Raw genomic sequence first — 125,421 nt, forward strand, 5'->3', positions numbered from 1 at the left:
CTGCAGCGGCACTGTGGGCTCTTTCACTGGATGGGAAAGTGATCACACAAGGGCTCAGGGCTGCCGCCACCTACTCCCACAGTCACACCGAGGTGCACTCCCACCTTCAGGGCCCCAGTGGTACTATGGGTGCTCGCACCAGCCAGGAAATCATTTGCCCAGGCACATAGATCCACTGCAGCCTCTTAGGGTCCCACTGGCTGCTGTTCTTCATGGGTGGGTCTTCCTCACAGGGCCCAACCCTGGGCCACTCCTTGACACTGCAGTGGCACTGTGGGCTCTTCTGCTAGGTGGGAAAGTGATCACATGGGGGCTCAGGGCTGCTGCTACCTGTTCCCACAGTTTAGCTGAAGTGCACTTCCATCCTTGGGGCCACAGCAGTACTATGGGTGCTCGTGCCAGCCAGGAGAGTGTTCATGCACATGTACGGGGCTGCTAGGTAGCAATTCTAGCTAATCTCCTCTGGGATCTTAATTAGTACTACAAGTTTATGCTACTTAAAATAGTATCACTCATGAGAAAAATGCCAAAATTATTATGCTAATAACTTGTGTTAAAGGCCTAATAAAGAAATACTTTAGGAACTGTGAGGTAACACACTAGTTGTAGGCATGAGGAATGTTTATATTGGCTCTTTTGGGTGTGTATACATTAAATGCAAAATCAGAAAGGAATCATGCAAAAATCCAGCTGCCCATGCAAGCACCCCAGAGTCTAATCCTCTCCTCTCAGTTCTGTTGTCAGGCCACAGTAGTGTGGAGACTTGTAGGCTGCTGTTCTTGTTGTAATGAATGGGAAGAGGCTGACAGTGGCATGGTCGAAACCTTCACTTCTTCTTCCCCTGTGAAAAAGTCAGTCATGGTCTAGTTACGGGTGACTAGATTTGTTAACAGTCCCTTTAAAAGTGATTGCAATATTTGGAATACTGATACATATATAAAATACATGCTTAACGGTTGGAATCTGATGTGAAACAAGACATGAAATTTGGAATATAAACTTATCAAGTACCCAGAAAGTAGTTACACTCTAAACACACCCTTAATTTTAATTCTATGTTAGGTATAAGAACAAATATAAAAGATTTAGGATTATAAATAAACAAAAAGAAAAAAAAAGAGACCAGGAAAGCCATTCTCTTCCAAGCCAACTGGACCCCTTATAAATCCTGATACTCCTAATAGTAAGCAGTATTTTATGAAAAAATTAAAACTACATTCACAGAAGTAAAAATGTGACTTTTAAAAGGGAAAATGACAAATCCATGTTTTAAAAGCAGAAATTATGTTTATAAAAGAGAAATAAAAGGACATAAATATTAATTTAGGATATTACCATGTAGCATCTGAAAGCTCAATACTTTTTAAGTAATTGAAAAATAGTGAAACGCTAACAATACAATGATCCAATTGACTGAAAGTGAGGTGACTACTTCCAGGTCAGAGAACTATACATAAAATGAGATCAGTTCTCTTAATTATAATTATTTGACTACAAGTGACCTGTTTCACACATGACTCAAGATTCAGTCAAGTCACTGTTAAAATAGCTAAATCAGAAACAAAGAGAATTTAAAGAAAAATGCCCTTTCATGAGTAAAATTTGAATAAAAACATGAAAAAAAATTGAATCCTAAATAGTTTCAAATATTTTTCTAAGTATATCTTGATACAACAATGTTTATTGTCTTAGACTTACTATTATTTGTTCTCCAAATAATTGTTAGTGTTATGAAATAAAAACATCTTGTCAGAGAGTTCTTTGAATCACAAATCTGCAAAGTTACATTTGGAAAGATAGCTTAACTGTCGATGTGAAGAAAAAGACTTTCAAACAGGTTATTTCATACTTTTCCTGTAAATTGGCAAAGATTCTATAAACCTCAAGTACATAGCAAGGAGGGTGTATAAAGGAAATTTTAGACTAGAGTTCTTGGTGAGAACATGGTACTGATGAGGACTAAGCAAGAGAATAATTTTCACCAAGTCAATAAACTTCATTCTATTTAGTAAGAATAGGCCACATCCCCGAGCTGGGCCAACTGTCTCACAAATAGGGGAGAATAAAGGGAATAAAAGGGACCTGCAAGTGTGTAAGAGCAAAAGCAAGTACTATGGGAAGAAAGCCAAGCTCAAGTACATGCTGGTGATCTTCATTCATGGAGGAGAGCACCAACGTTGTAGTGGAAAACCATTTCAGTTACTGAATTAGGGATCTGCATTCTTATCCTAACTACTACTAATTGAATGTGTGACCTTTAACCTTTCTGGAACACAGCTTTGCCATTCCTAGAATGACAGAGTTGGACAAGATAAGTCACTTTTTAGGACAAGAAAAGTCACTTTTAAAACAAAAACACAATGTTCCAATAATAAAAAAGATCTGAATGGACCTACTATGACTGCCCACTAATCAAAGTTTTCCCCCAAGAATATTTATTTCAAAACTCCTTCTAAACTTAGCAAATCACATGTGCAGCCAAGAAGATGCTACTAAAAAGGCTTAGCCTAATTAAGGAAATAAATTTTAAACACAAAAGTGTTTTCAATTAGGCAAAGGAAACAGAAGCTGCATTCCTGTCAAACCTCTGGCAAATGTCCTTCCCATGATAGGTTTCAGATATAGCAATTTTTAATAATTAACTAAAACATGTCAAAACTAAAAATTTAAATACAAATATATAATCAATGTTGACGTGGTATCTGTATGATATGTAGGTGACTGACACCTCTGAGTATCTGCTCCTAAAGGTCAGAACCCTGTCTTGCTCTACATGTCTAAATCTACATGACTCTTCCAGTGTTGAATACTGTCTAAGCGTATCTTAAAGTGGCAGGTCTACCTGAGACAGTAAGGACTCCCCATTATGAGGCACTTAATGAACAGCTGCCCTGTGTAAGATGCCATGATAATCACTGGAGGCTACAAAGTGAACCTATTTCAACAGTTCAACTCAAGAACAACTGTGTTACCACTAGGGGTGGGGAAGGCGGCTATCGCCTAGGTAGTAAATTTCTTCAATTGAGACACCGTTAAGATGTAAGTTTTCCAGAATTTCACTTTTTGTCATTTCTAACTGTCACTAAAATCTTAAGTCATCTGGTTACAATTATACTATTATTCTGTTTGGGGGTTTAGCCCATTCAGCTTTATGGGGTATCTGCCAAATATTGATAGGCCACAAGAGGATTCTGTGTAACTCTTGATAACAATTTTAAGTATTTTGGTACATTAAAACTAATATTTCTCTAGTCATCAGAGCCTTAAAAATAATCTAATAATAAGCTTAATCATGTCACCATTTAAATACCAAGCAAGTATACATAGGTGAGAACCGAAAATCTGAAATAACAAACTCTCCCCACCTCCCACAAAATACAACAATGATTCAGAACCTACAGTTGGTGACTTCATTATTAGAATTTCTGGGGGAAAATATATTTAATGCACTATAGTTGAATATATGTTAAAGAAAAAGAAAAGCCCACAAAGATAGGATCGTAATTTAATGCCACATTTTTTCATAAAGTATCTACTTTAGGTGAAGATTTCAAACGACTAACATGAGGACAACTAACCTTACAAGTCAGTGATTACTCATTATGCACTGTGGCATTTCCAGAATATCTACTGGCTTGAAATATTTGGGTTAAAACTGCTCTTTTTGTGTAATGGACAATATGATAACTATGAAATTGCAAGAACAGATAGTTTATCAAAGATGGTCAAGTATAAGCCAAAAGTACAGAATGAAGACAGCTAAGAACTAGAGTTCCGCAAAGACACCCTCCTTCCTATCAGATCAGTCCACACTGTTTTGCCTCGCTGTCAGATCTCCCCATCTTCTCATCCATTCTATCCAGACAATACATGCATCACGTCCTATCATAGAAGGCAGTTCTGTTGCTTCTTAATGTGACGACATACTAATCTCTGCCCCTATGCCTTTAGTCAGGAGTTTGCATCAACATAAAGGTCTTTCCCTCTCCCTCCTGCTAACTCAAATCCAAGATACTATACTATAGATCAATCCCTACTTCTTCAGTGAAGCCTGCCCAACAATTACAGGCTCCACTGATGTCTCTCAGATTCCAGTATTATATAGTTACCACTTTCATACACAATCTGATTTTATCTCTTCAACTACACTGTGAAGTACCTGAAAATAGTATCCATATTTTATACTTCTTTTGTATTACCCACAGGACCTAGTTCATTGTTGGACAAATAGGAACCCAAATAGTCATTGTAATTGGTTTAATTAATTAATTTATTTGTTTGTTTGTCTATTTGGTTATTTTTTGTGTGAGGAAGATCATCCCTGAGCTAACATCTGTTGCCAATCCTCCTCTCTTTGCTGAGGAAGATTGGCCCCGGGCTGACATCCATGCCCATCTTCCTCTACTTTATATGGGACATCACCACAGCATGGCTTGACAAGCAGTGAGTTGGTGCGCACCCGGGATCCAAACCCCAGGCCACCACAGCAGAGCATGCGCACTTAACTCCCACGCCACCGGGCCGGCCTGTAATATTTTATTTTTAAATATTTAGAACATTTAGGGGAACTTAACTTTAAGTTTTAATGTTATAAACAGTTGTGAGATACATTACTAGTAATTAAAATGCCACATTTCTAAATGATTAAAACAAAACAAAATTACACTCTAATATACTTTCTTGATTAGAACAAAAAAAGGAGTACCGGGAACTGAACACTTCATGTTTCCTAAGTGAATATCATGTAGAAGGAGAGGATTGAAAAATGTCACTCTGGATTACCTACTAGCTACCGTAATCAAATGAAGAAATATCATGAGTCCCACTGATGTGCAAACCACTACATTAGGTGCTATCGTGCTTATGAATATTAACTTCACTGTATCCACTGTTCACTTCATTGTACCAACAGCCACAAACCATACTCTCCTTACCCACCTACTTGTCTTGAAAATGAAATGTTGTTTGTCACAAAGGAAATGGGGCCAAAGAATTTTGATGAATCTCTGTAAATTCATCTATCGACCTTGCTAAAAACAGATGAACAAACTCCTTGCTGGTAATAGTACATCATTACAATAATGCTGTGCCACGCCATATCTTAAAGGCCATGACAAAGGATAAAAATACATTTTATGAATTATGTTACCGACTGAGGAACTACTTTATTCTACTCGAGAGAATCAGGATAGGAACAAACTCTCTTTTTTACCAATCATCTCTAAAGACCAAATTAAATGAAAAAACTATTAATAAGAATGATTCCTTTATTTATTAAGTCACTCGATCTAAAAAATGTTATATTGGGCCTTAAAACCAAAAAGTTCTGAAACCTTCAAGAGTAGCAGTTCAAAACCAGAAATATTCTGGCATCACTTACAGAAACTTAATATTTCCCACAGAAATAAAAACATAACAGACCAAGAGGGAAAATGTCTCTCCTTGCACAATTTCTTTTTCATGGAAAGTATACTTATGCACATATGATATGTCTGTGGAACATTAATAATGAGAGTTCTCAACTATTAAGTACTTTAGTAACATACAGCATAGTTTTCATATGTGTGCGTATGTGTGTGTATCAGTCAAAATAAGTAATTGCCAAGAGTAGTTAGAGAGGGGCTTTATCCCTCATGCTCACACTATTTTCCATCTTTAAAATATTTTTTTGAACCAGTTTACTTTTAGAATGCATAATCAGAATTTTTACCATGGTGTCGGACTTTATACTACTATAATTTCAGAGCCCATTTTTTTTCTTTTTGCATTTATATGCCATATGAAAGTTTGGTAACTATCCTATAAAGTGAAATGCTTCCAAGCACTAACTAGGTATAATACTCCACCATCCTCATAAAGCTCAATATTACAAGCATCCATCCAATTAAAATTTTTTTGATTATGGTAAGAATTTTAATTATTTTCCCCATAGAAATTTCCAAGACTAGTGATAAGTACTCTCTGTTATTCAGTTGTACCCTCCCTACCCACCCAACAACCTGAAGACAGGAGTTATTCACAAATTCTCAAAGGCTATACGTGAACCTACCTGCTATATGAATCCCTCCCAGACCTGTGTTGTGCTGTGGTGGGAGATTCAAGTCCAAGAAATTACTATTTGAGGCGGGGTTTGCTGTGTGGTTCAAGTGCATGATGCTATTGCGTGGAAAGGGCATCCAAGGATAGCAGGCTGCCTGGCCTGGAAAATTGAATGAATTATAAACCACTCGGTGCTGTTGAAACTGAGGGAACCTCTGTGGCAAGACTGAAAAGGTACTATTGAGAGAGTTGGCATTTGTGGGTGCAGCAGGATGCAGGAATCCAGAGCCTGGACCTTTGGCGGTTGTAGTGTGTGAAGAGGAGTTCTGAAGAGATGTGGGCGAAAGGGAAGGCTGGTCTTGGACTGATAGCTCCTTTTCAATCAGGTCTGCTAAGGCTTTTCGAGTGACATCAAAGGGATCAAAACCCAAGTCATCCTCTGGTTGTTTAGAAGAACCAAAGCCAAATGCTGCTTGCCAGTCTGTAGAGGATGATACTGGGATTGTTTCTGTTGGGAAGAAAACTCGTGATGAATTTAAAATATATAAGGTCATTTTCATACTTAATGAGTATCCATAATAGCTTAAGTTAAACATGTCACATGACAAGATAAAGTCGCATATATGCAAAATCTGTATGATTTGTTAGCACATTAAGATTATCAAATTACAAAAGGCCTTGTATACTTCTAGCAATGATTTCATTCTTAAGTTACTAACTTCAAAATCTGAATGATATAGACTGATTTTCATCGCTAATCAAAGAAAAGGACTTGATGCTCAAAACATACTCTCAACCATTCATAATCAAAACCCAGAATAAGTCACTTAAATGAAATAAAGTAATAGGAAATATGATGCAACAGAATTCAACTAGTAAAGTTTATTTTTTATTGTATTATCAAATATAAAGTATAAATAATTTTGAATATATGCTTTATATACTGCTAAGAAAAAATAATGTAATTTAATGAAAATATATCTATTTAATCTTTACAGTTTTTTAAAGTTTTCTGCTCCATAGGTGCTATTGTCAACGTTAATTTTATGCCAACCTTCACATTAAGAGAACTTACAATGAATAAAAATGAAAATGGCTCAAAAATGCCAAAATTGAAGTTTTCATATTAATTACCTCTTTGTCAGCTGGGGGAAAAAAATCTTAAATATAACTATACAAACACGAATCTGATTAAAAATGTAAGTCCTTAATACTTCCTAGAGGAATAAGTGTTTTATTATCAGGAAAATGACCTAACCCTTGATCTCTGGAGAAATCTGTCTGTTAACATAGTAAGTTCTAGGTCATACAACAGTTTAGGTAACCATCCAATTCCATGCAGTTGAAATGCTTACATTTTTATGAAAAAGCAGGTGGGAAAAAAAGGGTAAAAACATACGCACCGAGGGTCTCAGGTTAGGCTGAGCATAACTACCAACACGCGGCAGTACTGTTACATACCTGATGTGAAGAGGGTCTGTGGCTCTGGTGCTGTAGGCCAGTCACTGGATGTCTGTGGGGAGCTGGGGAAAGGAGGAAGCCCACTTGGGATAGGGTTGGGATGGTGAAAGTTGTCTGAGAATAACGACTGTGACTCAGTAGCTGCCCCTTCAAAAGGAGACCGTGCACTGTGATTGGATGAACTGATAGGGATGACTAGATTGGATTTGGATAAACCAGGTGGTGGTGAAGGTGTATCACTGTTAGATATCTGAACAAAACAGGAAAAGAAAAGAAAGATCAATACAAGTGGATACATTTTAATAGGCCACCATTAGAAAGGCTTGCAACTAAGGGTATCAGAACAGCAGTCTTCAAACTGGAGTACTTGAGGACTTTTTTATGAGCATGAATTTTCAGAAAATCCATCAGCTTACATATGTACTCTTTTCTAAAATTGATTCTCCTGAAAAGACTAAGCCAGTGTCCTCTCCTTTACAACCTATCCTCTCTCACTTTGCAAAGAAAACAATACTTCTTACTCTCTGGGATCTAACTATGGTATTTTGCCCAAGAGTGAAAACTTTCTGTGAGCCAAAAAAAAATGTATTAGAAATACTCAGAATGGTGATGAGAGAATGACTGCCTCTGACTACATTCTTTTGTAAAGTGGGTAATTCCCAGTACTTTAGTTTTGAACAAAATGGAAGAGAGATCTAATCAAATTATTTCAAAAACATCATTAAAAATCATTTTCATGGTAAATTTTTATATGATTCTAGGTATTTAATTTAGGAGTTCAAAGATTTGAGTGATCTTGTTACCAAACACAAACACAGGCTCATTTACCCACCACACAGGAGGGCCCATAACTGAAACATTAGGCTTGTGGCAAAGAAAGAGTTTTACTATCGAAAGGCAGCCAGATAAGGAGATGGGAGTTAGACTCAGATCCACCTCCTTGAAGGGAAGAAGGTAGGTGTTTTTATCTCAGGTTTTAGGTAGGAGAGGGAGAGCATGTGCTGGGGTTTTAGGTAGGCGAGGCGGAGCATGTGGCCTTGCTCATTGGTGCCTTCCCACCAGCCTGCATTTGGCCTTGAAGACTGAATTTCTTTTTCCTTGACTGTCTGGACTTTTCTGGTTAGTTTTTATCTTCCTTCAGTCTGAGTTCAGCCTTGTGAAGCTGAATCTTGACGCCTGGACCTTGATTTCCTGGGAAAGACAGCTCACTCATATACTAAGGAGGGACAGAAAGACTTGGTTAGTTTTGAACAACAGTTGATTATGTTGAATATGCACAGCTGCAGTTAGCAAAGCTTATCTTAAAGTTTTTGCTCCAGGGAAGATTTTTTTAACTCCTCAGTTCTCAGTTTCAATACTGATGTAATACTCCTTCTTGCATCTACTTATTTATATGAACAAGATGTCTCAGCACTTACATTTAGAAAAATGAAAATCATGACTAGAATTGCTGCTGAATCTTGTCTCCTTCTACCAACAGGTAATATTCATCTAGGGATACTTGAAAACTAATTCTAAAGTGGTCCTATCTATCTCATTAAGAGAAGAATTTCCAATGTAAGTTTAGTGTTTATGTTTAATAATTAATTTTTATCAAAATCTATACTTATATTTCAGGGGATGGCATTTGCTTTGACCAAATCAATACTACAAATAAAAACTCAGAAGAAAGAAATTTGGCATTCAAAGCCTTGTGCCAGCAAAAATATTTTTATTTTTTATTCAAAATTTATATTTCTATTTTCATTTGAGAGAAGTATATGCCTGTCAAGCATAACCCATATTGCTTTAAGATAAAATTCTGTACTGGCAGTGGAACTAGAAAAATGAGTTCAAGGAGTTAAAGGAATGATGTAAATTTCCTGAATGTTAAAGGAGAGCTTGTGTATTTTTTTTAGTGGATGATGGAGTAACAAAACTTTCTAATATTTACATTTCTTAGATACTTATTGAAAAGCAATGTAGTGTTTTTACTTAAAAGTACCAATATTGGCAATATGCTGAAAATTACATCCTTTGCAACTATTTTTAACTTATCATGAAAGACACTTTAATGTTAACCTAAAATATACAAGAGGATAAACATATTTTTCAAATTCTTTTATGGAATTTGTGAGCAAAAAGATTGGAAAAGGACTGTACTTTAGATCTCTAACCTTCTCACAAACACTGTAGGAAACTGGTCATTCTTTATGGAAGAGATTAGAACTACATTTTTTTTTGCCAATGTAAGAAGATGTACAGAAACTGAAGCAGTGCAAAGCTGGCAACTAGACAAGAGGATACAAAGCATGTTCTAAAAATCACGACCTCACTCAGTATCATTTAGATGCAACTTTGAAATTAACTATTTGGTTTATCATTTGGGGGAAAGGGGAAAACCTCTGGTGCAAGTACACTGAGAGACATGGAAAATTAAAGCTGACAGCAAGGGACAGGGGAGCACATGGCGGAGAAACAACGCTTAAAATCAAGAACCCAGAAGTCATGTTCATCTGGGACCACTTGGTAGAGGGTCAAAAAGACCAATAATACCAGCAAACTCTCAGGACACTGATGTACTAGCGCACAATATAATAATATATGGTCATCATCGTAATTCTGAGTCATCAAGAAAGGGTTAAATTATGCTCTATATATCCTGTGGAGGAAAAGAAGGCTAATTGTAATACAATTAACAAAGATGTTCATTAAAATTGTCTTTAAATTGTTTCAGTAAAGTATTTTTCACTATCTAGGGTATTCTGTTGCATAGAATACCTTGTTTTCAGGGGATGGCATATAAATGAAGTGATATAGTATCAAAATCTTACCTGCTGGGAATTATCGCCATTCCCTATACTGAGAGAATCTGAAGGCTTGTCAATGGGGCTGTAAAAAGAAAACAAATCGAATAAAATCAGAGTAAGGTCATTCTCCCACAATAAAAACAAACTCCCCCAAAATAAGAAAAATAGACATTTTATCATCTTAATATTTATTGAAGCACTCTGATGTAAGACCTTAGGTGAGACGATGAGGACACAAACAAGTGTAAGATGAAATCCCTAACGTTGAGGAACGTAGAATCTAGTTAGATTCTCTAAAACAATGGGTGATATAATAGCTGGAAAGAAAAAGGTACTGCTTCAAAGATACTACTCTAATTAATAGGTCAAAAGTGAATCCGCTATTTAGTTTTGTGCATGTGATAGACACATTCTTCATTAAAATTCTTGAAATAGGGGCCGGCCTGGTAGCGCAAGTGGTTAAGTGCACGCGCTCCGCTGTGGCCCGGGGTTCGCCCGGCGCTCACCGATGCACCGCTTGTCAGGCCATGCTGTGGGGGCGTCTCATATAAAGTGGAGAAAGATGGGCACGGATGTTAGCCCAGGGCCAGTCTTCCTCAGAAAAAAAAGAGGAGGATTGGCAGATGTTAGCACAGGGCTGATCTCCTCACACAAAAAAAAAATTCTTGAAATAATACTCACTCATTTTTCTAGATGTTGGACAGAAGGGCATAAAAGTTATTGAAATATTTTCTACAGGTTCTTAAGAGCAATAAATTTCTTTTAATACTTCAATATTCTAATCATAACCCTAGGGAAGGTAAATGCATGTGTGTACACACACACACACACACACACACACACAAGTCTAACAGAAACAAACTTTTGTGGAAACTATTGACTCAAATAAAAACATTAGATCTTGACTTCTGCATAGAGAAAATGCACTACCACAGTAAAGTAACACAGAATTGCTAACTGCAAGTCCATTTTAACTCATCTGACTTAAAACAAAATCTTTATAACCATTTCAACACTGACCTGGTGAACCATTTCTCTAACTAACTTTGTTTAAGCAACATGTAAACAAAAGTATTAATACCCAAATACTAAAAAAAAAAAAAAAAATTTAAGATTCCAAATTTCTCAAAATTATTTTATTGCCTGGAAATATATACAAAGTCACCTTACAAGCAGATGACTTACTGAAACCGCATTTAATTGCTCTAGAAAAATTGAACAAAATCTAGTATCTCATCTGAGTAACAAGTGTATCTTCTGCGGAAACATTGCCAGATGCTCTTGAATTTGACAAATAGGGGTGAAATTTACTTGAAGAGCGTCTTTACCTATTATTCACAAAATATCAATAAATCAACTCATGTTATTAAGTCAACTGACTAATACAAATAATTATAAGATATAGCTCTGAGCCCACTAAGTTTAGAGATATTCAGGAAATAAGACAAGTTCACAACAACAAATATCAGCCAATGCCAACTATTCAACGAATTGTTTAAGCAATGAATGCCATAGGTTTTTAGGAGAAACAGAAGTCACAACAAGTGGCGCAATTAATGGATGTTTCCTAGAGGAGTTCAAATTTCAGTAGGTCCTTAAAAAGATTTACACATTGGGAGAAGGAAAAAAGGGAAAGAAAAGCATTAAAGGAGGGTAGAGCAGGTATACCAAGAATCAAAACGTTGCAGATAGGGTTGGGGGAAAGTTAAGTAATTAGTTTAGTTAACATGTAGAATGATTTTAGCAACAAAGAGAGGTCAGGAGAGAAAGATAGACTAAGGCCAGACATCAGAGGCCAATGTAAATTTTTGAGCACAGAAATGACATAAACAAAGCAGTGTTTTAGAAAGTATAATTTGGTGGTAACATGAAGACGGACTGGAACATAATACAGATAATCTGACATAAACTTGCAATATTTTACAAAAATTTTCTTATTGTGGTAAAGTACGGTTAACATAAAATTTACCATCTTAACCATTTTTAAGTGCACAGCTGAGTCATATTAAATATGTTCACACTGTTGTGCAACCATCACGACTGTCCATCCACATGACTCTTTCATTCTGTAAAACTGAAACTCTATACCCACTAAACGATAACTCCCTATTTTCCCCTCCCCCTAGCATCCACCATTATATTTTCTGTCTTTATGATTTTGACTGCTCTAAGTATCTCGTATAAGTGGAATCGTAGAGTATTTGTCTTTTTGTGACTGGCTTATTTCACAAGCAATAATCTCCTCCAAGTTCATCCATGAAGTAACATATGGCAGAATTTCCTTCCTTTTAAAGGCTGAATAATATCTCTTTGTATGTATATGCCACACTTTGCTTGCCCATTCATCCATGAACGCTTTAACTATTGTGAATAATGCTGGTATAAAACCTAACCATACGAATATCTCTTTGAAATCCTGCTTTCAATTCTTTTAGGTGTATACCCAGAAGTGGAATTGCTGGATCATATGGTAATTCTATTTTTAATTTTTTGAGGAACCGCCAAACTGTTTTCCACAGCAGCTAAACCATTTTATGTTCCCACCAACAGTGCTCAAGAGTTCCAACTTCTCCAGATCCTTGCCAACACTTATTGCTCGTTGGATAGCAGCCATCCTAATGGGTGTGAATGGTGTCTCATTCCAGTTTTGATTTGCATTTCCCTAATAATTAGTGATGCTGAGCATCTTTTCATGTGCTTATTGACCATTCATATATCTTCTCTGGGGAAATATTTATTCAAGTTCTTTGCCCATTTTTGAATCGTGTTGTTTGATTTTTCTGATGTTGAGTTTTAGGAGTTCTCTATATATTCTAGATATTAATCTCTTATCAGATGTATGATTTGCAAATATTTTCTCCCATTCTGTGTGTTGCCTTTTTACTCTGTGGGTAGTGTCTTTTGATGTACAAAATTTTAAAATTTTCATGAAGTCCACTTTGTCTATTTTTTCTTTTATCTGTGACTTTGGTGTCATATTCAAAAAATCATTGCCAAATCCAATGTCATGAACTTTTGTCTTATGTTTTCTTTTAAAAAAGATTTTATTGTTTTAGGCCTTATATTTAGGTCAATGATCCCTTTTGAATTAATTTTTGATATGGCATTAGCTAAGGATCCAACTTCATTCCTGTTTTGTTTTTTTGGGTTTTTTTTTTTCTTTTTGGTGAGGAAGAATGGCCCTGGGCTAACATCTGTGCCAATCTTCCTCTATTTTGTATATGGGTTGCCACCACAGCATGGCTTAATGAGTGGTGTAGGTCCATGCTCAAGATCAGATCCCGCAGACTCAGGCCACTGAAGTGGGGCACACCAAACTTAAGCACTATGCCACCGGGCCAGCCCCACAACTGCATTCTTTTGCAGGTGGATATCCAGTTTTCCCAGTACTATTTGTTGAAAAGACTGTCCTTTGTCCATTGAATGGTCATGGCACTCTGGTCAAAAATCATTTGACCCTATATGTGATCGTTTATTTCTGGGCTCTCTATTCTATTCCATTGGTCTTTATGTCTGTCTATATGCCAATACCACACTGTTTTGATTATTGTAGCTTTGCAGTAAATTTTGAAATCAGAAAGTGTGGGTCCTCCAGTTTTTTTGTTCTTTTTCAAGATTGTTTTGGCTATTTGGGGTGCCTCAAGATTACATGTGAATTTTAGGATGGGTTTTTTTATCTGCAAAAAAAAATCATTGGGATTTTGATAAGGATTGCTTTGACTCTGTAGATAACTTTGGGTAGAATTGACATTTTAATAATATTAAGTCTTCCAATCCTTGAATACGGGATGTGTTTCCTTTTATTTCCACCTTTAATTTCTTTCCACAATGTTTTGTAGTTTTCATTGTACAAGTTTTTCACTTCCTTTTCAGTTAATTCCTAAATATTTTATTCTTTTTCATGCTATTGTGAATGAAATTGTTTCTGTAACTTCCTTTTCAGATTCTTCTTATATAGAAATGCAACAGGTATTTGTGTTGACTTTGTATCCTGCTATACTGCTGAATTCATTTGTTAGTTCTAACAGGATTTTTGTGTATGTGTAATCTTTAGGATTGTCTATATATAAGATCTTATCACCTGCAAACAGAGATAATTTTACTTCTTTTCCAATTTGGATGCTTTTTCTTTTTCTTAGCTAATTGTTATGGCTAGCACCTCCAGTACTATGTTGAAGAGAAGAGGTGAAAACAGGCCTCCTTGCCTTGTTCCTCATCTTAGAGAAAAAGCTTTCAGTCTTCCACCACTGAGTATGATGTTTACTGTGAGTTTGTCATATATGGCTTTTATTATTTTGAGGTAGTTTCTTTCCATTCCTAGGTTGTTTTTATCATGAGAGGGCATTGAATTTTCTCAAATGCTTTTTCTGCATTGGTTTAGATGATCATGTGGTATATCATACATTCTGTTGATGTGACGTATTACACAGATTGATTTTCATATGTTAGACCATTTTTGCATCCCAGAAATAAATCCCACTTGGTCACAGTATAGAATCCTTTTAATATGCTGCTGAATTGTTGGCTAGTATTTGGTTAAGGATTTTGCATCACTGTTCATAAGAGATATTGGTCTGTAGTTTTCTTTTCTCAGAGTCTTTTGTCTGGGTTTGGTATCAGGGTAATGCTGGCCTCACAAAATGAGTTAGGAAGCATTCCCTCCTCTTCAATTTTTTGAGAAAAGATTGAGAAAGACTGGTATAAGTTCTTCTTTAAATGTGTGTTAAAATTCACCAGTCAAGCCATTGGGTCCATGGCTTTTCTTTGCTGGGAGATTTTTTTATTACCGATTCAATCTCCTTACTATTTACACATCTCTTTTTTTTTTTTAAAGATTTTATTTATTCATTTTTTTCCCCCCAAAGCCCCAGTAGATAGTTGTATGTCATAGGTTCACATCCTTCTAGTTGCTGTACATGGGACTCGGCCTCGGGTTGGACGGAGAAGTGGTGCCTTGGGCCGCGCCCAGGATCCGAACCCGGGCCGCCAGCATCAGAGCGCGCGCACTTAACCGCTAAGCCACGGAGCCGGCCCTACACATCTCTTCAGATGTTCTATTTCTTTGTGATACAGTCTTGGTAGATTTTTTCCATTGGGATTTTGTCCCATCTCATCTAGGTTATCCAATTTGTTGACCTACAACTGTTTACGGTACTCTCTGGTAATCCTTTTTATTTCTGGGTAGTTTTTATTTCTGGTTTTAGTAATTTGAGGCTTTTCTCTATTTTTTGTAGTCTGTCTAGCTAAAAGTTTGTCAACTTTGTTGATCTTTTTGAAAAACCAACTTTTAGTTTCATCAGTTTTCTCTGCTCTTTTTCTATTTTCTATTTCATTTCTCTCTGCTCTAATCTTTATTATTTCCTCCCTTCTGCAAGCTTTGCATTTAGTTTGTTTTTCTTTTTCTAATTCTCAAGTTCTAAAGTTAGATTATTGACTTGGGATCATCCTTATTTTACAATGTAAGGATTTACAGCTATCTATTTCCCCCTTAGCATCACTTTTGCTGTTTTGCATAAGTTTTTTTTTGTATTCATGTTTTAAGAGTTTATAACATTGTGAAATTTTGCATTGTACATTTTTATTTGTCCATCACCATATATATGTCTCCCTTCACACCTTGTGCCCACCCCCATAGCCCTTGGTAACCACAATACAGTTTTCTCTGTCCATGTGTTGGTTTATATTCCACATATGAGTGAGATCATACAGTGTTTGTCTTTCTCTTGCTGGCTTATTTCACTTAACATAATGCCCTCCAGGCCCATCCATGTTGTTGCAAATGGGATGATCTTGTCTTTTTTTATGGCTGAGTAGTATTCCATTGTATATATACCACATCTTCTTGATCCAATCATCAGTTGTGGGACACTTAGTTTGCTTCCACTTCTTGGCTATAGTGAATAATGCTGCAGTGAACATAGGGGTGCATAAGCCTCTTTGGATTGTTGATTTCAGGTTCGTTGAATAGATTCCCAGTAGTGGGATAGCTGGATCATAGGGTATTTCTATTTTTAATTCTTTGAGGAATCTCCATACCGTTTTCCATAGAGGCTGCACCAGTTTGCATTCCCACCAGCTGTGTATGAGGGTTCCTGTTTCTCCACATCCTCTCCGAAATTTGTTGTTTTTTGTCTTGGTGATTATAGCCATTCTAACGGGCATGAGATATATCTTAGTGTTGTTTTGATTTGCATTTCCCTGGTGATTAGTGATGTTGAACATCTTTTCATGTGCCTATTGGCCATCTGTGTATCTTCTTTGGAGAAGTGTCTGTTCATTTCCTCTGCCCATTTTTTGATCAGGTTGTGTTTTTTTTGTTGTTGTTCAGTTGTATGAGTTCTTTATATATTATGGAGATTAACCCCTTGTCAGATATATGTTTGCAAATATTTTCTCCCAGCTGGTGAGTTGTCTGTTCATCTTGATTCTGATTTTGTTTGTCTTGTAGAAGCTCTTTGATCTGATAAAGTCCCACTTGCTTATTTTTTCTTTAGTTTCCCTAGTCTGGGTAGGCATGTCATCTGAAAAGATTCCTTTATGACCAATGTCAAATAGTGTGTTGTCTATATTTTCTTCTATGAGTTTTATAGTTTCAGGTCTCATCTTCAGGTCTTTGATCCATTTTGAGTTCATTTTTTTGAATGGCGATAGCAGATGGTCCACTTTCATTCTTCTGCATGTGGCTGTCCAGTTTTCCCAACACCATTTATTGAAGAGACTTTCCTTTCTCCATTGTATGTTCTTAGCTCCTTTGTTGAAAATTAGCTGTCCATATATGTGTGGTTTTATTTCTGGGCTTTCAATTCTGTTCCATTGATCTGTGTGTCTGTTTTTGTACCAGTACCATGCTGTTTTGATTACTATTGTTTTGTAGTATGTTTTGAAGTCAGGGATTGTGATGCCTCCAGCTTTGTTCTTTTTTCTTAGGATTGCTTTAGCTATTCGGGGTCTTTTGTGGCCCCATATGAATTTTAGTATTCTTTTTTCTATTTCCATGAAGAATGTCATTGGGATTCTGATTGGGATTGCATTGAATCTGTAGATTGCTTTACGTAATATAGACATTTTAACTATGTTTATTCTTCCAATCCATGTGCATGGGATGTCTTTCCATTTCTTTATGTCATCATCGATTTCTTTCAATAATGTTTTGTAGTTTTCATCGTATAGATCTTTCACCTCCTTGGTAAGATTTATTCCTAGATATTTTATTCTTTTTGATGCAATTGTAAATGGTATTATCTTTTTGAGCTCTCTTTCTGTTAGTTCGTTATTAGCATACAGAAAGGCAACTGATTTTTGTAGATCGATTTTGTTCCCTGCAACTTTGTTGTAGTTATTCATTATTTCTAATAGTTTTCCAATGGATTAATTGGGGTTTTCTATATATAAAATCATGTCATCTGCAAATAGTGAGAGTTTCACTGCTTTGTTTCCTGTTTGGATTCCATTTATTCCTTTTTCTTGCCTAATTGCTCTGGCAAAAACCTCCAGTACTATGTTGAATAGGAGTGGTGAGGTGGGCAGCCCTGCCTCATTCCTGTTCTCAGAGGAATGCCTTTCAATCTTTCCCCACTGTGTATGATGTTGGCTGTGGGTTTGTCGTAAATAGCCTTTATTATGTTGAGGTATTTTCCCTTTATACTCATTTTGCTGAGAGTTTTTATCATAAGTGGATGTTGTATCTTGTCAAATGCCTTTTCTGGGTCTATTGAGATGACCATGTGGTTTTTATTCTTTGTTTTGTTGATGTGGTGTATCACGTTGATTGATTTGCAGGTGTTGAACCATCCCTGTGTCCCTGGTATAAATCCTACTTGATCATGGTGTATGATCTTTTTAATGTATTGCTGTGTTCAGTTTGCCAATATTTTGTTGAGGATTTTTGCATCTATGTTCATCAGCGATATTGGCCTGTAATTTTCCTTCTTTGTATTGTCTTTGTCTGGCTTTGGTGTCAGGGTGATGTTGACCTTGTAGAATGATTTAGGAAGTGTTCCATCTTCCTCTATTTTTTGGAATAGTTTGAGAAGGATTGGAATTAGATCTTCTTTGAATGTTTGGTAAAATTCATCAGAGAAGCCATCTGGTCCTGGACTTTTATTTTTTGGGAGACTTTTGATTACTATTTCAATCTCTTTACTTGTGATTGGTCTATTCAGATTCTCCATTTCTTCTTGGTTCAGTGTTGGGAGGTTGTATGAGTCTCAGAATTTATCCATTTCTTCTAGATTGTCCAATTTGTTGGCATATAATTTCTCATAGTGTTCTCTTATAATCCTTTGTATTTCCATGGTATCCATTGTAATTTCTCCTCTTCATTTCTAATTTTATTTACTTGAGGCTTTTCTCTTTTTTTATTAGTAAGTCTGGCTAAGGGTTTGTAAATTTTCTTTATCTTCTCAAAGAACCAACTCTTTGTTTCATTAATCCTTTCTACTGTGTTTTTGGTTTCCATTTCATTTATTTCTGGTCCGATTTTTATTATTTCTCTCCTTCTGCTGACTTTGGGCTTTGTTTGTTCTTCTTTTTCTAGTTCTGTTAGGTGTAATTTAAGGTTGCTTATTTGGGCTTTTTCTTGTTTGTTAAGGTGGGCTTGTATCGGTATGAGTTTCCCTCTCAGGACCGCTTTTGCTGCATCCCATATGATTTGGTATGGCATATTTTCATTTTTGTTTGTTTCCAGATAGTTTTTGATTTCTCCTTTAATTTCATCAATGATCCATTGGTTGTTCAGTAGCATGTTGTTCAATCTCCACATTTTTGTCACTTTCCCAGTTTTTTTTTCACGGTTGATTTCCAGTTTCATAGCATTGTGGTCTGAAAAGATGCTTGTTATGATTTTAATCTTCTTAAATTTATTGAGGCTTGCTTTGTTTCCCAACATATGGTCTATCCTTGAGAATGTTCCATGTGCGCTTGAGAAGAATGTGTATTCAGCTGTATTTGGATGGATTGCTCTGTATATGTCTACTAGGTCCATCTCGTCCAGTTTTTCATTTAAGTCCACTATTTCTTTATCGACTTTTTGTATGGATGATCTATCCATTGATGTAAGTGGGGTGATTTTCGCATAAGTTTTGGTATGTTGTGTTTTCGTTTTCATTTTTCTCTAAGTATTTTCTAATTTACCTTGTGATTTCTTCTTTGATCCATTTGTTGTTTAAAAGTGTTGTTTAACTTCCAAAATTTTCTGATTTTTTCAGATTTCCTTTTGTTAACTATTTCTTCATTAACATCCTGTTGTGGTGAGAGAAGATATTTCATCGCATTATGGTCCAAAAATATATTGGTATATCTATCATTTTAAATCTATTGACACTAAATTTGTGGCTTAACATATGCTCTAAACTGGAAAATGTCCCGTGTGCACTTGATAAGAATGTGTATTCCATTGTTGTTTTGTAGAATGTTCTGTATATGTCTGTTAGATCTAGTTGGTTTCTGTTGTTGTTTAAATCCTCTACTTCCTTGCTTATATTCTGTCTGGTTGTTCTATCCATTATTGTGATTGGGTTATTAAAATCTCAACCATTATTGTAGAACTTTTCTCCCTTCAGTTTTGTCAGCTTTTGCTTCATATATTTTGATGGTCTGTCATTAAGTGTGTAAATGTTTATAACAGTTATATATTCTTGCTGTATTGAACCTTTTATTAATACATAATGTCCTTCTTTGTCTCTTGTAATCTTTTTGATTTAAAGTCTATTTTGTCTGATATTGGTATAGCCACCTCTGCTCTCTTTTGATTACTATTTGCGTGGAATTTTTTTTCTATCCTTTCACTTTCAACCTGTTTGTGTCTTTGGGTCTAAAGTGAATCTCTTGTAGACAGCATATAGTTGGATCATGTGTTTTTATCCATTCTCTGTCTTTTGATTGGAGAGTTGAATTAATTGACATTTCAAGTCATTATTGATAAGGAGGGAGATACTTATGTCATTGTGCTGTTTGTTTTCTATATGCCTTTTAGCTTTTTTGTCCCTCATTCCTGCATTATTGTCGTCTTTTGTGTTTAGTTGATTTTTTGTAGTCAAATGTTTAAATTCCTTTCTCATTTCCTTTTGTGTATCTCCTAGAGCTATATTCTTTGTTGTCATTATGAGAATTACGTGTAACATCATAAAGTTATGACACACTAATTTAAGTTTACACCAACTTCAATAACACACAAAAACTCTGCTCTTTTACAGCTCTGTTGCCACCCCTTTCAGTTACTGACATCACAAAATTACATCTTCAAACATTGTATGCCCCAAAACATAAACTAATAATTCTTTTAAATACAGCTTCTTAAATTATGTAGAAAACAAGATTTGGAATTACCAATCAAAGTCACAGTAGTATCAGCTTTTACACTAATATGTTTTTTTCCTTAATATTATTAATCTCAAATCACATAGAAAACAAAAAGTATAGCTACAAACCACTGTTACAATAATACTAACTTTTATAATTGCCCATTGATTTGCCTTTATTGAGATCTTTATTTCTCTCTACAGCTTCAAGATATTGTTTCGTGTCCATTCATTCCACCTTACAGGACTCCCTTGAGCTTTTCTTACAGAGCAGGTCTAGAGGTCACAAACTCCCTTAGCTTTTGTTTATCTGGGAATGTCTTAATTTTTCCCTCACTCTTTTTTTTTTTTATTGTGGTAACATTGGTTTATAACACTATATTAATTTCAGGTGTACATCATTATACTTCAATTTCTGCAGAGATTACATCATGTTCACCACCCAAAGACTAATTACAATCCATCACCACACACATGTGCCTAATCATCCCTTTCGCCCTCCTCCCTCCCCCCTTCCCCTCTGGTAACCACCAATCCAATCTCTATGTGTTTGTTTGTTGTTGTTGTTATCTTCTACTTATGAGCGAGATCATACAGTATTTGACCTTCTCTGTCTGACTTATTTCCCTTAGCATAATACCCTCAATGTCCATTCATGTTGTCACGAATGGCTGGATTTCATCATTTTTTATGGCTGAGTAGTATGCCATTGTGTTTATATACCACATCTTCTTTATATATTCATCCCTTGATGGGCACCTAGGTTGCTTCCAAGTCTTGGTTATCGTGAATAATCCTGCAATGAACACAGGGGTGCATGTATCTTTACTCATGCGTGTTTTCATGTTCTTTAGATAAACATCCTGCAGTGGAATAGCTGGATCATATGGTAGTTCTGTTCTTAATTTTCTAAGGAATCTCCATACTGTTTTCCATAGTGGCAGCACCAGTTTGCACTCCCACCAGCAGTGCATGAGAGTTCCCTTCTCTCCACATCCTCTCCAACACTTGTTGTTTCCTGTCTTGTTAATTATAGCCATTCTGACGGGAGTGAGGTGATCTCATTGTAGTTGTGATTTCCATTTCCCTGATAGTTAATAATGTTGAAAATCTTTTCATGGGCCTGTTGGCCATCTGTATATCTTCTTTGGAGAAATACCTGTTCAGGTCTTTTGCCCATTTTTTAATTGGGTTATTAGTTTTTTTGTTGTTGAGATATATGAGTTCTTTATATATTTTGGAGATTAACTCCTTATCAGATATATGGTTAGCAAATATCTTCTCCCAATTGTTAGGTTGTCTTTTCGTTTTGTTGGTGGTTTCCTTTGCTGTGCAGAAGATTTTTAGTTTGATATAGTCCCATTTGTTTATTTTTTCTATTGTTTCTCTTGCCCAGTCAGACATGGTACTTGAAAATATGCTGCTAAGACCGACATCAAAGAGCATACTGCCTATGTTTTCTTCTAGACGTTTCTTGGTTTCAGGTCTTACATTCAAATCTTTAATCCATTTTGAGTTAATTTTTGTGTATGATGTAAGGTAATGGTCTACTTTCATTTTTTTTTGCATGTGGCTGTCCACTTTTCCCAATACCATTTGTTGAAGAGACTTTCCTTTCTCCATTGTACGCTCTTGGTTCCCTTGTCAAAAATTAGCTGTCCACAGATGTGTGGGTTTATTTCTGGGCTCTCAATTCTGTTCCATCGGTCTGTGTGTCTGTTTTTGTGCCAATACCATGCTGTTTTGGTTACCACAGCTTTGTAGTGTATTTTGAAATCAGGGAGTGTGATACCTCCAGCTCAGTTCTTTTTTCTCAGGATTCCTTTGGCTATTTGGGGTCTTTTGCTGTTCTATGTAAATTTTATGATTCTTTGTTCTATTTCTGTGACAAATGTCATTGTAACTTTGATAGGGATTGCATTGAATCTATAGATGGCTTTAGGAAGTATGGCCATTTTAACTATGTTAATTCTTCCAATCCAAGTGCATGGAATATCTTTCAATTTCTTTGTGTCTTCTTCAATTTTTTTCAACAATGTTTTATAGTTCTCAGTGTACAGATATTTCACATCTTTGGTTAAGTTTATTCCTAGGTATTTTATTCTTTTTCTTGCAATTGTAAATGGCATTGAATTCTTCGTTTCTCTTTCTGCTACTTTGTTGTTAGTCTATAGAACCGCAACATTTTTGTTGTGTGTTGTTGTGATTTTTGTATGTTGATTTTGTATCCTGAAACTTTACCATATTCATTTGTTATTTCTAAAAGTTTTGTGGTGGATTCTTGAGTGTTTTCTATATATAAAATCATGTCAGCTGCAAATAGTGACAGTTTCACTTCTCCTTTCCAATTTGGATTCCTTTTATTTCTTTTTCTTGCCTGATTGCTCTGGCTAGGACTTCCAATACTATGTTGAATAAGAGTGGTGAAAGTGGGCACCACTTGTCTGGTTTCTTGTCTGGTGCCCGTTCTTGGAGGGGTAGCTTTCAGTTTTTCACCATTGAGAATGATATTAGCTGTGGGTTTGTCATAAATGACCTTCATTATGTTGAGGTACTTTCCTTCTATACCCATTTTATTCAGAATTTTCATCATAAATGGATGCTGTATCTTGTCAAATGTTTTCTCTGCATCTATAGAGATGATCACGTGATTTTTATTCTTCATTTTGTTAATGCAGTGTATCTTGTTGATTGATTTGCAGATGTTGGACCATCCCTGCATCCCTGGAATAAATCTCACTTCATCATGATGAATGACCTTTTAGTGTATTGTTGTATTTGCTAGTATTTTGTTGAGGATTTTTACATCAATGTTCATTAGTGATATTGGCCTGTAATTTTCTTTTTTTTGTGTTGTCCTTGTCTCATTTTGGTATCAGGGAAATGTTGGCTTCATAGAATGAGGTAGGAAGCATGCCCTCCTCTTCAATTTTTTGGAAGAGTTTTCAAAGTATAGGTATTAAGTCTTCTTTGAATGTTTGGCAGAATTCACCAGGGAAGCCATCTGGTCCTGGACTTTAATTTTTTAGGAGGTTTTTGATTACTGTTTCGATCTCCTCACTGGTGATTGGTCTATTCACATTCTCTATTTCCTCTCGATTCAGTTTTGGAAGGTTGTATATTCTAAAAATTTATCCATTTCTTCTAGATTATCAAATTTGTAGGCATATAATTTTTCGTAGTACTCTCTTATAATCTTTTGTATTTCTGAGGTGTCCATTGTAATTTCTCCTCTTTCATTTCTGATTTATTTATTTAATCCTTCTCTCTTTTTTTCTTAGTGAGTCTAGCTAAAGGTATGTCAATTTTGTTTATCTTTTCAAAGAACCAGCTCTTGGTTTCATTGATTTTTTTCTTTTTTTTAGTTTCTATTTCATTTATTTCTGCTCTGACTTTTATTATTTCCCTCCTTCTACTATTTTTGGGCTTTGCTTGTTCTTCTTTTTCCAGTTCCTTTAGGTGCACTGTTAGATTGCTTATTTGAGATGTTTCTTGTTTGTTGAGGTAGGCCTGTATTGCTATAAACATCCCTCTTAGAATCACTTTTGCTGTATCCCATATGTTCTGGCATGTCATATTTTCATTTGTCTCCAGCTATTTTTTTATTTCTTCTTTGATTTCTTCATTGACCCAATAGTTGTTCAGTAGCCTTTTGTTTAATCTCCACATATTTGTGGCTTTTCTGATTCTCTTCTTATAGTTGATTTCTACTTTCTTACCATTGTGGTCAGAAAAGATGCTTGGTATTATTTCAATCTTCTTAAATTTATGGAGACTTGTTTTGTGGCCTAATATGTGATCAATCCTGGAGAATGTTCCATGTGCATTTGAAAAGAATGTGTATTCTTCGGTTTTTGGATGGAATGTTCTGCATATATCTACTAGGTCCATCTGTTCTAGTGTGTCGTTTAAGGCCAATGTTTCCTTATTGATCTTCTGTTTGGATGATCTATCCACTGGTGTAATTGGAGTGTTAAACTCCCCTACTATCTTTGTGTTACTATTTCTCCTTTTATGTCTGTTAATAATTGCTTTATATATTTAGGTGCTCCTATGTTGGGTGCATAGATATTTACAAGTGTTATAGCCTCTTGCTGAATTGTTCTGTTGATCATTATGTAGTTTCCTTCTTTGTCTCTTGTTACAGTCTTTCTTTTAACATCTATTTTGTCTCATATATGTATTGCTACCCCAGCTTTCTTTTCATTGCCATTTGCATGGAGTATCTTTTTCCATCCCTTCACTTTCAGTCTGTGAGTGTCTTTAGGTCCAAAGTGTGTCTCTTGTATGCAGCATATATATGGGTCTTGTTTCTTTATCTGATCAGCCACCCTATACCTTTTGATTGGAGCATTTAGACTATTGACATTTAAAGTAGCTATTGATAAGTATGTACTTAATGCCATTTTTTTTCTGGGTGTTTTAGTAGTTCTTCTCTGTTCCTTTCTTCTTCTCTTGCTCTCTTCCCCTGTGGTTTGATGGTTTTCTTTAGTGTTATGTTTGGATTCCTTTCTCTTAGTTTTTTCTGTATTTATTATAGGTTTCTGGTTTGTGACTACCATGAAGTTCATATATAATAACCTACGCATATAGCAATCTATATTAAGTTGATGATCTCTTTAGTTTGACCTTTTTCTAAAAGCTCTACTCTTTTACTCCCCTCATCCCATATTTTATGTTTTTGATATCATATCTAACCTCTTTTTTGAGCTTTTGTATCCGTTACCCTCTGATCATGGAAATAGATCACTTTTTCCTATTTGTAGTCTTCTCTTTCCACCTTAAATGAGTCCCTTTAGCACTTCTTGTAGGATTGGTTTCTTGGTGATAAACTCCTTTAATTTTCGCTTGTCTGGGAAACTCTTTATCTTTCCTTTCACTTTGAATGATAACCTTGCCAGGTATTCTTGGCTGTAGGTTTTTTCCTTTTAGCACTTTAAATATATTGTACCACTCTCTTCTAGCCTGTAAGGTTTCTGTTGAGAAGTCAGCTGATAGCCTTATGGGGGTTCCTTTTTACGTGACTTGTTGCCTTTCACTTGCATCTTTTAGGATTCTCTCTTTATCTTTAATTCTGGACATTTTAATTATGATGTATCTTGGTGTGGGTCTCTTTGGGTTTATCTTTTTTGGGGCTGTCTGTGCTTCCTGTACCTGGATGTCTGGAAAGTTAGGAAAGTTTTATGTTAGGAAAGTTTTCAGCTATTATTTCTTCAAATAGATTCTCTGTCCCTTTGTCTCTCTCTTCTCCTTCTGGAACACCTATAACATGGATGTTAGTGTACTTGATGTTGTCCCAGAGGTCTCTTAGACTGTCCTCATTGTTTTTAATTCTTTTTTCTTTTATCTGTTCAGCTTGGGTGATTTCTTTTAGTCTTTGCTCCAGCTCACTGATCCATTCTTCTGTATTGTCTACTCTGGTTTTGAGTCCCTCTAGTGAATTTTTCATTTCCAGTATTGTATTCTTCATTTCTGATTTGTTCTTTTTTATATTTTCCATTTTGTTGTTGACGTCATCACCGAGTTCATCCATTCTTCTCCCAAGATCAGTGAGCATCCTTATGACTCTTTGAACTCTTTGTCAGGTAGATTATTCATTTCTGTTTCATTTAGATATTTTTCTGGGGTTTTGTCCTATTCTCTTAGTAGGAACATATTCCTTTGCCTCCTCATTTTACCTCTTTCTCTGTGCTTGTATCTATGTATTAGGCAGGTCAGCTACATCTCCTGATCTTGGAGAGGTGGCCTTGTGTAAACAATGCCTTATGAGGCCCAGCAGTATGCTGCCCTCTCATCACCAGTTCCAAATGTTCCAAGAGTGACCCTGAATGTGGGCTCATGTGTCCTTCTGTTGTGGCAGGGTTGCTGTTGCTGTAGGTGCCAGGGAGGCTGAGCTGTCCCCCTGGATGGCTGGTTGTAATGCTCAGCCCTGTGTGGTTGCTGTGGACCCTTCAGTCTCTTTATCGGGTGTGGGGAGCCCCAGTACAGTTGGATGCAAGCTCTAATAGCACATTCTTGTTGCAATTTTTCTGTTAAGTGAGTAGGCCCCCAGCATGGCTTGTTGTTAGGTTCAGGGACTTACAATTGCTGTAGGCCTCTGCCTATAAGGCTCTGGTCAGCTCTTTGAGGATTGCAGCTGGGTGGGATTAGCCCCAGACATGGCAGCACCCAATTGTTTCAGGCTTTGTAGGTGGATCCAATCCCCTATATGGCTGTTTGAGAAGCACAAGTCTCCTGCAGCTGACAAGCCACACCACCCAGAGGGCCACGCACACCATTAACACAGTCCTGCCCTGTGTGCACAGCCTGACCCCCTGAAGTGGACTCAATCGCCCCACAGCAGAGGCCACACTCACTCCACCAATGCCCCACACTCTCTGCTCACTCCTCCCTGCCCCACAGAGGTGGACCCACTCACCCAGCTGCAGACAATCCAGGCACCTAGCCTATGCAGGCCCACAAGTTGCCCAAGGGTTTGTTGTTGGGTGAGGCCAGTCCCTAGGGCAGGCTGCCTGCCCTGGCTGAGCTGGATTAAATCAGTGCTCTAGTGGGTGGGGCAGACCCTGGTCTACGAGGCCAGGGGGAGCACTCCAATGGTATCTGCCAGCGTCTGTGTCAGCATGCCTGCACCAGGTCACAAAAATGGCTGCCGCCAATGTCTCAATCCCTGGAGAGGTCTTGCCTCTCACCAAGATGCATGTAGAGCCTATCAGGTGAGTTTCTTTTCACCAAAGGACTGTGCACTTTTCTTTCTGGTGATTTTAGGTTGACTTCTGAAATGGGTGAATTTGTGTGTGGGCTCTTTAAGAGCCAGCTTTGATTTCTTTATGTCCCAGCTTTTCTGGGGATATTCTCCATTGTTGTTAGTAGCCAACAAAGCCAGATATTATGACACTTATCTCAGTTGTGCTGGATCCAAAAAATGCTTATAGAGACAACAAACCCTGGCTCAGGTCTGCTACTCCTCCAGGGACTGCTGTACACCTTTGGATTCTTCCCGGGTGGCCGTGAAGCACTGCAGCTTGTGAAGGTGGGTTTTTCCTCTCCAGAAGGGAATTTATGCCTCTTCCACCTCAATCAGGACTGTTGTTTGTTGCAGGAGTTCCTCTTATCCAGTTTTCAGTTCTCTCTCAGGTTAATTGTTCCAAGAGTAGTTATAAGTCTGTTGTGTCTGTGGGAGGAGGTGAGTTCAGAGTCTGCCTATGCCATCATCTTGACTTAATCCTCTTTTCCCTCACTCTTGAAGGACAGTTTTGCTGGCTATAGGATTCTAGGTTAATAGGGTTTTTTTCTATTAGCACTATGAATATATCATTCCACTATCTTCTGGCCTCCAAAGTTTATGAAGAGAAATCTTCTGACAACCTTATTGAGGATCCCTTGTATGTGATGATTCAATTCTCTTTCAAGATTCTCTCTTTGTCTTTCTCTTTTCAATATTTGAGTATAATGAGTCTCAGTGTTGGTCTCTTTGAGTTCATCTTACTTAGAGTTTGTTGAGGTTCCTTGGTGTTTATATTCATGTCTTTCATCAAATTTTGGGAGATTTCAGCCATTATTTCTTCAAATATTCTCTCTGTGCCTTTCTCTCTCTCTTCTCCTTCTGGGACTCTATCAATGCATATACTGGTCCACTAAATGATGTCCCACAGGTCCTTTAGTCTCTGTGCACTTTTCTTCACACTTTTTTCTTTCTATTCTTCAGTTTTGATAATTTCCATTGTCTTATCTTCAGGTTTGCTGATTCTTTCTTCTGCATACTCAAATCTGCCTTTGAATCCCTCTAGTGAATTTTTTGTTTCAGCACCTGTACTTTTCAGATCCAGAATTTCTTCTTGGATTCTTTTTAGGTTTTCTATTTCTTTATTGATATTTCCATTTTGTTCACACATCCTTTTCTTGGCTTTCTCCACATCTTCCTTCAGTTCTTTACAAATCTTTAAGAGAGTTGTTTTAAAGTCTTTGTCTAGTATATCTGCCATTATGTCTTTTTCAGGGACAGTTTCTGGTAATTTATTTTTTTCTTTTGAACGGGCCATACTTTTCTATTTCTTTGTATGCTTTTTGATTTTTTTGTTCAAATCTAGTAATGTAGTGCCTCTGAAAATCAGATTCTGCCCCTTCCCCAGGGTTTTGTTTGTTTGCCACTGCTTTGGGTCATTGATTTTGTTTTGTTGCTTGTTGTAGGCTGTCTCTGTGCCAAGGATCAGCTTTAGGTGTAAACTTAAGGTCTTCTCAGGTCTTTTATGAGACTTTCCCTGGACATGCACAGTCACTTTCTAAGTTTCCCTGTATATGTAGTTGTTTTTGAATGTCCTAGTCTTTAATGGCTAGCTCTCAAAAGAGGAAAAAGTGAAAATTGAAAGGGGTTAAATGGGCACTAGCCCTATAAATCCCCTAGCAATCACTTCAGCTGGAGGGGGTGGGGCTTGCAATAATGGGGTAGATGCAAGAACAATGGCTGCCTGCCTCTTTGTCTGCACCTCTGTGATCAGAAGCAATAATCAGCAATCAGAGCAGAGATCCCCAAGATTTGAAGGACAGGGTCCTTTTGCCCACTCTGGCTCCCCCAAGCTGTGTATAAGCTGCTCCAGGGAGATGTTCCAACTGTCTGCCACGTGGCTGGGGCAGGGGGATGTGTAGCTGCTACTCTGCTAAGAGCTGAAATGGATCAAAATTAACCACCCATTCTTCCCCTTGAAGTTGCAAGCCTTCAACAGACTTCAGAGTTTCAAAATACTTACATGAGACAGCTTCTGCCAGTGCATTTGTTGTCCAGGTAGAGAGATGGATTCCTGGAGCTACCTACTTCACCATCTTCCCAAAACTTGCACTGTTCTTATAATATTGAAGAAAGGGCGTAAAGTTGAGAAAAAGCAGTAGTAATAGAAATGAAAGAGTGAAAGCAAGATATTAGAAAGGAAGAATTGAAGTGTCTTGATCTTGGTCCACCTTCCCAGGCACCACCATTAAAGAGCACTAAATAATAATTATCAGGGCCGGCCCCGTGGCTTAGCGGTTAAGTGCGTGCACTCCTCTACTGGCGGCCCAGGTTCGGCTCCCAGGCGTGCACCGACGCACCGCTTCTCTGGCCATGGTGAGGCCGCGTCCCACATACAGCAACTAGAAGGATGTGCAACTATGACATACAACTATCTACTGGGGCTTTGGGGAAAGAAAAATTTAAAAGAAAATTCTGTTTAAAAAAAAATAATAATAATTTTCAATATAGGTGAGGTCAGTCTTGCTAATGTCAAAGGCAATATATGAAAATATTATTGCATTCAAAACAAATCTTAAGAATGTTTCTGGATTAAAACTTTGACAATGAATATTTGTAATGCAGAAGGGCTGTGAGGGGGATGGAATGAGTGAATGTGGGCAGTTTGCAAGTCTGAATGCCAGAAGCCAAGGTTGCGCCTGCCTCAGCCTTCTGGGAAGTTTTGGAGTGGGATGTCCCAAAGGCATTTTGATGGTTTTAGTTTCTGATTATTATAGAGTATTTAAAAGTATCACGGGCCTGTGTCAGTCTTTCAGGATTGTTTGGTATAAGACACTGGCCTGCTGCAGGGCACACTCCTACTCTCACTGTGCTCCTATTCAGGGGTGCTGGGTGCAGCTGAGGCCCAGGCCACAGGCCTCTCAAGAAGAGGACAGGCAGGATCTGTCCCTGGAGGTGCCATAACACTGGGTTCTTGTAGCACACTCTGGGTTCCAAACATTGTTCTGATGGGTTCTAGAGAGTTCTGGAGGCCACCCACTCATCCTGCATGTTCTGGGAGCCCAGGAATGGTGCTGACCTCAACCCTGTGCTACAGGACATCAGGGTAGAACCAGCTACATCTACTTCTTCTGGTGATAAAGACTCGTACTAGAGTCCAAGCCAGATCCCATAGTGTTCTGAGCACTTTCTGGTGAGGTTCCTGGGCAAAGAGAGCATAATGTCCCCGGGCATGCACACTGGATGTGATAGTTAATTCTATGTAATAACTTGGCTAGGCCATGGTACCCAGATATTTGGTCAAACATTATTCTAGATGTTTCTATGGAGGTATTTTTGGATGAGATTAACATTTAGATCAGTAGTCTTAGAGTAAGATTACACTCCAATATGTGGGTGGGCCTCATCCACTCAGTCAAAGGACTGAATATACCAAAAGACTGACCTCCCTGGAGGAAGAGAGAAATCTGCCAGTGACTGCCTTCAGACTTGAATTGCAACTCTTCCCGACCTGCCAGCCTACCCTGCAGATTTTCGGACTTCTTAGCCTCTACAATTACATGAGCCTATTCCTTAAAATAAATATCTTTCTCTCTCTCTCTCTCTCTCTCTCTCTCTCTCTCTCTCTATATATATATATATATATATATATATATTTATTTATATATATATTTATGTGTGTGTGTGTGTGTGTACATGTAGATATATATATATGTGTAGACATGTATATGTGTGAACTAGATCTGGAGAATTCTGACTAATCCCCTGAGTGTACAGAGAGAATGGGTTCACCTGGCTCTTTACAGTTTACACGTCATAACAACAGCGGCTCCCTTCCACTGAAGGCCTCCCAAATGCTTTGATTGTTTCATCTCCCTGTAAGAACCTGACACACAAGTTAAGTCTTAGGATCCAATCCCACTCTGTCTGATGCCACAGCCACAGCTCTCACCGCCTCACCATACCATCCTATGATGCACAAGCCAAGGGACTCCCCCTCAAGGACTCCCCCTAGGGATATGGAGAGATTGGAGCTTTGCCAGTGCTTCACTGTCCAAATTGAGGCACAGGCAGGGCCTTTCCACGCAGCTCGGCAGGCAGAGCCTTCATGCTTGGGGGCTGCCCAATCTTGTGTTGGGAAGACAGGAAAGAGGAGTCCTCGTGGCACCAGTGGTCAGGCCAGCCACCCCCAGCAATTCAGCAAACCAGGAACAAGCCAGCATGTGAGAAAGAAGAAATGATACAGAAGTGTCTGCACATAGTAGGCCTTTAAGGAACATGTAATCGCTCTAACTAGCCCCTCACTCATTGCACCAGCCCCCACACTGATCCTATTTAGTCTAAGAATGTGACTTAATTCGCAGAAGAGTATATGCCAGTGGGCCCCCGGTCAGAGTGGACCTCAGCAAATGCCGTGTCCTTTCTCCCCACAGCCAGGTGCTAGGAGTGTTGTTCCCACCTTCACTCTTCAGCCCCAACAGCCCTCTGCTTCCCTCCCCCTCTCTTGCAGCAGGCATCGGATATTGGTGCAGCCTGGAATGGATTTGTTGCATAAAACTACGCTCAGATGGTACTCATTCTCCCTTCCTCCCCACCAAGGACGCTTCCTATATCAGTTGGATATCTTCCTCTATCTTGACTAATGATATCTTCCTATATCAGCTAGTATGGTATCTTTCAGAGAAACAAAATCAATAGGATAGATACACATGTAGGTGTAGGTATAGAGATTTATTTTAAGGAATTGGTTAACAAAATTGTAGAGACTGCAAATCTGAAATTTGTAGGGCAGATGAGCAGGCTTGAAACTCAGACAGGAGTTGTTGCTGCAGTCTTGAAGCCTGTTAAAATAATTAAACAAGGAGACCATTAGGTTGAGGGGACTCTGATACCTTGGTAGTCTACATAAGCAAACCAAAACCTAAGCCAGAATATATGCACTTAAACCCAAAAGTGAAATTTAAGAGCAGCCCATCAAAGAGTGACATTAGCATCATGGCAGACTGAGTTATTCCCTTTCTCTCCCCTCTAAGTTACAACTAAACAGACATTCTAACCAACAGAAGATTCTCTACACAACACAACAGGATTCCTGAGATTCACGCAGCTATACATCTGAAGGTGGGTGGACCGGATCCCCAGGAAGCAGTGGAACAGGTAGGTAGACCTCTGCCTCTCTCTGGCAGCAGCAATCCAGGTCATGGATCCTCAATCAGTGACTGGCACATCTGTCAGTGGAGGCAGGAGCAGCCCAGCCTGCACAAAAATGCTTTCCGAGTGGTAGCCCAGCCTGCGGGAGCACCCACCTACCAATGTGGCCCCGCTCATGCAAATGCTCCCCACTGAGTGGCAGCAAAGCCCCCACAAAGGCACCCCACCCACCGAGTGCAGCAGCTTGGCTGGACCCGCACACCGAGCATAGCATCCCCACCTGAGTGAGTGCTAATATTTTGTTGAGGATTTTTTTTGTCAGAATGGCTATAATTACCAAGACAAAAAATAATGAACGCAGGGAGAGGATGTGGAGAAAAGCGAATCCTCATACACTGCTGGTGGGAATGCAATTGGTGCAGCCAATATGGAAAACAGCATGCAGATTTCTCAAAAAATTAAAGATAGACTTACCATATGATCCAGCTATCCCACTACTGGGTATTTATTCAAAGAACATGAAATAAACAATACAAAAAGATTTATGCATCCGTATGTTCATTGCAGCATTATTCATAATAGCCAAGATGCGGAAGCAACCCATCAATTGATGAATGGATAAAGAAGATGTGGTATGTATTTACAATGGAATACTACTCAGCCACAAAAAGACAAAATCGTCCCATTTGCAACAACATGCATGGACCTTGAGGGTATTATGTCAAGCGAAATAAGCCAGAGAAAGACAAACACCATATGATTTCACTCATATGTGGAAGATAAACAAATAAATGGATAAGGAAACAGATCAGTGGTTACCAGAGGGGAAGGGGGTGGGAGGGGTGGGCAAAAAGGGTAAAGGGGCACAAGTGTATGGTGACGGATAAAAACTAGACTATTGGTGGTGAGCACAATGCAGTCTACACAGAAACTGATATGTAGTAATGTACACCGGAAATTTACAGAATGTTATAAGCCAATATGACCTCAATAAAATAATTTTTTTGATATATATATATATATATATATATATTTTGTGTGTGTGAGGAAGATCAGCCCTGAGCTAAGATCCATGCCAATCCTCCTCTTTTTTTTTTGCTGAGGAAGACTGGCCCCGAGCCAACATCCACGCCCATCCTCCTCCACTCTACGTGGGATGCCGCCACAGCATGGCCCGACAAGCGGTGCATCAGTGCGCGCCCAGGATCCAAACCCAGGCAGCCAGCAGTGGAGTGCACGCACTTAACCACTACACCACAGGGTTGGCCCCAATAAAATAATTTTTAAAAAAGAAAGACCAATCACAAATAGCCTACTAGGGTTTCCAAATAAGGCCACTGTTTAAGCTATAACCCACCAAATAATTTCTTTGCTTTGCTTCAGTGTCTTCCGACGCTAGAATTGGACAGGATTTGAAGAACAGAAGGGCTGAAGAGGGGATGTGACTACTCTTGACTGGTTTGGGAAGCACCTGGGTTCCGCTAGAGCTAAGCCCACATCCTGGATCCACAGATATTTACTACAGCACTTTATATAGGCAGATCCTACCACTCTAATCCAACAATTCACGTGTTCACAAAATTAGACTTTTTTAAAGATAATAGTAATAACAGCAGGTGTATATGGTAACATAAACTATTAAAAGAAAGAGAAAATTTGATGAGGAAGAGGGGAGAATTTAATTTTTTGCTGCAGTGAATCCTTGAGTAGGAACGAAGGGATGGGCTCTGGAGCACAAAGGGAGGGAATCAGCTCTAGAGAAGAACCAGATGGTTCATTCATTGTAACAGGAGGGAAAGCTGAGGATAGGGGTGCAGAAGCTGTGGGTGGAGAGATGTGGATGCTTCTGATTGCAACCCCACAGAGCTCTCAGTGAGACAGGAAGCTGAGAGTCAGGATGAGGACAGAGGTGGAAGGGGCTTCTGAAGAGAGAACAAGAGAGAGCGAGTGGACGTGGGAAAGGTGGCATGACTGCTGGGCAGCACTGAAGACCCACATGAAGTTCATGGTTATGAATCTAAGATAAGAGCAGTCAGCTCAGTTCAGCTGTGTGGACGCAGGCACAGAGTAGGTGAAGAGTTGTTTTTGATCAGCGTTAAAGTTTTGCCAAATGAGTGCAATGAAGAGAAAGCACACCAAGGGTGTTAAGAATGCAAGAAAGTGATTATTGTGACTGACTCTGGAATTGAAGCTGGGTAAGGAGGGAAGAGAGGACAAGAAGCAGGTGGGAAGACAGTAGATTCAGATCCTGGCCAATTAAAGGGTTATAGGACTTGAGGTACTAGAGGTAGCAAGCCAGAAAAATAGCAGGGGGTAGTGGTCAGAGATTGCTTGAAATTGAGGCTGTAGGAGGTGGATTGCAAAGTCCAGACTAGAATGTGGCCATAGGAATGAGCTGCTGAGATGGTGTGAAGGACCAGGTTATTGGAGGAGGAACAAGAGGCCAGGGTGGGGGAAGGATGAGCTATGTGGATATGAAGTCATCAATTATTAAGACAGGAGGATGGTTGGAGAGACAGTGACCTATGCACTGACATCCTCAAGGAAGGGGGATTAGTAACTGGGGTCTGTAGCTGCCACCAACAAAACAGCACACAGGAGGAAAGTCTGATGGGGTGAGGTTCAAAGCAGAAGTAGAGTGGAGATGTCCTGTAGGAGTAGAATTAAAGTTCTTCCCCATTCTCACTATCCTAAAATAAAGTGCTAATTTCTGTTTGTTAATCAGCTTCTAGTAGAGTTTAACAACGGTTACATTTCATTCAAGTATATGTTTTATAGCAAAAATAAAAATGTGTAGAGGTTTATCACAGATTTTGTAAAGATAATTGTCAGTTTTTTATGGACTAAGGCTACAAAATATCTTCCAAGAACAGACTGGATACATTATAAAATCAACACAAGATGCATATATTAGGAATGAAAAACTGTTCAAAAGAGCAGAATTGGTTTAAAAACTTAACCGGCAAATGGTGAAAAAGGAATACATGACTTTTCACCTACTAAGGCTATATGCAAGGAGGACGCCTTTCGTGCTGACTCCAGCCAGTGTATTTGGAAGTGCGGAAGTGACAAGGTGACCAGGAAACTCTACTGCCAGTGGGAGCTGACGTGGCTTCACAGGGAGAAAATTTAGAGTCAATAAAGCAGATCTGTAAAGGCTTTGATCTCTGCATATCAGTTTCCCCCAGGGTGGCAGGGTCTTCAGGCTCATGTTCTTCAGGAACAGCTGCCAAACTATAAAGTTACTATTATAGGATTTTAAATTAGGGATGGCAGTAAGCTGAATAATGGCTCCTAAAGATATCCATGTCCTAATCACCAGAGTCTGTGAGTATCACCTTATATGGCAAAGGGCCTTTGTGGATGTAACTAAGCTAAGGATCTTGAGATGGAGAGATTATCCTGGATCAAATGGGTGGGCCCTTAATGTAATCACAAGTGTCTTTATAAGAATGAAGCAAGAAGGTCAAAGGAGGAAAAAAAAGATGGGAAGATGGAAGCAGAGGTTGGAGAGAGACACTTTTGTCAGGCCACACGCCCAGTTACACAAGCAGTGTGGGATAGGTTGCAGAGAACCGAAGAAAAGACCCAGAGACAACGTACAAGGTAGAATTATTTATTGGATTTACTTGTGGGGAATGTCCAGTGGTGGCTGGCTGGACGGAGTTGTGCACTCTCTACCGTGGGCAGAGAGAGGGCCATGCTTGGGGCTGGCCCAGTGGCGTAGCAGTTAAGTTCGCATACTCTGCTTTGGTGGCCTGGGGTTCACAGTTTCAGATCCAGAGCGCGGACTGACACACTGCCTGTCAAGCCATGCTGTGGCAGTTTCCCATATAAAATAGAGGAAGATGGGCACAGATGTTAGCCCAGGGCTAATCTTCCTCACAAAAAAAAAAAAAAAAAGACTCCATGCTTGCCAAGAGGAACTGTCTTTAGTACAACCAGAGTTCCCAAGAACAGTAGCTCACATGGAAAGGCTCTATGTTCCTTCAAGACATGATGTTCTTTGAGTGAGACAAGTTAAGATCCAGGTTGGCGAAGCCCTGGATCGTTATAAATCCCAGATGGTTGGCATCCTGCCCAAAAGGGGGCCAGAGGATACATGGTTGCTGTAGGGCACATAGGCTACAACCCTACACTCCACCCCCCACATGTCTGAATGGCCCTTACAATCCTAACGCGCCATTCTTCCGCGGAACCCCTTGGGCCAGACACATAGAGGAACATTGTAACCGTATACCACTACGGCAATAGAGAGCATAGCAAGAAAATAAAAGTAATAACAAAAAGGCAAAAATGCCAAAGAAAACTGTCCTCCATGGTAATCCCACGTTCAGAGAGAGAGGCAGCTTGCTGCATACCCAGCAGCTGGAGCAATTTTGTATGTCAGCAACAGTGCTCAATCAGTGAAGAGGTTGGCAGACGTTGTTCTAAGGACAAAAGTAAGATGTTTAGAGGGAACTAAAACTGGGACGTCATGACCATCCAACAAGACACACGCAGTTGCAGTGGAATGGGATAAGGGAGGAACAACCACCAGAGGGAAAGGATTAAAGTGCCTCGGGAAATTAGAGGCCCTGGATTAGTGAGTTTGAATGTTTTTGGTGGCCTCCCCATGATAAAAAGTATTACCGTGATATCCTGTTCTAAGCCTGTCCCCCAAGGGGCTAAGCAACAACACCAGTGGGGCCCCACCTGCCAGTCCCAGGGCCAAGTCACCACGTGGGTCCCGGTAGGGAGTTCTTGTGGCAGAGGCAAAAGCAAATTGTTCACAGTGCCTATCTGTGGTTGTATTTTTTCCCTTTGGTGGGCTCTTGTCTGTAGACACACTGTCGTATCGGGTCCTTCTGTCAACATCTGAAATGCACTAGATCAGGTGAGTCTTTCGTGTTCATTCATTCAACAAATTGCAGTTCTTAGGTGCCTTGTCCAATGGGCTAGGGTCCTGTCTTCTGTCTTTAACGGTTTCAGCAAGCCAAGTAAGCGGCACATCATTGTTGCTCTAGTGTGCTATATCAGTTTTCAGCCCCTTTCCACAATTGGGACCAGAAGCCAAGGGGAATTCGTTTATTGCCTTGGATCTGCCAGAGACCCCATCTGAACCCTTTTTGGTAGCTGGAAACGTCCAATTTGCATAGTTGCCCCTGTGTCAAAACACCCAAAGACTGAATTTGTTTTAGTGCTATTTTGGCTTGCGTGAAGGCATCCTGCTCGGTGGTCCCCCAGTCCCAGACAACTCTCTTTTGCACCAACTGATAAAGAGGACAGAGTAGTTATGCTAAATGAGGAATGAAAAGGCACCAGTAACCTAAGAAGCCCAGAAAGTTCTGTCATTGTTTTGGGGTATTGGGTGTAGGGAAAGCCTGTATCTTATGTATAACAGCAGCAGGAACCACTTTTGTCTTATCCAACCAGACAACACCCAAGTATTTGACAGATAACCCAGGCCCTTGTAATTTGTTGTCATTCACCACCCATCCTTGTTGGCGTAGGTGGGCGACGAGGGAGTGGGAGGCTTCCTGGAGGTCTGAAAAAGACTCAGAGGTTAACATGACATCATCAGTATTATGGGTCAGGCCAGTGAGGACATCCATACCCAGGATGTATTCAGGTATGGGGGCAATATACACCATATACCATTTTGGCAGGAGACGCCCTATCTGCAGCACTAGCACCACCAATTTCACCTTGACTGTGCTCCCACCATAATCATCTATGACAGAAATAGGGCCATCAAGATGGGTTGGATTTCCATGAATCAGAGTGTATTTTGCTCCTGTATCCACCAATGCTAAGACCATCCGTTTATTTTTAGTGGACCAACATATTGTTATCTCCACATGTGGCGTCTGGTCCCCCAACATCTGAGCCACCTGCAAGATGTTGTAGGAGTGGGTCAGGATCCCTTGGCCTTCCCCCTAGTCGAGGGGGCTAAAGTGTTCCCAGGCTGTCGCTGGGGGTGCTGTTGGTTGGGGGCACACTGTAGGTGGCCTTGTGAAACTCTGTTGTGGCTCCAGCTTCTGCCACAAAGCCACAGTAACAGCATTTGGTTGCTTATCAGTTTCTTCCAGGGGGGTGCCTGCTGTCACCAGGTTTTACCACGGGTGGAGGGGGGGCAAGGGTATGTCCCCCTCATTAACCACACCCCCTTACAGGTAGCCATTAACCAAGTCAAGAGGCAGATCACTCATCTCTACCTTCTGCTCCAGTATCCCAGAGACGCGAAAGCCACCCCGGGATGCTAATCAAACGCGGCAGCCACTCGGAGCCCTTGGGGTGGGCATCAAGCAAGGCCAGGAGCAGCAGCGCCGAGGAGATGGCAGCAGCTGCACAGTGGTCCCGGTAGCCCTTACTCCGTTCTGCCTGACCTTACCTGTCTCGCCCAGGTTGGCAGCGGTGGCCCTACTCTGCTATGTTACTTGGCAACTGGCCTCAGTGCCCCGCCAACCGGGCATGCAGCAGTGGCTCCTGAGGGCGGTGGGCCCAGCGCTCACCAGCCACTGGGCCTGCGCTCCTCTGGGAGTGAGCACTTCCTCCAGCAACTGTTTTACCTTTGCTTTTGCTTCCACCTTGGCTTCAGTTGCGAGCCATCCCACTGTGGGGGGGGGGGCTACCCCATGGCTGTAGCAGCTTTCCCTAGGCCCTTTGGCATTTGGGGGCATCTCCATACTCACACAGTGGGCCCCATCCATCCAGAATGGTAGTGACTGGCCCCCATATTGAGGACATTGGCCCAGTGGCAACGGGCCCACATATCGAGGACACCAGCCAACTGGGATTTCCTCTGCAGATTCCCCCTTGCCATTGCCCATAGTTTTGGCACTCATGGGGTTTTCCTCAGTCTCCTAGCTGGCTCACCAAGTGTCTGGCCACAAGCCCAGTCACATGAGCAACACGCAACAGGTTGCAGAGAGACTGAAGAAAAGGCCCAGAGATGGCATACAAGACATAGGGGGACTGTCCAGTGGAAGCCAACTGGACGGAGTTGTGCACCCACTACTGTAGGCAGAGAGGGGGTTGCTTATATAGGCAGGGGAATAAAGACTCCGTGCTTGCCAAGAGGGACTGTACTTGGTATGACCAGCATTGCCAGAAACAGTAGTTCATGTGGAATGGCTCTGTGTTCCTTCAAGACATGATGTTCTTTGAGTGAGATAAATTAAGATCCAAGTTGGCCAGGCCCTGGATCATTAAAAATCCCAGATGGTTAGTGTCCTGCCCAGAAGGGGGCCAAAAGGACACACGGTTGATATAGGATACATAGGCTACCGCCCTACAGCTTTAAAGATGGGGAAGGGACCACAATGTAAGAAATATGGGCCAACTCTAGAAGCTAGAAAAGGCAAGGGAATGAATTTTCCCCTGGAACCTCCAGAGGAGTCAGCCCTGCCGACACCTTGATTTTAGCCTTTTAAGACTCATTCCAGACCTCTGACCTCCAGAACTCTAAGAGAATAAATTTGTGTTGTTTTAAGACACTAAGTGTTTGGTAATTTGTTACAGCAGCCCTGGGAAATTAATACAGGGACAATTAAGATGAAGTCTTCAAACTCAGCACTTATAAAATTACTTTGCATAGGATACCCTGAGATACCATAGTCCTCCCTGGAATGTTTCTGGTAGACCCAGTGGGGAAGGCTCTCTTCCCTTTGCCTCGGCAGTCGCTGTGGATGGATGTAAATCTGGGGTGGTGTGTGGCCATCGTCCTTGGCTGCAGTGGGAGAGAATGAGGCTAACAGGCAAGGAGAAGCAGTGATGGGACAGGGACAGAGTGTGTGTGTGTGTGTGTGTGTGTGTGTGTGTGTGTGTTTCTGCGTGTCTGTGTGTGTGAGAGAGAGAGAGACAGAGAGACAGAGACAGAGACAGAGAGAAAGAACCATCAGTTCTCATATTTAAGGCCCTGGTTCATACGATTCCTCCCATGGTTTTGTGAGCTCTCCCAGTGTCCTTCCATTAAGAACCAATAAATTCCACCTCCCATTTTTTGAGTTACACTTTTCTCATCTCCAGCCAAAAGGGCCCTAACCAATTCCACAGAGATCTCCTGTGCGGCTCAGCTGGGAATTTGGAGGCTAAGGCCACCCAGCTGGCTGCACCAGGGCAGAGCGGTCTGACTTTTTCCACTTAGCATAATGCCCTCGAGGTCCATCCATGTTGTCCATCCAAATTGCAAGATTTCATTCTCTTTTATGGCAGAATAATATTCATGTGTGTGTGTGTGTGTGTGTGTGTGTGTGTGTGTGTGTGTGTGTGTACATACCACATTTTCTTTATCCATTCATCCATCTAATGGACACCTAGGTTGTTTCAATATCTTGGCTATCGTAAATAATGCTGCAATGAACATGGGGATGTATATATCTTTTCAAATTAATGTCTTCATTTTCTTCAGATAAATACCCAGAACTGGAATTGCTGGATCATATAGTAGTTCTATTTTTAAATTTTTGAGGAACCTCCATACTGCTTTCCATTGTGGTTGTACCAATTTACATTCCCACCCGCAGTGCAGAGAGTTCTCCTTACATCCTGGTTTCTGTGGCATCCTTCAGACACTCTCCTGTGGAATCCTGGGAGCAGAGGGTAAGCTGGCACACTCCCACCTCACCTTTCCCACGATGTTCCACTCTGGGCCAGAAAGGGAGATACTGAGTATAGGAGGAAGTGCAGAACTTTGTGCCAATCCCACAGGGAAAGCCGTAGACCTCTGATGCCTTCGTAGTCTCCCCAGACTCCTCGTGGATTTGATTCCATGTCAGGAGGCCTCTCTCCTCCGGACTTCCTAATAGGAGACAGTGAGCAGTCAAGACTGGGCCCTGATGGAGCTGGGTGGAGGAGGGCTGGAGGGAGCCTCTGGCGCCCTCTGCAGGCACTCATGAGGTCTCCTCCCAGGGCCCTCCACCTGCCAAAAGGGCCTCCTCCTCCTCCGCTAAGCCCATCTCAAGAATCACAGCTCAGCTCATCAGGCACCCCCTGAGTTCCCACTGTGGGGCTGACATGGTGCAGAGCTCCAGGGTACAACCTTATATGAACCATCATCCTCTCCTCATCATCAGGAGTGGGCCTCTCCACATTTAATGTTTCTGGAATGCAGATGCATTTTACACTTGGTAGAGAGAAGAAATGTGGAAAATAGAATATCACGAAGCAGGGGCTATCATAGACGTCCTGTCGAGAGGCGGTGGGAGGATCAAGAAGGGAGCATTGAAAGCCATCGGTGATGGCAGCTCTGCACTCTTCACCTTCAGTGTCCTCAGCACTTATAGACTCAGTGTGCTCATTATCACACTTATTACCCTGTATTGTAATTGTCTGCTTTCTTTTGTCCTTTATTTATTTATTTATTTATTTGGTGGGAAAGATTTGCCCTGAACTAACATCTGTTGTCAATCTTCCTGTTTTTTTTTTTTTCCTCCCCAAAGCCCCAGTGCATGGTCATATATCCTAGCTGTAAGTTGTTCTAGTTCTTCTACGTGAGCCACCACCACAGCATGGCTACTGACAGACGGGTGGTGTGGTTCTGCGTCTGGGAAGCAAACCCAGGCCACAAAAGTGGTGAGAGTGCCAAACCTTAACCACTAGACCATCAGGGCTGGCTCTAATTGTCTGTTTTCCTGTCTCTCTCTCCTATTAGCCTATGGGTTTCTGGAAGCTGGGGCATGTCTTTCCGCTCTTTGTATTCTCAGTACCTAGCGTCTGGAATACAGTGAGTGCTCAATGGGTTTTTATTGAAAATATGAATGAATGAATGAATGAATGAATGAGTGAGTGAATACATGTGTTCTCTCCCTCACCAGTTAGACTGCAGGCTCTGGGATGGGATTGAGTCTTTTTCTTTTGGCTTCTAGTGTATTTCTCACCTTAGGGCTGTGTTATGGGCTGAATTGTGGCCCCCTAAAAACCATATGTTGATGCCTTAACCCCCATACTTCAGAATGTGACTGTATTTGGAGATAGGAACTTAAAAGGGGTGATTAAGTTAAAGATGAGGTATTTAGGGTGGGCCCCAAACTAATATGACTGGTGTCTGTCTAAGAAGAGGAGATTAGAACACGGAGACAACAGGGATGCACATACACAGAGGAAAAGGCACATGAAGACACAGCATGAAGGCGGCCATCTGCAAGCCAAGAAGAGAGGTCTCAAGAGAAACCAACCCTGCCAACTCTTTGATCTCAGCCTTCTAACCTCCAGACTGTGAGAAAATACATTTCAGTTGTTTAAGCCCCCAAGTCTGTGGTATTTTGTTATGGCAACCCTACAAAGCTAATATGTGCCTGTATACCCCACCCAGATCCAGAGCCTCCTCAAGGTATGCTGAGACCAGCTGACATGGTAATCCAGGGCAGAGATGCAATGTGGGTGGCCCAAATACTGACCATCTACCCAAATGGATAGCTTATAGAATGAAAGTGAGCTGTACCTGGGATGGTGTTGTCCAGTAGAAAGCCCAGAAATCCTCCTACAAACATGTCCGTGGTCAGCAGCACCTGGATGACCTGGTCCAATTGGAGAATCCCTAGAGTGGAAACAAAAGTGACAGGGATTCCCAGGGACAAAGGGCCCCACTGCCTCTGCCCCTGGAGTGGTCACAATCCAGAGAATGGAGAATCACCTGTTTGGAGCTTCTCGGTGTTGTTGTTCACCCAGTTAGGAATGGTAAGCCCGCAGAAGATGGAGAAGCCAAAGACAAAAATGTTCCTGGACGAGTTCATGTCCACGTACTGCAGGAGAGAGGCCCCCATGGCAGCCCAGAACCATCAGCACCTGTACTGCACATCAATCTAACATCCCTCAAATGCCCCCTCCCCTCCCACCTCCACCAGAGTGGGGAGGGAGGCTGGACTCAGAGTGACACATGCTCTTAGTGGGCCAATCAGGCCCCAATTCCAACTTGACCTTGGGAGTTGAGTGGTTTAGATGATCCAATACAAGCTGATGGAATTTCTGTTTTTCAGAAGTTTGGATGCTTCTGGCTATTTATTTCTTCCATTTGGGGGCGACTGTGGTTCCCGGAACCGAGGATGCCCTCCTCCTCCTCCCCTGTCCCAGCTCTGTTCCATTTATCTCATCCCCATGGGCTCCTTCCGGGGGAGGCAATGCTCCTGCTTTTCCAAGGGTGCCTTGCCTTACCTGCAGATTGGAAATCCCCACGGCAGCGATGACTCCGAACATCACCAGGAACATGCCTCCGATCACAGGGGTTGGGATGGTAGCAAATGCAGCCCCAATCTTCCCAAATACTCCCATCAGGAGCAGCACACAGCCAGCAGCGACAATCACCATCCTGCTCCCCACCTGCAATGTTCAAGTAGATGGGGGATGAGGAGCTCAGCGCTGGCCAACCCACATGCCCCAGAGGCCTCTGCCCTGCTCCTAGGGCACCTGGAACATCACTCCAGTGGACTTGCAGGAACAGCACCACCTAACCCCAAAATGGCTCCCCTCTGCTCCCACATGGGATTTGGGAAAGGATGAGGGTGTGACCTTGGATCCCGGCCTCTGCCCTCACCTCTCCACTCAGCTGCTCTCACACTTGTCTTCAAGTCCTGACTCAAATGCTCCTCCTCTAAGAAGACTTTGCAGTGAGGCAAGAAGTGTCTCTAGGGAGGCAGTAGCTCAATGCTTAAGAATGGAGGTTTGAGAGCCAATCCCAGCTCTGCCTCTAACTAGCTGTGTGACTTTGGGTACATTACCTAACCTCTCCAAATGTCAGCCTCTACAAACCAAATGGGATTAATAATACTTACTTCACACACTCATTGTATGAGGCTAGCATTATCCTGAAGCCAAAGCCAGATAAGGACACTACAAGAAAAGAAAACTACTGACCAATATCCCTGATGAATAAAGATGCAAAAATTCTCAACAAAATATAAGCAAACTGAATTCAATACACATTTAAAGAACCATACACCATGATCTAGCAGGATTTATTCCAGGGATGCAAGGATGGTTCAACATCTGCAAATCAATCAGTGTGATACACAACACTAATAGAAAGAAAGAGGAAAATCCTATGATAATCTCAATAGATGCAGAAAAAGCATTGGACAAAATTCAACATTCTTTCAAGATAAAAAGTCAACAAATTGGGTATAGAAGGAATATACCTCAACACAATAAAGGCCATCTGCGACAAACCCACAGCTAACATCATATTCAACAGTGAAAGGTTGAAAGCTTTTCCTCTAGGATCAGGAACAAGACAAGGGTGCCTACTTTCACTACTCCTATTCAACATACGAGTGGAACAGAGTCCTGGAAGTCCCAGCTAGAGCAATCAGGTAAGATAAAAAAATAAAAGGCATCCAAATAAGAAAGGAAAAAGTAAAATTGTTTTTATTTGCAGATGATATGATCTTATATGCAGAAAATGTGTAAAAAAGACTCAACCAAGTAACTGTTAGAACTAATCAACAAATCAGAAAAGTTGCAGGATACAAAAACCGACATACAGACATCAGTTGCATTTCTATACACTAACAACATAATATCTGAAAAAGAAATAAAGGAAACAATCCTCTCACAATAGCATTAAAAACAATAAAATACTTAGGAATAATTTTAACCAAGGAAATGAAAGATCTGTACACTAAAAACTCTAAGACTCTGATGAAAGAAATTGAAGAAGACACAAATAAATGGAAAGGTATCCCATGTTCATGGATCTGAAGAATTAATATTGTTAAAATGTCCATACTACCCAAAGCCATCAATAGACTCAATGCAATCTTTATGAAAATTCCAATGGCATTTTCTACAGAAATAGAAAAAATAATACTAAAATTCATATATAACCACAAAAGACTCTGAATAGCCAAAGCAATCCTGAGAAAGAAGAATAAATCTAGAGGCATCACAATTCCTCATTTCAAACTATATGACAAAGCCATAGTAATTAAAACAATAGGGTACTGGCATAAAAATAGACACATAGACCAATGGAACAGAATCAAGAGCCCACAAATCAACCCCTGCATAAACGGTCAACTAATATTTGACAAGGGAGCCAAGAATACCCAAGTGGGGAAAGGATAGTCTCTTCAATAAATGGTATCGGGAAAACTGGATAACCACATGCAGAAAAATGAAATTGGACCGCTGTTTTACACCACTCATAAAATTTAACTTGAAATGGATTAAAGAATTAAATGTAAGACTTGAACCATAAAACTCCTAGAAGAAAACATAGGGAAAAAGCTCCTTGACATTGGTCTTGGCAGTGATTTTTTGGATATGACACCAAAAGCACAAGCAACAACAGGAAAAATCAGCAAGTGGGACTACATTGAACTAAAAATCTTCTGCACAGCTAAAGAAACAATCAACAAAATGAAAAGGCAATCTAGAAATGGGAGAAAATATTTGCAAACTATATATCAGATAAGGGTTTAATATCCAAATGTATAAAAGACTCATACAATTCAATAATAACAACAAAAATGATTTAAATATGGGCAGAGGAACTGAATAGATATTTTTTCCAAAGAAGATATACAAATGGCCAAAGGGTACATGAAAAGATGCTCAAAATCACTAATCATCAGGGAAATGTAAGTCAAAACCACAATGAGATATTATCTATACCTGTTAGAATGGTTATGATCAAAAAGACAAGAGATAACAAATGTTGATGAGGATATGGAGAAAACAGAACCCTTGTGCACTGTTGGTGGGAATGTAAATTGGTGCAGCCACTGTGGAAAACAGTGTGGATTTCCTTAAAAATTTAAAAATCAGACTACCATATAATCTAGCAATACCACTTCTGGATATTTATCTGAAGAAAACGAAACACTAACTGGAAAAGATAAATGCACCCCCATGTTCATTGTAGCATTATTGACAATAGCCCAGATATAGACAACCTAAGTGTCCATCGATGGATGAATGGATAAAGAAAATGTGGTATATGTATATACAATGGAATATTCTTCAGCCATAATAGAAGAAGGAAATCCTGCCATTTGTGATAACATAGATGGACCCTGAGGGCATTATGCTAAGAGAAAGACAAATACCGTATGATATCATTTATGTGTGGAATCTAAAAAAGCTACACTTGTAGAAATAGAGAGTAGAATGGTGGTTACCAGGAAATGTGGGGTGGGGGATATGGTGAGACGTTTGTCAAAGAGTAAAACTTCCAGTTAGAAGATGAATAAGTTCTGGGGATCAATGTATGGCATTGTGATTCTAGTTAACAATACTGTATTATACCCTTAAGAGTTGCTAAGAGAGTAGATATTAAATGTTCTCACCACAGAAGAGAAGTGTAATTATGTGACGTGATGGAGATGTTAGCAAATGGTGGTAATCATACTGCAGTATATAAGTGTACCAAATAAACACATTGTATACCTTAAACTTACACAGTGTTATATGTCACGTATATCTCAACACCGTTGTGGGGGATAAAAGGAAAATCAGTGTGCCTGGAGCACAATGACACAGGGAGAGATAGGAGATGGGATGGAGAGTAAGACAAAGCAATTATTATGGAATATGTGTAAACTATGATTTCTCCTTAATCTCTATGGAGGTTCATTTGGGATACAAAACTGAGACAAGGCCCCCTCCCATGGTGTTATACAGCATTAAGTGGTCCTATCAGGAATCTTACAAGTGAGGTTTTTTCTAGTTCATTTCTCCAGAGGACCAAGTGTTGCACTAGAGTCACTACTAATTGCTATTACCTGGTTGCACAGAGTTTTTTGAGTAGCTAGGGTGTGGGAATGCTGAGGAAGTACATTTCACCTCCTTGGAGTAGATCTTTAAGTTTCTACAAAGCTTAAAAAACAAAACAAAACACTCTGCTGTGAGGATCATGGACCATGGGCCGCATCCCATTCCATCACAGAACATGTCCCAGTGCCAGGTGCACACAGCTGTCACACTGCTGGACATTACTGATTGCTCTGCTAGTCAAGGGTTACAGTGGGGTTTGAGCGACAGCTACTACCAGTGAGACAAAACTCACCTCTGACCGTGAGGCATTCTGCATCATCCTCAAAAGTTAAGAGCTGTACTGCAAATAGCTGAATATCAGATCATGAGTCTATTGTCAATGAATGTATTTAGATGTTTTGAACCTTTTCTCACCCATTAGTGTCTACTCCCAGTGCTTAAAAGTTACTCTAATGTAGTCTCAGCTTCGATAGACGAAAAAGTTCTGGAGATCTGTTGCACAAGTATATAGTAGACCATAGTATTATAGTATATTATATAGTATAGTATATTAAGTAAATATACTTAACACTACTGAACTGCACACTTAAAAATGGTTAAGATGGTAGATTTTATGTTATGTGTCTTTAACCACAATTAAAAATACTTTTTTGTGTGTGTGAGGAGATCAGCCCTGTGCTAACATCTGCCAATCCTCCTCTTTTTTTGATGAGGAAGACTGGCCCTGGACTAACATCCGTGCCCATCTTCCTCCACTTTATATGGGACGCCGCCACAGCATGGCTTGCCAAGCAGTGCATCGGTGCACGCCCGGGATCCGAACCAGAGACCCCGGGCTGCCACAGCGGAGTTCACGTACTTAACTGCTTGCGCCACCGGGCCAGCCCCCTAAAACTACTTTTTTTAAAAGATACTCTAATGTCAGCTACTTGAAGTCCATTAAGGCAGCAATCAAGTAGCAGATTCTGCCTTTGCTTATTTTTCTTTCTAGTCTAAGAGCTTCTTTATTTAACTGTCTTCATTAGAAGACATGGGGTAAGAATTTCCCAGATCAAAAGCACTTTTTGCCTTGTTTCGTTTACAACCCTAACAATGCACTGTGGGAACAAGGGCATGAATCCAAGCACAAGAGATCAACTTGTCGGGTCAACCAGAGCCTTTGGACATGCTGATGGTCTCATAAAGATGGCAGTCCTCCCCAGTCCTGCTACCACAGAATTCATCATGCAGCCCTGGGCTTCTTTTGTCCTCAGGATTGACATCTGGGCCGGGAGCATGACCTCTTGGAGAAGTGATGGGAGATCTCTGGGCCTCAGCCAGATCCCCCCCACTCCCACACACACACACACACACACTCACGTGCACAGGGAGAGAACCAAGAATTAGAGCTCTTTCCTTGCAGATGCAACATGAAGCAATACCTTAAAAGGCCACAGGGAGGAGGTGTGAGTCCAGACCAGGGTTAATCTGTCTCCTACAGGATTCGCAGCCTGCTTTGCGTCTATGTATCTTTCTTTTCTCCTCTTTCCCTCTCCTCTAAAGGCCTTAGTTTAGAAATGATACATCAAAGAAATGTTCTGTTTATTGAATATAATTTTCTGCTCTGTATCAGATTTGTTCTCTTTAACAGGAAAAATATTTGCTGCTTTATACCTATGTAGCCCACTCTGGCTGTATTTCTGTGTGGGTCAGTGGTCCTCACGTGGAATAACATTCCCCTCACTAGCACTAAAAGTTTAGAAACCTTGGGCAAGTACCAGAGTCCACAGTGTCACAGCACACAGGACTTGCTGTAGGGGTGGTTGCTGGCTCAGCTGTTTGTGCCCAGATTTTAGCCCCCGCCGTGGGCCAGAGGCCATGCAGGGTACAAAGGTGGACAGATCTGATGCTAGAAAGATGCAGTGCCACCTGGCTGCATATCAGAACCACTGAGGGAGCTATCAGAAAATGCAGGGTGGGGGATGTGGGCGGGGGATCTGTGTTTCCCAAAGCTCACAGGACTTGTGCTGGGAACCCTTGCAAAGATATCTGAAGCATGTGGAAAGCAACATCATAATAATATTCTTTTCTAAGTCACCTTAGAGAGCACATTCCTGAAGAATTCTGTGGAAAATGGGGAGCCATGAAGAGATTTTAAGCAGAGTCATCTAATTGAGTTCTAGAAAGATCTTTGAGCAGCCATGTGGTAGCTAGATTAGAGATGGGCAACATCCTTAGAACGGAGAGTGTTAGGGAGACTGCAGTGTCCAGGCGAGAGATGATAAATCTGTGGCACTGGGAATGGGGAAGGGAGGACAGGAAGGGCAGCAGGCATGTTGAGAACATAGAATCCACAGTGAGGATGCAGGAGAGCGAGAAGTTAGATGACTTGGGTGAACTCACTAAGACGAGGTTTACAGGAGGAGAAGTAAGGATGGGGGCACGTACTGAGCATCACAGAGGCCATACTGAGTATGAGGTGCCCTTGGGACACTGAGGTGGAGGCGACCAGGTGGGCTTTGAATATTCAGGTTTGGAGCTTCGACACAGGGTTGGGCCAGAGGTAATGGACCACCCACCTAAACTTCAGAAAGTAAGGACTTTCCTCAGTGCTCATAAAGCCACTGACGTCTGCCAGTGCCAGACAGACTTTCTGCCTGTGGAACCACCACAACCAAAGAAGGTCAAGTATGGTGGGCAGAAAAATGGCCCCTCAAAGATGCCATGTCCTAATCCCCAAACCTGTGAACATGTCACCTTGTTTGGCAAAAGGAACTTGGCGGTTACGATCAAGTTCTGTTAAGTATTTTGAGATAGAGAGAGTATCCTGAATTACGTAGGTGGGTCCAGTCTAATTACATGAATCCTTACAAGCAGAGACTCTTTCCTGGCTGTGATCAGAGGGAGATGTGACCATAGAAGAAGACTCAGAGAGATGCAACATTGGTGGCTTTGAAGACGGAGGAAGGGGACCCTGAGCCAAGGAATGTGGGCAGCCTCTGGCTGATGGAAAAAGCAAGGAAATGGATTGTCCCCTGGAGCCTCCAGAGAGGAACACAGCCCTGCGAGACCCATGTTGGACTTCGGAACTCCAGATCAGTAAAAGAAGATCTTGGGGTATTTGAAACCACTAAGTTTGTGATCCTTTGTTACAGCAGTACTAAGAGACTAACACTTTGATGACAGATTCAGGTGTCCAGCAGGCCCGTCAGCTGCCTTACCTTGGTGATCCCCAGTGCCCCAACATTCTCGCTGTAGGAGGTGGTGCCGTTCCCGGACCCCCAGGCCCCTGCCAGCAGGCAGCCAATGCCCTCAATGCCGATGCCGCGGTTGATGGCGTGCTTCGGAGGGGGTGGGGCCCCTGCCAGGCGGGCACAGGCATAATAATCGCCTACCGACTCCACCATGGAGGAGATCACTCCTGCCGTGATCCCAAAGACCCCAGCCAGGCTGACGGTGGGGAGGCCCCACTGTCCTGCAAAGGCAATGTAGAGGGAATATTAATCCAGAAGACAACAGGCTGCTGAACCTCAAATCATTTCTTTGCTGGAGAGGTCTCTCAAAGGCTTTAAAGACCAGGCAGCATGTCTTCCAACCCCACAACTGTCCAGAGGCTTTGGCTCGGACTCCTGCCCTACCATTCATCCCTGAGGTGGTCAGACGCCCTGACCTTGAGGTCACTGTGCACAAAAAGAGCCAGCAACAGGGCCTCTTCCCAGGAAGGCCTTGAGGCATTTGGAAGCCGAGATGCTTAGTCAGGGAGGCCCTAGCGCCACAGTCCATGAGGCCAGGCCAGCCATCCCTGGAACCTGGTTATTCGTATACAATGAGCTAAGAATTGCAGGGAAAGGAGACCAGAAGGGGCCTAAGGGGTGACCTTGACCTTGTCTCCTCAGAAATGTTCTCATTCAGTCCCAGGCCTCCCTTGTGTGGGATCCACTGAATCCAGGAAGAGACGCAAAGTTCTGGCTAAGAGGTCAGACCTCACTGTCCTCGCCTCACTCCCAGGCTCATGGGTTCTGAGCAACGTGGAGGAGGGGCTGAGGGATGTAGCGCAGCTCGGAGTTAGGTCTGGGAGTGGTAGCCTTTGGCCTGGCACCCCCAAAGGATTCTTAGGACAACTCAAGGGTTTTCTTCTTCTCTTAGGGGTCTGATATGGACTCCCTAGGGCTTGTCCCTCCTTGTCAGATCCCTTGGAGGACATCTCTCCCACCTACCCTATTCAACTCTCCCTCCAGTGCCCTGGGCCCCATGGGCAGTCCTGGGAAATGTGTGTCCCAGGCAAGAAGTGGCCCATCTTCTCATTACCTGGGTAAGGGAAGCGAAACCAAGGAGCCTGGCTCAGGACGTTGGCTTTGGTGTCGGTGCGGGCCAGGTACCCATAGCCTGTGGGGTCCGCAGGGAGGGCGTTGGTCACCGTGAGCACAAAGCAGAGGAACCATGAGATGCAGAGGGCCAGCAGCACCTGCCAGAAGGAGCCACCCTTCACCACTGGGTCTCACCCCCAGCCCAGGTCAACAACCTCCCAGAGGGGTGGGGCTAAGGAGGGAGTTCAGGAAAGCCCTTTGGAAGGAGGAAGTGTTGGGTTACTCACCCTTCCAGTGACAACAGGAATCTGGTGTGTCAGCGGATATTTAGCACATTAAAGGAACGTAGCAAATAAACTATGGGGAGACCTTGTGTCAAACACAGATGGAAATGTCTGGTAAGGCGGGCACAGCTGGCTTCAGAATAATTACCATCTGGCTCCCTTTCCACTGTTTGTTGGTCACATGACCTTGGATCAAACTCTCTGAGCCTCAGTTTCCTCCTCTGTACAGTGGAATGACCACCACTGCTCTGCAGAGCCTGAAGCAGGATTTCTAGAATCCTCAGATACATGGATTTTTATTCTCTTGTGGCAGGACCCCAGAAATCTGTATTTTTAACAATGTCCCCAAGTGATCTGATGCATATTGAATTTTAAAACCACTGGCCTACAGTGTTGTTGAAGGAGCAATGAGATCATTGTGTGGAAGGATCTTTTTACAACGTGAAATGTAGTTTACAGTTGAATGAAACCTGCAAACATATTTGTGTGGTTGACAGCTACACATAGTTGACAGCGTGGTTCAACAGAGAATTCAACAGGGAAGGCTCTGAAAAGGGAGGTACCATCCTCATCCCGGGGTATTTGGACTACCCATGAGCCACTGAGAAAGAACCTGATCTAAGCAACTTGGGTCTTAGTTTTGTAAAATTAGCAGTGAACCTGGCTGTGTCCCCCAGTACCTTGCTATGAGGACAGCTCAGGGAAGGTGAGAAGGCTGTCCCACACTGGTGCCCAGAGCAGGGACCTAGGGCAGGGTTCTCTGCTCCTGGGAGAGAAGCACTGAGGGAAGACGTGGGACAGCATTCCACCAATGGTCAGGAAGCATCCCCACAGGCTGCCGGCCTCTCTCAGCCTCGTTCCCCTGTGGATTAAGAGAGGCCAAGGAGGAGAGGCTACTGCAGATGGGGGAGCATTTGCTTTGGGAGCCATCTGGGAGTGCGAGAGGCTGTGCCTCAACTCAGAATGGAAGGGGGTGGGGAGTGCTGCTTACAGGGAAGACCTGAAACAGATAGAACTTAGAGGTGAAACCCTTCTTCTCTCTTCCATAAACAGGCACGGGCACCGCGACGTTTTTCAGGTACTGAGAAAACAGCACGATGAGGAAGATGGTCCTGAAACAGAAACAGACCACACCCAACCTGGTGAGTGGGGGCTCATCCTGAGTGAGGGTCCAGAAAGCTGGGCCACCACATGTCTCTGGGATTGGGGACAGTGCCCAAGCTGGGAGGGCCCCCATCTAGACCTGCAGCACAGGCAGCATCCTGCCATTTCTGAAAAGGTGGGCTGTTGCCTTTCAGAAGCTGCTGGTGGCTGAGGAGGAGGAGTGGGAGGGGAAGCGGTTATTCCTTGGGGGTCAGCAGCTGCATGGATCCAGCAGGTGGAGCCTATGAGGCCAGACTCAGAGAACATCTCTCCCAGGTTCTTCTGCAGGTCCTTGTGTTCAGACCACAGCAGGCAGAGAGAATGACAGTGTCCAGTGTCATCCCTAAGTCCCTTCAAAGCTCTCTTTAAATGCTTCAGACCCCTTTTTCCAGGAAGCCTTCCTGATCCTCCCAGCTGGCTGTCCTCACCCCTCCCCTGAACGTGTATGACATTCTGTGACTCTCCTCATTTTCTCCTGGTGTCATAGGTACTCGGATCCAAGTCTTGTCTCTCTCCCACACACTACAAGATGCTTGAGGGTTGGGTCCATGTCTTTCCAGCCTTCCCAGGGGCCAGGAGTTTACAAACATTTGCTCAATGAAAACCTAGTAGGCAGGTGTCCGGTAATATCAACTTTTTGTGAACACTACACGAAGTATTCTTATACACTGCCTCCGATGAACTCATTGTCTACGAGAACTAATAATGTAATAAATAGTAAGAATAATAAACTAGAAGTAGCAATTCCTGCTTTTTTAGGGTATAATAATGTTCATGAAAGTATTTCTAAACCACAAGAGTTTGCCAATATCCAGGACTCTTATTCTTCTTACTGGGTAACCTTCCACCAAAGAGAACTTAGATGGCGCTCCCACCCCAGAGAGTACTTACACGGCCGCAATCCCCCAGTGGCTCCCAGCGTTATTCCCCGCAGAATGGAAGAGAGGCAGGGCCACCAGGGTGATGGTCGGAGCAATGGTCAAGGGGCCAATGAAGCGCATGAGAAAGCCGATGAGGCCTGAGAAGCCCACTAGAATCTGGACACAGGAAGCGACCATGATGGCGCCCTGCAACTGAAGAGGAAGAGTGCAGCTCAGGCACCTCAAAGCTTGCAGCAGGACTGTGGGCCTCAGCCCAGCCCAGGCCCCGAGAACAGGCCCCGCTGCTGCAGCCCACCTCTAAATCTGGTCACCCGTGGGTGGTGCATTCAGAGGCAGTGCAGAGGCAAAGCTGGACCCGAAGGAACTGAGGAAAGAAGAGCTCTGATCTGGCTCCTCTCTCCAGTTCTGGATTTCCAACCAGCTGTTGGACACTTTCCCTTAATAGGAAGGTTTTCAGGGAGTAGCCTTCAACATTATTGATTGATCATAGTGATGATGGTGATGACTCGTAAAGCAGCGTCACTCAGCAGTGTATTGAATATCTTGCTGCTTCACTTTTCTCTGTTTTCCTACTTTCTATTGCAGGGGTTGGCCCTTTTTTTGTTTCTGTAAAGCATCAGATAGTGGACATTTTAGGCTTTGGGGGCCATATGGGCTCCGTCATACTTTTCAACACAAGAAGTGAACAAATGAGCCTAGCTGTATTCCAATAAAACTTCATTTATATGCACTGAAATTTGAATTTCATATACTTTTGACATGTCATGAAATATTATTCTTCATTTGATTTTTTTCAACCATTTAAGATAGAAAATCATTTTTAGCTTGTGGGCTCTACAGAAACAGGCACCTGGCCAGATTTGGCTCCTAGTCTGTGGTTTGCCAACCCCTGATCTCTTGGACTGAATGATTTGCTTTACTTCTTTTTTACTTTACTAGTTTGGATGTTATACTTTCTATTTTATCCCTGAAAACTTTCCTTGCTTTGAAGTCTGCTCTTTCTGAAAGTAAAATAGTGACTCCTGCTGTTTTGCGATTAGTGTTAGCATGGTATATCTTTCTCCATCCCTTTACTTTTAATCAATCTGTGTCTTTCTAGTTACAGTGGGTTTCTTGTAGACAACATATAGTTAGGTCTTGTTTTTTGATCCACTCTGACAATCTCTGCCTTTTAATCCATGCAATTAGACCACTGATGTTCAAAGTGACTATTGAATTAGTTTGATTAATATCGACCATATTCATTACTCTTTTCTAATTATTAGCCCTTGTTCTTTGTTCCTATTTCTATCTTCCACTCTTTTTCTGCCTTTTGTGGTTTTAAATGAGTATTTTATATGATCCCATTTTCTCTCCTTTCTTAGCATTGTTACACTTCTTTTTTTTACTTTTTAGTGGTTGCCCTAGAGTTTGCCATATACCTTTACAGCTAATCCAAATCCACTTCCAAATAACACTACGCCACTTCACGGGTAGTGTGAGTATCTTATAATAACAAAAGAATCCTGATTTCTCCCTCCCATCTCTTGCATCATTGCTGTCATTTCTTTCACATATATATAAGCACGTATAAGTATATAAATAAAAACTACCATGATACTGGAAGATGAAGTGTAAATTGGTCTAACGTGCTGAAAATTGAACTTGCCGTCTCTTCTCATGGGTTTCTACTTTTTCTGCTACCACCATTTCCTTAAAATAGTATCATTGTTCACTTTTACCTCTCCTTTATTTCTTATATCCCAGCAATTAATGAAATTGCTATGGGTCGTGTATTCGCATCACTTTCATCTGTGGTTGGCATTGTGATGTACAATTGACCTGCCAGCATTAGTGGTTTCAAGCCTTGAGATATGTGTGGAAAAATATCACTCAGTGAAAAATGGAGAATCTACCTTAAATTCCAATAGACTGGTTCAGTGAATTTAACCAATCAATCAATTAATAAAATGTGGTTGAAACTTCTAAGAACTTTTTTCTCTTATTTACGCACTGCAGAAAACACTGGACCAGCAGGGGGAGCTAAAAACCACAGATGAGACCCCGGGTTTGGACACTAGGAGGTGATGTGGGAAAAGTATTAGAGATGCCTGTATAGACCCAGGCAAGAGGAAGCCCTGTCCCAGGCCCTGGGTCTCAGAGCAGGGCTTGGTGAACCTGTTCTATAAAAGGCCAGAGAGTACATCTTTTAGATATTGTGGGCCACATACAGTTTCTATCACGTAGTCTTTTTTTAAACAACCTTTTAAAATGTAAAACCATTCTTCATTTGTGGGCAGTAAAGATACAGACCACAGGCTAGATTTGGTCCCAGAGGCATAGTTTGCTGACTGCTGCTTTGGAGGACTGCATGTATCACAAACACAAAAGTAAACAGGAAACGTATTAAAGGAAATATGGGTGTGTCTGTCCCTGGGGATGCCGTGCTCAATGCAGGCGCAGCACAGCCCGTATCCCTAAACATCCTCTCTCACTGCTAATACTGTTCAAGCCCCAGGGAAATTCCTTGCCATGACTGTTGCCCAGTGTGCTCAGAACACAAGGTAACTGCTTCTGAATGTGGTGAAGGTTCATGCCATTGCAGAGGTGGAGGCAGACACTTCATTAGAACACAGGGAGGATTTGAGCAGTGCGAGTGCTTAGGTAGAAGAGACAAACCACCGTGCCAGATCTTTCTTCTTGGATAGTATGAAGGTAATAGATTCTTGCCTAAGGAATTATAGTTCTCAGGAGGTGAGAGAAAAGGAAATCCCGCCCCTGGCATCTAGCAGAGCAGGTTAAGGCAACCCTGCTTCTCGTTCTTTGCTTAGTTTCAGTTTGGATAAACCAAAGCCAAGTATAGGCTCCCTGGAGGACAGAAAAAAACAAATGAAAAGATCACTCCACAAACCACATGTGTTCTGTGATTCATTCTATGATGATGTAGTAACAGGAGGCTGCACTGAAGAAGTACATCCTGATTGGGAAAAGGTGGTGCAACACACAACATTCTGAGATTGGCCAATCGACCTGGCAAAAATGCAGGGCCCGCCAACGTGTCAAGTGAAATTCTTAAGTATATCTTGTCTGGGACTATATGGAAAAGTTCTTTAAAGATTAAAAAGCCCTGCTGGGGCTGGCCCGGTGGTGCAAGCGGTTAAGTGCGCGTGCTCCGCTGCGGCGGCCCGGGGTTCACCGGTTCAGATCCCGGGCGTGCATCGATGCACTGCTTGGCAAGCCATGCTGTGGCAGCATCCCGTATAAAGTGGAGGAAGATGGGCACGGATGTTAGCCCTGGGCCAGTCTTCCTCAGTAAAAAAAAGAGGAGGATTGGCGGATGTTAGCACAGGTCTGATCTCCTCACACATAAATAAATAAATAAATAAATAAATTAAATAAATAAATAAATAAATAAAAACCCTGTTAACTCTGGTCCACCCTGAGAGAAGAAGGAAGCACAAGGGCTTGATGAGATTATTGAAGTTCAGCCACATCTGGGTGCCCTTTGGGACTGTATATCAGAGCACAGGCACATGTAAAAAGCTGTTTTGGAGAGGGAAGAACAGCAGAAGGTTCTGGCTGAGATTCACAAGTTCTGGCTCAGACTGGTCTACTGTGTCCTTACAAGCACAGTGCTCCCTGAGGAATCAGAAGTGTTGGTGGTGGAGTCCACGCTGAATGAGGACTGACCCGGATAGAAGCCGGGGTCTTCAGCTCTGCTTTGAGGCTTTTGGTGCGGATGTGGCCTGGAGCAGCTAACCCACACTCTCCCTTTGAAAGACTTTTACTAACTAGTCTGCTATTGGGCACTGTTTGGATTAGCCCACTACTAAATGGCACCAAATAATTCCTAGGTCAGAGATCCCAATCATATCTTGAGTGATGTCGGGAAGACATTCAAATAAGGAAGGGACTGATCAACAAAATTTGCTGATTCAAGGGAAATAGCTATATTTAGGTAAAGAAAAGGCAGTTACACAGGAAGGTTTATAGGGTCCATAAGCAAGTGACAGTCCCCTCTCCCCTGCGGTGGACTCTACCTCACAAGATAATCTAACTCTAGCAACAGAGACTTGGATCCCACTATGTGAGTCTTTGAGTTCAAAAAGCACTGGTTGGAATCTTGCTAAAGGTGCTGCTCAGCTGGCTGAGAAAGATAGAGACCAGGAGAGTATAATGTTTCCACAGAAGGACCTTGATGGAAGAAGTAAGGCATGTCTAAATCCAGCCAGTGGACTGACTTACGTGTGATGTGACTGACTGCACACACAAATACCTGGAATTATCCCTACGTAATTATATAGATTTGTGGGCTGTGGCCAATGGACTAGCAGTGGGGTCTGGCAAGTGGATCATAGAAAACTCTATTAAAATTTCACCTTTTGTGGGACAGGACTTTCTAGTCAAATCTCCAATACTGGTGGTTCTTGTTGATGCCCCCAAGTCTTAAAAAGAGGAGGTAAGTATGATTTTGAATGTAGTCACTAGGGCCCACGAGATGACACCTTGGGCCACAAGCCATGTGCCCGTGGACTCACAAACAACATAATTCTCATCTCCATCTGCAGTTTCTTATGCTGCCCAGGATGATCCAGATTGCCAACAGCAGTGGGCACATGTGTCTTTGGTGGGAGAATATGAGGATGTATGGCCTAACAGAGAGCTGGCAGGCTGCCTATACTGGATATTTCAAAGAGCATGGGAGGTTTTAATATCTTTTTAAGCTGGTATTGACAGTGTTTCTGGTCTGAGCTTTGCCTGTTCTGCAACTGAAGCCCTGGCCCGGACTACTATAGAAGACTAGTGACCCAGATGGCCCACCAACATGACGATCAACTTATATATCAAACTGCTTAAGGATCACTTTTCACAGCCTGAACAGGACAGGAGTGGACCAAGAAATATAATATCAACTGATCTTTTCATGTTTCATATCACTTCACAAAAGCAGTGAAATTATTATAAAATCAGAACGTGCTTGAAGCAACAAAATGTGCATAACAAAAGCACGAAGGGCTGGCTTTCCAGGCTGGGATACTGTGAGATCGCGCTAAACATGGGGCACAAAAGTGAGTCACCAGTGGAGCAGTTTCTAAAGGCTGGGTTGAGAAATGAGAGGGTACAGAAGCCTTATTTTCCTAGGACTAAGGATTTGGTCATGTTCCCCAAGATGGAAATAATAGAAATCACTTTAATTTGGCTTGTTGGAATTCTGATGGTATTAATGGGCCAGATTGGAAAGTCTGGTGTTCTCAGGATGCATCTTAACCAATGGAGATGATCCAGTGATAATATACTTATTAAATAATTGGAAAGTACCTTGGGGAAGGACACACAGGAGGGTTTAACAGTGTTACTTTTACTTCCCACTATTTAAAGGATAGCTGAGAGTGATTCACAATCTCCTCCTCCAACAAGGGCAAGGGAATGGACTAAGAAGGGCTCCCAGTGGGCAGAAAGAAAGATGGCGGCAGAAAGAACTGGAGTCACCAGACAAATTACTGTATCAGATAATGCTCCTTTGCCCTTTACATTTAAAATAAGTTGGAAATAAGAAAATGATTTCTTAGCAGTATTTCTAGATACATCTTCAGTCTGGGATGAGGGGTGCTAGCACCAGAGTTGATTCTTCCAAACTGAAGCACATCTAATAAAACTGGACCCAGAGTATACTGGGCTGTACTGGATGGACAATGAGGAAAGAACAGTGTGAAAGTGGCCAATTCCTACCGTGATGCTGGCATATTAGGACGTGGTTTGTTGCTTGAACTTTTGTGTAAGTTTAAGATGGGTTATGAACTAAATACGAAATATGTGAGCATTTCCAAGTAAACCTATATTCACTCTCCATCCATTCAACCCCAGCAGCCCCAATCCCTCTCTTGCTCATCATCCTGTTTTATTTTCTTCATTGCACTTATAACTCCCTGAGATTTTCCTTTTCTATTTACTTATTGGAGTATTTGTCTCTCCTTCCCACTCTGCCCCACCACATACACGCACTAGAACTTTAGCTCCACGAGGGCAGGTTCCTTGTCTGACTTACCTACAGCAGTATCTTAAAGCCTGGAATCTTGCCCAGCAGTGAGCTGAACAATGAATGTTGAACAAATGAGTCAACTTGGGAACCCCTGTTGAGTACCCTCCATTCCTCCCACCCACCTCCCTTGCCCCATTACCTCCCGGATCCTCTTCTGCCATTCCTCGGTGAATTCAGGAGAGCTGGTGTTCACCTGGGTGGCATTGAGTGTCCACTCAGGGCACTTCCAGGCAGGAAGGGAGAGCATGGCCAGGGAGGGCGCCACAAAACCAAATGTCCCTCCCTGGAGAATGGGCAGCCTGGAGGAGGGGAAATGATGCCGTTACCCATAAGACTCTTTAGTACTAGTCTGTCACTGGCCCCGATGGGGGCCTTTTAATCCCAAGTCCTACCTCAGTTTCCGGGCAACACATGACCCCTGTTATCCTCAGTTTACAAAGAACTCCTGCCAAGCTCCAAGTCAGACCCATGAACTCTCCTAAACTTTGGACAGGTAGGAGAGGTGGGGAGGGGAAAGACAAGCAGACCTAACCCCAGTCCTGGAGATGCAAGCCCAGGAAGAGAGAGTCAGGTGCTGGGAAAAGATCTGGAGACAGCACAGAGCTCAGTGAACACAGTTAGTGGGTGAAATTGTCTTCCCCAGTACCAGAGAATCTTCCCCAGACCGAAGATCAAAGCACAGCTCACAGATGTGGAGTTCCCCCACTGACAAGAGATGCACAGCCTGGAGTCTGGGTTGCCAGATTCCTTTGTGTCTTCAAAAATGAACAGCAGTCCCAGACCGCTACCTTCAGGCTCCTTTTTATCACATGGACAGAATAGGACTGAGGTTGTTCTCAGGGCGTGTCCCCCATCCAGGCCCTACTCACTCCTGGTCGGTGTCTCACTCTGGCCTCTGTGAGAACTTCTAGCAGTGCCTCCCTGCCTTGTCTTCTCTTCGAGGTGAACACAGCCTGACAAGTCAACCTCCAACAAGCCTCTCTTACTAGAGGGTCAGAAGCTATCAAGTCTGCCCGACCTGGATGTTAGAATTTGAGGGGGAAGGGGTGGAACAGAGAGACCTCAGCCTCTTGATTGTATTTGTCACTATGGCCCACCCTGGTCCGGTACTTTTTCTTAACCATACTAGCAGGGTATTTTTGAACTCAGGATTCCATGAAGACAGCGTAAAGGATTATTCTTGACAATGACTGAACACATTTTATGTAATAAAATGGAAAGTGCATGGAAGAGTTTTGCTGCCTAAGTGGCGTTTGTGTCCCAGCTGAACACTGGGATCGGCGATGCCTGGGCATCACCCTCAGATAAGTTCAAGGGCTTGTCTAGGAGTGCGTCCAGGTACGGGGAGTGCACAAAGCTCCAGGTGAGGCCAGTGTGCAGCCAGGGCTGAGAACAACTGACCTAGATTCATAAATCCAGACCCATAACGCTCCAAAATGGAATGGAATACACTGCACACACAGGGCAGGAACACACGGGTGGTGGTATGAGTATGTGTGAGTAACTTTTTTAATTTAAAAATTATGAATCTAAGTATCTTGACAGAGAAGGGAAAGATGCTATACTTATATCATTGCAAAATGCCTTTTGAGCTTTTAAAATGAACATAGAATGCTTTGTATGAGGGTATAACCAGAGAATACATAACATAGGACTTGTGTTGTAATTTTTTGCTATAATTCTCTACGCACATTTCATTCATGCAACAGATGTCTATTGAGGATCTGCTGTGTGGCAGGCACTGGGTACCAGGTGTTGGAGATTCTACGGTGAGTGAGACAAAAGTCCCACTTCTCCTCTAGGTACACATTTCTCTGTTAGCCCTTGTACTAACAAACTAACCATTTATAGTAACTGACACTCAGGGATTGCTTTAAACACCTTAGGACTATTCTTACAAACACCCCACCACATTAGTATGCCACCACTGCCCCATTTCAGTATTACTGGGTTCCACAAGGGCAGAGAGTCATTATTTTTCTTTTCCATCCCTCCAGCACTGAGTTTAGTGCCAGAAAAAACCTGCCAACATTGGGTTTTGTCGTTTTATTATTTTTTTTCAGTTTAACAGGCATGTAATGAAACCCTAACAAATGTTAATTTGCATTTCATTAAGTCATAAAGATGTGCACTCATTCATGTGACTTCTTGTCTATTTTTCCTTGCCTATAAGCTGTCTATTCATTACACAGAATTTGGATACTGTCAAAATATATTTATACAATTCTTATGAGGGCTTTATTTTCATTTTTAAAAAATGTTTTCTGTTATTGTATGCAGGAATGAGTCCCTAACTCAGAAATTATTTAAGGGAGTATTTCAAAATTTTCAAGTAGTTGAGCACTTTTCTAGCTATGTTTGTGTTATTTTCTTTCAAGATTATTACATGTAGTCGGGATAATATGATATGGACTTTCTGCCTATACCTTTTATGTTCAAGAGCAAGATGAATTTTTTTCCATTTATTTGCTTCAGTGTATTATCATGTCCTACCTTTAGGTTCACACAATGTATCAATAAATTCTTCCCCCACTATTCTATACTCAGACCTTCCAATTCCATTCGTTCCTCTCTCTCTCCTCACCTCATTTCGTTGGCATTCTCATTTCTTTCCTGTAACTTCTTATTGGTACCCTTTTGATAGATAGATAGATAGATAGATAGATAGATAGATAGATAGATAGACAGACAGATCTACATATATTTCCTGCATGTCTGTTAGGTTTTCTGTTACACACTTTCCCGGAACATGTTTGGGATATAAGCACTCCGAGTCATTACTAGGCTTTCGTTGTTCAGCATATCCCTTACCTTTGATGATAACCTTAATGTGTATCTCAGTGGTTTTTTAAATTTCATATTAATCTCATCTGCTACCATGATGGCAACTCCATTTTTTTAAAATTTGCCCATGAACATGATTCACTATTATTGTATAAGTACCTTCTGACTTAAATGTCTCTCTCATAAACCACAGACTGTTGATTAAAACAACTCAACATCTTAGAATAGAAGAGCCCTGTGAAAGGTATCCAGCCTGGCCTTGTCATTTTTTGGATAGGGGATCTGGGGCCCAAGGTCATAGAGTTAACTAGGACGAGTGCTTTGGTCTCCTCACTCGTCATCACTCCCCTATGACACTGATTAATAGCATGGTGTAGACCAAAGGTGAGTTTGAAGCTGGCTCTACCTTATTAGTGTGTGACCTAGGCATGTTGCCCAACTTCTGCAAACCTCAGTGTCCTCTTCAATAAAATAACAATAATAGTACTCTCCCTAAGGAGTAGCTGTGAAGAAAAAATATATGTAAATGCTTAGCCCAGTGCCTGGGGCATAGAAGAGCTCAATAAATAGCAGTAATTGTCATTACTATTCTCTCTGAAATGTATGGGTACTTCCTGAGAAGGTAGTCCACATCAGGACATTTTCTTAATGTTTCCTCTAAATAGCAGATGTTACCGTGTGGGCCTGTTTTATACTGTTGTTTGGCATTCCCATTTCTTGCAGGTTGGTTCTCTAGGATTTGTTTTCTATGATCCTTGTTTTCTTTCGTGTTGTTGGAATCCATGTGCGTGGGCGGGTCCAAGGCTGCATCTCCGCATCAATCACCCCTTGCTCTGTGGCATCCACTCAGCCCTCAGACAGCACAGCCTCACCTGCACAGCCCTTCACAGCTTTCACTTTACTCCTCTGTGTTATTTCTTCTGTTCCAGTTCTTTAAGTAGACAGTGTCCATCTACTTTAGGGGCTCGTGTGAATAGTTAAGGGTTAATGTCTGATGCATGGCTCTCTTCATGTGATGTCACATCATGTGTCACAACTAGGATGGAGTTGCTTTTATTGGATCTACTAATTATTTTGAAGCTTATCATTCTAGTATTGTTGTTGGATCAATTTTAGATCCTCTCTCTCTCTCTCACTGTCTCTGTTTCTTTTTTTGTTAGATTTATTTGGAGGAAGTGCTCTAATAATGTCCCATAAGTCCCAAAATGCTATGTATTAACTTTAGCTTTTGATTTACACTTCATCTTGTTCCAGACAGGATTTACAGAGATTCACAAATATGTTATGATACAGTAAGCACCCGCCACTCTATACTCAGACCTTCCAATTTCATTTTCCACCTATTCCTTGTCCCCATCCCCACCCCATCTCACCCACAGCTGGCCTCACGAACAATTGCAGAAAAAGCCATTCTGGGTTCAGATGGATTGCAATCTGGCTGCAAATCTCCACTGCCACCCTGAGAACATCCCATAGAAAACACGGGCAGACTCTCTCTGTCTATGCTATTCTCTCTCTCCACCCTTCACCATCTCATCTGTTGGCTTAAGTACAAAGAAGAGAAAACTCCTCACCATTTTCCTTTACAACAATGACTTGCATGTTTTCTAAGAACAGGTAAAATGTCAAAATCTGCAGTCTTGGGAATGTATCCTAAAAGTCTGATAGGATTGGTATTTTAGGTTGACAAAATCACAGAAATGTGTCTAAGTTTATATGTCTAAGTGTATAAACATCTAAGTTTATACACTCTTTACAATCTACACAGTGTTTTCCTATCGTTATCTCAAGAGTACTTCAGGGTGGGTAGGGTGATACTGCATTGTCTATGTATGAGAAAACTAATGCTGGGGGGAAGCCAGCGGCAGGATTCAACTGGGAATTGGGGGAGGCCTGATCAGAAAGTCTGAGTCACTGGGCCAAACTGCAACACTCTGTTTCCTTTGTTGTTGTTGTTGTTGTTTTGTTTTTTTGGTGAGGAAGATCAGCCCTGAGCTAACAGAGATGCCAATCTTGCTCTTTTTTTGTTGTTGTTGTTGAGGAAGATTGGCCCTGGGCTAACCTTTGTGCTCATCTTCCTCTACTGTATATGGGATGCCGCCACGGCATGGCTTGACAAGTGGTGCATCGGTGCGCGCCCGGGATCCGAATCTGCAAACCCAAACCCTAGGCCGCTGAAGCGGGGTGCACAAAGTTAACCGCTTCACCACCAAGCTGGCCCCAACACTCTGTTTCTTATAAGTACAACTGACAACAGAGCTTGTGGTAAGAACAATCTACTTGAAGGGTTTATGCTAATGATTATATGGGACATTTTTCTCCTCTCTTTGTAGTCCCATTTTGGCCCATAAAACAGAAACGTCTAACCTTTCAGCAGTATTGTGAAATTAACCCTTCTCTCTGAGCTCTCATGTACTCTTCTTAAAGAAAATACTATTCATACCACTTGTTAAAAATGTTAAGGCAGACTTTACTCAAGGGAGGGCTCTACAATGGGGTTTTGTGGTGGGGGAGATCAGGCTCAACTTGCAACACAACAAGGAAAAGTGGGCATTTATAGCCAAGGAGCTGGGTGGGGGTCAGTGGACAGAAAATTACTAAGAGGAAGTCTACTAGATTTAGCTACAGGATGGTCATAGTCAATCTTGTATGTTAGACACTGTGACTAGACAGACCTCTCCTGGTTAAATGTTAAATAGACAGAAAACCCAGCACAAGTTGGGCCTGTACAAAATCCTGCAGAGAAGGAGGAAGGGGACATAAGGCATTGGACTTCTTAAAATCACATTGGAAACTAGAAGACAGTGGAGCAATGCTTTCAAAATTCTGAAAGAAAATTATTTCCAACCTAAAATTCTATACCCAGCCAAGCTATCAATCAAGTGTGAGAGTAAAATCGAGACATTTTCACTCACGCAAAGTCTTACAAAATTTGCCTCCCATGTACTCTCTCTCAGGAAGCTACTGGATAATTGTGTTCCACCAAAAAAAAGGAAGATACAGGAACAAGAGATCTAGACTTGAGAACTGACATAAAAGGGATTCCCAGGATAAGGGTGAAGAGGCATTCAGGATGACAGCTGAGCATAGACAGCAACCGTTCCAGATTGCAGCATGTCAGAGGGCTCCAGGAGACAGTTCATCAAGAAGATGAAGCTGAGAGACTATGTGATGTGAATGAAATTATTAAGAAGAGATTTAGACAACAGGCAGAGAGTTTAGAATTGAATTAGAAATGAGTACATAGAAATTTAATTATATTAAAAACAGGAAAGATATTAGCTCCAGGGTAAACAGAAAGTTGAGCAGGACAGGAACTTTGTGATTCAGTTCTGAATAGCGTCATAGTCATAACATGAGCACAGAATATTGATCTGCGCTGGGAGTGTGGGAGAATAGGAGGATGGGAAGTGTGTTTGTATGTGGTGGGGGGGTGGGCTGTGAGAGAAAAAGAAATTATAGTCATCGATATCAGCACCTCAATCAGTAATGCCTAAAACACAAGTGTGCTAGTTAGAGACTTGGAGGAAAATGTGTAAATAATCAGCTTGGAGGGATGAGAGTGCTTGCCTCTGCCTAGAAGAAAAGGGGGGAAGATATCTGGTGGGGAGGGGAAGCCTGTCCATCTGTCTTCTTTAAACCCATGACTACCCACCGCCCTAAGTGTGCCTTTGACATCTGCCCCTGAACTGGCTGGGGGCCTCTGCTCCAGTCCTTCCTTCTGTTCTGCCCCAAGGACATGCATGCCTTCCCTTTTTTGTTTTTCAGAGCTTTAATGCTGATCATCACAGAGAAACAGATTAGGGAAACAAAGGTAAAAGCAGGTGAGGTGACAAAGGTTGAAGAATCTCAGAAACTTCTCAAGGCTTCTCAAAGCTGGGTCCTTGAACCATAGCTCCCAGCCAACTTCCAAGATGGTAATGGGCAGCCTACTGGACTTGGGCTCTCAGGCACAGAATCAAAGGGGGTGGCTCATGAAACACACCCTGATACTTTTCTAAAAAAACATTTTAAGTGGTTTTCATTTTTCCCGGTTATAAAGTAACACATGGACTTTGAAGAAAAATAAATGGCAAATTAATAAATTTAAGTCACCATAATTCTACAACACAGAAATAATCATTAACATTTTGTTTCAGTCTTTTTTATCTTTAACCAGATAAACTTTATCAGCACACATATAATATGTACCTTTCATGTATAACGTACACCACCCAGAAATAACCTTTAACATTTCTTCCAGTCTTTTTTCTGCCTTTAACTAGATAAATGATTATCAGTATACATATGTTTATACCTCTCATAATTATGAATTACATTAGTCACTATTATAATCATGAAAAACTCAAACCAACTTAAATGTCCTCTAATAGGAAATGGTTAAACAAGCTAGGATATATTTATATACTCTAGAATATGAAATACTAAGTGATCATTTTTTAAAAAGTGCTGTTACAGAAGTGTGTTTATTGAAATGGAAAGATATTTATAATGCATTGCATATATTTATAGAAGGGGGATGAGTGGTTTTTACCACAATTAAATTTTTTTAATTATTAAAAAAGGAAAAGAGGGTGCAAAATTGTGTGTATGGTACAATCCTTTTCTTGGAGTGAAAAATAGATTTTCTGTACTGAACTAAGTACTTAATGTGCATTATCTAATTTAATTCTCAAGGCTTTGGAAAAATTCAAAAACAGGTCCTCTTCACAGAAACACAAGGACTCCAAGAGAAAATAAATGCAAATATTGTCAGGGGTAGAAAGGAGAGGGAGCATTAAGCCTCCCTAGGCAGGGCAATATGCCCTGAGCACCCAGGAACCTGGAGGGGATGAGGAGGAACAGGAAATAGGAACTGTGAGGAGGTTTGGGGTGGGGCCATGTGGAGTTTGGGGGCTTGTGGGTAAATGGGGAAGAGGTCCACAGGTGGGGACAGATGCATCTGGAGCTTGAGTTGCTGGAATCCAACCTCACCTCTGACATCATTTTGATGTTCCCTTCTTGGAGCCAATCCAATGAGTGGGCAAAAGATAATCTCACAGGGACTTTTTTTTGTAATAGGTCAGGATGGGGAGCAGAACCTCAGGAATGCAGGATGGGATTGATGAATTCTTCTTGAATTTAAAAGGGTCACTGTGTTGTGAGAAACCCTGGGCCCCCCAAGAGCCCCACCTACTTCACTCTTGGACAAAGAGCACTTGTTCATCTTTTTCCTGGGCTCTTTACACCAAGCAGGTCAGGACCTGCTAAATTGTGGGAAAGCACATCAGGGTCCTTCCCTGTAGATATCTACCCAACTTAAACCCACAGGAAGCAGAAGCACCAGCCCCCTCTTTGGGACACACCAACCCCCTGTCCCTCCTCTGATGTGACTGATCACCAGGTCACTCTTCTACCCCAATGGCCACCACTGTTCCGGCTCCAGCCAGGGCTCCAATGGCACAGCTGGTCACCTAGCTGTCAACAGGGCAGGAGAAAGGTGGCTGCACACCTCTGGCAATAGGCATGGCCTTTCTGCATAACCAGGGACAGGCTCAGAGCTAGGGCAGGGCAGGGCTGGGCCTGCAGGGAATTTGGTGGACGAAAAGGACCAAGGCCACGGCTGACTCAGGCAAAACTGTCAACAAGCAAACGTAAGGCATCTGAGTGCACTTTGTGGCAGGAGTACTTGCTCCACACTTGAGATATTCCCAGGAACGTGGAAAGGAAGTCATATCACCTGGAACCACTCCAGAAAAACAAATTACCAGGTAAAAATCATGAATACTTCCAGAGATGGAGTTAAGACCCAAAATTACACATAGCCAATATTTGATTTCCTCTAGTGATTGCCTTTCAAACTTAACGTCTTATTTTGCAATGAATGGTGAAGTATGCCCTTCCATGAATTTCAGAAGTGAGCACCTAAGTGAGAAAGGCCATTGGGGGACACACCCAAGACCCCTAAAGTCATACCAGGGAACAGCCATCCACACTGCTAAGGATTACAGCTGCCTGCCCCACACTGGGCACAGCGCTTGTGAGCTCTTATATCAAAAGCAGCAGTGATTGCCTCTTATCATCCCTTTTTGATTATTTAACATACTTTTAAGTACCAACACTTCTGAAATCGTATTGCAACATCAGCATTTTGTTTTTAATCTAGAAACCTACACCATAAAATCCTGGTTAGCAGATAACCGGCAATCAAATCTACTTGGCCTTTGAGTCATAAGCTGTCAGTTAGGTTTTACCATCTATAATATCTTAGGCAGTTACTCATTAGCATCTGAGAGGGAAGCCCACTTTCATGGGCGGAACCAAACTCAAGTGTATTCCTACCCCCACCTTAGTCTAATGATGTTAGCATGATTTTATTTCCCTCTTTCTTTGCATGTTTAATTAGGGTGTAAGTTCTTGGAACCCTAGCTTCTGATTAGTTTGTGTTTCTCACAGAACTTACCAGAAGGCTAGGCCCACAGGCAGTTTTACTGCTGATTATCCAGTTGAAACATGGCACTTCATCATCTTTGTCACCATGATAGGTGTCCACAATATTAGAGATGTAAGGGACTTTTAGATATTATATAGTTCAACTCCTTCATCTGACAAATGAGAAAATTGAGGCTTAGAGAGGGCCAATGACTTGTCCAAGTTCCCATAGCACAGACACCAGGACTGGAATTCAGGCCTCCAGTTTCCAAGCTCGAAGCTTTTCCATAATTATAATTAGCACCATCTCAGGTTTAAGGGGAGGGGCTCCCCCATCCAGAAGAGCTTTGTCTTTGTAACTCTCCATGGGGCCAGGGCAGGGCTGGGGGCTCCTGGAAATCCAGGCAGGTTGCTGCAAGTCCTGTCTAATGGTCCTGCAGTGTCTGACATTACAGGGGCCAATCCTGGGAAGGAGGGAGGCGTCCTGGATTTTAGGGGCCTGAGAGACAGACCAGATCAAACTCTGTACCTCTTTGAGTTCTTCACGGGGAATTTGGAAGAAATCTTGGCTCACAGAGATGGTGACAGAAGAAGGAAGAGGGAGAATGGAAATAACCTGCCAAAGATGTAGGCGCCAGTCTCCCACTCCTCAGTGGAGAATGGGAGAACTTAAGCACCGGCATAGCTCCTGGGAATGACTTGCAAAGCCAGCACCTTGAAAAGTGCCTTTGACTTGATTTAGCAAAAGACCGTGGTAGGAATGAATATTCTCCTCTGGATGCTGCCTGCAATCAGCCTGTCCTGGAAACAATGGGCCAACCCCCTATCAGGCTACACCTGTGTGGCTTGATTCAGATAATTGATAAAGAACCAATGGATATTAGTTTTTCCTGTCCAGTCATTCTCTCTTAAGACAGGTCAGGCAGAAGCACACTGTAGGGAATGTTTTCCATTTTCCTCTGCAACTCCAGGGCTGAGCACAGGCCTGGCACAGATTAGGTCAAAGCAGATTTACAGTGACGGGCCCCTCACTTGCATGGCTCCTTCTAGAGTCCAGCGAGGGGCCGTGCAATGTGTTCACTAGCCATACACTTTTGTAAAATTTGCAAAACTGAGAGGTTTCAGCCACAGTTGTCTGTAACTACTGTCTCTTTCCACCGCCACATCCCTAACTCTGACGCTTGCATCAGACAGCATTTGAAAGGCTATGGGCACTTTTAGGATCTGGCTAAGGGGGAGTTGAGTCAGGATAAATTTAGTTTGAATGTAGTGGGATATATTTTATGGTTTGAGATCACTAAGCTACCCATGCGTAGTTAATGTATTGCTGGCAATCTTGGGGTAATCTGGTTTCCAGCAACGCTCTACTGCCCACTGTGCCAGCTCATTCTATGTCACGAAGGCGCAGGACCAGAGATTGCATTATGATATGAATGTGCCCTATGGCACCCACTACTTGACATATGTGGGTGGTAGATGACAAACAAGGTTTGAAATGTATGGAGTCAGAAGCTAGTCTGTGGCAAATTTGCCAGCCATCAGATATGCAAAATTACCAGAGAAGGTCTGGTTCTCATTGATGTGCAGGCAAAATGGAGGTTTTCTCCTATCAGGAACATACTAAATAATGCAACATATACAATAACAAATGCATCATGCCTTTAAAAAAAATTGACAGGAATCATGTACCATAGAATTGGTCAGACGTCCTGTGTTTGTAGGGCACAAATCTACAGCAGATCTACAGTTTGCGTGTGAAGGCATGGTACTGCGTCCCAACTAGCAGTAATAACAAACAGATTTGCACTGACCCCTGCTAGAGGAATGACTGAATCATCTTTCCTTCTCTCTGTGAAATGAAGAGGAGATTGAAGGGTATGTAACCACAAAATGTGGGGAAAAAAGTATTACAGGGGACTGCAAGAAAGTTAAAGAATAAAAATACCATGCTGTTTTGGAATTGGTGGCATTTGTGGTGTTTATCTGCTTTTAAGAATTTGTAATTTGTTGTTTTCTTTTTTCAATTTAATAATATTCTCTTTTGTACATGATTTATATTCATAATTCTGTGTTCTTTTTCTTAAAGGAGACACTAAAAACTGTGTAAGCATCAGGCTGAACAAAACCTGGGTCTGTCCTTGGACTAGATGCTAAATAAGCATGAGAGGAAGAAGATACAGGACTAACAGATTTGTGGTGAGGGAGGTGAGCCAGAAAGGTCTGGAGGACCGACAGAGAGGAATTTCATGAGAAGACGGTACCCAAGGGAGCTACTGTGTTGTGTGGACTCCAGGTGGGGCCGGGGGTGGTGTTGGAGAATGTGATGAGACTGTGTGTGGAAATGAGGAGGGGAATGTTCCAAAGACATGTTTCCAGGCTTCATTCACAGTTTTGTACAGGCCAGCTCCAGAGAAATAGGACTCTATCTTACTCAGGCTAATTTTAGCAGCTTATATATGAACATAAAAGACTTGATAGTTAAGGGAAAAAAGGTGATTCTGCTGACTATAACAATTGAACCTGACTATAACAATTGATTATCTCAATGAGACTGTAAGGGAGCAGGGCACATGTTATCATGAGCCTTTTCTGACAGATCCCAAACCACATATCTGGTTCAGTGAACGTCTGCTATCTTGCCTGCTCAGAACAGAACTTGTCTTCCCGAATGGGAGTTGCCCTGGTGGGTCCAGAGCTGGGCATTTGGCTTAAACAGGGCCAATCAGAGCTCTTCCCTGGAATTTTTAAAGTGTGAGACCAGCCAGAACAATACTCACCTGCTTTGGAGGGGTAAGTGAGAGGACGGCCAGCAGCCCTGTCTATGGACACGTGCAGGAAGCCTGTCTGCGAGAATGAAGCACAGGCTCTGGCAGAGTAATGAAGAGACAGTCTTGCCTTCACTCTAGGAAAGGAGAGCCGCCTGCACTTAGCCCGATGCTCTAGAGGGCTCCACTCTGGCCTCCTCTGGGGAGGCGACTACAGGGCCATCGGGCTATGCCCACCTCAAATCTGTGTGCCCCTTTCCTTTGAATCCCAAGAATTCTCTGCCCAAATGGCCTTGAGCCTCTTCCAGAGCATGGTTGGGCCTCCTGCCCAGGTCTGTCCTGCTGAAGGTGGACCACGATGCTGGTGTACACACTCCTAGGCCTCAAGGATGGCCAAGGGGCAGCCATTTGGGGAATCTGTTGTGTGTGTGTGTGGGGGGGGGGATGGAACTTGGATGTGCAGGTTGGGGTGTCACCATTCTTGCATGTGAGACCGTTTGTGATCTGGAGTAAAGCGTGAGGTGGGAAGAGAAGGGGGAAGGCCACAGGCTGGGAGCCAGCCATCCCCATGCTGCCCTGTTCCAAAGCAGAACTTGAAGGAATCAGAGAATTCCAAATTCACACCTGGCCTTCCAGGTAGGATGACCAGAACATATTTTATTTAAGAGCTTGTAAGCTTGGTTTATGACTCTCTGATATTTAGACATGGAGTGTGTGGGTCTCCATTTCTACTCTTTCCCTGGGTCTCACAAATATTAGGGGCAGACCTGAGTAGAGACAAGAGATGGAGAGAAAGTCCTAGTGGCATTTGAGTCCCTGGTTCAACATGTTCCTGATGCATAATGCACCCTGCCTTTCTCTTGGCTTGATTGCATAAGTTAATAAAGAACAAATTTTGCCTAAATTAAACTGGATTTGTGTTACACAATCAAGAATCCTAGCTAATATGGACACTAAGTGTTGAAGCTAGGACTTGAACCCAGGCTCTGACCCCTGGCTCTGTGCTCTCTCTATCATGTCACACCAGCTTCCTAACTGCCTCTCCTGCTACAAGCCAAGCAAGACTTGCTGATACACTGGCAGGTAAAAGTGTGAATCCATGGCAAGGATTTTACTTACCTGACTCCTAAAAACACTTGCAGGAGAGTGCAGATGCCAGAGACAAAGAAAATGGTGCTGATGAGGTAGCTCTGGGTCAGGGGGTCATGCTGCAGACACAGGTGATCCGCCAGGATGAGTGGCACTGCCACGAGCCCCCCCAGGGCCGTAAGGAAGTGCTGTGGGCAGAGCAGAGAGAGTAGACAGGCGTGTAGATGCTGTGGCTTCCTGCTCCACCCTCATTCCCATTCCCACTGCCAGAGCCAAGAGCTCCATCTCCGGTCTCAGAGGATCCTGGCCATGAGTGATAGGCAGAGATCCAGGCAAACAGTAGGATCTAGGGAGGCCTGGCAGCAAGAAGCAGGGACCCAGCTAGAAGGTCTGGGGTTCAAAGGCAGACCCTGAGCAGGACCCTAGGCTGAGAGCAGATATCCTGGGTGAGAAACCAAAGCAGCCCAGGTGGACATGACGGGAACCACAGAGAGGGCCTCAAGAAAAAGAACAAGGCAAGAGGCTCATTATTATAACAAGGCACACAGTGAGGGCAGGACCATTGACCAGGAAGGCCTGAGCACATTCTCCATGATAGATCATATATTAAATCACAAAACAGCTTTAGAAAATTTAAGAAGATTGAAATCATACCAAGTATCTTTTCCAACTACAGTGATATGAAACTATAAATCAATAACAGGAGGAAAAGTGGAAAATTCACAAATTTGTGGAAATTAAGCAACAGACTCCCAAACAACCAATGAGTCAAAGAAGAAATCAAAAAATATCTTGAGACAAATGAAAATGGAAACATAACATACCAAAACTTACAGAATGCAGCAAAGGCAGTTCTAAAAGGGAAGTTTATAGCAATGAATGCCTACATTAAGAAAGCAGAAAGATCTCAAATAAACAACCTAACTTTACTTCTCAAGGAACTAGAAAAAGAAGAACAAACTAAACCCAAAGTCAGCAGAAGAAAGGAAGTAACAAAGATCAGAGCAGTAAGGAATGAAACAGAAAACAGAAAAACAATAGAAAAGATCAACTGGCTTTTTGAAAAGATAAACAAACCCTTAGCTAGACTAAGGAAAATAAAAAGAGAAGACTCAAACAAATAGAATCAGAAATGAAAGAGGAGCTGTTACAACTGATACAACAGATATACAAAGAACCATAAGACACTAGTATGAATAATTATAGGCCAACAAATTGATAACCTGGAAGAAATGGATAACTTCCTAGAAAGATACAACTTAACAAGGCTGAATCATAAATAAACAGAAAAAGTGAACAGACCAACGACAAGTGAGGAGACTGAATCAGTAATCAAAATGCTCCCAACAAAGGAAAGTCCAGGAACAGATGGTTTCACTGGTAAATTCCACCAAACATTTAAAAAAGAATCAACTCCAATCCTCAAACTCTTCCAAAAAACTGAAGAGGAGAGGACATTCCCAAACTCACTTTACGAGGCCAGCATAACCCTAATACCAAAGCCAGATAAGGACACTACAAGAAAAGAACACTACAGGCCGATATCCCTGATGAATAGAGATGCAAAATTCTCAACATAATACTAGCAAACTGAATTCAACAGTACCTTAAAAGGATCATACACCACAATCAAGTGGGATTCATCCCTGGGATGCAAGGATGGTTCAACATATGCAAATCAATAAATATGATAAGGCACATTAATAAAATGAAAGATAAAAATCATATGACCATTTCAACAGATGAAAGCATTTGACAAAATTCAACATCCTTTCATGAGAAAATATCTACAATATCCATTATACTAGCTCATAATAATAATTTAATAAAAGTATGACATTTGCTCTTATTTTATAGAAAAGCACAAAGAAGCAAACAAAAATGTGTACCACATCCCTGCTATTCCATATGGAACAGTTTGTAATAGTAAAAGAAACACAACTATGAAATTAGAAAATTCATGCTATAAAAAGTTACAGAATAAAAAAATGAAAGCTGAAAGCTACCCTACCTTTCCTAGTTCTTCTTCCCAAGGCTAAATACCTTTAATAGTTTCTTGTGAATCCTTCAAAATATACAAAGTTACTACATATACTTATTTCTACCATTATGTCTCTTTTTTGTTTGTTTTTAATACAAAAAAGATCACATATACACAGTTATCTACTTTGTTTCTTTCATTTAATATATCTTACAGGAACATTCCCTAACTGTAAGGTAAATATATCTTCTTTTTAAGAGCTGCATAAAAAAGTCATTTTTTAGGATGTTCCACAATTATTTACCCCCTTCCCTATGGTGAATATTTTGGTTGTTATTAGGGTTTTGTTTGTTTGTTGCGTGTTTTGATTTTACTGTTACCAATAATGTTACAAGAACTTCTTTGTACTTATCTTAACAAGTCTTGTCAGCTCATCCAGAGGGAAATTCTTAAGCATTGGGAACTGGGTGAAAGGGTATATGTTTTACAAGTTGATAGAAATCACCAAATTGTCATCCAGAAAGATTGCACCAACTAACATTCCAACAAAAGTGTTGGCGAGTGCTTCTTTCTCAAAATTCCCCAAGCATTTGTTATCAAATTTTTTAGTTGTTGTCAATCAAATAAATTAAAATTGGTATCTAGGGAAAAAAAAAAAAAAAACAATGGTCCAATTGGTGTCCTTGATGTGACTTATCAGCCAAGCATGAGAGAGAATCCTCCCTAATTCCTCCCCCATCCCCAAACTCCTGGACAGAAAGAGAGACCAGAGGAGCTTTGAGTTCCCCTAGAGGTCATTACATGGAAGACAACAATGTCAGCAACTGAAGTCGTGGATCTTGACTAATTTGACCTGGCTGTGTATTGATGTGGCTTTTGAGACAGAGCCTCTTGGGACACAGTGTTTGCTGGGTGGCATTACCTGGATCCCCAAGAAGATGCAGAGATACCATGGTGGGATGTCCAAGATGCTATAGGCCAGCTGGCTGCTGCTGGGACTCCCTGACTGGCCATCCTTCTTCTTGCCTTGGCCATCATCGTGGGAGCTGAGCAAGCTGTCATCCCTCTGCTAAGAACAAGAGAAGGACACATCTGGACATTTCCAAAGGAATCAAATGGACTTCCAGATTTCAACCACACTGATGGACAGCCTTCCAGAGGCAAGAGGCAATGAGACAGGGACAACTCTTGGTCGGCTTGGGATTTACAGGTCCAGAATCAAAAGAGCAGTGATTTTCTATATTATACATCTGCACAGGCCCTCTGTGTGAAGTCTGGGGCCATGCAAGAGGCATGGATGTCTTGCCTGAAGCCCTGGCAGAGAAGCAGCTTTGTGCAGGAGGAGATGGGGGCCAACTCTAAGGTCAGAACATGGGCAGGTTTGCCTCCCAAACAGTCAGATAAATTGGGATCCTGGCCCCAGAATGGAGTAGCTGCCCTCAGGCTCTGTGCTTACATCTGCCAAAGCCCTCACCACAGCATGGTTATTGTATGGACGGTTTCCTTGTCCATCTCTTCTGCTGGGTCGTGAGTTCTTAGAATGCATTGACTGTGCCTTACTCTTATTTGTTGCCTCAGCTTCCAGAGCAGTCCCTGTGCTCAGTGTAGACCGAATGAATGGATAAATGTCACACACAAATGTAAATGAGTGCAGTGCATACAGAATGCTCTAGGGGCAATAGCCAACTTACATTCCTACCAGTTTAACCAAAATTAAGTTTGAATTACTGTGCACTGTAGGATAACAGCATCTGTTGCCTCTACCCACCAGATGCCAGTAGCACCCCCTCCCACACAGTTGTGACAACAAAAATGTCTCTGGACATTGCAAATGTCCCTGGGGAGGGGTAGAGGAGGGGTAAAATCACCTCCAGTTAAAAACTGCTGTTTTGAGTATTCACCAGTTCCCACTACGGAAGTCCTAACTAGGGACAGTGCTGCCTGTCGTGGGGAGGTGGGCAGGTAGACCAACCCGTCTCCTGTGTGGAGACACAGGAAGCCAGGCCACCTCCTCCATTGGGTTAGAGCATTAGCAAACGCTGATGCTAATTTCTTCCCAGTGCCACCTCTGGGGTCCACATCACTGAACATGGGGAAGGCGTGGCATAGCGCACTGAGCCTCCGGGCAGCCGGGGGAGCCCAGGGCTATGGTCACTCTGCTGACAGTGGGCTGACTGATCCAGCCAAGCACAGCTCTGCAGAGTCATTTCGTTCCTGGGGTTCTGAACAGTGTTTGCTCATTAATCTTCTAACATTTAGGTCCTAAAACACCAGTGTAAGACTTTTGCTTCTGCTCATCTATTTAGTGATGCCTTGAAGTATGCATCCCTCACCTGCTCCAGGAAGCCTTCCCTGACCTCACCCAACCACAGCCTCAACTAAACTAGGCCTTTCCTCCTCAGAGGCTCCTACAACACCATGAACATGTTTACCCCAGCCCAAAACATTTCCTTGTCCAAAAGACCATCAAGTTTCTACTGCCATCTCCGGCACAGTTAGTGCTCATGTAACTATCTGTTGACTGATGAAATAAGTGAACGAATGTATAAACTGATGACTATAGAGAATTTTTCTCAGTAATTTTTGTTAATAAGTCCCTCACTAACTGGTTGGAACTCTTTTGAAACATCATTCTTATCCTATTTAGAATTCTGAGCAGAGAGCTGTACCGATGCTGCTCGGTACTTGGGTTGCACAGGAAAGTTGTTTTCGCCTAAGGAGGTTAAGCCCAGTCAAAGATAGAATGGAGGATGCTGGAGGGAAGGAACTCTGGGCCCCTGAGCACTTGTCATGAGTTTTTAGTGAATGTATTGAGGAATCAGTGAGGGCAACAGAGGAAAAACAGGTTGAGGAAAAGAGGAGAGGGAGAAGGAAAGAGAGAGTGATTGAATGATTGGTTGGTTGGTTGATTGACTCTCCGTAGGCTACACAGAACAACAGAGCATGCAGTTTGAAGATGGGCTGACATGGTCTGTCAGTCCCCTGCTTGGAGGCCACAGGCACATCACCTCACCTCTCCCAGCCTCAGTCTCCCCATCTAAATCTGGATGGTTGCAAGGATACAGGAAGACTCCAGTGTGTGCAGTGTATGTGGCATCCTGTTGTGTGTGCCCATGCGTGAGCTCACAGGGCTGTGGCTGGTACAGCTGTGTGTGTTCTGCCGACAGGCTCACCTCACACCCTCTCTCAGGATCTCTCAGAATTCTCAGGAAGGTGACAGGGAGGGAAACACTGACTGGGGGGAACTGTTGGTTCTGGACCGTCTGGTGTTTTTCCTCATAGGAGCCAATGACTCAAAGACTGTCCCCAGCCTGAGGACCTCTTACTGTCCTAAGTTCTGTCTGGATATCAAATTGGACCTTCTGAAGGTTATGGAAACCACTTCTGCATCTGCTTTAAAACAATTATCTGGGAAATTGACCTTGCATGAGGCCCTACACACACACAACAATTGTTTAGAACTTCGAGCTGGGAAAATCTTGTCTTCTTTGAGAACAGCTGGTTCTCCTCTTCTGATAAGGGTGTGTGACTTCTGGGAAGGCCATCAGCCATGGCTGGTAGACCTGGTGACCTCATGTCACTTATGCAAAGAGATGGGGCAAAAAATACAGCAAGCAGGTACACGGTGCGCTAAGACTCCTGTGGGTCAGAGATGAATCATTAGCATATTAAAGACACACTTAGAAACAAGTGACGCCCCAAAGGTATGTGAGAGCAGCGCTTCTCAGATGGAGGAGGGAGCTGTCCCATCTCAGGGCATATCTGGATCTGGGAGGTGCTTTTCTCCCAGGAGAATCCCTGGCCGGGAGGAGTCTGCGTGTGTGACTCACACAGCGGCAGATGGAAGCTTGTGAGCCCCTTTGTGGAGGAAGAATGGATTCTCAGTGAAGCTTCCCTGCCAGTGAGCACTGGGGTGAGAAGAGAGCCCACAGCTCTCTTCTGGAGGTGAGTCTATCAACTCAACACCTGGGCTGTAATTTCATCGAAAGACTTGATCAAAAGAGGTGTTTGGATGTGCCTTGGCATTTTATAGAGCTTTACAGTTTACAAAGAGCTTCCAATGCATCCTCTCATTTGATTCTCACCACCATCGTATCAGCCCCAATTTACAGGTGAGGAGACTGAGGCTCCTGAGGGTCCATGGCTTGTCCAACGTCCCGCTGTAAATGGGAGAATGGAACTGTCCTCTTTTGGAGTCGAGGGCAGTTGCCTGCAGGTGCGTCCCTGTGCATACAGCCCTCCAGCTCCCTGGAGCAGATGAGCAGAGCAGGAGGAGACCCTGGTGCAGGGAGAGCAGCAGTGGGAAGGGGGAGTTCCTGGGGGCGATGGAGCACTTGCCCCTCTGACTCCATCCATACCCCACACAGCCTTCATTCCCCACCCACCCCTCTAGGTTCCTTTCCTAACGTTCCCATTCCCCTGGCTCCAGCCAATGGAATCCTCCAGGTTTCTCCAAATGTGACCTCAATTACCCTGCCTCAGAGCCTTCGCTCACCTTGTGCTCCCTACTCCATCCCCCTGCTTCCCCTCCCCACTCCCTGCTTCCAGGAGCTCAGTGTCTCTTCCCCCATCACCTCTCCTGACCCCGCACCCCCGTGTGATTTTTCTCCCTTGTACTCCCAGCACATTTTGTCTCTCTCTTATGTAATTTACCATTTTCTCCCTTGTATCAGAAATATTTTTGGTGTACCCTGCTTTCCCCTAGCTGGGCCATAAGCTGTCTTCCTCATGTTCTCTAGTAGGTTCTAGCAGAGCAACACGCATGTGAAAACCAAAAACATCTCAGAAAAGTGACTTCTTAACCTAGATGCTGAAACCGAGGTTTTGAGGAAAACGAAGAGAAGACAGGCCACTGAAGGGGAGGTGGATTCGTGCCCAGACACCTCCGCTCCCCAACTGGCTTCCAGTAAGCCCCAAATGTGGGAAACATCCCAGCCTTCAGAAAATAGAGTCTTCAGCTTATTTCCCAAGATTTTTCTTGTTTGTTTGTTTTGCTTCCATGAGGTAGTGGCAGGAAGAATTCTGAAGAGAAGGAAGGAGAATTCCCGCAGGTGCCTCCCACAATTTTCCAGAAGACATGGCCAAGGCCCCTTTACCAGAAGGCTGACTAGCAGTGGGCAGGGTCTGGCACCTGGCTCAAGGGGACAGCTCTGGGAACCCAGGCCAGGTTCACAGGTGGCACCTGTCCCACAGAGGCCTTGCTGGGCCGCATTCGGGCTACAGCCCTGGCCTGGTGCAGAGGGGCTCTTTCCAGCTGTGGTGGGAGTGGCAAGAACAGAGGGCCTCCGCTCAGTTTCCCCTGTCAGTTTCAGGTGGCCAGAACAGGGTGGAGAGGTGCTGGGGCCAGGACTAGCTAGCGAGGCCTCCAGACGGGTTACTGTGACTATTCCTCTGGGCCTCAGCTGACTCATCGGTCAAATGGAAACAGATGTGCCTGCTCCACTGGCTTGGAAGGAAGAAAATTAAGTGTATAAAGTGCCTGGGGCATATGAGTTGTTCAGTAAACATTAGTTCTCTCTCTCTGCTTCCCTCTCTCTTTCCCTTTGCTTTGCTTCAGAAAGGGCTTCTGAGCAAAGAAATTGTGAGGAACCTGGAAAACAAATATTTAGATTCAACAGAGACCAACCTGAGAGTAAACGTAAAGCAGAGGCTCTTCCAGCTGCTCCAGCTCCTCCTCAGTCCTTTGTAATTCAGCACAGCGGCCTCTGCCTCGGGTGACCAGGTTGGGAGGGCAGCTGCCACCCCCGTGTAATCATCTAAAATCTCGTCTAGACTGTGAGCCACCGTCCTTAGCACTAATGATGAATCAGGGCTTTAGGACTCTCTGCTGGGTTCCCCTCCAGGTCTCTTTTTTCCTTTCTGCTTGCCCCCCTCTTCTCTTTCCCTCTCTCTTCTACCAGCACTCACCAAGAAGTCAGGGTCCTCATTGGTGGTCACGGCAGAGTTCATGGCAACCTGAGGTCTCCTCCTTTTGGCGTCCTCTCAGGGTGAAAAAAAAGGGAAGCCGCTCCAGTAGAGAAAGATTAACTTCTCAACGCCTGCCAAAATAATAAAAGAGACAGACAGGGATCCGGGGCCTGGCTCTGGGGAGGGTGGGGCCTCCAGGCCCTGTCTGTGGATCTGCAACAGACTCCCGCCCACGTCCCCCCTCACCCCCCCCAACCCCGCCGGCCCTCTCCAGTCATAATTTGGTAAGTTTGGGTAATTGCAGAGAAGTTGATATCCCGTGACACTAAAGCAACAAATCAGGGCACAGCCTGGCTGGGTGTGGTGTGGCAGGAGATCACTTTGGGGAAGCCTAGTTCCCACAGACAGGAACGGAGTGGGGTGAGGGGGAGGCTGTGGCTGAAGAGGCTTTTCAGTTTTCTAAAGCTGATTTCCTCTTTTTTTTGGTGAGGAAGATTGGCCCTGAGCTAACATCTGTTGCCAATCATCCTCTTTTTGCTTGAGGAAAACTGGCCCTGTGCAAACATTTGTGCCAATCTATCTCTATTTTTTGTATGTGAGTTGCCTCCACAGCATAGCTTGATGAGTGGTGTAGGTCTGCGCCAGGGATCCGAACCCGTGAACCCCAGGCTGCCGGAGCAGAGTGTGTAAACTTAGCCACTACACCAATGGGCTGGCCCCTAAAGCTGATTTCTAGTGACTGGTTGAGCTGGAATGAAAGCATTTCAAAAATAGCCCAACCAGCCTGGCCCCTGAGATGCTTTAATAAAGTCATCAATGAGGGAAAGGGTATTACTGTTACCTAGCAGCAGCCACTAAGGCCCATGGGGGGAACAAAGGCCTCAGGTGAGAGACTGAGAAAAAAAAATGCTTCTAATTCTTAGGTGCTTATCTCCCTAACACCCAGAAACATCTAATAACCCACCTTTTAATATTGTTTTTCTTTTTTTTTCTGTGAGGAAGATTCTCCCTGAGCTAACATCCGACGCCAATCCTCCTCTTTTTGCTGAGGAAGACTGGCCCTGGGCTGACATCTGTGCCCATCTTCCTCTACTTTTTATGGGACACTGCCACAGCATGGCTTGACAAGTGGTGCGTCGGTCCACGCCTGGGATCCGAACCTGCAAACCCCAGGCCACCGAAGCAGAGCACGCGAACTTAACCACTGCACCACCAGGCCTGCCCCAAATAACCCACCCTTTAGAGAAAGAAGTCCGGGAAGGCATAGTCTTACTCGAATTCTGCAAAGGCACTTGAAAAGCTCTCCTCAAAAAAACTTGATAAACCCCATTGCATGAAGTCCAAAGCAAGCCAAGTACTAGCTACTCGTGATGGTGTAACATTCTGGAATGGGTGGCACTGGGTCTCAAAGTTCAAAAAACATGTAGGACACACATAGACATCAATGGGAGCTGGTCCAAGAGGGAGCACTGAAAAAAACAACAATGAGATGTTTGATGAGGGAGAAGACAGACCTGATTTGGGCTGTGACAGAAAGCCAAGGTCAGAAGACAGTCAAAGGTCACTAAGTAGCTAATTTTACTGAATATGTAACAGTGTACACTTGCTACACCTTTCTTGTATTATCTTATTTAATGTTCACGACAAACTAGCATTCACATCCTTATTTCATAGATTAAGAAATTCAGGCGTTGATGGGTTAAGCTCTCTGCCTGAGGCTCATAGCAAACACGGGAGCTGAGATTCAAACCCAGACAGTCTTGTTCCACAGCCCGCGAGGGTCAAGGAGATGCCGAATGGAGACATGCAACCCTCTGGGTCTGGAGAATGGAAGGACAAGGCTCCAGGGGAGATGGTCCAGAGAGCGTGGACACAGAGGGGCTTCCCCACACCATTCCTGAGAGGAAACGTGGATCCTCTACAAGGATAGATCCCAGGGGCCCCAAGTTCTCCTCAGAAGTGAGTGTGAGACTGCTTAGCTTCAGGAGAGCATGGACTCCTGTGTCTGTTGGGTTCCCCTGAACACACTAAATGTGTGGTTCCCTGGGCTGGGCAAGTTACAAAGTGAGGACAGAGAGCAGGTGCCAACATTCACATGGATCTCGGCAGCGAGCAGCACAAGCTTCCTTGCTGCAGGAGGGCCTGGCTGGTGAGGATCAGAGCAGGGGGCTGCCTGCACTGCCCACCACAACCCCCCAACCCTCACAGACCTGCGGGCATGGGCAAAGTTGGGTTCATGTTGGATATCTCTTTTCTCTGTCACCTTTTGGGGCAACACGGAAGAAAGGGACTTCTCCAAGACGCTGCCCTCCCCACACTGAAAGTCCTGCCTTTCTTGGCTTTGCCCTTTGCCCACCCTGCCAATTGTTTTGGTGTACAATTAAACTCCTAGAGTGTGAGGAAAGATGGTGCAGGGTTAGCTCCACAATTGAGGTAAGTCACAAAGATGGTCTCCCGTTAGCCACTTTGTTTGGCTGCCTGTTTCAATGTGTTCCAGAACCTTCCTCATTCTTCATCTTCAAGTCCTCTCCTCTGGTCCTGACACTCTTTGTCTCACATGGTTCTTTGCACAAGTCCTTTCTGTGTTCACCCTGTGGCTTGTGGTCACTGCTGAGACCTTGTAGTCCCCACCTCCCTTAGCAGCTCAGGTGAGGAGCAAAGCCAGCACTGTTCTTTGTCCTCCACCTTCCGCCCCTCAGAAGTCACTTCCACAGACGGTGGTCCCTCCACTCATTGGCCTGGCTTGGCTTCTGCCTCCATCTCTCACACTAAAGCCACTGTGGTACCTCACAACTCTCCCACAACTGCAGCTGCCCCAACTGCTGGCCTCACCCTCCTGCCCAGCTGGAATCATCCTGACACCCCATACGCACACCAGCTCGAGGTTCGCAATATACGCCCAGCACACTCACGTTAATTATTTATGACTGTGTGTTTTGAGTTGCAGAAATCTAGTTCTGGTAATTAGCTCAAGCAATGAGAGGAATTTGTTTTAAGAATATGGGGTCTCTCTGGGAACGCATGATCTTGCCTCAAACACATGATGGAGTTAAAACTCTTCCATTACATTTTCACGCATAAACTTCCAATCCAAAATTTGAGGCAGTTCCTCAAGCCCCAGGCTCTTTGAGAGGAAAGAGGCATTGGGCCTTTCCATGTATAATGCATGATGGCCCCATTGGATGCACCATCTTCGTGTGTGGAGTAGGCTAAGCAAGAAGGCTTGACCTGGACCTTTTCATCACTGAGGTCACATAAATGGGCAGTTGGCTGTTGTAGGCAGAAATATGCCAAGACACAGCCATGAGGCAAATCACACCTGACAACAAGCATGAAGAAGGCCAGCAGAGCTTCTAGGAGTAGGTCACACTAAACTGTGGGTGCAGCTTTTGGTTTTGCCATTCAGAATCCATTTAGCCTTCCCTCATTTTCCTCTTGGGAACCATCTTGATCCACAACAACCAGTCCACGTGCTCCCAGCAGAGTTTACTCTACCCCAAGGCTGCCCTGCAGGAGGGTGTGGGGCCGTTGGAGCACTGCAGACTCCTGGCCACAGCCTTGGTTGGAGTGGTGATGGGCATGGGACCCAACTAGAGCCAATGAGATGCAACGAGACTTTTGCTGGGACTTTGGGGAGAGAGGCATTCTTTTTTCCTCACTAAATTTGAACCTGGAGGATGCTGCTCTAGAGGTGCTGGCAGTCATCTCACAACTATACAGAGCCCGAGAAGGAAGCCGACATGGAGAATAGAGCTGAGATGGAGAGAGACTGGGTCCCAGGGATATTTGAATCCACATATCTAGCCATACACTTCAGCTAGTAAATTCTCTTTCTGGCTTAAACCAATTTGATTTGGGTTTTCTGTCATTTGCGACTGAAACACCAATCCACAAATTTACACTTTTGTTTTCAATTATTTTTATTATTATTTTTTTATTGCAGTAACATTTGTTTATAACATCGTATAAATTTCAGGTGTACATCATGATACTTCTATTTCTGCATAGATTACATCATGTTCACCACCTAAAGACTAATTACAATCCATCACCACACACATGTGCCTAATCATCCCTTTCGCCCTCCTCCCTCTCCCCTTCCCCTCTGGTAACCACCAATCCAATCACTGTCTCTATGTGTTTGTTGTTTTTATCTTCTACTTATAAGTGAGATCATAGGGTATTGGACCTTCTCCCTCCACCTTATTTTACTTAGCATAATACCCTCAATGTCCATCCATGTTGTCACAAATGGCTGGATTTCATCGTTTCTTATGGCTAAGTAGTAGTCCATGGTGTAAATACACCACATATCCTTTATCCATTCACCCTTTAATGGGCACGTAGGTTGCTTCCAAGTCTTGGCTATTGTGAATAAGGCTGCAATGAACACAGTGGTGCATGTATCTTTACGCATTGTGTTTGCATGTTCTTTGGATAAATACCCAGCAGTGGAATGGCTGGATCACACGGTAGTTCTATCCCTAATTTTTTGAGGAATCTCTATACTGTTTTCCATTGTGTTGGCACCAGTTTGCACTCCCACCAAGAGTGTATGAGAGTTCCCTTCTCTCCACATCCTCTCCAACACTTGTTGTTTCCTGTCTTGTTAATTATAGCCATTCTGATGGGTGTGAGGTGATATCTCTTCGTAGTTTTGATGTGCATTTCCCTGATTGTTAACAATGTTGAAAATCTTTTCATGTGCCTGTTGGCCATCTGTATATCTTCTTTGGAGAAATGTCTGTTCACGTCTTTTCCCCATTTTTTAATTGGGTTTTTAGTTTTTTGTTGTTGAGATGTATGAGTTCTTTATATATTTTGAAGATTAACCCTTTATCAGATATATGGTTAGCAAATATCTTCTCCCAATTGTTAGGTTGTCTTTTCGTTTTGTTGATGGTTTCCTTTACTGTGCAGAAGCTTTTTAGTTTGATATAGTCCCATTTGTTTATTTTTTCTATTGTTTCTCTTGCCCCATCAGACATGGTACTTGAAAATCAGCTAGGACCAATGTTGGAGAGTGTAGTTCCTATGTTTTCCTCTAGGAGTTTCATGGTTTCAGGTCTTACATTCAAATCTTTAATCCATTTTGAGTTAATTTTTGTGTATGGTGTAAGATAATGGTCTGCTTTCATTTTTTTGCATGTGGCTGTCCAGTTTTCCCAATACCATTTGTTGAAGAGACTTTCCTTTCTCCATTGTATGTTCTTGGCTCCTTTGTTGAAAATTAGCTGTCCCCAGGCATGTGGGTTTATTTCTGGGCTCTGGATTCTGTTCCATTGATCTGTGTGTCTGTTTTTATGCCAATACCATGCTGTTTTGGTTACTACAACGTTGTAGTATATTTTGAAATCAGGGAGTATGATACCTCCAGATTTGTTCTTTTTTCTCAGGGTTCCTTTGGCTATTTGGGGTCTTTTGTTGTTCCATATAAATTTTAGGATTCTTTCTTCTATTTCTGTGAAAAATGTCATTGTAACTTTGATAGGGATTGCACTGAATCTATAGATTGCTGTAGGAAGTATGGACATCTTAAATATGTTAATTCTTCCAATCCAAGAGCATGGAATATCTTTCCATTTCTTTGCGTCTTCTTCAAGTTCTTTCAGCAATGTTTTATAGTTTCCAGTGTATAGATCTTTCACCTCTTTGGTTAAGTTTATTCCTAGGTATTTTATTCTTTTTGTTGCAATTGATCTTCTGTTTGGATGATCTATCCGTTGGTGTAAGTGGAGTGTTAAAGTCCCCTACTATTATTGTGTTACTGTCTATTTCTGTTTTTATGTCTGTTAATAATTGCTTTATATATTTAGGTGCACCTACATTGGGTGCATAGATATTTACAAGTGTTATATCCTCTTGTTGGATTGTTCCCTTGATCATTATGTAATGCCCTTCTTTGTCTCTTTTTACAGTTTTTGTTTTAAGGTCTATTTTGTCTGATATGAGTACTGCTACCCCAGCTTTCTTTTCATTGCCGTTTGCATGGAGTATCTTTTTCCATCCCTTCACTTTCAGTTTGTGAGTGTCTTTAGGTCTGAAGTGTGTCTCTTGTATGCAACATATATATGGGTCTTGTTTTTTCATCCAATCAGCCACCCTATGCCTTTTAATTGGAGCATTTTGTCCATTGACATTTAAAGTAGCTATTGATAAGTATGTACTTACTGCCATTTTTTAACTTTTGTTTTTTTCAGTGTTTTAGTAGTCCTTCTCTGTTCCTTTCTTCTTCTATACAGAATTGATGGTCTCTTTAGTTTGACCTCTGTCTGAAAGCTCTACTCTTTAACTCCCCTCCTCCCTCCTTTTATGTTTTTGATATCATATCTAACCTCTTTTTTGTGCATTTGTATCCATTACCCTCTTATCATGGAAATAGATAATTTTTCCTATTTGTGGTCTTCTCTTTTCCCCTTAAATCAGTCCCTTTAACATTTCTTGTAGCACTGGTTTCTTGGTGACAAACTCCTTTAATTTTTGCTTGTCTGGGAAATTTTTGATCTCTCCTTCCATTTTGAATGATAACCTTGCTGGGTAGAGTATTCTTGGCTGTAAGTTTTTTCCTTTTAGCACTTTAAATATATCATGCCATTCTCTTCTAGCCTGTAAGGTTTCTCTTGAGAAGTCAGCTGATAGCCTTATGGGGTTTCCTTTGTATGTAACTTGACTTTCTCTTGCGGCTTTTAGGATTCTCTCTTTATCTTTAATTCTGGACATTTTGATTATGATGTGTCTTGGTGTGGGCCTCTTTGGGTTTATCTTGTTTGGGGCTCTCTGTGCTTCCTGTACCTGGATGTCTGTTTCCTTCCTTAGGTTAGGGAAGTTTTCATCTATTATTTCTTGAAATAGATTCTCTGCCCCTTTGTGTCGCTCTTCTCCTTCCGGGACACCTATAACACGGATGTTAGTGCACTTGATTTTGTCCCAGAGGTCCCTTAGACTGTCCTCACTCTTTTTAATTCTTTTCTCTTTTACCTGTTCCACTTGGGACAGCTCACAGATCCATTCTTCTGTATCCTCTACTCTGCTTTTGAATCCCTCTAATGAATTTTTCATTTCCAGTATTGTATTCTTCATTTCTGATTGGTTCTTTTTTATATCTTCCATTTCTTTGTTGACATTCTCACTGAGTTCATCTGTTCTTCTCCCCAGATCAGTGAGCATCCTTAACACTCTTTGTTTGAACTCTCTGTCGGGTAGGTTGCTCATTTCTGTTTCACTTAGTTCCTTTTCTGGGGTTTTGTCCTGTTCCCTTACTTGGAATGTATTCCTTTGCCTCCTCATTTTGCCTCTTTCCCTGTGCTTGTGACTACGTATTAGGTAGGTCAGCTACGTCACCTGCTCTTGGATAGGTGACCTTATGTAAGTGATGGCTTAGGAGGCCTGCTGTGTGCTTCCCTCAGAGCTCAACGTTCCAGGGGTGACCCCTATGTGGGCTACGTGTGTCCTTCTGCTGTGGCCTGTTTGCTCTCCCTGTAGGCGCCCAGGGAGGCCGAGTTATGCTCCTGGCCAGCTGTTGTAATGCTCAGCTGCTTGTAGTTGTTGTGGGCCCTTCAGTCTCTTTATCTGGTGTGGGGAGCCCCAGCACAGTTGGCTACAAGTTCTAATACCACATTTGTGTTGCAGTATTTCTTTTAAGTGAGTAGGCCCCCAGTGTGGCAGGTTGTTAGGCTCAGCGCCTTACAATTGCTATAAGCCTCCAGCCTTTAGGTTTCTTGTCAGCTCTCTGAGGATTGCAGCTGGGTGGGGCTGGCCTCAGGCACGGGAGCACCCAATTGTTTCAGGCTTTGGAAGGTGGGGCAAACCCCCTATGTGGGTCTTTGAGAAGCACAAGTCTTCTGCAGCTGACAAGCCCTGCTGCCCACAGGTCCACACACAAAGTCAACACAGTCCTGCCCCGTGTGTGCGCCCCGACCTCCCGAAGAGGACCCAGTCTCGCCATGGCGGGAGCCCCACACACTCCACCACTGCCCCACACTCTCCACCCACTCCTTGTGCACGCCCTGCCCCACTGAAGTAGGCTCAGTTGCCAGGCTGCAGAGAATCCAGTCACCAATCTATGCAGGCCCATAAGTTGCCTGAGGGCTTGTTGTTGGGTGGGGCCAGTCTCTAGGGTGGGCTGCCTGCCCTGGCTGAGCTGGATTAAATCGGTGCTCTAGGGGGTGGGGCAGACCCTGGGCTAGCAGGCCCCAGGGAGAACTCCAATGGTGTCTGTGTCAGCATGCCCACACCAGGCCACAACAATGGCCGCCGCCAATGTCCCAGTCCCTGGAGAGGTCTCACCTCTCACCGAAATGCACACAGAGCCTATTAGGTGAGTCTCTTTTCACCAAAGCACTGTGCACCTTTCTTTCTGGTGATTTTAGGTTGCTTTCTGAAACGGGTGAGTTTGCGTGTGGGCCCTTTAAGAACCGGTTTTAATTTCTTTGTGAACCAGGTTTTCTGGGGGTACTCCCCAATGTTTTAGTAGCAGGCAAAGTCAGATATTATCCCACTCGTCTCGATTGTGCTGGGTCCACAAAATGCCCACAGCGGGGGCGCTCCCGGCTCAGGACCCCGCGCCTCCAGGGAGGCTGCGTACCTGTGGGCTGCTCCCTGTGGCCGTGAAGCTGGCGGCCTGTCAAGGCAGCGTTTTTCCTCTCCAGAAGGGAGTCTCTGCCTCTTCCACCTCAATTAGGATTGTCCGTTGTTGCAGGAGTTCCTCTTATCCAGTTTTCAGTTCTGTCTCAGGGGTAATTTTTCCACGAGTAGTTGTAAATTGGCTGTGTCCACGGGAGGAGGTGAGCCATGTTGACTTCCTCTCCTCTTCCTCTATTTTATTTGTGGGATGCCTGCCACAATATGGCAATAAGTGGTGTGTAGCTCCGCACCAGGGATCCAAACCTGTGAACCCCAGACTGCCAAAGCAGAGCACGCAAACTTAACCACTATGCCACCGGGCCAGCCCCAATGAGATTGTATTCTTAATTTCTCTTTCTGCTGCTTCATTGTTAGTGTATAGAAATGCAACTGACTTTTTTATGCCGACTTTGTGTCTTGCAACTTTACTGTATTTGCTTATTATTTCTAAAATTTTTTAGTGGATTCTTTAGGGTTTCTATATTATAAAATCATGTCATCTGCAAATAGTGACAGTTTCACTTCTTCCTTTCCAATTTGGATACCTTTTATTCCTTTTTCTTGCCTGATTTTTCTGGCTAGGACTTCCAATACTATGTTAAATGAGAGTGGTGAAAGTGGGCGTCCTTGTCTGGTTCCTGTTCTTCGAGGGATAGCTTTCAGTTTTTCACCACTGAGGATGATATTAGCTATGGGTTTGTCATATATGGCCTTTATTATGTTGAGGTACTTTCCTTCTATACCCATTTTATTCAGAGTTTTTATCATGCATGGATGCGGTGTCTTGTCAAATGCTTTCTCTGCATCTATTGAGATGATCGTGTGATTTTTATTCTTCATTTTATTAATGTGGTTTACAAATTTACACTTTTTTCTCCAATCCTAGACCAGTCTTTTTCTAGAATTACTTACACAATATTTGCTAATTTTTTACCCTACACTAACAATGACTGTTAAATTTCTAAGCGTATTAAAAATAACTTGAACATTGGCTCTAATGCTAACCACCTCAACATATTTTTCCACTCAGAAGTCATTGTCTAAAATGTGGCAAAAGCAATCCAAGAGACTATTGGGGAGCAATTTATTTTTGTTTTTGTTTTTGGTGAGGAAGATTGGCCCTGAGCTAACATCTATTGCCAGTCTTCCTCTTTTTTTTTTTTTTTTGCTTGAGTAAGATTGTTACTGAGCTAACATCTGTGCCAATCTTCCTCTATTTTGAATGTGGGATGCCGCCACAGCATGGCTTGATGAGTTGTTTGTAGGTCCATGTCCAGGATCTGAACCTGCAAACCCCAGGCCGCCAAAGTGGAATGCACAAACTTAAGCACTACGCCATCAGGCCAGCCCCTATTGGGGAGCAATTTAAAGGCCATTTGTCCATTAGATGCTTCACTCAAATGAATACAGTCATGCACCACATAACGACATTTTGGGCAATGATGGATCACATATACAACAGTGGTCCCATATGATTAGTAACATATAGCCTATGTGTACAGTAGGCTATACTATCTAGGTTTGTGTAAGTATACTCTGTGATGTTCACACAACAATGACACTACCTAATAATGCATCTCTCAGAATGTACCTCCATTGTTAATCAATGCATGGCTGTACCTAATTTCATATTTAGGTACAGCCATGTATATTAGAGGCCAGCCTGGTGGCGTAGTGGTTAAATTCGTGCATTCTGCCTCGGTGGCCCAGGGTTCACAGGTTCAGATCCTGGACACAGACCTACTCACCACTCATGAAGCCGGGCTGAGGCAGCATCCCACATAGAAGAGCTACAACTCTACAACTATGATACAATACACAACCATGTACTGGGCCTTGGGGAGGAAAAAAAAAAGAAAAAGAGGAAGATTGGCAACAGATGTTGGTGCAGGGCCAATCTTCCTCAAAAAAAAAAATAAAGAAACCAACATTAGCCACGGAGAACAGGGTTTCCTAACATCTTTATAGAGCCCTTGCTTGTTTCACTAGAAATTGGAATTGTAGAATTTTAGGTTTGGATTTGCAAAATTATTTACTTCAAATTTTGATATGTGCAGCTTGGAAAAGCTGCCTCAAGCGGATTGTGGCTTTGGATTTATGACTTCCTGGTCTAAATGATTCCCTTACTCATGCTTAATTGAATCTCAGTTTTCTAGTACAGGGGTTGGAAAACTGTGACTCACAAGCCAAATGTGACCCACTACCTTCTTGTGTAAACGGAGCTTTACTGGAACACATCTGTTACCACCCAAGGAGGGTCGTCTGTCTGTTGCAAGACATGCCAATAATAAAGAGGCAAGGTGGTAGGAGAGAAAGGGTTTTATTACAGCTTGCTAGTAAGGGGAAGATGGCTGACTAATATCTGAAAGAACCATCTTACCAAACAAAGACTACAGGCCTGTTATATAGGGGGCTGGTCTCTGGGTAGGGGAGGCATCTGGTCTCCAGGTTGGGGCATCCATCTGATCTCCAGGTGGGGGCAGACATCTGGTCTTAGTTCCTGATAATCTTTTGTTTTACTGGATATGCATCAGAGACCAGAGCAATGCCCTATACCCAGATCTTTCAGTTGTCATTGATGATGGCTATCGGCATAGACTCTCTGCCCGAGTGGTCATCACACTCCTAAGGAACTCAAAAGAAAAAGTTATGGGCCAGCCCAAGTGGCCTAGTGGTTAGGTTCGGTGCCCTCTGACTTGGTGGCCCAGGTTTGGTTCCCAGGCACAGACCTACACCACTGGTCAGTGGCCATGCTGTGGCGGCAGCCCACATACAAAGTAGAAGAAGATTTGCAACAGATATTACATCAGGGCGAATCTTCCTCAAGCAAAAAGAGGAGGATTGGCAATGGATGTTAGCTCGGGGCGAATCTTCCTCAGCAAAAAAAAAAAAAAAAAAAAAAAAAACCAAAACAAATTTATCAACATCGCAGCTGCAAGGGGCCATAAAATCCACAGAGCATGTATATCTCCTGGAGGGTGCATATCCAGCTGGGTTACTCAGCTCATTCAAAGTCACAATATGGTTTCTTTTCTACAATACGGCTTCCCTTATGTCAACCTTGTGTTTAGCCAGTATCACATCCAGGCACATTTGTTTTCATATTCTCTATAGCTGCTTTTGGGTTACAACAGCAGAGTTGAATAGTTGTGAGGGGCCCACAAAGCCTAAAATTATTTACTACCTGGCCCTTTACAGTAAAAGTTTGCTGACTTCTGCTCTAGAACATCAGTCCAAAAACTCACGTTTAAAAAAAAAGAAGGGGCAAGCCCGTTGGCGCAAGCGGTTGGGTGCACGCTCCACTGCGGCGGCCCGGGGTTTGCTGGTTCGGATCCCGGGCGCGCACCGATGCACCGCTTGTCGGGCCATGCTGTGGCGGCGTCTGATATAAAGTGGAGGAAGATGAGCATGGATGTTAGCCCAGGGCCAGTCTTCCTCAGCAAAAAGAGGAGGATTGGCAGATATTAGCTCAGGGCCGATCTTCCTTAAAAAAAAAAAAAAGCAACACTCAATTTAAAAAGTCTTCAGCATACAATTTTTCATCTTTAATTACACAATGTAGGTATGATTTAAATAAATTTAAACAAAGTATAAAAAGTACTTTTTTTAACCCTATTATCTCCTCTTCAGTTGATACCAGTCTTTGCTTTCCTCTTCCAGAGCTCAACATACTACAAGCTTTTCTTTGAGTTCACTCTTCCAGAGCACAGGCCTGATTCCAGGGCTGCTTAACAGGAACGGTCATAACAGGCAATTTGCCATTTATAATGTTTTCTCTCTGCTCTTATGTAACTAACTGCTTCTGCTAACCCGTCAGCTTGTCTCTGTCTCTCAGTGTCCAGGCTCTTCTGTTGGACAAGTAGGGCCCAGGGAGGAATCTCCAGGTGGGGTCCCAGGACCTGGATGAGATGGAACTGAGCTGGGGCTGTGGAACCAAGAGCTGAAACCAGCTTATGGAGAGTAGGGTTGAAAACCAGCACTCTAATATAAGAAAGCAGACTCTAAAGTTAGAACACAGGTTGCCAAAATTTAACTGCTGCTTCAAGCTGCCCCTTCTCAGCAGGAGCAGGTCCTGCAGCCAGCTTTGGTGTCTTCATAGTTGCAGCCCTTCCTTATGGCACATTCTGGGTCCCCAGGCCAGGTCACTGAGGCTCGGAGCGGAGGATGGGGCTTCAGGAGGCTGGGCGAGCAGAGACCAGTGAAAGTCAGATGGATTCTCATGCAGAGACACCTCTGGCAGGAGAGGTCCTGGACTTATATACTCCATCACCTTGAAGCTGTCTGATGGTGTGCCCCATCTGCAGCCCTCTCATGTCACCTTGTGACCCACCTACCCAGAGGACAGTATTCCCCTTCTTGGCAACCCATGACTCACCCTGCTACTGCAGGCCATCAGAGGATCTGGGATATCAGAGGATGCCTGATAGGTGTAAACCAGAGGCTACGAGTTATGTTCTTAGTGGCAAGCAACAGAAACTGACTCTGACCAAGGTTAGAAAGAAATGGGTATTTATTTGAAGAACACTGGTAGCTCACAGAATGAAGAGTTGAACAACCAGGCATTGGGAAGGATAACAATAGTGGGTCTAGGGATCACAGTGGCAGGGGTCCATGGACTTTCTCTTTGAGAGTGTCACTGTCAGGTGACTCAGCCCCAGCCACCTTCTCTTCCTTGTGCCATCACTCAGAAGTCAAATGCCAAGGAGGTGGGATCTGATTGGCCCAGCCTGGGTTATGTATCCTGCAGGCAGCCCACAGGGATTGGGGTGGAGGTGGGGTCCTGCAAGTGGCAGCTCTCCAGGAGGCACAGAGAATGGGGAAGGGGCAGTTTTTCCAAAGGAAAGAGAAGAAAGGCAGTCGGAAGATGCAGGAAGGAGGTGGCCACTCCCCAGAGTTACCATGATAGGGAGCATGCTGGGTGGAGGGAGTTTTCCCACGCAAATTCTGTGCTGTTGCAGCAAGACTACCAGCCATGTGGTCAAGAAGAAGTACACCACTGGAGTGTGCCTGCTTCCTGTGCTTCACTGGCCACTGCAGAAGCACATTCCACCTCCTCCTCCCCTACTCAGCACAAACCTGGAAGGCGATTGTCTGCTGCCCACCCCCTTCCCCAAGAAACAAGTTAATGTAGCTGGTAGACACTGTTTTTGCACGATTAATGAATGCTTTCTGGGCAGGCATTTTCGTTTCCCCCTGCTCCCCACCAATTCTAGAAGACACATCACTAAGGGAAGCAGGCAGGAAGCCAGAACTGATCGAGTTTTACAATAATAGGGTTAATTTCTTGAATCCCTGATTTTTCAGATTGAGAGTCCTACCCACCAGCGTGGGGACTCACCCAGTTGGCCAAGACCCCTCAGGCAGAAGAGACTGACACAGACCTGAGAATGAGAGCCACGCCATTTGAGGCCAGGGGAGCCGGGTAGAATCGTGTGCAGTGATGTGGAGCCTCTCAGAGGCCGGGGTTCAGGGTGACTCCCCATGACTGCATGGGGGAGAGTCCCACAGAACACTAAATGCCCTGAGCAGATCCAGGGCCATCGGAAGGACAAAGAAAGGGAATGATGTGACTGGGAGAGGCTGTGGACCAGATTAATTCCTGATTTCTAGGAAAATACTGGAAAAAGAGGGGCACGGAGGGTAATTTTTAAGCCCCCTACACCAGACTTGGAATTTCTATAGAGCTGACCCCCGTCTAGGAGAGAGAAGGGACCATTCCAAAAGCACATGCCAGGGGTCTGCCTCTAGGGCAGGGGGGTTGTACCAGAACTGGCAGCCCTGGTGGCACTTGGCAGGTGTCCTGGGCCATCAGGCAGACGCACCACTACTTGATGCAGCCAAGACCAAGGGGCCTCCCTGTGCCCACCAAACGGCCAGGAGGCTGGTCTTAATGTAAACTGAATTCAGGGGAGGATTCTGAACCCACAGCAAAGGTGGAGGGAACAAGGCGTAGTTCCCAGACGGCTCTCAAGAACCGAGGGCCTGTGCAGGTCCTTGTTGGCTCTGCTTCTAGGACGATTGACATTTCATGGGAGACCAGACCCATAAACCCGTGAACTCTCAGCCAAATGTGTGGAAGTGAGGTGTGCTTGGGAAGGTCTTAGGAGACCAGGGGGACCAGAAGCAGGAGCCATGAGGGTCCCCCAAGATTCTAGACCAGCTGACCCCAAACCCCTGCCATGGTAGACAAGTGAGGCCCAGGTTGGGGACAATAACTGAGGAAGAAGCAGATGTGGCTGGAGATTGGGGGCATGAGTAGCCCACACTTATTGCTGCCTTAGAGGCAAAGACCCCAGGGAAAGCACCTCCATTTAGGTGAGACACTCAGAGGCCTATCTGGATTCAACAAAAGTTCTGCTGGGCCCCTAGTTGGAGAGGAGAGGGGGAGGGGCGGGCACAGTGCCCAGGAGGGAGGAGAGAACTTTCCCCAGTACCCAGTGTCTTCTAGCTGTCCCTGAGAGACCCTGAGGAGTGTCTCACAGAGGCAGGCACAGTTTATGTGGGGTAGAGCCCAGTGTCCCCCTTCTTTGTGGAGACACAAAGACTTATTAGGAAGACACTGTGGAAGAATAATGTTTTGGAAATAATAATAGTGCTAGGTTCCTCAGGCAAAAAAGTCACTATTTATAGAGGGAGCGATTTCACCCTGCAGGCAGTTGAGGAGTCAATGGTGAGGGGAAATGGAGACAGCAAAAGCACTGAAGGGTCTCCTAATGTGGGGCTGTGCCCCACTTCCTTGAGGAGAGGCCAGCAAGAGTCCAGCAGGACCCCAGAGAGAGACCATCTGTATGACAGGTGGCAGGGCCACAGAGCGCACCCCCCAGGACACTGAAGCAGCTGAATGATTCCTGGGTCCTTGAGCTAAAGAGTCAGAATCGGAGGTGGTCAAGATGGCTGATGGGCCTGAAAGGACAAGGGGCTCAGTGGGACATACATGCACTGAAGAACATCGCAGACAGACAGTAGACACCTTACAGGACACCTGTGAGCACAGGTGACTCAGGGCCAGATAGGGCCTTCCCTAAAGGCTTGGCAGTACCCAAGTGCTCCTGAATTTAAGCTGCAAATGCCAGGAAAGGAGTGAACATCAACCATCCCAGTAGAAAGGAGGTTCACCATAAAAATTAACGTTTTTTACTTTGCCCACCTGCATTGTAAGATTGAAATTCATACCTGTTATGGACACCTTAGGGAGAAAGGAGGGCTCAGCCTCTGCATCACCAGAAAATTTCTCCAGCAGTAGCAACTGAGGTTGTGTGAGCCATGGATGATGCAGAATCAGTGTTTGTCCTCTCCACACGCCACCTCCATCAAATGCTCAAATCGGGGACCAGTTATCATGGAGGGTGCCCCTGGTTTGTCCTTCATTACACTATCTCCAATGTTGTGCTTACACCGGTGGTGTCCTGGCACTGGGCTCCATCGTAGCTCCTCTGCTATCCCGGGGGTTGACTGCAGAGAAGTCTGTGGGAGCCCCAGTCTGAGGACCTGCCCATCTCCTGCATGTCCTCCCCACTCTACTGTAAGCACCAGCTCCTCTTTGTGAACCACCTGCAGCTGGGAGGTGGGGGAGCCCAGGGCCAGAGACCTTCAAAGATGTGTGCTATAGACTGAATGTTAGGGTCCCCCAAAATTCATATGTTAAATCCTAATGCCCACTGGGATGGTATTTGGAGGTGAGGCCTTTGGGAGGTGATTAGGTCATAGGGTGGAGCCCTCATAAACGGAATTAATGCCCTTATAAAAGAGACCCCAGAGAGCTCTCTCACCCCTTCCACCATGTGAGGAAAGAACAAGGACATCTATGAACCAGGAAGCAGGTCCTCACCAGACAGCGAATCTGCTGGCGCCTTAATATTGGACATTTCAGCCTCCAGAACTATGAGAAATAAATGTTTACTGTTAAAGCCACCCAGTCTGTGGCATTTTTATCATCACAGCCCAAACATATTAAGACAACCTGGCATGTGCGGAATTCCCTTGATTAGCTTTATAAGAAAAGAATAGTGGTTTTGACCTCTGGCCTCTTGTTCGCTCAATTCCTCTCAATAGGGGTTTGACCTAAATACTTCTTGCATGCAGTGTCCATCTGCTCTTTGATCACTTTTAAGGGAGTTGAGTAGCAATGCAGCTTGGGCTACATATTAAAGATGCTTCTCCTGAGGATCACACAAGGTGGCCATCATGGGTGGTTTCTGCCCAGCTCTGCCCAAGACCCACGTGTCCTCCTCAGTCCTTCACTGAATGCCAGCCTGGCAAGATGTTCAAAGGCTGACTTCAGGGTCCAGTAGTGTAAACATCCCTTACCCTTTTTTTGCCTCTACCTTCTTGCCAAGAAATTTTCTTTCTAGGGAGTAGAATTCTAGATTATGAAAGCAGGAGGGAACTGCAGAAGAAACGAATGTACAGAGAAGGAGGACAACTGCTTGATCCACACTCTTCATCTCAGTGAATGACACCAACATCCACCAAACACCCAAGCCAGAGCGTGGTCCACCATATGCAGTTCTTCCCTAGTCCTGCCAAATTCACCTCCTAAACATATCTCCCATGTGTCCAATTCTCTCTAATGGCAGCAAATATATTAACTTCATCTAAGCCAACTTCATTGTTCCTCTTTCAGTTCTGCATCACCTTCCTTATGATGGTATGCACAGCAGTCTGGATAAACTCTTAAACATAAATCTAGTCATGTCATTGTACTTTTTAAAACTCTTCCTGCCTCGCCTGTGCCCTGAGGACACAGCATAACTAATCCTTACCATGGCCTACAATGTCCTTCACGGTTTGGCTCCTCCGAGCCCCACTGCTCACCACTCCCCATCCCACAGTGTCTGGCACACACAGTAGGACTCCATGAATAGCAGGCAGATTGAATCAAACTATCCAAGCTTATTCAGCATGTCTCAGTCATTAACTCATGACTCTGAACTCTTGGGCCAGGATTTTTTCCAGAAAAAGGTGGACTTCAACACCTTCCCTTCCACTGTCCAGGATTCTGGCTACGAAACAAGAGGGGATGTCTGAGAGTGAAGGCCAGGTTCTGGTCTCTGCCTGAGCCCAGGACTGACAACATGAGGTTGACCACTTGCTGGGCAGACCCCAAGGCAGAAGACGCTGCTGTCATTGCCAAGGGGTAGGCACAGCACAGGCTTTTCTCTAGAACTTTAGGGATCTCATGTCTACTTCAGAGGGCCACACAGCCCCACAGAGAGGAGCATAGCTTAACCAAGGTCTTTAGCCTCCATGCTGGTTTTAGAATGTGCCTGGGATTTTGCTTTCATTTCAGTATGGTGGGGCCAGCAGATCAGGAGACGCCTGCCATTGAAAAGACAGTGTGCTACTCATAGTTCCCAAGAGGAGGAGGCACAGCATGCCACGCAGGGCCACACAGGGGAGCACCAGGGTCAGTCAGGAGGAAGGAGCGAGGGGAAAGCACAGGCAAAATCTTTTATTGTGGTTTCTGCAGGGACGGATGAGCAAGGCAGGGTAAGTAGCTGACCAGGCTTAGGACTGGTAGGTTTGAATAATTCTGGCAGGCTCTGGGGTTTAGCTGCTGTCCCAGTCGTCTGGTGTGCAGCCGTGGGATGATTAGGGCAGAGGGACAGTGACTGGGCCAGATAAAGGAAGGAGTTGAGGATATGGACTCTGGATTGGTTGGTTTGCATGTGAAAGGCACCCTCACAGGGAAGTCATTTGCTCCCTCTGAGAATTGGCTAGCCCTGGGAGCCACAGTCTTTCCCTGGTCAGCAAGCCCCAAATGCCAGAGCATCAGGATTACATGAAATAAGATAATGTAGTTAATACGATGCTAGGTGGAGAGGGTTTGAGTTTCTCAGGGGCACACTGCTCCCCAGATCAGCTTCTCAGTGTTCTTACTTTTGCCATCATCCCCTTTGCAAGGACCTCAAAAAGCCCTGCTTCTGTGAAAAGGGTCCATGGAAAAGGGCAAAGGAAGACTTGTGGGAGAGTGAAGTGAGAGTGAGAAATAAAACCTTTCCTTGCATTCTTTCTAAATAACCTTTGCAGCTTGGCACAAAAAAGAAACTGATGTCAGAGCTGAGAAAGAAGGGAGAGAGGGTGCCAGAGATCTCAGAGGAAACTGGGTGCAAAGAGCATAGAGCTCAGGAGGGTCACTTGCCTCTTGGTTGTGGATCAACTGGACGGTCGCAAAGCTGATGTCCGCTTCCCTCCCTTGGATCTGCTCTTCCTTGAATCAAGGTGTGTAGAAGGCCGGGAAGGGGATACAGCTGCTGATATCAAAACAGCAGCACAACCAGGCTTGAGAACTTGAGTTGGTGGAGAGGGAAGATATCAGAGGATCGTGTGAACATCTCTGAAAACTATGAACAGGAGAGGGGGAGTGTGAGGGAGAAGTCCTGGTCAGGGCAACTGAAGAGTGAGGTGAACGGAACCTTCCCTCACTGAAATCAGAGGTCCAGTCAGTCCAGGATCTCACGGAAGTTTCTTGAAGGAAACTAGCACACACTGCATAAGTTTACACACCCTCCTCTTGATACTGTCTTGTTTTCAGTTTTCAGGTTTTTTTCTCTCCCAGGATCATGAAAGTGCAAGGCTTGGACCTTTATCTGCTCTGTGTCTGACGCCCTGAAGAAGTCGGAAAGCCACTCCAGCTGCTGCAGGAGATGTGAACAGATTTCCCGAGCAACTCCGCTCCCTGGACCAACACTCTAAAGAAATTTTTGGGTATGCTCAGATTCCTGACGGGGTCTGAGAGCCCTGGGCCACCAGGTCAAGCACACTTCTTCTAAGACAGGCTGGCAAGAGTGACTTCAGTGGACAGAACACCCTCATTGACCAAAGGGTATTCGGTGGGTGCTGTGCATGTGTGTTTCGAGGGTGGGGGAAGGGGGAGAATGATAAACTTGAAATGGTGGAGCAGGGCAGGGAGAAATCCAAAGGCATCATTGATATTAGGTTCAGCTGTATTAGTGTTTTTTGTTTTTTGCAGTCATGTTAAATTTTAGACTTAAATCACACACTCTCTAAGTAGAAGTAATGGCTTAGAAGCCTTGGAGTTAGAAGCAGTTGTCTTGGCATAAAATGATCAAGTGGCAAGCAGAAGCATGTGAAGAAGCCGGGACCCAGGCCAGGACAACCCTTCCTCACAAGAACCTCCTGATTGAGCTGTGGCTCAGGTCTCATCTTCCCTCCTGTCTCAGAAGTGGCAGCCACCACCTTTCACAAAGTATCCCTCCCCCAGCAAAGTCCTGACCCGTTACCTCCTGTCTCCAAAGTCAGTTGCTTTCATGCAACAGAGCATCCTGCTCCTGAACATTGAAAGATGACTACCTCAGCACTCAGAACAGTCCCTAAATCTCCAATAATTAACTTAAAACACGCTTAAAATGGCCACTCTGGGAATCCAGATAAGACACATTAGAGAATAAAGGAGATGACTTGAATCCGAGAAAAACGATTTTTGAACGGAACAAAAAAAAAATGTCCTGTGGGGAGGGTTGTGTTTATGCTGGATCTCATTCAGCCTGGGAGGGCTTTATGAAGGAGGTAGACTGGAAGGAACAGGAGGGAGGCTGTGAAATGAAAGAACTGGAGGGGGGGCAGTGATGAAGTCTCAGAGAGGTTAGATGCCTGCTCTTTCTGTTGTATCCACCCGTGAGTCCCACTGAAGTGGCTCACATTACCTTTGAAAAGATGGTTCTATGGGGTGAAACCATGTCATGGTCCCAGTGAATGGCACTTGTCTTGATTTTACACTTGATGACACATGTTCTTCCACAATCGTTTCCTGGCATAGAGATAGGGGAGTTGCTTCACTCAACTGCAGGCCTGGCCAACGGAAGATGGAACAGATCTACATTCCAGTTTGGGGATGGTGGGAGCTGTAGAATGAGTTCAGTGAGATCATTTGGGATGTTCTGTACTAGAATCAATCACGGGGTTGTCTGTCGAGAAATATGTTTTCTGCAATATTGGAGAGTTGTTATTTTGGCATTAATTCTCTTAATTCTGGCCAGGTGCTCTGAGTTGCTCTAAAGAACCCCAGTCCCCAGGCCCCTGCCCTCCCCCTTTCAGCTCCTACATCATTATGACAGGCTCAGGCCACTCTTTGGGCTCTGGGGTGACCTTCTTAGTGCTGAGAGGGATGTCAGCTAACAGGCAGCACAGCGTGGACCTGTCCCTGGGGGGACGGTGCTGCCGTCTTGAGTCCAGAGAGTGAGCGTGCAGCACACCAACACGCTGTGAGCCCCCTCAATGCAAGTGAGCCACACCAGAGGCTTTGCTGCTCAGCTCTCTCTTGTAGTCTTGGTCCGAGTCACTCCTGAGCCCTCTGAGGATGGCTTCCATGGAGCAGTGAGAGCCACTCTCTCAGCGGTGCCATCCTGCTAGCTGGCTCCATCTTCTTCGCCCTGTGCTTCTTTCAGGAGAAGGTGCCAAGGAGCTGCTCTGCAGCTGCCTGTTCTGTGTGAGGACCTTGGTTCTGTGAAGCTAAAAGCCCTAAAGCCTGGGTACACTGAGCACACACCGGCCTGTGATGATCCTGTGGGTGGATGGGCCCAGGGGAGGCAGGGGACCGAGCCCCAGCACTCCTCCTCGGAAGTGCTCATGCCCACCTCCCAGAGCAGAGGTCTGCAGAGGATGCCCTGGGTATGACAGGAAGCACTGGAGCTGGGGGATTCCTGGCTGCAGGAAACAGCTTCAAGCAGAGAGTTTCATCAGAGAGCTTCCCTCCACCCTAATCTCACCACTGAGGTCAAGTGGGGTCGCTGCATGGTAAACAGCACACGGAGACTATAACCCATGACTGGGCTCCCAGCCAGCATTTTCTGGGCTGACCCACGCAATTCCTTCCCTGTTCCTTAGTTGGAGGAGAGGGAGGGGGCTCCTTGGCTTTATCCCCTTGCAGCTGCCAGAGCTTTGTGTGATAGAAAACAAGGGTAGCCATGACACCCAGTGGAGAAATAGACCCCAGCTCTCTTCTCCCTAGAGACAGGAAATGGCCTGCCCTCTGCTTCGCCGGAATTCTGAGCAGATCCCATCTTCCTGAGACTGGGCTTGAGTGCTGTCCGTGATTCTGCCATCCTGGGGTTGGGGGACGGACAAGCTGGACTGGAGGACAATGGAAGGGCCTGACATCTGACATCTGCTGCCTCAGGGGCCCCAAGGCCATAGCGGCCAATCACACATGACTTCCCAACCCTCTAATCCTGTTTCCCTGAACCCAGACCCAAGTCCTGGCCTTTGTCAAAGGGCCTATTCCTCTTCCATCATTCAAGGAAAGAGCAAGGAGAGAAAAGATATCATTCTCAATCTACAAAGCCATATCAACTTATATCAGAAATCTAAAAGAGAACTTTAGCTTCAAGGCTGAGTTCAGGCACGTCTATTAATGAGCATTCCTTCCTTCTTTGCATCCTCCCTGTCTTCCAGCCATCGACCGTTCCACACGTTATAGAGCACTGACCATCACTTAGTGTGTTTTGAGCATCATGACAGGTGTTGAGTACACCAGAGTGGGCAAAAACAGACACACAGGTCCCCGCCCTCATGGAACTCATCGTCTAGTATGGGAGACAGGCATTAATCAAACACTTATACAGATCAATATATAATTTCAACTGTGATCAGTGCAATGGAGGAGAGGTGAGTGCTGCTGTGAGACTTGGTGCTAAAAGATGGTCGCTCAGACCAGAGTGACAGTGAAGACGGACAGAACTGAATGGAATGAAGAGATACTAGGAGGTAAAATCAACAGACCTGATGATGGATTGGGCATGGGGGTGGATAAGGGAGAAAGAAGTATTAGGGGTGTCACGGGGTTTCTGGTCTGTTGGGTGTGATGAAAGTGAGGGTTTTTATTGAGTTGGGGAAACCTGGAAGGGAACAGGTTTGCAGCAGAAGAGCAGGAGTGCTGTCATTGAGTTCAAGGTGACTTTGAGACACCCAAGTGGAGATGTCAAGGAGGCAGACATACATACAGAGGACCTCCCAGGAGAGGGCTGGAGGTGTCAGTTTTCAGATTCAACTCTGTATAAATGGTCATTGAAGTCATAGGCGTGGATGGTCAGGCCCAGGGAGAGCATACAGAATGAGGAGCAGACACAAGGTCACTGGCACGACAATAACAGCTTAGGAAGGGCCTCAGGGTGCCTGCCCCGAGGGTGCACACTTCAGTCCAGGAAGAGCAGCAGGGAGGAGGAGAGAACCACTTCTCCTGCTGCCCAAGCTGGACTTCCAGTCAATGTGGTCCCACCTGATGGAGGATTGTTGGATCAGATCCTTGGGAGCAGAGACAGAAAGTGGAGACCAGAGAGAAGGACACTAACGCTGCGGGGAGGTGACCTGTGGGTCTAGCTCTTGCTTCCTTCCATCCCTCTCTCTGTGGTGGAGCAGCCCCTGGCTGGGGTTCCCTGCTGACAGGGCAGAATCCCACGGGCCCCTGAGCTGACTTGAGTTACCAATTTGGCATTGTTGCTTCTGGTTGGGAACAGTAACAAGAGGGTGCTGGATGTGGCATAGACTCTAGATTCAGGACCAGTTTTTTGCCTCCCCATTTTTGCCAGCACCTTACAGCCCTCCAGCCCAGCTTCTCCTTGTCAGAGGCCAGGGCCCTCACGTGATATCCCTACAACACACTCGGCCTCCCCACAGAGGTGGCCTTCACTCCCTGGAGCAGCTTCCTGGCCTCCCCCGCTCATGCCCTGCCCCAGCAACCTCCTGTTCCCTCCTCTGCAGCCAGGCTCCCAGCGGGCATCTGGGCCTTGACCAGCGGTCACCAGCAGCAGGCCCCACCTCATTGCTCACCCCTGAAACCTCTCTTTCTCCCCTTTTATGCCCAACAATGGGTTTCCTGGGCTTCACTCGCCTTAATAACAGTAAGACAACGTGCACAGACCTCACTCCCATGGCCAATCAATGCCTTTAATTCAATGGTAAGATGGCTTTGTGGTGATGGTGGGCGCAGGAGAGGAGGAGTGACTGACTGGGAAATGGCTGGAATAGGTAGCTGACTCTGCCCTCATTGGCACTTATCATCTATTGGGGGGGCAGGGAAAAGCAGTGACAGGACATGTCATAAGAGAAAGTGCCCACCCCCTAGGCCAGAGAAGACTAGAGGAGGAGGCCCACACTCGCCCAGGGGTGAGAGGCAGCATTTGTGTCTGAAGAGCGAGACAGCGGGGAGATGCAAAGCCAGGGAGCAGCCCACTCAGCCCAGCCACAGCTCTACACCGTTCTCGTCCAGGATCACTCACACTTCCTTCCTTCCTTCCTCTTTCATTGCAGCAGTTCCAGGGATGCCTCCTCAAGCCAACAGGCAGGCCAGAGTCTCCCCCCAAGGAGCCTGCACCAGGAGCCCCTACTGGCAGCTCCAACATGCAGCCACCTGCTCCAGGAGCTGAGGGACCTGCCTGGCTTCAGAAGACACCCCTCCCCGAGAGCCTGCATCTGAGCTCCCCTGGGAGAGCTGGGAGCAGCAGCAGCAAGATGCCCACCTCCCTGTGCTCCTGCCATGGTCCTCCAAGCACAGCTGAGGTGTCCTACTCGCTGTGGGAGGCATCCCCCCGCCTCTCGAGGTTCTTTGCTGAGAGTGGCATGGCAGGAAAGGGGAACCATCACTCACTCACAGCCATCTGTCCTGTCTTCTCCATCCTCCCTGGGTCCCAAACCTGACCTTTTCTAGAGTGGGCTAGAAAGTCTAGGCCACTGGCCAGGATTCTGACTGCAAGTTCCACCCCTGTCAACGGCCTTCACCGTGTCCTCAGAAAGGTCTTTCTAATTCACCATATTCTGTTTCTTAACACTGTGTCATCAGAAAGATCTTGCTAACTCACCATATCCTGTTTCTTATCACTGTGTCACCAGAAAGGACTTTCTTCCTCACCATATCCTGATTCTTAAGGAAACTGGACTTAGGAGGGAAGAGAATGTCCTGAGAAGGCTGAGTTCACAGCAAGGACTAATGAGGAATTGGATGACTCTCTGTCCCTATAGATCTTTAGGAAGAGGACAGGCTGCCTGCCATTGAATAGCAGCAACTGGGGACAACACGACTCTGAGGACAACCCACTCATGATATTTGCAGGGCCCAGGACACAAGCACAAATGGAAGCCTAGCTACCACGTGTCTACTTATCGAAAGGTTATAAGTCAAATTAACAAACTGTGAAATAAGTATGTTCTATCATCCTACTCTGACAAGTGCACCTTCAAATCAACCTGGCAGCCGATTTGCATTTAGAATTCTCTGACTCCTTGGATTCTGTGCTCAAATGCGGTGGCACCAGGAGAGCAGGCCTCAGTTCACAGCCTGATCCCCTGCTTTCCTCACCCCTGGCTCCACCCCACACCCTGAGAGCCTTGGGTGCACGCAAGTGGAGGCCCAGTCTGCACATCCAAGCTCTGTCCGCCACTCCTTGGCTGGGCCTAGGGGTGCACACCTGGGGACAAGGCCTGCACAGGCTCTGAAAGTGACCATTTGGGCAGGAAGTCCAGAGTGCTGGAATGACAGTGTGGTCTGGAATGAGGGCTGTGGCTCCAGGTTGGCATGTCCCCTTGGCCCCACAGACTCCTTGCCCCACGGGGAAAGAGGATACCCAGAAGAGGGCTAGAGTGGACCTCTACGGGTGGTCCTAGGCAAGGCAGCTTAGCAACTCACTCTCTCCTCTACTGACAAGTGATCAGCAGGTAGGCCTTCAAGCCTCGGAAATGGTGCCTTCATATTCCCCTGTCCAAGTTCTCCCTCTTGCCCCTGTTCTCCAATGCTCCATCAGTCAGACCCCCACCAGGAAAAAGAGGACACAATCAAATTAGATCATTTGCAAAGGTGGAGATGGCATATAAGGCAATCACAATGGATATGTAGAAACCCGGATGTAGTAAGATTGGAGGAACCATTTCCACCCTTAGGCCCAAGGACGAGGGGAGGGAAGAGGTACTGGAACCCAGGAGGAGAGAGTCATGTCGAGAAGGATGATTTGTGAAGTGCAGGGACCTTGGTTGAGGGATACAACCAAGCCAAGGCGCCTCACAGGTAGGGAGCCAGGAGACTAAAGATCACGGCCTCACTCTCCTTCCTCCGTCTAATTTCCTACTGGGGCTCCCCATGGGCCAAACTCAACCAAAGCCAGAGGGCACAGGATGTTGATGTAACCCATAGAGGTTGGCCTCCTGGGGCTGAGCATAGGATGGAAAGGGGCGAAGGGTGAGTCTGGAAGGGAAACGGAATATATCCAACAGAGACACTAAATAATGACTCAGATAGAAACGATCAGTAACAGAAGATGAAAGGTCGGTATTTATGAACAGAGTTTGCTCTCATGACCAATTGATAATAACGTGTGTGTTCAGTGCTGTGCACCGTGGTGATTGGGCATAACTGGCAGGCAGCTCGCGTAGATAATGCTACACCAGGGTTTCCCAACTCCAAAAGGTCAAGAGTCCACCCAAAGACACCCAGCTAAGTGTAAGACTCAGACTAGAATCCAGGACCACCTCCCAGCCCACAGCTTTCCCCCACATCCCTCTCCAGTACTGACAAGCGAAGTGTACAAACAGGGCAGGGAGGAGAGCAGGTTGGGGGAAAATGGAACCAGGTTTCATGCATGTTGGATGTGAAGGGACAGTGCACATCTGCATGGAAATTCCCAGCCAGCAGCTGGACATGCAGGACAATACACACAGAGAAAAATTGGTTACATGCTCCCTATGCTTGAGCACTGGACCCAGATGTGGGTGAGGGGTCTACACCTCCTCTCAACAGAAGCTGACTCAGAAACCAGAAGTTCACATGAAGGCCAGGAAGCCACATTCCAGGAAGGAGCATTCCACCATTTCCTTTTTGCACCCACTTGCTCAACCCCCTGACGACCGCCCCATACATCCTGTGCCTTTGCCCTACTGTCAGCACACTGAGAGGGCTACTGCCCTTTCCTTAGTTCATCTAAAACCCAACAATGAGCAGTAGACACCTGCAAGGACCAGATTCAAAATGAAACATCATAAAACTTCGATGGGCTAAATTAGAAGAAAATTAAAAGGCATCATGTAAACCAGCTGCGATATTGGATAGTATACTGGAAATCCTACACGGTTTTCCACTGAAACGTCATCTGATCTGAGCATATGCACCAGCGAGAAGTGAGTGTCCCTGAATGTCTGACATGAAGCCTAGTCCAGGGAGCGTTCTCAGTCTGTGACTTAGCTCAGCCAACGAACCAACGAACACCCACTAGGCTCATCTGGAACAGTGTTAATCTGAACGGGAAATGTGCCAGCTTTTTCATCATTACTGGCAGATTTCTTAATTAACTTGTGATACTGTCACTGTTTGGGAGTGGAACCCTACCTCCACTATTTTTAGGGGCTTGTCCTAGGAAGCCACCTGTCCCTTAGCCAGTGTTTCCTCATGCGTGGCTTGAATGTGGGCACCATGGGTCACAAAGGAAAGGGACATTGCCTATGTGAGGCATCCGGGAGAATCTTACCTCACTTCTTAAGGGCTCTTTGGCTCCATATCCTCTTCCCATCTCCCCTACCCTAGAGTTTCCAGATCAGCTCCTGGCCTTAACGAATCCATCAAGCAACACCACGGCCCTAAGAAGCCAGCTGAGGAGGAAGACTTACTAGATTGGGCCAAGGATGCCAGAAGCCAGATTAGCCATGAGGCCTTGGAGTCCTGTGGGCAAGAGAACTAAGAAACACTCAATGACGGGGAGTCATAAATACCAAGTCCTAGTGTGGTCTAATAGTTTTGCCATGTTCCCCAGTGATACACAGCACCCCTGGCCCTGGCCAAACGTCTGGCAAATGGTGCCAGTCACAAAGGTAAGTGAGTGGGAATGCATTAGAACGGGGAGGAATTTTCAAAATCACTTAATCCAAACCCCTCATTTTATAGATGAAGAAACTGTGATCCAGAAAAGCAAAATGACTTATAACGTATTCAGCGTTACACAGGTGGTTAGAGGCTAAACGGAACTAGGATCCAGGCTTTTCAACTCCCAGTTTATCACATGTCAACAATACGAATCATGACCACTGGATACATAAAGCTTAAGTCCTGACTTAGAGGCAAGAAAATCATCCTTATCTACAAAGAGGAGAGAATCATTACGCTATTGAGGGATTCTCTGAAGACACAGAGAGTGCCTCCCACAGAAATAGGAGCCATCTTCACAATATTATTTATAATCACAGTAGAAGATTCAATGTGATGTTTTTCTATAGTTTAAGACCCTCACATTTAGACTGGAGAAGAGGGCTGAGGGTGTAATAGAGGTTTCACCGAAGACAGTGACACACAATGGTAAACAAGTAAGATTGGGCTTTAATTGAAATTATAAGAGTGAACACACAAAGAGATTAAGAATGAGGATTAATAATAAAACTTCTAGTGTTATTCACAAAGGAGATGAAGAATCTCATATTTTAAAAAAATTAGTCTCCACTGACTACTATTTCTTCACTTGCCATTTGCTTCTTAACCCACATAACCGAACTCCTATCTTCTTCCCCTTGGGAAAGGTCACCAAAGACCACCAAATCTACCAACTGAATTCAGTCTTCATCCTAACTGGTCTCCACAGCATTTGACATAATTGATAAGGACACTCTTTTCTCTCTTAGCCTCCATGAAACCATTTATTGTCTGGTTCTTCTTTTCTCTCCATTTCTTCTCAGCTGATGTTGATGTTCTCCAAGATCCCACTTATGGCTCTTTTGTTTTTTTCTCCCTCCTTCCTAAATGATTCCAGTTCCATACTGCCTGCATAATGACAACTCCTAAATGGTTTTCTCTAACTGTGTCCTCTTTCCTGGACTATGGTTGTGTTTGTGTGTGTGTGTGTGTGTGTGTGTGTGTGCGCACATACCTATTGTTTTCATTGTATATTAGACCCCACAAAATCAAACTCATCATTCTCTTCCTCATGAACCAACATGCACACAGCTGTCCAAATCAAAGACCTCAGTCATCTCTGTCCCCTTCTCTTCCTTGACCTCTTCATCCAGACATAAGTCCTGCCAATTTTCTCTCAGAAATGTCTCTTAAATTTAAATTACTCTTATTGGGGAAAAAAAAGAAAAACATTTTAATTACTCTTTTCTTCATTATCTCAATTCAGACTCATGTGCACTTTCTCACCAGACAAACGCAACAGCTTTGTTTTTGGATTTTTTTTTTTTCCTGAGGAAGATTCGCCCTGAGCTAACATGCATGCCAATCTTCTTCTATTTTTTGGTATGTGAGCCACCAGCTAAGCATGGCCACTAACAGAGCGGTGTAGGTCTGTGCCCGGGAACCAAGCTTGGGCTGCTGAAGCAGAGCATGCTGAATTTAACCACTAGGCAACCAGGGCTGGCCCAATAGCTTTGTTTTTTATTGTAGTACAATATACATAATTAAAATTGACCATTTTAACCCTTTTTGAGTGTACGATTCAGTGGCATTAAGTACATTCACATTGTTGTGCTACACATCTCCAGAACTTATCCATCATCCCCAACCGAAACTCTGTCCCCATTAAACAGAAATTCCTCATTTTCTCCCTCCCCCCTGGTAACCGCTCTTCTACTTTTTCTATGAATTTGACTATTTTAGGCACCTCATATAAGTGGAATCATACAATTTTTGTCCTTTTGTAGACATAATTATTCTCAATAGCTTTTTCACTGGTTTCATTATCTCCAGTTTTTCTTGTCCTCCAATGCTTTTTGTACAGGACAATCCAAATTACCTTTCTAAAATATGGAAAGACCTACTCTTCCATGTTGACTACAAGAGAAAGCCTACGCTCCTTAGCATGGTGGTCAAGGCCTTTCAAAATCTGGCCACAACCTGCCTTTCCAGCTTCACCTCTTGCTGCTCCTCCAACAATACCCCACTCACATCACTCTATCCAGTAAGGCCTTTCATGCCTTTCTCACTGTCTTGCACCTGCCACCTCCCCTGCATGGAATGCCATATCGCCTCCACCCTCTGTGCTCTCCTCCAAATCCCTCGTCTTGACTTAGCAAACTCTACTCATCCTTTGAAGCCCAGTTTCCGTGTTCCTTCCCATGGGAAGTTGGCCCTGATCATCCATGGCTAAACTAAACCCTCCCTCCACCATGTTACTACACCACTTTACACATCTAGGCTTTACGTACTTTTTGTTATTACTCATATTTCTTAATCAAAAAGCTTTAAGAAATATTGGTGTCAGTCTCCCCTTTGAGCCTCTGATTTCCTTAGCGGTCAGGAATATGTCTTTTCATTCTTGGCACTCTAGCTGGTGGGTACTCAATAATCGTATGTTCAAGGAATAAATAAACAAACTATACATCCATCCATACTGGATTAAAATTCAGCCTTCTCTGATATATAAGGTCACAGTACGTGGTCCCTATAAGGCTTCATAGATACAGGATTCTAAAATACACTTTAGATACCCTGCCACATTCTATATAGGAGCATCTTCTCCCAAAATGAAAAGCTGGGATAACAGCTGTTATCACAACATCTGGTTATGATTAGTAGCTCTTTAAGTGTCAAATATAATAAGGGTAGTTACTCAAAGTTGTCATTTTGATAGTCTGAGGCAATCAAACCCAAAGCACTGGCTTTCCCCCAGGAGGATTGGTAGCAGAGTTCAAACCTGGAAGCCACTTGAACTGAAGGTCTTCTTGAAAGGAAATTGTGGGTGCCATTCCCAGCGGTAGTGATGTCCAGAGTGCAGTGTGGCCTGTGGGAGCTGCCTAGGGGCTCCTTGACTGACACTAAAGAAATCCATGCAGCCAAATCTTATGCCCATATTCCCAACCATCAGCCTAAAGTTTTGCAGCAGTATTTCATGAGAAGAAAGCATTTTGCAGAAAATTATTATACAATCATTCTTTGCATTTATATTGTACTTTAGCTTTCACAGCACTTTCATTTACAATATTTCACTTGAGCCTCCCAACCACATGAGTATATGATGTTGATGCATCAATGAAGAAACAGACACCAACACTGGTCTTGTGGTCTTCCCAAGGCCATGCAATGAGCAGGAACACTTTTAGCTGTTTCATATAAGGGGCCTTACAGCTATTGCCTGGGAATCTTGAGGTTATTTAAGGTTATTAATACATAGGTTGCAAGTATATTCTCCCAGTCTGTTGTTGATCTAATTTTGTTTATGGTGTTTTGTTTCATAAAAGTCTTAAATTTAGATTTAGTAAATTGATCAATATTTTTCCTTTTGGGTTTTGTATTTTGTGTTTTGCTTGCAAATGCTTTCTTTATCCCAAGGTTATAAACATTCTTCAGCATTTCTGATATGATTCTATATGCACTGCTGGACGGTTTGTTTAATGGTCATCTCCACCACTTGAGTAGGAGCTCTAAGAAAGAGGGAGTCATGTCTGTTTTATTCCCAACTGTACCCCTAAAGCATATCACAGCCTAGTGGCTCTGTGCTCAGTAAACGCTTAGAGTGAAAAAAGGATGATGTAGGTATTATTAACAGGAAAACACAGATATCCCTGGAATAAAATCAATATATGGAATTTGGCTATTGTGAATTTTATAAAGGAATTTTGTGTACAATCTGTTAAATTTTACACTTAATTCTAGCTATTGCCAACTTCTGCAGTAATCCCCAAATAATCATAATTGAATTTTGGAAGAAACTTTGGGGATCATAGAGGGGTCCAATTTCTTAGTTGGTGTGCATTGCCCTATATGGCTCTGTCCCCTAACAATAGGTTGTGTAGTTTGTATGCACAGCTTCATGGGCACCAATCCCTTTCCCAGGAGACTAAAGCACAGTTTAAGAGCGCCCCCTACTGTTGGCCTTCTATGGGCCGAAACCTCACAGTGAGCACTGACACCTTTATCCTTCTGAAAGCCCGACCCCAGGATTTCCTGCCCCTTCTATTTCCTAGAAGCTCCTGGTAACCTCCACCACTTCCTTTCTTTTCTTTTGCTCTAAGACTGATGAGCATGTCTGGACAACACCAAATTATTCTGATTGGGTCCAATTCAGAAAAATGCTAACCTCACCCAGGCGCTTGCTCCTTGCTTACCACCCTCTCTATCCATTCTCTTACCTTCCTGCTCCATTCCCCAAAGTGGTGGCTGCACATTTGGTATGTTCTGAAGCTCCAAATCCTGATTCTACCTCCGACCTCTCATTATACTGAGCTGATGGGTTCCTTTAACATTTCTTGTCTTTACCTCAAAATCTTCTCTCTTATTTGTTACTATCTTGGAGAGAAAAGTATCCGTCTTCCTAAGAGTAAACCTCCACATGTGCTCTTGATTCCATTCAATTCAGGTTTCTTGACCAAATTCACTTTTTCAAATAGTTTTGTCTTCTCTGACTTCACACAGGTTTATGACTTCCTTTGGAGAAAAAAACAAAAGCTTCCTTTACTCTGCTTTTGCCTCTCAAATTATGTTATCATTATCCCTTTATCAAACTTCGTTGCAGTGCATTATGTCCAATTCTTTAATTCCTAGTCATTCTTTATTCTTCAGTCCACTGCAATTGGCTTGCAGAACCTCCATTGGATTAAAACCAGTCCCTTGAAGATCATTACTGATCTCCTGCCAATAAAATTTAGTAACATCTGACCACCCAAAGCTTCCTTCCTTCCTTCCCTCATTCATTCAAACTGAATGTTAGGCATATGCTGAGCCCTGGGTATACGTAGACAAAAAGAAACATTCCTTCATCAGTGAAGGCATATATAAGGCACAAAGGAAGGTAAGACCACCTAAATCTGCCTAGGAGTGGGAGAGAAAGCTTCAAGGAGCAGATTGCCAGGATGAGAGTAAGAATGGTGCGCACATTCCAGGCTGAGAGAACAGATATGCAAGGAACAGAGGCACAGTCACATGAAATAGAGAATATCATTCTGTCTGTTAGGGGAGAGGGCACTGGGGGCCACACCAGCAAAACTTTTTCTAGGAAGGTATAGGGAGCAGGGGGGGTTGGAGAGTCTTGATAAGGAAGTGACATGACCCATTTTAGATGCTCTAAACCACAGGTGCTAGCTTGTCTGTTGACAGTTAATCATCAGCTCCACATCCTGCTACCCTCTCCTCTGCATCACAGTTCTCAGACTCCTTCCAACTGGATTCCAGGTTAGATCCTGCTGATAAGAGGCAAGTAGGTGAAATTTGAAAGGTGGGAGAGAAGAAGCCATATTTCGAGAGGCAGTAGCTGTGGGCAGGTGTGTGGCAATTGGCAAACGGGGTTTTGACAGCTGCTTCCCAGAGAGTTGGTGCTGCAGGCAGCTGAGAGCTCTGTGTTGGAGGCTTTCCTGTGGCTCCTGCCCTTCCAGATCTCCTGAAAGCCAGCAGAGGTCCTCCTGACCTCTCTTCTCCCAGCCCTTCCAGGGGTTGTGAAATCCCTTGTTTCCTGATGAAACCCTGACACAGAATACCATTTTGAATAATTCTGCCCTAGAAACAGTCCTACATTGACACTATACACTCAGTTCTCCCTCATTTCAGACCACTCATCTCTATTTTTCCCAAGATTTCTATCTCACCTCTGTCCCCTATAAAGATGAATCCAAAACTATATTTCTACCTCTGGCCTTTCTCCTAAGTTCCACACCCAAAGTTCCAACGATTTCCTGGACACCTCCACCTGGATGACCTGCAGAAACCTAAAACTCAACAAATCCAAAACTAAGACTCATTTTCCTTTCAAACTAGTCCCTTTCCATGAATCCACATTTATTTCAAGCACAATACAATTATTTATTCCAGTTACCTGATTCAAAACCACAGTCATAGTATATTTCACTCTCCTTCGGGTAAAATATTTATGGAGAGGCTACTGTGTGCCAGGCCCATGGCTGAGTGCTGGGAATCTGTGGTAACAAGCAGATGTGTTCCTGGCTCCCTAAGAGCTTCCAGTCTAGTGGAGGATCTAGGAGAAACCTAAGAAGTTCTGAGATTGTTTTCCTTTTATCCTTTAACTATATCCAATAACTTGCAAAAATTCAAGATTCTGAAATCTCTCTTGAATTCTTTCCCCTTCTTTCCATTCTCAACCCCCTTATCAACCAATAACCTACACCTGGATGTTCCTCTGGTTTCCTACCTAGAATTTTTATTGTATCATGGACATTTTCTGTTTTGATAAAACATACATGCACAGACCATATTTTGCAGACAGTTTCAAGAGGTCATTTATGGCCCTTTTGAGACCAATCTCTAAATCCCTTGAGTTTTTCCATTCACCCAGAGAACCCCACCTGAGTGTCCCCGCTATCTTCCCCATTCCCACCTAGGGCTGTATATTTTAAAAGCACAATCCTATCATGTCTCTCCCCCGCCTAGAAATTGTCAGTCGCTCATTTCCAACACAAGCAGTGCTCAATCTACCCTCAGGTCTTCTCTCACACAGTCTGGTACACAAACCCCAGGTTCCTTCCAAATTGAGATGCAATCGCTAACCATGCCCTACGCAATCTCTTACTTACTTACTTACTTATTATTTTTTATTTTATTGTATTTTATTTTATTGAGGTCATAATGGTTTATAACATTTTGAAATTTCAGTTGTACATTATTATTTATCAATCTTCTGTGTAGAAGACTGCACCATGCTCACCACCAGTAGTCTGATTTTTATCTGTCATCACATACTTGTGCCCCTTTACCCCTTGTGCCCACCCCTTAACACCCTTCCCCTCTGGTAACCACTATTCTTTTCTCTTTGTCCATGTGTTTGTTTATTTTCCACACATGAGTGAAACCATGTGGTGTTTGTCTTTCTCTCTCTGGCTTATTTCACTTAACATCATACCCTCAAGGTCCGTCCATGTTGTTGCAAATGGGACGATTTTGTATTTTTTATGGCTGAGTAGTATTCCATTGTATTATGTACCATATCTTCTTTATCTATTCATCAGTTGATGGGCACTTGGGTTGCTTCCACATCTTGCCTATTGTGAATAATGCTGCAATGAACATAGAGGTGCATAAGTCTCTCTGAATTGTCAATTTCAAGTTCTTTGGGTAAATACCCAGAGGTGGGATAGCTGGATCCTATGGTATTTCTATTTTTAATTTTTTGAGAAATATCCACACTGGTTTCCATAGTGGCTGCACCAGTTTGCATTCCCACCAGCAGTGCATGAGGGTTCCCTTTTCTCCATATCCTCTCCAACATTTGTTATTTTTTGTCTTGGTAATTATAGCCATTCTGACAGGTGTAAGGTGATATCTCATTTTAGTTTTGATTTGCATTTCCCTAATGATTAGTGATGTTGAACATCTTTTCATGTGCCTGTTGTCCATCTGTATATCTCCCTTGGAAAAATGTCTGCTCATATCCTCTGCCCACTTTTTGTTCAAGTTTTATTGTATGAGTTCTTTATATATTTTGGAGATTAACCCCTTGTCTGATATATGATTTGCAAATATTTTCTCCCAGTTGGTGGGTTGTCTTTTCGTTTTGTTCATGGTTTCCTTTGTCTTGCAGAAGCTTTTTAGTCTGATGTAGTCCCAGTTCTTTATTTTTTCTTTTGTTTCCTATGCCTGAGTAGATATGGTATTCAAAAAGATGCTGCTAAGACTCACGTCAAAGTGTGTACTGCCTATACTTTCATCTAGGAGTTTATGGTTTCAGGTCTTGCCTTCAAGTCTTTAATCCATTTTGAGTTAATTTTTGTGACTGGTGTAAGACAATGGTCTACTTTCATTCTTTTGCATGTAGAGGTCCAGTTTTCCCAGCACCATTTATTGAAGAGACTTTCCTTTCTCCATTCTATGTTCTTGGCTCCTTTGTCAAAGATTAGCTCTCCATACATGTGTGGTTTTATTTCTGGGCTTTCAATTCTGTTCCATTGATCTATGTATCTGTTTTTGTGCCAGTACCATGCTGTTTTGATTACTATAGCTTTGTAGTATATTTTGAAGTCAGGAGTGTGATACCTCCAGCTTTGTTCTTTTTTCTCAGGATTGCCTTCGCTGTTCAGGGCCTTTTGTTGTTCCAGATAAATATTAGGATTCCTTGTTCTATTTCCATGAAGAATGTCATTGGGATTCTGATTGAGATTGCACTGAATCTGTAGATTGCTTTAGGTAATATGGACATTTTAACTATGTTCATTCTTCTAATCCATCAGCATGGAATATCTTTCCATTTCTTTATGTCATCACTGATTTCTTTCAATAATGTCTTATAGTTTTCATTGTACAGGTCTTTCACCTCCTTGGTTAAATTTATTCCTAGATACATTATTCTTTTTGTTGCCATTGTAAATGGGATTGTATCCTTGAGTTCTCTTTTGCTAGTTCGTTGTTAGAGTATAGAAATGCAACTGATTTTTGTCAGTTGATCTTGTACCCTGCAATTTTGCTGTAGCTGTTTATTATTTCTAATAGTTTTCTGATGGATTCTTTAGGGTTTTCTATATATAAAATCATATCATCTGCAAGAAGCAAGAGTGTTACTTCTTCCTTTCCAGTTTTGATACCTTTTATTTCTTTTTCTTGCCTAATTGTTCTGGCCAAAACCTCTAGTACTATGTTGAATAAGAGTGGTGAGAGTGGGCACCCTTGTCTTGTTCCTGTTCTCAGAGGGATGGCTTTCCTTTCTTCACTGTTGAGGATGATGTTGGCTGTGGATTTATCATTATGGACTTTATTATGTTGAGGTACTTTCCTTCTATACTCATTTTATCGAGAGTTTTTATCATAAATAGATGTTGGATCTTGTCAAATCCTTTCTTTGCATCTATTGAGATGATCATGTGATTGTTATTCCTCATTTTGTTAATGTGGTGTATTCATATTGATTGATTTGCAGATGTTGAACCATCCCTGTGTCCCTTGTATACATCCCACTTGAGCATGGTGTATGACCCTTTTAATGCATTGTTGTAATCGGGTTGCCAATATTTTGTTGAGGATTTTTGCATCTATGTTCATCAGCCTGTAGTTTTGGCTGTATTGGCCTGTACTTTCCTTCTTTATGTTGTCTTTGTCTGGTTTTGGTATCAGGGTGATGTTGGTCTCACAGAATGAGTTAGGAAGTTCCATCTTCTTCAATGTTTGGAATAGTTTGAGAAGGATTGGTATTAAATCTTCTTGGGATATTTCGTAGAATTCTCCAGAAAGGCCATCCAGTCCTGGACTTTTGTTTTTTGGGAGATTTTTGATTACTGTTTCAATCTCTTTACTTGTGATTGGTCTCTTCAGATTGTCTATTTCTTCTTGATTCAGATTTGGGAGGTTGTATGAGTCTCAGAATTTATCTGTTTCTTCTAGGTTATCCAATTTGTTGGCGTATAGTTTTTCATAGTAGTCTCTTATAATCCTTTGTATTTCAAGTGGTATCCATTGTGATTTCTTCTCTTTCATTTCTAATTTTCTTTATTTTTGCCTTCTCTCTTTTTTTCATAGTGAGTCTTGCTAAGGGTTTGTCAATTTTGTTTATCTTCTCAAAGAACCAGTTCTTAAGTTTCATTAATCCTTTCTACTGTTTTTTTGTTTTGTTTTTTGTTTTGTTTCAATTTCATTTATTTCTGCTCTAATTATTATTATATCCCTCCTTCTGCTAACTTTGGGCTTTGTTTGTTCTTCTTTTTCTAGTTCTCTTAGGTGTACTTTAAGATTACTTATTTGAGATTTTTCTTGTTTCTTGAGGTGGACCTGTATTGCTATGAATTTCGCACTTAGGACCACTTTTACTGCATCCCATAAGAGTTGGTATAACGTGTTTTCATTTTTATTTGTCTCCAGGTATTTTTTTATTTCTCCTTTGATTTTCTCATTGATCAAATGGCAGTTCAATAGCATGTTGTTTTTGTGACATATTTCTGACTTTCCCAGCCTTTTTCTCGTAGTTGATTTCTAGTTTCATAGCATTGTGGTCAGAAAAGATGCTTGATATGATTTCAATCTTCTTAAATTTATTGAGGCTTGCCTTGTTTCCCAACATATGGTCTATCTTTGAGAATGTTCCATGTGCACTTGAGAAGAATGTGTATTCTGCTGTTTTTGGATAGAATGTTCTATAAATATCTATTAAGTCCATCTGGTCAAGTTTTTCGTTTAATTCCACTATTTCCTTCTTGACTTTCCGTCTGGATGATCCATCCATTGATGTAAGTGGGGTGATGAGGTCCCTTACTATTATTGTATTGCTGTTAATTTCTCCCTTTAGGTCTGTTAATAGTTGCTTTATATACTTTGGCGCTCCTGTGTTAGGTGCATATATATTCATAAGTGTTATATCCTCTTGGTGGAATGTCCCATTTGTCATTATATACTGCCCCTCTTTGTCTCTCATTGTCTTTTTTATCTTGAAATCTGCTTTGTCTGATATAAGTATGGCATCACCTGCCTTCTTTTGTTTGCCACTTTCATAGAGTATCCTCTTCCATTCCTTCAGTCTGAGCCTGTGTTTGTCTTTAGAGCTGAGATGTGTTTCCTAGAGGCAGCATATTGTTGGGTCTTGTTTTTTAATCCAGCCAGACACTCTGTGTCTTTTGATTGGAGAATTCAATGCATTTACATTTAGAGCCATTATTGATATATGAGGGCTTCATACTTGCCATTTTCTCTCTTGTTTTCCAGTTGTTCTATATTCCCAATGCTTGTTTTCCCTTATATTTCCGACTGCCATTTCAGTTTGGTGGTTTTCTGTGATGGTTTTCTCTTTGTTTATGATTTGTGGCTCTGCTCTGATTTTTTGTTTAGTGGTTATGATGAGGTTTGTATAAAAGATCTCACACATGAGATAGTCCATTTTCTGATAGCCTCTTATCTCCATTAGCCTTTCCTCCATCCCTTTTCTCTTCCCCTTCTGTGTTATTGTTGTCACAAATTTTCTTTTTTGTGTTGTGAGTCTGTGATTAAAATTAAGTTTTCATAGTTATTTTTAATACTTCCCTTCCATTTATCTTTTATGTTATAATTAAGTGTTTGCTAACCTGTTCTGATAGAGAGCTGCAATTTTCTGGTTTTGTTTGTCTATTTAGCTCCTTGCTCTAGGCTTTGTAAACCTTTTCCTTTTTGTTTCAGGCATGAGGGCATTCTTGATCTTTTCTTTTAGGGAGCAGTCTTGTAGTGATGAACTCCCTCAGCTCTTGTTTATCTGGGAGAGGTTTTATTTCTCCATCATATCTGAAGGATAGTTTCATTGGATAGAGTATTCTTGGCTAAAAGTTTTTGTCTCTCAGTATTTTAAATATATCATTCCATTCTCTCCTAGCCTGTAAAGTTTCTGCTGAGATATTTGCTGAAAGCCTGCTAGGGGTTCTTTTGTAGGTTATTTTCTTCTGCCTCACTGCCCTTAATATTTTTTCTTTGTCATTGACTTGTGCCAGTTTTACTAATATATGCCTTGGAGAAGGTCTTTTTGCATTGATGTAATTAGGAGTTCTATTGGCTTATTTACTTGTAATTCCAGTTCCTTCCCTAGGTTTGGGAAGTTCTCAGTTATTATATCTTTGAAGAAGCTCTCTCTTTTCTTGCTCTCTTCTCCCTCTGGCATACCTATAATCCTTATGTTGTATTTACTAATTGAGTCAGATATTTCTCGGAGAATTTCTGCATTTTTTTTTCAGTCTCAGTTCTTTATCCTTCTCCATCTGAAGAATTTCAATATTTCTGTCCTCTAAATTACTAACTCTCTCCTCCCTAATGTCAGCTCTCTTTTTTAAGGATTCTAGATTGCTTTTTATCTCATTCATTGTGTTCTTCATCTCTAGCATTTCCGTTTGGTTTTTTTTAGAGTTTCAATCTCTTTTGTGTAGAATTCCTTCTGCTCATTAATTTTAGTCCTGAGTTCACTGAACTGTCTTTCTGAGTTTTCTTGTAACTCATTGAGTTTCTTCATGATAACTATTTTGAATTCTCTGTCATTTAGATTGCAAATTTCTGTGACTTCAGGATTGGTTTCTTTCTTGTCCTTTTCCTTATAATCTGGAGTTTTAATGTATTTCCTCATGGTGTTTCAAGAAGTGAACCTTTGCCAGAGCACAGTGGTAGTATCTAGCCATAGATTCCACCTGCCACCACCAAGGGTTGGGGAGCAGAAGCTGTGTTTTCTGAAGCCACTGTATCCACTGGAACTTGTGCCCATCTGCTGGAAGTTGTGCTGATACGGCTCGTCTGCATTTGCCTGCTGGCCATCACTGCTTGGCAGGTCCCACACACAGGCACAGGCATTCGGACGTGGATCTGCTGCCTTGACTGACCAGCTGAGCTGGTGTGCCAGGTGGGAGGGGAGGGGAGGTGTGCTTTCTTTTGCGTGTGCAAGCCAACTCTGCACTCACTGGCAGCCCACCTACGCTGCTGGGCTTGATGGGGGCTCCCACATGGTGGCTGAGCTGCCTCAGTGTGGAGTGTTCCTGTAGGCTGGGATGCAACTCCACAAGCGAAAGTGTTTCCGTGGAGGCCTGGCTGTTTCCCCATCTCCTATTAGAGTCGCACGCCAGCTGCTGTCTGAGGTCGCACGCCCTAGATTGCTGCTGCTAGGGAGGGGGGAGAGATCCACTCCCCTCCCTTCACTGCTTCCCAGGGAGCCAGTACTCCCACCTTCAGACATAGGTGCTCTGAAGATGGCCTACTGTGTTGCATCAGTGTCCTCTGCTGGTTAACAAACATCCTTTTGCTTATATCTTAAGGGGGAGAGACTAAGGGAATAGCTCACTCTGCCATGATGCTGACATCACTTTGCAATCTCATCTTGAAGACTTTCCTTGCTCAGGCTGTCCCCCTACCCAAGTCTCAGCTTATCTAAAGCTCTCACTTTGAGCTACTTTGACATTTTGTACTTCTGACACTCATATTTGGTCTTGTTTTAGTTGACTACCCAAACTTTTTCAGAGTATGAGAGCAGGGATCATTTTATCTGCATCCCTGAACTCCTGGCATAATGCCCAGCCCAAAGTAGATGTTTGAAAAAAAGGTTAGACTAAATTAAACCCAAATCTCTCTTTCAATCTTAGTCCCAGCTGCATCCTTCATCCTATTTCCTCTCCTACACACTGTTCTTCAAATATTTGAAGACAATTACTTCATCCTTTTTCCTTATCTGTACAAAATCCAGAAGACACTGGCTAACTTGGTAGTCTAAATTCAATGTAAACAAAACTCAATGTAAGCACAAAATAGTTAAGAAGTCCATAAGGAGTCTATTTCCCAACCAGCCTTTCACCTACACTCTGATTTGGGATAAATACAGTATCTCTTCATAACCTTTCTTCCACCACAACTTAGCTAAAATAAAGAGGAAACAGATAATGCCACGCTTATCTTAGTCATTTTATAAACATAAACAAGAAAGCTGGCAAAGCACTTGGAGCTTTGGAACAGAGATGGAGTATGACTAAAGTCATGGATAAATGTAGTTGAGGATGCGTAACAATCAATTCTAGCTCTGCTAGTAAATCTGTGACCCAGGACAAAAACCCAACTTTTGAGGACTGATTTGCCTACCTTTTGCATATTATGGAGACCGATAAAAGCTGAGAAATTCATGCTACTGAATCAACATTTTAAAAAACTTTCTGGGGCGGGCCCCGTGGCTTAGCGGTTAAGTGCGTGCGCTCCGCAACTTGCAGCCCGGGTTCGGATCCCAGGCACGCACCAACGCACCGCTTCTCCGGCCATGCTGAGGCCAGGTCCCACATACAGCAACTAGAAGGATGTGCAACTATGACATACAACTATCTACTGGGGCTTTGGGGAAAAAAAAGGAGGAGGATTGGCAATAGATGTTAGCTCAGAGCCAGTCTTCCTCAGCAAAAAGAGGAGGATTAGCATGGATGTTAGCTCAGAGCTGATCTTCCTCACACAAAAAATAAAAAAATAAAAAAAATAAAAAACTTTCTGGACTGGATGTAATATACTAGGCATTTTATTAACAGTATTTTAGTTTTGAAAACTAAAGCTGAAAATAAGAAAGCCACAGATCATTGTTTCTCTTTAAATGCTCTTAATTATTTATGAACTTTGGAGTTTTGAAATCACCCAGCCCACACACACACAAATTCCATTTGGTCTTTTACTTTCTTGTGATCTCGTACATCTACTTCCTTCAACCATGAAGGGAAGCTCTGGAAGGACAGGTGATACCGACACTTACTAACACCCGCCTAATACACTCGGTTTTCCGCAGAGATGGATCAAAGGGGGAATATATTCTTTACAATGGCCAATTCTTATTAGATATGCCCTGAACTTTTCAGCTAATGTATATCTTCTTTCCAAATTGTTTGGGTTACTGCCAATAGAAATTATTTTGCCCTTTAAAGGGATTTTTCTAATCAACACTCATTTTTCAATCAATTTGTTCAGAAACAACTATAGAAATGTATTTTCAAAGGCAGCTCTCCCTGGTAGGAAACTGCCTGAGGGTCTGAAGGCTATGTCAGGGCTCAATTAACAATGTGTTAACAACCACAAAGAACTAAGTACTGATTTTTGTGACAAAATAAGTACTTTTTTAAAGAGTTCATGGTAATGACCTCGGTCATCTTTCACCACTTGGGCAGAAATAGCTACATCTGACAAAGGATATGTCTCACAATTATGTTTAAGGTATATAAGCTGTCCAACTTTTTAAAGTTTCCATACCCTAAATATAATAATGACCTTAAATCAAATGATGTTGGTAAAAACTTGATAGAAAACTCAAATAATATGTGCAGTGTATGCCATGTTGTGAAGTTCAGGCAAACTGTTGGAGAGCATTAACTGCATTCAGCTCTGTATTAGGATATCATAGCATAATCCCTGTGAAAATACATGGTTGACACTTATCTATTCACAAAATACTATTCATATATAGTTAAGGGTAGACCATTTTTTCCTCTTCTGCAATTTCTAAAATGGTTCTAATTCACTGTAGCCTAGAAAACGACCCACACCCATCTGACTTACAATCCTCCCTACAACTGCAATAAAACTTGCCTTTAACATCTACACTAAAATTAAACCATTAAAATAATCCCCTGTATGATGTCCTTTCGGAAACCAAACTACTGAGTGTAAATCAAAAGAGCTTCATTGGAAAAGAGGACGTTACAAAAAGAGAAGCCACTTCAAGGTAAACAAAACAAGCATGTGGGCAGGTGTCATTCAAATCAAGGACTATACGACACGGCAGCTAGAGCTCATCGGCCAACAGTAAGAAGCAACCTCTATCTTATTGCCTAACAAGCTATGCCTGTCAGCTTATAAATCAGAGCGCAAATATGAGCTAATATGGTAGGTTAAATCTATGTATTTAATTTGATCTCTTCCTAAATGTCTACTAAAATTAGAGTAAAGAGAAAAGCAGGGGGGAGATGACAGGTGTCCTAAAAATGTGGTGACCTAAAAAGCAGATGGTTGAGGGAACGTATTTTGCTAAGCTGAGAGAGGCCAGCCTCACGCTAACACTGAGGAAAGCTGAGACCGAGCCCAATTTACAGCACAGAATCCTCAAGAGCACAGACACTGACAGTGCCTGGAACCCCTAGAACTAGGGATAAACGGTATGGGGGTGGGGCTAAAATAAAGATAACTGAAAAAGCTTTTAAGTAGTTCCCTAGATTCATTCCCCAACTCCACACCACACTTCTTCTAAATGGGCAGATATTTGGAGACAATCTCTGGAGAGGAAAGGACTCAAAACAGAAAGATTAGTATACGCATAATGAACACACAGACCACCAATACAGCTTGGCAGTCAGACCCTTACCCTCTAGGCCAGTTAGTGTAAGACTCTTCTCTGTGGAATCTGACCAGGCTAAGAGAAAAGGCCTAAAAACATTGACAACAGGAGTTCCCCAACTGAGAGCCAATCCAGATCTTCCAACAGTAAAGTTCAAAGTTGGCAAGCCATATTCTTGTTTTCAAAACTTCCCATCAGTTTTTTAGTCTTATTCATGAGCAGATAACCAAGGGTCACCAGGGATCTGAGAAGTCTCTAATATGGAAGATAGAGATCAAAGCAAGCAAACACATAAAAACAACTTGGAGAAACAGAAACAACACAAGAATGAAACTACAAACAATAAAGTTGAGATAAAACTTCCTAGAAAGAAGAGCAGAAGACAGAGATGGAAAAGTGGAAAAAAAAGTGGAAGAGAAGTCCAGAAGGTCTGATATTGAAAAATGGGATTTTTAGAAAAGGAAAACAGAGAAAATAATTGCAAAATATTCACTAATGGAGTAAGTCAAAAAAACTTCCCAGAACTGAAGGACATGAGCTGCCAGATTTTAAAAGCCTACTATGTGTCCACTGTGTCCATCACAATGGATTAAAATGGACGCCAAGGAACATTGTGAAAGTTCAGAACACAGAAGACACAACTTCTACAAGCTTCCAGAGAGGGAGATAAAAAGCTTACTTATAAAGGATCAGAGTGGCTTTGGGTTTTTTCAACAGCAATACTGGAAGCAAGAAGACAATAGAGCGGCCCGGCCCCATGGCATAGCGGTTAAGCGTGCGCGCTCTGCTGCTGGCGGCCAGGGTTCAGATCCCGGGGTGCGCGCCGCTGCACCGCTTGTTAGGCCATGCTGTGGCGGCATCCCACATAAAGTGGAGGAAGATGGGCACGGATGTTAGGTCAGGGCCAGTCTTCCTCAGCAAAAAGAGGAAGATGGGCAGATGTTAGCACAGGGCTGATCTTCCTCACAAAAAAAAAAAAAAAGAAGACAATAGAGCAATGCCTTCAAAATTCTGAAGGAAAAAAATATCTACAACTTAAATCCCGTATCCACCAAACTATCAACTGAGACAGAATATTTTCAGATATGCAAATTACTAAAATATTTATCTCCCACACAACTTTCATATTAGAGGATGTCACTCCAACAAATTAGAGATTTAAGAAAAAAAAAGATAGCCTATGGAATATAGGGAAAAGAAGACCCAGGAAAGGAAAGAGGTGAAGGGAAATAGCAGGAATGACAGCTGTGCACCAGATCTGAGTACTGTGACCCGAGAGACAGACATACTGAGGGCTGTCAGTACCAAAGTTCCCACTGCTACCTTTCCAGCAGACTGCCTAAGTCACTTTAGTCCAGATTCTTTTCTAAACTTATCTGATTTTCACCAAACCTAATGAAATTTCTGTTCTCCCCTCCACGCCTGGTGAATTGATCAGCTGATGCCTATTTTAAACCACCCC

General features: G+C 43.1%; 2 protein-coding genes across 6 annotated transcripts; both read right to left on the reverse strand.

The window, feature by feature from the left end:
• Window positions 1-635: 635 nt before the first annotated feature.
• On the reverse strand, window positions 636-12,324 carry LOC131400106 (CCR4-NOT transcription complex subunit 4-like). Its single transcript, XM_058534841.1, has 5 exons — window positions 12,311-12,324; window positions 10,314-10,371; window positions 7,501-7,750; window positions 6,050-6,547; window positions 636-841 (listed from the first exon to the last, which is right to left on the reverse strand). Exons 1-5 carry the CDS (start codon window positions 12,322-12,324, stop codon window positions 741-743), a joined length of 921 nt encoding a protein of 306 aa, XP_058390824.1. The 3' UTR covers window positions 636-740.
• Window positions 12,325-32,020: 19,696 nt separating this feature from the next.
• LOC131397738 (solute carrier family 23 member 1-like) lies at window positions 32,021-80,935 on the reverse strand. 5 transcript variants are annotated; one of them, XM_058530806.1, is made up of 13 exons: window positions 80,701-80,935; window positions 75,716-75,862; window positions 72,843-73,000; window positions 59,903-60,062; window positions 53,755-53,936; window positions 52,712-52,832; window positions 51,438-51,594; window positions 50,351-50,604; window positions 43,593-43,757; window positions 43,075-43,183; window positions 42,883-42,978; window positions 41,068-41,241; window positions 32,021-32,149 (listed from the first exon to the last, which is right to left on the reverse strand). In XM_058530806.1, the coding sequence occupies exons 1-13, from the start codon at window positions 80,740-80,742 to the stop codon at window positions 32,118-32,120; spliced, it is 1,797 nt and encodes a 598-aa protein (XP_058386789.1). In that variant the 5' UTR covers window positions 80,743-80,935; the 3' UTR covers window positions 32,021-32,117. The 5 variants fall into 5 exon arrangements, with proteins under 5 accessions (XP_058386789.1, XP_058386786.1, XP_058386781.1 ...); XM_058530803.1 differs by lacking the exon at window positions 32,021-32,149 and adding an exon at window positions 33,477-37,711; XM_058530798.1 differs by lacking the exon at window positions 32,021-32,149 and adding an exon at window positions 37,619-40,278.
• Between the last annotated feature and the right edge of the window lie 44,486 nt (window positions 80,936-125,421).

The sequence above is a fragment of the Diceros bicornis genome, chromosome 3, assembly GCF_020826845.1.
Source record: "Diceros bicornis minor isolate mBicDic1 chromosome 3, mDicBic1.mat.cur, whole genome shotgun sequence".
Lineage (NCBI taxonomy): Eukaryota > Metazoa > Chordata > Mammalia > Perissodactyla > Rhinocerotidae > Diceros > Diceros bicornis.

Coding starts and splice junctions, on each gene's coding strand:
- LOC131400106 (XM_058534841.1), bottom strand. Junction 7,751..10,313: donor ATGGCGATAATTCCCAGCAG/GTAAGATTTTGA, acceptor TGTTTTGTTCAG/ATATCTAACAGTGATACACC. Junction 6,548..7,500: donor ACAGACCCTCTTCACATCAG/GTATGTAACAGT, acceptor TCTTCCCAACAG/AAACAATCCCAGTATCATCC.
- LOC131397738 (XM_058530798.1), bottom strand. CDS start 80,742: ATGAACTCTGCCGTGACCACCAATGAGGACCCTGACTTCTTG. Junction 73,001..75,715: donor GCATCTTCTTGGGGATCCAG/GTAATGCCACCC, acceptor CTCTGCCCACAG/CACTTCCTTACGGCCCTGGG. Junction 43,184..43,592: donor TGGGGATTTCCAATCTGCAG/GTAAGGCAAGGC, acceptor TCTCTCCTGCAG/TACGTGGACATGAACTCGTC.